The sequence below is a fragment of the Balaenoptera physalus genome (genome assembly GCF_965194825.1).
Source record: "Balaenoptera physalus genome assembly, chromosome: 10".
Lineage (NCBI taxonomy): Eukaryota > Metazoa > Chordata > Mammalia > Artiodactyla > Balaenopteridae > Balaenoptera > Balaenoptera physalus.
Genome location: NC_138889.1, coordinates 113818319 through 113940214, shown reverse-complemented (window position 1 = coordinate 113940214; position 121896 = coordinate 113818319). Strand labels below are relative to the sequence as shown.

At 58.8% G+C, this 121896-nt stretch overlaps 8 protein-coding genes across 42 annotated transcripts; 4 read left to right on the top strand and 4 right to left on the bottom strand.

Annotated features, from left to right (window-relative positions):
- The first annotated feature begins 1203 nt into the window (after nt 1–1203).
- On the top strand, nt 1204–28998 carry PHRF1 (PHD and ring finger domains 1). Of its 10 annotated transcripts, none has more exons than XM_082478286.1 (20): nt 1207–1377; nt 3314–3361; nt 4981–5096; nt 5395–5493; nt 9013–9227; nt 10200–10283; nt 11861–11979; nt 12171–12228; nt 17473–17536; nt 17803–17978; nt 18515–18641; nt 21998–22125; nt 22570–22751; nt 23146–23265; nt 23795–23949; nt 24565–27156; nt 27391–27536; nt 27734–28009; nt 28102–28230; nt 28643–28998. In XM_082478286.1, exons 3-20 carry the CDS (start codon nt 5003–5005, stop codon nt 28784–28786), a joined length of 4908 nt encoding a protein of 1635 aa, XP_082334412.1. In that variant the 5' UTR covers nt 1207–1377; nt 3314–3361; nt 4981–5002; the 3' UTR covers nt 28787–28998. The 10 variants fall into 10 exon arrangements, with proteins under 10 accessions (XP_082334414.1, XP_082334412.1, XP_082334409.1 ...); XM_082478283.1 differs by having other exon boundaries at nt 3281–3361; nt 23149–23265; XM_082478281.1 differs by having other exon boundaries at nt 3281–3361.
- A 513-nt stretch (nt 28999–29511) lies between these two features.
- Nucleotides 29512–33289, bottom strand: IRF7 (interferon regulatory factor 7). Of its 3 annotated transcripts, none has more exons than XM_082478306.1 (9): nt 32599–33289; nt 32093–32411; nt 31847–32009; nt 31545–31752; nt 31168–31268; nt 30867–31071; nt 30010–30537; nt 29812–29930; nt 29512–29727 (listed from the first exon to the last, which is right to left on the bottom strand). In XM_082478306.1, exons 2-9 carry the CDS (start codon nt 32110–32112, stop codon nt 29560–29562), a joined length of 1512 nt encoding a protein of 503 aa, XP_082334432.1. In that variant the 5' UTR covers nt 32113–32411; nt 32599–33289; the 3' UTR covers nt 29512–29559. The 3 variants fall into 3 exon arrangements, with proteins under 3 accessions (XP_082334432.1, XP_082334433.1, XP_082334434.1); XM_082478307.1 differs by having other exon boundaries at nt 31168–31226; nt 32599–33281; XM_082478308.1 differs by lacking the exons at nt 30867–31071; nt 31168–31268 and having other exon boundaries at nt 32599–33280.
- Nucleotides 33290–33786: 497 nt separating this feature from the next.
- On the bottom strand, nt 33787–40102 carry CDHR5 (cadherin related family member 5). Of its 6 annotated transcripts, none has more exons than XM_082478291.1 (15): nt 39955–40102; nt 39701–39876; nt 39289–39339; nt 38069–38161; nt 37826–37927; nt 37630–37740; nt 37357–37527; nt 36910–37000; nt 36674–36771; nt 36366–36566; nt 36148–36261; nt 35987–36071; nt 35382–35900; nt 34641–34849; nt 33787–34322 (listed from the first exon to the last, which is right to left on the bottom strand). In XM_082478291.1, exons 1-15 carry the CDS (start codon nt 40007–40009, stop codon nt 33885–33887), a joined length of 2514 nt encoding a protein of 837 aa, XP_082334417.1. In that variant the 5' UTR covers nt 40010–40102; the 3' UTR covers nt 33787–33884. The 6 variants fall into 6 exon arrangements, with proteins under 6 accessions (XP_082334417.1, XP_082334418.1, XP_082334419.1 ...); XM_082478292.1 differs by having other exon boundaries at nt 34641–34846; XM_082478293.1 differs by having other exon boundaries at nt 35382–35882.
- Nucleotides 40103–40206: 104 nt separating this feature from the next.
- On the bottom strand, nt 40207–42447 carry SCT (secretin). The gene is made up of 4 exons (XM_082478323.1): nt 42166–42447; nt 41969–42070; nt 41796–41888; nt 40207–41578 (listed from the first exon to the last, which is right to left on the bottom strand). Exons 1-4 carry the CDS (start codon nt 42258–42260, stop codon nt 41455–41457), a joined length of 414 nt encoding a protein of 137 aa, XP_082334449.1. The 5' UTR covers nt 42261–42447; the 3' UTR covers nt 40207–41454.
- A 9275-nt stretch (nt 42448–51722) lies between these two features.
- On the top strand, nt 51723–57985 carry DRD4 (dopamine receptor D4). 2 transcript variants are annotated; one of them, XM_082478310.1, is made up of 4 exons: nt 51738–52022; nt 53575–53687; nt 53760–54454; nt 54576–57985. In XM_082478310.1, the coding sequence occupies exons 1-4, from the start codon at nt 51753–51755 to the stop codon at nt 54776–54778; spliced, it is 1281 nt and encodes a 426-aa protein (XP_082334436.1). In that variant the 5' UTR covers nt 51738–51752; the 3' UTR covers nt 54779–57985. The 2 variants fall into 2 exon arrangements, with proteins under 2 accessions (XP_082334435.1, XP_082334436.1); XM_082478309.1 differs by having other exon boundaries at nt 51723–52022; nt 53465–53687; nt 53760–57985.
- Nucleotides 57986–58113: 128 nt separating this feature from the next.
- DEAF1 (DEAF1 transcription factor) lies at nt 58114–84546 on the bottom strand. 10 transcript variants are annotated; one of them, XR_014268237.1, is made up of 14 exons: nt 84126–84543; nt 81820–81917; nt 80281–80410; nt 79853–79999; nt 79174–79313; nt 78085–78150; nt 74404–74530; nt 73510–73638; nt 73020–73148; nt 71102–71349; nt 67793–67967; nt 64468–64557; nt 61321–63433; nt 58446–58545 (listed from the first exon to the last, which is right to left on the bottom strand). XR_014268237.1 is itself a non-coding variant. In XM_082478301.1 (13 exons), exons 1-13 carry the CDS (start codon nt 84412–84414, stop codon nt 58388–58390), a joined length of 1926 nt encoding a protein of 641 aa, XP_082334427.1. In that variant the 5' UTR covers nt 84415–84541; the 3' UTR covers nt 58114–58387. The 10 variants fall into 10 exon arrangements, 5 of the variants coding, with proteins under 5 accessions (XP_082334427.1, XP_082334430.1, XP_082334429.1 ...); XR_014268239.1 differs by lacking the exon at nt 61321–63433 and adding an exon at nt 67054–67169 and having other exon boundaries at nt 58527–58545; nt 84126–84542; XR_014268240.1 differs by lacking the exon at nt 61321–63433 and adding an exon at nt 67054–67166 and having other exon boundaries at nt 58527–58545; nt 84126–84542.
- Nucleotides 84547–85226: 680 nt separating this feature from the next.
- TMEM80 (transmembrane protein 80) lies at nt 85227–91174 on the top strand. Of its 6 annotated transcripts, none has more exons than XM_082478316.1 (6): nt 85227–85268; nt 85428–85683; nt 87712–87731; nt 88553–88646; nt 88735–88827; nt 90134–91174. In XM_082478316.1, the coding sequence occupies exons 4-6, from the start codon at nt 88574–88576 to the stop codon at nt 90337–90339; spliced, it is 372 nt and encodes a 123-aa protein (XP_082334442.1). In that variant the 5' UTR covers nt 85227–85268; nt 85428–85683; nt 87712–87731; nt 88553–88573; the 3' UTR covers nt 90340–91174. The 6 variants fall into 6 exon arrangements, with proteins under 6 accessions (XP_082334442.1, XP_082334441.1, XP_082334440.1 ...); XM_082478315.1 differs by lacking the exons at nt 85428–85683; nt 90134–91174 and adding exons at nt 89004–89108; nt 89392–90127 and having other exon boundaries at nt 85234–85268; XM_082478314.1 differs by lacking the exon at nt 85428–85683 and adding an exon at nt 89004–89108 and having other exon boundaries at nt 85236–85268; nt 90134–90266.
- A 1738-nt stretch (nt 91175–92912) lies between these two features.
- EPS8L2 (EPS8 signaling adaptor L2) lies at nt 92913–110311 on the top strand. 4 transcript variants are annotated; one of them, XM_082478298.1, is made up of 21 exons: nt 92913–93167; nt 95609–95701; nt 95839–95894; nt 96695–96759; nt 103240–103401; nt 103820–103969; nt 104057–104136; nt 104221–104363; nt 104450–104520; nt 104727–104853; nt 105001–105134; nt 105234–105308; nt 105521–105669; nt 105788–105920; nt 106035–106135; nt 107468–107573; nt 108217–108330; nt 108603–108672; nt 108798–108978; nt 109089–109221; nt 109308–110311. In XM_082478298.1, the coding sequence occupies exons 2-21, from the start codon at nt 95688–95690 to the stop codon at nt 109389–109391; spliced, it is 2148 nt and encodes a 715-aa protein (XP_082334424.1). In that variant the 5' UTR covers nt 92913–93167; nt 95609–95687; the 3' UTR covers nt 109392–110311. The 4 variants fall into 4 exon arrangements, with proteins under 4 accessions (XP_082334424.1, XP_082334423.1, XP_082334425.1 ...); XM_082478297.1 differs by having other exon boundaries at nt 92914–93167; nt 95609–95731; XM_082478299.1 differs by having other exon boundaries at nt 92915–93167; nt 95609–95731; nt 105046–105134.
- Nucleotides 110312–121896: the final 11585 nt, after the last annotated feature.

Sequence of the window (121896 nt, the reverse complement as noted above, 5' to 3'; positions counted from 1 at the left end):
TCCTCCGGGTCACCGGTGACTCCCACCTCGCTCCACACAGGTGTCCTCCTGGATGCGCCTTCTTCCCCTGGCTTCCAGGAACCCTTCCTGGTTTCCCCTTTTACCTGGCATCTCACATCCAACTCCTCAACAACCCCCACCCCTCGGTTCTGTCTTCAGAGTCTACCAGGAGCGGATCGCTTCCCGCACCTGCGCTGCCCCACCCCAGCCGGCACCACGGTGGTCCCTGAAGGGGGGTTGGCCAAAGAGGCCTCCCCACTGGTCCCCCGGGCCCGCCCCCGCTGCTCCAGTCTGTTCACCCGCTGCCGCCCGGGGGTTCCTATCAGCCAGCGCCTGTCACCCTGCTCAGGACCCTTCCGTGCCGCTCCCCGCCCGGGCCCACTTCGCGGGCCTCCCTTCTGTTGTCCCGGCAGCTTCTCCGAGCTCTCCCCACGGCTGCTCCCTCCGCCATCACGTCTCGGCCGGGGCCATCCTCACCCGCTAACTACCACTGGCCAGTCCTACTGCCTCCGGAGCCCCGGACTCTGCTCTTTTTATCAGAGCGCGAATCAGCTTCTCACACACCACGCGGCGCAGTGATTCGCAGCGTTCATTGTTTACTGTGTCTGGACAAGATGGGACACGGGACTGGGGAATCGTCTTCGCTGTGCCCAGCGCCTGGCGGAGCCCGCGCAGAGGGTCCATCAGTGTTTGGTGGGAGTGAACGGACGGCACAAAGCTGCTCGTCCCTGGAGCGCCACCAGGCCGTGCCGGCCCGGCTCTCCGCAGCTCGCGCTAGGGGTCTGAGGGATGGGAGGGGGGCGGCGCGAGGGCGGGGCGGGGGCGCCGCGTCGAGCGGGACCAGGGCTGGGGGCGGGGCCATAGCACGGGGCGGGACCCTGGCTGGGGGCGGGACCCTAGGTTGCCAGGCTTCCGCTCCCATTCGCCCTGGGCGACGGGCGGAGGGTCGGGCTGTACCAGCTCCTCGACGGGGGGGGCAGTCCCAGAACAGCCCAAAGGCGGGAACTTAGACACCTCAAGTTCTTCCAAGCAGCTTGTCTCTTTGGACGGTGATAACGCATTAAACAGTGTTTCCAAAGCCTCTAGATCCCCAAGCTCAGGGAGCGGCTCTCTCTTCCACCTCAGGCCTTTCTTCCCCTCCCTGGTCCCAGTGGTTCCCGCCAACGGGCGGGGTGGGAGGACCCCGGAAGCGGGCTTCATGCACTTCCGGGTCGAGGATCGCGCGGCGGCGGTGGTGGCTGTGGCGGAGGCGGCGGCGGCGGAGGCGGCGGCGGCGGCGGCGGCGGCGTTGGGGCCTAGTCGTGGTTCTCGCTCGGGCGGCGGCTGCGGCAGTGGCGGCGAGCGCCCGGTAGCGGCCGGCGGGGCGCGAGGTTCCGGGTACGTGCTGGGCCGCAGCTTCCCTGGTGTCTGTTGCGCCCCGGCCGGAGGGCCGACCCGGGCGCCTCGCGCTTTGTCTGCGGCCTGCCCAGCGGTGCGAGGCCTGCGCCGCACTGGCCGCGGGCTGGCGGGCGGCGGTGACCGCCTGCGGGCGCAGGAGGCGTCGCGCAGAGGCTGGGAGGCCCCGGGCTTGCAGGCGGGTTTCCGGGGGGGCGCCTTCCTAGAGCGAAGTGTGACCTTTTGCTAACTCGTTTCCAGCTCCTGGTCGTCTTTGCTTTCATTGGTTTCGCCTGTGTTTCGACAGGCCCGTTTGGTTGACGGGATGGTTTCCCGTTCTTTAACCCACGTAGTCTTCACAGCAGTCTCTCGGGACTAGGTATTGGTCTTCCTGTTTTACTTACATAGATTGGAGCCCAGAGAGGTTAAGTAACTTGCCAACGTCACACAGCTCCTGAGTGCGGAGCCAGGGCCCTGTGTTAACTAACCCTAGCCCTGATTCCTGGCCCATGCTTTTTTTTTTTTTGTAATAACAAGGATTGTTTTACATTCTTGTCAACTTTCGCGTTTATATACTTATCTTGCTTCTGTAGCAGCAAGATGGTAGTCAGCCTGTGAGCCACATTTTGGCCAGTGGTCACTTGGACAGAACCTGAGGCTGAAGTGAGGTTTGACTTGGGACTTAGCACACCTTCCCACTCCCTGGACCACTCGGTATTTTTTCTTAGGAGAAGAATGTTGAGTCAGAATGACAACAGCTGGTTCCTTTTTTTGCACCAGGCTGGTGGCAAGGCCGTGACAGGGCCATCCTGGCTTTGGTTCTCTTAGCAGCCTCCCAGCATGGACTCTTGGTGTCTGTCTCAACCCTGCCAAGACCTTGCTGGGCCCTAGCTTTTTGACTTCCGTTGCAGTTTACAGTTTCGAGGTCTTGTAGCCTCTGTGGCATGCGATGAATGAAAATTGAGAGTTGGCCCCGTGTGAGACATTGGACCGGGCAGGCTTGCTCAGGGCCTGGTGATGGGCAGTCAGGTTCTGGTCCTGGCACAGCTGCCGGTGACCACACCGGGAGGTCTTTTGGTTCCTTAGTGATGGTTGGGATCACAGGTGCTTTGAGTCCCTGAATTTGAAAAGAGGAAAATACTCTTTGTGGTTTAAGTGTTTCCCCTAGTTCCCTTAAATCTGAAGGCTGAGCAGGAGCTCCACAGAGCGCTGCCGGTGCTGCTGAAGGTGGCCAGCGGCCGGGAGGCTGTGGGCTTGCCTGCAGAAAAGGCTTCCTGGCCTTTGGTCTGGGACATATGAGCAGAGGTGGAGATGGTGGGTCTGGGCAGGCGTGTCTGAGCTAGGGCTGCCGGTGGGGCCAGTAGGTGCTAAGCCAGGGTCCCATTCGCCCAGTGTTCTGAGTGCAGGGTTCCTTACAGAGGAAGGGGGGGGCCGGGGGTTGCTAACGGTGGTCTCTTCCTTTGTGGTCGCACAGCGCTTGCTCTGGAAAGCACCTTCAGAGGCTAGCCGGCTCTTCTCCCTGGGTGCTGCCAGAAGTTACTGCGTGTGATGATAAAGGAAGGGAGGGCTGTCGGGAGGCCTGGAGGTGCTCCTCGCAGTTATGACGGAGAAGCACGGGGCTCTCGGGACTGATCCCCACAGGTGCAGGGACACGGGGAGTCAGTCATCCTGATTCCGGAGTTGGTGTCTCAGGCAAGCCAGACCCCATCGAGGCCGCACTGACCCCTTACAGCTCTCTGAGCCAGGCCCTGCCACTGCCCCTGGCAGGCAGGCCTAGGTCTCAGTCACCAAGGGAGAGGCCAGGGGTTATTTGTTTGTGCTTTTGACCTTTTGTGTGTGAACTGTCCCTGGCTGTGCTCTGTTGTCTTCTTGGGGGGTTACATTTTCTGATTTTTTTGCCTGGTAGGTTCCTGGGTGTGAGTATTTACCTCTCTCATAGACTGTGCTTCTCCAGGGCAGGACCCGTGCTGCACACAGTAGGGGCAGGGTAAGTATGAGAGCAGGTGTCCCAGAATGACAGCTATAGCCAGAGGATAATAGGTCTTCTTACCTGCAATGGGCTGCAGCCATCATGCTCAGGGGAAAGGTGTCATCCCTTTGGACGGACAGCGGCACCATCTCGTCGGATGGTCTGTGCGTCTCCAGCAGAAGACGTGGTCACGACGTGGGTACAGCACAGGGAAGGTCCCTGCTGTGTTGCTGACTCACCAAGAAGTGGGGTGCAGACCCTTAAGTTGAGTAGGACTGTTGCTGATTTTCTTAACCTTACGATGTTAGGTAGAAGAAAGGTGGTGGCTTTCGGGGGTTAAAAATTTCAGTTGACTACTTCCAGGTAGAAGCATCATATGGCAGTTGGCAGTTTCATGACATTAGCATGCCCTCACTGTTTTAGAAAACATCGTCCCAGAATTGGGCTTCGTGTGGGAAGTGAGGCATTCCGGGGTCTGAACCTGGCCTCAGCCCCATCAGGGGATCATTCTTTGGGAGCATCTGTACGATGGTGGTAGTGACGGCCCCTCTCCTTGTTTCTGTGATGCATGTGAAATACACAGTGTGTGGCCCACAGCCCACGGGAGAGAAGCCTGCATGTGGGATCCAGGAATGAGAGCCTTTGCTGGCTTCTGGGCACGCTGCTGTCAGCCTTACCCCCTGCCCCTGGTTCTTGCTTTGCCCCTCTGCCTTCCGGTCTCTCCTGTGACCCCTTTCCTTTGACCATGCAGACGGGACGTGGTCGGAAGCACACTGTGCCACCTGGATGGGGGCGGTGTTTCCTCACTGTGTGTCATTGAGGTGTTTCCTCTCGGGGTCACTTGGGAAGTGAGTAGCACTGATGGGAAAAAACCCTTATTTGGAGACCAAAGTCAGAGGCCCTGGTGTGGGAGGGTAATTGTGTCCCACTATGTCTGTGAGGTCATTGGTCTAGATCTTCTGTGTTATCCTGGCAGTGGCCTTGCAGAGTAGGCAGGACAGGCATCCCCACTTGGAGATCAGGAGCCCAAGAGCAGGTGGACATGGCAGCCAAGAGGCAGAACCTGGCCTCTGCTCCTCGTGGCCCCGTGCTGCTCGGGGCAGTCCGGTGACTTGGCGGTGCCCTGTGGATGCACTAGGGCGAGGTCAGAGGAACCTCAGCTGGTACCTGTGGCCTCCCAGCCATAGTCAGGCGCGCGGAGCCTGGCCTGGCCAGCCAGGGCTGAGAGGGAGTGCAGGGAGAGGGCCCTGCTTGGCACCAGGGCCTTCTGGTGACCATCCCCCACTGAAAGCGCTGCTTTGCCTCAGCTTGTGATAAGCCATTTCCTTCAAGCCTGGCCTCGGGGTACCTGGGGAGTGTTGAGGTGTGGTAGGTGCCTGACTGAACAAGAAGGTGGCCAGTCTGAGGCTCAGTTAGGTTCGTTATGAATCGGGATCTGACTTTGAACGTGGCTCTGTAGATAGGAGCCAGTCTTTTTTGTGTGTATGCACAGTTTTGAGCATATCATATCTCCTGTGCTACGGGTGGACACGTGTCACCAGGATGTGACGTGTAGAGAGTGACTGTCGCTCTCTCGGCAGAGAGCTTTACGTAAAGCTTGGGACAGAGGGGAATTACTTGACCCTGGTTTTTTTCAGAGCTGAACTCCAATGTGCAGCAATGGATGACGACAGCCTGGATGAGCTTGTGGACCGAAGCCCGGGGCCCGATGGCCGCCCGAGACTCCGTCCTGCCGCCCTGACCAGCGACACTGGTGAGCCGCCCTCCCGCCTCTCCACACGGAGCTGGGGAGCAAGCGTTCATGCCTTGCTCTTCAAGTGCACAAGCGGCACGTTGTTTGGTGTTTATTTTTAGTGCAATCAATACAGATGTAAATCGAGCAAAAGATGCTGCTTTTCCCTCCCCACGTCCCCATGCGGCCCCACCCCCCCATCCCTGGGGGCAGCGCTGGGCGCCCTGGGGGCAGGTGTCCTCTGAACACCTCTGTGCATCTTCCAACCTGCCTCGGCCGTGACGCTGCCCCCCGGGGCTGTGTTTACCTGTCCATGTAGAAGAAAGCAGCGATGCCCACAGCGGGGGCTCTGAGGACGACACGTGCGGTGAGCACAGTGACGGCGAGGACGAGGAGGGGGACCTGGAAGACGGATCTGGTGAGGACGCTGACGTTCGAGCGGCCCTTGTGTCCCCTCTCTCGTGACAGGGATTGCTGTTATAAAATGGCCTTGTTGAAGTTGCTGTCTTAACCGTGCTGGCCACCTGGGGCTGTGAACCCTGGGGGTGAAACTCCCTAGCACGGCGGCCTTGTCTGGCAGTCCCCTGCAGCGGGTCTCGTCTTCAGCTGGGAAGCTGGCTCGCTTTGATGTAGTTGGGCTGATGGCACAGTGGATAGATCTCTTCCCTGGTGGCGGCAGGAGGTTAAAATGCCTGAGAACAGGGAGCAGTGTGAAGGGCGTTGCCAGGGAGAGCGCAGCCGGACTGGACCTGCGGGCAGAGCGGTCCCCCAGCCCCTGCTGCAGGGCAGGGGTAGCATGAGCTGAGGTTTGCCAGGACCTAGGACCACCTGACCAGGGAGCCACCTGACCCCAGGGACCACCTGGGCAGGATGGCGGTGCCTCCTGTGGCTCTTTCTCTCGCTCTTGATGGAACCCCTGAGAGAACTGGTAGATGCACGGAATGACTTTATTAAGAAATTCCCAGGCTGTTTACATTGCTTGATGTTTGTGGTTCTGAACTCCTGCGCAGGGAGCTTTGCTTTAAGGGGAGATAGTGCCGCCTGAGGACCTCGCGGCATCTCCTTCCCTGGCCTTCCCGGGCACCCTGGCTGGTATGTGTCCTGCGGGGTCCCCAGGCTGGACTGCCCTGTCCCAGCCCCGCAGAGGGAGGCACGCTCAGCCCCCTCCCCACATGGCACTGGGCTTTGGAAGCTTGGCTTACGGCTGCTTTCCTTCTGACAACAGCCATCCACTCAGGACGTGTGTGGTCCTGAAGCATCTGCCTAGTCTTTTCATTACAGTCCTTGGACTCCTGTGTTTATGAACGTTAGAGTGTTCCAGAAAGGTAACCCCTCGTGTGGGACAGTGCTTGTGAAGGAAGAGCATTGACACAGCACATCAATGTGAGTTTGCTACCGCGCGTGTGTTGGTGACATATTCTTCCAGAGTTATTTGACTTCTGTGCAGGCACGTGAAGTTCTGTGCTGAGTTTGCAGGTCACGCTGTGGCTCTTCGCTTGTTTCTGCAGATGGGCTTGGGGCTTGGGCACAGGCATGTGGCCTTGACCGGGCTGGAGGCAGAGGACATCAGATCTTTGTCACTTCATCCCTCGAGCAGAGGTTTGAGGCTCTACTGGAGGCCAGAGGATGGGGGCTGCAGGCTGGAGGGCGGGCGGGAGCCCAGCCGGGTCTCTCTGCCCGAGCTAACTGCCTAGCAGCAGAGACAACGGTGTAAAGGAACAGTTAGGTCAGGTGATAGATGCCAAGAGTGTGTTTACGGGGACGTCATGGGAATGGGGAGGCCTCGGCCCCTGTGGGCCCAGGCTGGTGAGGAGAAGCTTCCAGAAAGACACATCTAAGCTGTGATCTGAAGGGCAGGAGGGTTAGCCGGGTAATGGGGGACATGGGGTGGCGGGGAGTGCTGTGCAGGGACAGCTGGTGCAGAGCCCAGTGCCCAGCAGGCCCACGGGTGGTGAGGAGGTGCCTGGTGGTGGGCAGGCACCTGGAGGCCACGGCCATAGCTGATGGGCAGTAAAACTCCACCGGACACCCCTAGTTTTCCACGCTGGTCTGTGAAACTCACGGGCAAGGAGCGTATCTCTGTGGCTGGTGAGAACTTAAGAGGTCTCAAAGGTAGTGTCTTCAAAGGGAGTTTATCTGCATCCTTACAGCCCTGGTATCTGCCACGTCCCCCTTCCCTCGGCAGCTCTTTCTACTCATCTTTTTGCTTTTCCTGCGCTAGTGTTGATTTCCTGAAAGTCACTTGCTTGTGTCGCTGTTTGCTCAGTTTTCAACTTTAGATACGTGTTATCTGTTCAAGTCTTAGGATGAAACATGAGGACTTGGGACTCTGACCCGCTGCCTCAGCCCGCTCTCCAGGCGGTGCACACGCGTCCTGGTCTGCTCAGCTCGCAACCCCTCCCTGCTCGGCCTCATCTCTGTTCACTCCCAGCTCTTTCCAGTGTGGCCCTGCCCTCCTCGTGTGAGCTGTGCCCTCACCTGTGCTGGGTTCCCAGGCGTGCTGTGCCGCCAGCTGCCACGCCAGGCTGGCACCCATGTCTGCACCTCCCTTGGCCTGGTCCTTCATCTGGTTGGGGCCTGGTCCGGCAGCCCCTGAGACGGGGTGGGGAGGCGGGTGGCCCAGGGTCTTGGCACCTGCCTGTGTCTTTAGCCGCCTCTCTGTTGGTGGTCGCTGCCCCTCAGACACTTGAAAGGCGTCCTCCGTGGGTGGGACACGGCAGAGGGGTCAGGTGGCCCTCAGACGGCCCGGTCTCTGCCTTCCCTTCAGTTCCTGAGCCTTCTGGAATTCCGGAGGAAGAACCAGACCCTCCGGCCTCCACCTGCTGCTGCCCCCTTGCCCTTAGCCAGGCAGGAAGCTGAGCAAAGTCATGCTCCAAAATTTGGTGGACACCAGTTTTGTTAGTTTTCTCTTGGTTTGTAACAGATTGTCACGAACACAGCAGCTGAGACCACGTGCTCAGTGTCTCAGTGGTTCCATGGGTCTGTGGTCCAGACACCGGTGGCCGGTCCTCTGCTTGGGTCTCACCCGACTGACATCAAGGGGTCACAGGGCTGCCGTCCCCATCTGAGGCTCATGGTGCTCCCCAAGGTCACGGCTTGTCGGCAGATTTCAGATCCCTGCGGGCATGGGGCTCCGGTCCTGTCTCTGGCCGGCTGCCAGGGGAGGCCCTCATCACTCAGCTCCTGGGAGCCACCCCTCAGTGCACAGGCTGCAACGTTCTACAACCAGCCAGAGAAAAGTGCTTTTAAAGAGCTCATTTGGTTTTGTTCTAGTTTCCCTTTGCCCTGCGACAGCAGGGTCTCGGGGGCGTGTAAGAACCCTGCCTGCCACACCCCTAGCCTGCTTCTCCTGTCCTTGTGAAGTAGCGCGTTATTTCAGTGGAGTTCAGCGGGGAGAGAAAACTAATGCACATGTTGATTCTGCCTTGGTGAACTGAAAGTGTCTCCTTCCTTTTCTGCTGGCCTAACCCCAGCCTCAGAAGCTTTCAGAAATTGATCAGGACTGTTGTGGCCAGCTTGCTGGGTTAGGAATTTATGCTCTCTAATCCCCGAAGCGAGAAAAGTGAAAGACCTGTAGGAGAGGCCTTCCCTGAGGGCCGTGGCTCACTGACACTGTTTTGAGAAGGGTGTTGACGGCACATGGCGCCCTCTGGAGGCCGCTGCGCTGAGCCGAGAGGCGGGCTGGCCCCTGGAGGCTGCCTGCCTCATGAGGGTTCTGATTCGGCTCCAAGTTGGGGGGGGGTGGGGCTGGTGTCCCCCGAGCTTGGAAGCAGCTTCGGGTTAAAATGCCCGGTGACATCTGTCCTGGTTGGGGCTGCAGGAGCGGGTCTGTCCCTCGTGTGTGGGATTCAGGACCCTGCTCACCCGAGTGTGGCTGCGGCCTGCATGCCTCCTGTACTCCGGGTTTGTGGACTTGTAACATTGCCTCTTTGTCAAGGTTCCGAGGATTCCGAAGAAGACGGCGACGACGTGGACACGTTAGCGGCAGCAGCGGCTACCCCGGGGGCACTGGAAGCCAGCGGTGCATTTAACTCTGACGATGATTCGGAGAGCTGCCCGATCTGTCTTAATGCTTTCAGGGACCAGGCTGTGGGGACACCCGAGAACTGTGCCCACTACTTCTGCCTCGATTGCATCGTGGAGTGGTCCAAGGTGCGTGGCTTCTCTTCGGGCACTTCCTCCCTTCGGGCTGGCCTCTCTGTGTGTGTGACCCAGCCCATGGCCGGCCTCTCAAGGGTCTGGGTCTCTGCTCTACAGCAGGAGTTGGAGCCCCGGGTGGCGTCCGAGCTTGATCTCTGCTTCGTTCGCGCTCTGGGCCCTCGGGGTGCCCGGTGAAGCTCACCGTGGGGTGATACGCTCGTGGAGCGCTGGCTCGGGAGGGTTGCTTATGGGCCATTGCCTCTCGGGGACCAGAAATCCTGAGTGGCCCAGGGACAGCCTGCGCAGGCCGAGTTGGCCGGTGCTCACGTGCTGAGAGGTCATCTCATAGACCCAGGAAAGCCTGAGTCATGTGACCAGCAGTAAAAGCACATGGGGTTCACCAGATGGTGCAGTGTTGCAGGGTGAGCTTTAGAAGCACTGCCCCCTCCCTACTTTCTGAACTTTGTGAAAACCTCAAAGAAGTAATGAGTCCAAGGATGCGTGGCCCACAGCCCCGTGCCCTTCACCGTCCTCGAGGACCAGCGGCCCTGCCTGCTTCTTTTCTATTCCCACCCTCACCAACTCGGACCCCGGGAAGGCGGCAGGTCTCGCCGCACCGCGCCTGCCCTTACCCAGCGAGGGTGACAGTAACGGCATCGCCTCAAGCACCCAGCCTCTTCTCCTCTGCCCCCTGCTTGCTGGCCAGTAACCCAGCTGTCCCGCCCACCCCTTGCCCTCCTCTTGTCTTAGCACTGACTGGCCCTCCAAGAGAGCCACTCCACATGGAAGGGATTTGATTTCTGTCTCTTTTCTTCACCGCTGTATCCCCAACCGCCTAGCACAGGGCCTAGCCTACACAGACATTCTGTAAATTAGATTTTTAATGTAAGAGGATGTCTTGATTTCTAAATGAAATTATTTTCAGATGGTATTAATAGTGAAAGTGATTCTATAAGGTTGCAGTATGATTTTTCTTTCTTACAGAATGCCAATTCCTGTCCAGTTGATCGAACTATATTTAAATGTATTTGTATTCGAGCTCAATTTGGCGGTAAAATCTTGAAGAAGGTAAGTGTAGGCGCCCCCTTTTGTGCATTACATTGGTCCCCATCTCATGGGAAAACATGCCTTCAAAAGGCAAGTTGCTCTCCTGAAGTATTGGTTACGTGTGTTTTAGAAATCGACTAAAAGGCCGTTTGCGGCCATGAACGTGAAACCCGGTGCTGGAGGTGGTGCTGTGTGCCCGGCCAGCCTGGGCTCTGCATGGGAGCGGTTTCCCAGACTTCCTCCTCTCCACTCCCACACACCTTTTCTGCATCTCCGAGCTTCTCTCCTCTTGAGCCACGGCAGCCACAGCAGGCAGGGAAGGTCAGGGTGTGGACCCCAGACCTGGGAGAGGGGCCAGCTCTCTCGGACCAGACTTCGGAAGGCGCACGGCAGGAGCATGAGGGCTGGGGACAAGGTGTTTTCCTTGCTCTTAAAAGCGTGCTTTTGCTCACCTGCTGTTTGGGGACTGGGAGGCCTCCCTACGTCGTCTTCTGTTGGGGAGCAGCATTAGAAAGACTCGTTGAGGGAGTTCCCTGGTGGCCTAGTGGTTAGGCTTCCTCGCTTCCACTGCCATGGCCTGGGTTCAGTCCCTGGTCGGGGAAGTTCCTGCAAGCCGCACGGCTCGGCCAAAAAGAAGAAAAAGAAAGACTTGTAGAGACTTGCCTGACATCTTCTCAGCGAGTCTTATAGCCGCAGATGTGCCTTTTTATGTGCGGAGCCGGGGATGTGCGAGGACTCCGGCTCTGGGTGAGCGGACTTCTAGAGTCTTTGCCGGGGTCGGCAGCTCCCGTCCCGTCCTGCTGGTGGAGCCTTCTGTGGCCTGCCCCGGGCGCTTTGCTCTTCTGCCCGGAGGTCTCTGGGGAGCGCTGGCAGTTTCCCCGCAGGCAAGCTCTGTTTCCTTGAGTGCCTCCTGTGTGGGAAGGGGAGGTGGGCAGAGGGCCCACTTACACGCCAGCAGGTCCAGTTGGAGGAGATCCGAGAGCGGCTCAGACCCAGCACAGAGTCCAGGAGGCCGCGGGAGGGTCCCGAGTCCCTGGCTGGTGCAGGAACAAAGGCAGAGAGTGTGGCTCAGGCGTGTCACCCGTGGGGAAGTGAGCTGCAGAGGCTATTTCTCGGTGGGACTCGTGGGCAGGAGACCGAGGCAGCCTGTGGAGGTGGCTCGGGCTGGCGGCAGCGATGAGGAATAGCTGTGATCGTCATGGGGCAGCACATGTTTGAGTCTCATTCTTTGGCAGTCACGTTTCTGTGTCTTTGCTTGGTCCTGGGACAGTTCTCGAGGGACGAGAGCCCGGCACTTCCCTGTTCTCCACCCGCGTGGTCCGTGCAGCGTAGCCCTCATGTTTGGCTGTCTTGCCTGTCACTCCGCTCTGGGGCCCTTCCGTGGGTCAGACTTTTTCTGTTGAATCATTTTTTTTCTCAGGGCTAACTACCCTGAGAGGGTTAGAAAACATAAAAGTCACTGGTGTGTGTTAATTCAGAACCTCTGGGCCCATGGAGCCCGTGCGAATCTGCTTTGGGTCCATTGCAAACCGTGATATAAACGGCTCTGGGATTTGGGTCCCGCTTGCCACGTGCTGAGCACGCTGTCCTGTCCCCAGGTCCCAGTGGAGAGCGCCAGGCTTGGGGAGGACGAGGATGAAGACCCGACCTTCTGCGGGGTGTGCGGCAGGAGCGACCGCGAGGACCGTCTGCTGCTCTGCGACGGCTGCGACGCCGGGTGAGCCCCTCCCGTCGGGCGCCCTGAGCTCGGCTCAGAGCTGGTCCTGTTGACCTGCTGGAGGGGCCTGCCCAGCTGTGCTAGTGCTCAGAGCCGCCTGCCCCCCGCGGGTCCTCTGAACCCCTGCGTCCTGGGCTCCGCGTGCTTCGTCGTCCCCCCCATCGCTGTTTATACTCTCCACCTGTTTCCAGACGATGTCCTGAGGCCGCTTGCAGAGATGTACCTAATACCTCAGGACGAGGGGGAGAGGCAAGAAATGGGGGTGTGGGCTGGCTGGGCCGGCGGCGGACACGAGCGGGACCCACACTTTGTGCGAGGCCAGGGGCCGGGGCAGCCTCACACGGCAGGACAGCCTGGCTGCCAGCCACCCCTGTGTCCGTGGAGCCCCTTTCGTTGTCATTCCTCAACACCGTTGGGTCCCCTGCTTCTCGTCAGGCCCTTTCCTTGTCCTGGAGCAGCACAAGCCCTGGAGGACTGGCACCTGTGGGGCCTGCGCTTGTCCCAGTGCAGACACTGCCTGGGCTGCCCACCGGGGCCCACTACCTGCCACCTCCCTGCACTGAGACAGCAGGTCACCCTCCCCGGGCCTGGCAGCATCTCCCACCTTCCTCCGAGCCCTGTCCTCGGGGCTCACGCAGCTGAGAATGCGTTCCTCCCTCCTTTCTCGCCGGCCTCAGCCTGCATCCGTGTTCGGTGACGCAGTTGCTTGACCTTGGTGCTCCTTGCCCCTTTGGAGTCCCGGAAGTTGGCCGTGTCTGAGCGGGTCCCCTCTAGCCTGTTGTCGGTCTGGGGCTGGAGGGCAGAAGCGGAGCCTTGGGTGTCCTGCAGACCCGTGTGTCCAGCTCACGGCTCTTGCTGTCACACTCCGTGACCGAGTGGGGACACGGGGCCGCGGGGGTGGCAGCATTCAGAACACTGCTCGCATACAGACTGCACCCTTTTCCCCAGTGATGGTGGCTGCTCGGGGCGTGAGAAGGAAGGGCCTGGGACAGCTGGATGCTGCCTGAGAGCCCACACGTGGTGGGAAGGACAGGCCTGGTACTGGCCGCCACACCCCTCGGCCTGGCCTGGCCTGGCCCTCGTCGCCAGCCTTGCCTTCTTGGCCTGGGTTCCCTGTGCCAGACGAGCCTGTGTGCCTTCCGGTGGCCTTGAGGACGCTGGGGAGCCCTGGCTGAGGCGGTCGGAGCTCTCACTCACAAAGCCTCGATTTTCCCTTAAGCTTTTATCCCTTTTTTTTTTTTTTTCCTTTTTGCCTTGCTGCGTGGCTTGTGGGATCTTAGTTCCCTGACCAGGGATTGAACCCAGGCCCTCAGCAGTGAAAGCACTGAGTCCTAACCACTGGACCGCCAGGGAGTTCCCCCCTTAAGTTTTTAAATGGCGCCTACAGTTCTTTTTTTTTAAAATAGATTTTATTTTTTAGAGCAATTTTAGGTTCATAACAAAATTGAGTGGAACATAGCATGCATTTTTTTTTTAATTGAGGTATAATTGGTTTATAGAGTTATATTAGTTTCAGGTATACAACACAGTGATTCAAAATTTTTATCGGTTGTGCTCTATTTAAAATTATTATAAAATATTGGCTCTACTTCTCTGTGCTGTGCAGTGTATCCTTGTACCGTATTATATACAGAGTAGCTTGTATCTCTTAATCCCATACCCCTGTCTTGCTCTCCGACTCCCCTCTCCTGACTGTTAACCACTACTTTGTTCTCTATATCTGTGAGTCTGCTTCTGTTTTGTTATATACGGTGGTTTGTTTCATTTCTACGTTACACATATAAGTGAGAACATAGAGTATTTGTTTTTCTCTTTTGATTTATTTCACTAAGCGTAACACTCTCCAGGTTCATTCATGTTTTTGCAAATGGCAGAATTGCAGTCTTTTTTATGGCTGAGGGTGTGTGTGTGTGTACACCACATCTTCTTTATCCATTTGTCTGTTCATGGGCACTTGGGTTACTTCCATATCTTGGCTTTTGTGAATAATGCTGCTGTGAACATTGGAGTGCATGTATCTTTTTGAATTAGTGTTTTCATTTTCTTAAGTACCCAGGAGTGGAAGTGCTGGATCATATGGTAGTTCTATTTTTAGTTTCTTGAGGAACCTCCATACTGCTCTCCATGGCAGCTGCACCAATTTACAGTCCCACCAACAGTGCAAGAGAGCTCCATTTTCTCCACATCCTCGCCAACATTTGTTATTTGTGGTCTTTTTGATGAAAGCCATTCAGACAGGTGTGACATGTTGTCTCATTGTGGTTTTGATTTGCATTTCTCTGATGATTAGCAGTGTTGAACATCTTTTCATGTGCCTTTTGGCCATCTGTATGTCTTCTTTGGAAAAATGTCTGCTGTCTTCTGCCCATGTTTTAATGACTTTTTTTGAATATTTTTAGTTGTATGAGCTGTTTATATATTTTGGATATTAATCCCTTGTTGGTCATGTCATTTGCAAATATTTTCTTCCATTCAGGAAGTCGTCTTTTCATTTTGTCAGTGTTTCCTTTGCTGTGCAAAAGTTAAGATTTAAAGCTTAATTAGGTCCCTTTTGTTTATTTTTTATTTCCTTTGTTTTGAGAGACAGATCCCCAAAAATATTGCTGTGATTTATGTCAAAGAGTGTTCTGTTAGTGTTTTCTTTTAGGAGTTTTATAGTTTCCAGTCTTACGTGTAGGTCTTTAATCCATTTTGAGTTTATTTTTGTATATAGTGTGAGAAAGTGTCCTAATTTCATTCTTTTACATGAAGCTGTCCAGCTTTCCCAGCACCATTTATTGGAGAGACTGTCTTTCTTCAATTGTATATTCTTGCCTCCTTTGTTGTAGATTAATTGAGCATGTAAGTGTAGGTTTATTTCTGGGCTCTCTTTTCTGTTTCATTGTTCTGTGTGTTTGTTTTTGAGCCAGTATTGTACTGTTTCGATTACGGTAGCTTTGTAGCATAGTCTGAAGTCAGGGAGGGAGGGTGATACCTCCAGCTCAGTTCTTTCTCGGGATTGCCTTGTCTGAGCCTACAATCCTTGATTATGTTAATTCTTTATATCACGTTCTGTTTCAGGGAGTTCTCTGGTGGTCCAGTGGTTAAGACTCCGCATTTCCAATGCCAGGGGGTCAGGTTCAATCCCTAGTCAGGGATCTAAGATCCCACATGCCGCGTGGTGTGGCCAAAAAAAAAAATTGTTTCAATTTTAGTAGTTTTAACAGTGACTCTTGGGGATTTTTGCAACTTCATCAAAAATATTTTTTGTTGTAAAGTATATTTATAAACTTACTTTTTTTATGTGCTTGAATTTAACAGATAAGCAAGTACATAAAAATTGTGATAGATCTAAAACATTAAAACTGATAAAAAATATAGTGATTCGTATGCTTCTGAATATCCTCACTGCTAATATTTGCCATTAGCTAAATTTTCTTACAGTTAAGTCTTTCAACTAAAGTCACAAGTCTCCAAGTCTAAGATCACTCTGTTACTCATTTTTCTTTAATAATGGGAGATGCAACTGAAATTTTTTTTTAATATAAATTTATTTGTTTTTATTTTTGGCTGTGTTGGGTCTTCGTTGCTGCGCATGGGTTTTCTCTAGTTGCGGCGAGCGGGGGCTACTCTTCGTTGCAGTGTGCGGGCTTCTCATTGTGGTGGCTTCTCTTGTTGCGGAGCAGGGGCTCTAGGCACGCAGGCTTCAGTAGTTGTGGCATGCGAGCTCAGTAGTTGTGGCACACGGGCTTAGTTGCTCCGCAGCATGTGGGATCTTCCCGGACCAGGGCTCGAACCCATGTCCCCAGCATTGGCAGGCAGATTCTTAACCACTGCACCACCAGGGAAGCCCTGTTACTCATTTTTAAATGAGTAAATCACAAGCCTGTCTATAGATACATGAATATGCCAGATTCTTTCACTGTTATATGAAGCAAGGTACAGATTATTTGTGGGGGGTTTTGGCTTGTTTTTTTTTTTTTTTTTGGCCGTGCTCTGTGGCTTTTGGGATCTTAGTTCCCCGACCAGGGATTGAACCCGGACCTTGGCAGTGAAATCGCCAAGTCCTAACCACTGGACTGCCAGGGAGTTCCCCCATTTGTGTTTCATGTAGCAGTATGTATTCTCGAGGGAGGACCTCTCTGCCGCGTGGCTGTGGCTCTCCCGGTGGGAGGAGGTCATCCTTGTGCGCAAGTGAGCGCTGCAGGCCGGTCCTGCTGGGCAACCATGGGGCTCTCCCAGGTTTGAGCCCTCATCCATCTCCTCCGTGGAGGGACTAGTGGGTGCCGACTGGCCGGGCGGGGTGCCTGTCACCCCCGCCAGCCTCCGCTCCCAGGCCCTGGGGCTTGGTGGCAAGAACAGGGTTGAACCACGCTCGATCCTGGGGACACTCTGTTAGAAGCTACCACTCAGTTCTTGGATGTTTTTCCTGAGACCATATCCTGGAGGATCTTCTCAGGCTGAAACCTAGTTGGGGTTCTGGGCACTCCCCGGTCCTTGGTGCCAGCCTGCCGTGTCCCAGGAGGAGCGGCCTCCCGCCGTCTGTCCCTGGGGTGCTCGGGTGAGGTCCAGCCAGGGGGTCGGGGCAAGCTTCGCCCTGTGGGTCTGTCTTGGACCCTCACGCAGGGCAGGGCTGTGAGCGGCACGTGGCTTCGAAGCCGAGTCCAGCCTGGGGTCGGGTGTTCAGTGTGGGCTTGGCGCTGGTTTCCACCTGGCTCGGCGCCATCTGGGACATTGGGATGGAGTTTGGAGGGTTCCGGCACCGGCGGCCCATGCCAGCGGTGGCTCCTCCCCAACTGCTTCCCTTGAGGACTAGTTAGAAGCAACTGAAAAGCAGATGCTGTTGGGCGGCGCTGCCGTGCACGGTGTTAGTTCCTTGGAGACTGGCCTCCCAGGGGTGGTACGTCCCCCACCCCGCCGCCATCAGGGCCCAGCTGCCGCTCTCTTAGCTCTGTCCTTCCAGGTGGTACGTCCCCCACCCCGCCGCCATCAGGGCCCAGCTGCCGCTCTCTTAGCTCTGTCCTTCCAGGTGGTACGTCCCCTGGGGAGAGTTTGGCAGCCGTCAGGGTCCCCTTGGAGGGTAGAGGTGCCCAGACCTGCGGTGGGGGTCCGTCCACCCAGAATGCCGGTGGGAGAGTGAGAAGACAGGTATCTGCAGCTCCAAGCGCGCAGGCTTCTGAGCAGGCGGCCTCCCCCGCGGCCTCGGGTGGGGGCATCCAAGTCAGTCCTGGCAGAGCCCACGGTGCCCTCGGTGTCAGGGAGGGGGCGCTGTGTCCCTGGTCAGGACCCCACCCTCATGACCTCACTTAACCTTCGTCACCCCCACAGGCCGTCTCCAGGTGCCGTCGCATTGCGGGGTTAGGGCTTCCACATGTGGACTGGGGGCCACGAGATCCACAGCAGGGTGTGTTGTCAGGAGGCCTGTCATAGGGCTCGCTTGGTTGGGACAGTGAGGCTGGGGACACCGTCTCATTTCCTAGGTACCACATGGAGTGTTTGGACCCCCCTCTCCAGGAGGTGCCAGTGGATGAGTGGTTCTGTCCGGAATGTGCTGCCCCCGGGGCCGTCCCTGCTGCTGGTAACGCGCTGCTCCCCCTCAAGCGGCCCAGACCCTTCCTGTGGGGCTGGCCCCTCGTCCCGGGGAGATCGCGTCCGGCTCTCCAGCAGGGGTGGCTTTTGGTTGCACTCCTTGGGGGGACACGGGCTGGAGACGGGGGGTTGGCTGATGGGGGTCTAGGGGCCCAAGCTCCAGGGAGACACCCCCTGTGCCCCGTTTCCCGGAGCCCTCCTACCAGGGCCAGGGCTCAGCGGAGTGCACGTCAGCCCAGGGTGTTTTCTTCCAAGACGCGGGTCCCGTGAGCGAGGAGGAGGTCTCCCTGCTCTTGGCCGATGTAGTGCCCACCACCAGCCGGCTTCGGCCACACGCGGGGAGGACCCGGGCCATTGCCAGGACACGGCAGAGCGAGAGGGTCCGAGCGACCGTGAACCGGAACCGGATCTCCACAGCCAGGAGGATCCAGGTGGGTGCTGGTGGCCTCGCATCCTGGCCGCGTGCAGGGAACAACGCCAAGTGGGCCTGAGGCGGCGGCAGCAGTGGAGAGCTGGCCCTGGGGGTGCCGGGCAGTCGGGTCCGGCCAGTGGTCAGTGGCCTGGCCCATGGGTGCATCGTGGAAGCTGTCGGGGGTCCCCTGCCTTGCAGCTGTCACCTGCCAAGGCCATAGTACTGAACTGAGAGGGGCTGAGAGGACTTCGTGGGGAACGTGGTCCCGGGACCCCACTACAGATGCCCACAGTCCCTCCTGGCACCTCCGCCCTCCACTCTGAGGCCCGCGAGCCCTCCTTGTTCTGCATCCTTGCCCGGCCTCTTCTTCGGGAGGCCTTCCCAGACCCCACTTCCCACTGGGCCCTTGGGGAGCCCCCAGCAGCCTGCCTGATGTCTGCTGCCGCCAAGCTGAGGCGTCCAGCCTCCCGGGGGCTCAGGGGGCTCCTCGGGGCTCCCTTGAGGGGCCTGAGGCGGCTCCGGCCCCCCTGACCAGCGCTGTCCCGTGCTGTGCAGCACGTCCCGAGGTACCTCATGTCTCCTCTGCTGGACGAGACCATCGAAGCCGTGGCCGCTGGGCTGAGCACAGCTGTGTACCAGCGCCCCGGGCCGCGAGCCCCTGCCCGTCGGAGGAGGAAAGCAGGTAGGCCTGGCTCGGGCTCTGGCTTCCTGTGGTCACTGCCATCCTTGTAGCCTGGTTTCCGCAGACCATCGCGCAGAAGACCCTGCAGGCCCAGGGGTCTGGGTCTGGTCCTTCCCTCTGAACCCCCCGGGGTGCTGTTTATGCAGCAGCGCCCTGCATGTGCATCGGGGTGACACAGCCTCCCCGAAGTTGATCGGGAAGAGTCCCCAAGGACCTTGTGGAAGATTCGCGATGTTTTCTCTAAATTGGGCAACACACAGGTGAAGCCCCATGCCTGGCTCTTCTGGGTGGGAACAGCTAAAATGATTAATTCAGTGTCTTCGCTGGTTTTGACGCTGTTCACGTTTTCTAGTCCTTTTCTGTGTTAGTCTCGGTAATTTTGTCCCAGTAAGTTCCATTTTTCTTTGGTAGTCGACATCCCTACCTGGGGAGAAGCTTTCACCCCAGTTTAACATCCTCAGCGATTTCTGGGTCTGTGCTCCATTTATATTCATGGGTTGGAATTCTCCAAAGAAGAGCTTTCCTTTTTCTCCTTGACTATTCATTTAAACCAGTAGATGTGGTTTCCTGTTTCATTCAGCGGGTTGCAATCTGTGGTCTTTTAAAAATCAACATTATTGAGACATACGTTTTCTGTGATGAGCACATCCACTCTGGGCATATGGTTCCCAGTGAGACCGACGAGGCTTCCAGCCGGTGCCCCCACTCCCCAGGCAGCCCCTCCAGGCACCTGCCGTCCTGTCGTTGGCGCTAGCCGTGCCATCCTCAGTTCTCACTCGTGAGGTCTTGAGTGTGTACTCTGGTTTGTCGCTCAGCAGAGTGATTTCGGGGCCTGTGTAGTGGGTGTCTGGGGTTAATTTCTCTTCATTGGTGAGGCACACGCCACGGCATGGGCCATCCCAGCTTGTCCACCTGCCTGTGCCGGGCATTCGGGTTGGTTCTGTAATAAAGCTGCTGTGAGTATCTTTCCTGCAGGCAGGTGTTTCCGCTGCTCTGGGTCGGTAGAGAGCAGTAGACTAGTTGGTGCAAACCAATGAACGTGTGTTGGAGGTGACGCACCCCCTGCGCTCCTGTCAGCAATGTGCGCGTTGTAGCTGCGCCGTGTTCTTGCCCACACTCGTCCTCCCCACCCCCAGCGGGCGTGTGTGTGTGTCAGGTTCCGCTGCCCTGCGTGGCCCCACCGGGTGCCGAGCGCACGTGTGCTCCCGGAGAGCTGAGCACAGAGAAGACACCCGAGGGCTGCCGGTGGGCGGTCCCGGTTCGCATCCCCGTGTAGTGGATGGAGCCAGGAGGTGTACCCCGAGGTCACGCTGAACACTGCCTTGAAGTTCAGGATGAGAGAGGTTTTGCTTCTCGTATTTTCTGTCTGAATCTCCTCTCGTGTCCAGGGTCTCACTTCTCAGTCCCAGCGGTTGCTCCCTTGCATTTCACAGACCCGTCCCAGGATAAGAGCCAGAGGTGCTGCAGCTCCTGGAGAGACAGGCTCACTTCTCCCTTTGTCCCGAGTGGCCCCCACGTTTGGCTGTTACATCTTTGCTGTGAATATTTCACACTTTTTTAAAAAAATTAATTTATTTAATTAATTTGTTGGCTGCGTTGGGTCTTCGTTGCTGTGAACGGGCTTTCTCTAGTTGCGGCGAGCGGAGGCTACTCCTTGTTGCGGTGCGCGGGCTTCTCATTGCGGTGGCTTCTCTTGTTGCGGAGCATGGGCTCTAGGCGCGCGGGCTTCAGTAGTTGTGGCGTGTGGGCTTCAGTGGTTGTGGCTTGCGGGCTCTAGAGCGCAGGCTCAGTAGTTGTGGCGCACAGACTTAGTTGCTCCACGGCATGTGGGATCTTCCCGGACCAGGGCTCAAACCCGGGTCCCCTGCATTGGCAGGCGGATTCTTAACCACTGCACCACCAGAGAAGCCCAGTGTTTCGTACTTTTTACAGACGTAGTCACACTGTGGAAGCGCAGGGAGACAGGAACAGCACCCCGTGACCGTCTTGCCGTGGCCTGGCAACTCCTGGCTGGGGCTGCTTCGTCTCTTTCCACCCCCTCCTCCTCTGTTGTTTTGAAGCAGATCCTCATTTTACCTGTAAGTGTCTCACAGTATGTTTCTGGAAGAGGGAGTCTTTCTTTTGATTTAACCACGAGGCCGTTGTTACACCCAAGGACATGAGCAATAATTCCGCAGCACGGTGAGATAGCTGGCCGGTGTTGAAAGTTCTAATTGTGTCACAAATTGTGATGGAATTAAAAAAAAATAGATTACTTGAATCTCGAGCCAAAGGAGATCTGTGTTGCGCTAGTGGCTGCCTGTGAAGTGTCTCTGTGTCCTCTTGACTGGGGGTGATGCAGGGTCTCCTGTCCCGGCGCATCCCTCGTGGGCAGGTCTCACCTGCTCCGGCCGGGCAGCTGGAGCCCCAAGGCTGGCTCAGGTGCAGGTGGGCGTTTCGTTGGGTTGGTTGGGTGTTTGCAGGGTTGCTTGGGGTGGGGTTGGGGGTCCTCGCAGCGGGCAGCTCTGCCAGGCTCTCTGTTCACAGTCAGGCAGCCCCGGGGCTCAGGTCTCAGATCCATGAAGTCACGGAGGAGGTGAAGGAGAGGCTTCCTCCTGACGGGCTGCTTCCAGGAGTGCAGTTTCCGTGGACAGCACGGGCTCGCTGGCGCCTCCGTCTGTTTCCTTTGTTGAGCAGTTCTCAGAACCCCCGAGCTGCTTGTAGCATCCTTCAGTGGAGATCAGGTAGGGCTTTTAGCTTCATCGCGAGGTCACAGATTCAAGTGTAGCGGAAGTGCTTTAACAGCACACGTCTTCTCGGAACCTGCTGTTTCTGTGCTGGGGTTCCTGAGAGTTCGGGGGCGCCCTGTGGCTGCCATGGCTCGTCCCCAGTCAGCCTGTAGCGCCCCAGGGTGGCTGAGGGGGACGGAACGCTGCTGGGTTTGCAATGTAATCCTCAGGATACATTTTACTGGACACGTACCGTGAGGTCGTCTGTTTCCAAGCCTCTGGGAGAGTGCTTCTCCAGGGTGAGACCACCAAGTGGATACAGAGCTGGGAGCCAGTATTTCCTTTTACTTTTGATTATTAGGGTTTGTGTTTTCTAATTTAATTTTGTTTCATAATTGTGTAAAATAATCTGCTGGTTCTCATAATCAGGTCTACAGATCAAAGTAGGCTCAGACTCGCTCTGTCCTTGCTTTGCGCTGCCTTCCCCCTCCCCTCCTCTGTGGCGAAGTACGTAAAACCCTATAACAAAAAAAATAAAAAGAGGAAGGCCCCAGGCCGGGATGGACAGTTGTCATCCGCTGGGTCTTGGGGGGGACACGTGGGGTGGGGCACACAGTGAAGTGCGCGCTATCAATGTGTTCTTTGTAGGAAGACGGAAGAAAGTGTCGGGAAGAAAGAAAACCCAGTCCAGATCGTCTGTGAAGAGCAGGAGCTCGTGGACGAGGTCCAGGAAACGCCAGGGTCGCGTGAAGAAGAGAAAAGGGAAGAAGATAAAGGTAGCGTCGGATGGGGGGGTAACACTGGGTGAGCTTCAATCCTGTGTGTAGGTAGATAGTGGGAGTCGTAGAAGGACCCTTTTCTTCTAATTACTTAGAGGTTCACCGATAAATATGCACGTTTCTGCAGCACGGATTGAAGATAGGGCTGAGACAAGATGTGTTCTGGGTCCCGCAGAGCGGCTCCTGGGACCGCGGGGGGCGCGGGGGGCTGGGCTACAACCCGCCAAGGCGCTTGCTCCCTGGGGTGCCGGCACCCGGTGTGAGCCGGGTGGGGGTGAGGCCCAGGCGGGGTCCTCACGTGTGCTGAGTACACGTGACCCTCAGGCTGCAGGGGTGTGGCCACTCGGCCCACTGTTTGGTGCTGCAGATTCATAGTTGGAATGGAGGCTGTAGATTTCAGCCCTGTGGATCAGTGTTTCTCCCTGTGTCCCCTGGGTTCAGAATGAAGCCACAGCTCGTTCCCGCATCGCACGGACGCTGGGCCTCCGCAGGCCAGCCCATGGAGCCTGCATCCCCTCGGTGTACAAGCCTGCAGACCCCTCTCTGGGGCTGATGCGTGCAGACATCGGGGCAGCTTCTCTCTCCCTGTTTGGAGACCCCTATGAGCTGGACCCCTTCGACAGGTGACTGCAGAAGGGGGAGTTGGGGGGGCTCACTCTTTTCCTAGGCCCATGGGCATGTCGCCCCTGGTGGAGGCCTGGCTCACCCTCAGAATTCGCATTTGTGAAATTCCTGCTTCCGAGTTGTTCTCAGAATTCTGTACCTACTCGTCCCCTAATTTGGAGAAAGATCTAACTCGCACGCCTGCCCCCAACCCCGTCCCCGCTCAGAGACTCGGGCAGCTGCCGACAGAAAACCGCTGCCTGGGGCCTGGGTTCCTCGTGTTGAGTCACGAGGGCTGCCGTGGGGGCAGTGCTTAGCCCGCCTGTGCCACGCGCAGCTGAGAGGTTGGGGGGTGGCTCCCTGGGCCTCGATGTGCAGGCTCACCCGTGCCCTTTGGCCTGTGTCCTCCTCCAGCAGTGAAGAGGCATCTGCGAGCCCTGCTTCCCCTCTGAGCGCCAAGAGGAGGATTCTGTCCCGGTCAGCCCTGCGGTCGCACCAGCCTGTGGCCAGGCCCGTCTCCGTGGGGCTGTCCAGGTGTGTCCTGGGGGACAGGACAGTGGGGCGGTGGTGCGGGGTGGGGCCCCAGGCGTGCAAGGGCCGCGGGCTCCGTGTTGGGCTGGCGCTCTGCCACACGGCACCCACAGCCTCTCCTGTGGCCTGTCCTCTGGCTCTTGGGTGAGGAAGTGCTGCGGCCAGTCCCAAGCCAAGGGCGCGGGGACGGGGTGACAGCCCCAGAGGCTGCCTCCGTGTGCCTCGTGCTGCTGCGGAGCCCACAACAGGGAGGGGCCGGGCAGGGAGCCAAGCTTTTCCCCTGTGTGACCCTCCAAAAGAAAGACTTAACCAACTCAACCAGTCGGCGTTGCTCACGAGCTCCTGCCTGTCAGTGAGTGGAGCCGGGGCCAAAGCCTCAGACGACTCCACCCCCCCCACCCCATCTTCCTTTAGTCGAAGCTGCCGGGTGGGTCTCACCCCTCCCCTCGGGGCCCCTGCCTGCTGCCTGGGTGTGGAGGCGCCTGGGCGGGAGGGCCGTGACGGCTGGGCCTGCCCCGGGTCTGCCCTGCAGGAGGAGCGCTCCCGCCATGGCGCCCCAGCCGGAAGTGGACGCGGACCCCGGCCCTGACCTGCTGGGGAGCATCCTGTCGGGCCAGAGCTTCTTGATGATGAACGGCGCCGACATCGTCATCCACCGCGACGGCTCCCTCAGCGCCAAGAGGGCAGGTGAGGAGCCTCTGCGCACGGCCCGCCATCCCCACCTCTGCGCGCCTGGAGATTAGGACACGCGTTCCTCCAGGGACACGTGTGGTGTGACCCAGCGGCTCTAGGGTTTGCTTCCGAGTGGCGGGTGAGGGTGCTGAGGGACTGAAGATACCTGTCCCATCGCTTTCTGATAACACATCTGTTGGGGGAGTTTCCAGGCAGCCCACAGGCCCTCCTTCCTGTCAGCAGCCTCCGTCTGTTCTCACAGCCCTGGGAACCAGCGTGGAGCCCTCTCCACGGATCTGGGCCCCGGCGGGATTCGGGCCTGGGGGGGTCTGGCCGTGGAGGGCAGGGTAGGCTGCATGGGCGCGGTCAGTGGTAGACTGGGGTGCTACCCTGTTTTCATGTGTCCATCACGGGCTCAGGCCCCTTCTGATCCACAAATAGCGTGAAGATAGTGTGTGCAGCAGAAGGGGCTGGTGGGCAGCAGCAGAGCGAGCCTCCGGCCCCTCCCTGCGCCCAGCGCAGAGCGAGCGGGAGTGGAAACCATGCACCGTTGGGAGGGCGTTCTGAGAAAGGTGGAGCTTTTTAAGGACAGGGGTGGGGACTGATGGCTGTTTGCTTTTTGTCTTTTAGCGCCAGTTTCTTTTCAGCGAAACTCAGTTGGTCCGTCCAGAGGGGCAGAAGGCGCCGGGTCTGGCCCCTGCCTGCAGCCCAGAGGGACTCAGCCAGGAAGCGGGCCAGAGAGCTTGGGGTCCAGCTGTCCAGGCAGGGCCGCCCCGGGCACACCCCCGGCCCCACCCACCCCCGCCCATGTCCCTGCGCTCACGTTGGGGGCAGCTGTGAGACTGGACTCCTTGGTGACCCCTCAGTCAGGCCAGGCTCAGACCTTGTCCAGCGTGAGCAGACCCAGCTTAAAACAAAGTGACGGCCCCCGATTTAATGGCGACAGCAAGCACCCTCCGCCTCTTAGGTCTGCAGCATTGAAGACCTTGAATGGTAGCTCTGTTTCACCTCCCGAGAGCACGGTGCTGGGACAGGCCCCAAGACCAGCTCCCAGGAGGACGGACATCTCCGAGCTCCCCAGGATACCAAAGATCAGGAGAGACGACAGGCAGGTGGGCGAGGTCCCCGCCGGCGGGCAGAGAGTCGAGATTCCCAGTTCCTGCATCAGCCGGCTGACGGGCAGGGGGGGCCCCGGGCAGCCTGGCTGTGGCACCAGGGCGGAGGGTGAGCCCAGCAGCAGGGGTGCTCAGGAGGCCAGCACGCGCTCGGGGGGCGGCCCCCAGCCCCCTGCCCCGCTGGGCCCCTCCCGGGGGAAGGGTGTCGGCGCCACCTTCGAGAGCTTCCGGATCAACATTCCGGGGAACACAGCCCATTCCGGCCGAGTCCTCAGCCCCGGCTTCTGTAACACGTTCCGGCCTGTGGACAGCAAGGCGCAGAGGAGAGAGAGCCCGGCGCCCCTCCTCTCCGTCAGGAAGACGAAGCAGCTCAAGAGCGAGATCTACGACCCCTTCAACCCCACGGGCTCTGACTCCAGCTCGGCCAGCAGCAGCCCCGAGCACCCAGGCTCCGGCCTCCTGCCCTCTGAGATCACGCGCACCATCTCCATCGACAGCCCCAAGGCCCCCGCGCTGCCGCCCGTGCGCTGCGTCACCTCCTACACAGTGCAGACCGGCGTGGGGAAGGAGCCCGAGCCCCCCCAGGGGCCCTGCGGCCTGCCCGAGCTCCAGGGCGAGGAGGAGCCCGCGGCACAGGCACAGAGGCCGTCCCCGCCGGAGCCCTGGGGGGACGAGGACCCACCACCCCGCAGCGCCTTCTTCGGCTCAGAGGGGCGGACGGTGACTTGTGTGACTGCGGTGGAGCCGGACGCCCCACCCAGTCCGGATGCCCTGCCGGCGACCACCCACAGGGTCGTGGAGCTGCGGTCCCCCACCCGTTCCCGCTCCAGGTCCAGCTCCCGTGGCGGGAAGAAAGCCCAGAGGCCGAGGGCCGCCACCAGGGAGCACCGGAGGGCCCGCTCAGGGTCCCGCTCATCCCGCTCGGGGGACAGGAGCTCGCAGTCCGCGTCGCCACCAGCAGATGAGGGCCAGGCCAAGAGGCACCAGCCCAAGGCCCGGGATCGGAGATCTTCCAGCGACCGCTCCAGCAGCCGCGAGCGCACCAAGCGGAGGAAGGCCAAGGACAAGAGCAGGGAGAGGAGGAGGGGCTCCTGGGGCCGAGGTCGGCGGAGGTCCCGCTCCCGCTCCGGCAGCCCCGGCAGCTCCTCCCACGAGCATCGCGAGGGCAGGAGGAAGAAGAGGCGGAGATCGGGGTCCCGGTCTCGGGGGAGGGAGTGCTCGCCCCCCAGCAGCCTGGAGAGAGCCCGGAGGCCCAGGCACCCCCGGGAGAGGAGGGAGCGGCCCGACAGGGAGAGTGTCGCGCGGCTCCGAGACAGGCGAGGCTCCCGGGAGAGGAGGCGGCGTAGGTCCAGGTCACCCAGCCCTGAGCACAGGCCCCGGGAGCACCGGCGGCCTCGGTCCCGCGAGAAGCGCCCACGGCCCCGCCCCCATTCCCCGGAGAGGAAGTTGGCCCCGAAAGACGCTTCTCCGGCACCCCTTCCCCAGGGGGAGCCCAGGCCGGACAGGGAGCCCCCGACCAGGCCCCTGGCCTTGGCAGGAACAGATGCCTTGCTGGAGGGGCCCGAGGCCAACAAGCCACCCGCAGAGGTGCCCCCAGTCGTGGAGGTGCCAGCCGAGTACCCCCCCGAGGATCTGGATTACGGTGACTCCGTGGAGGCAGGGCACCTCTTTGAGGACTTTTCAAGTGAAGCCATCTTCATGCAGCTTGATGACATGAGCTCCCCGCCTTCCCCGGAGAGCACGGACTCCTCCCCAGAGCGAGGCCTCCTGCCCAGGCCCACTGGGCCCCTGGCTGGCCAGCAGCACGACGCTGGCCTGGCCGTGGCCGTCATCCGCAGGGAGGTGTCTCGGATCCACGGTGAAGATGTGGCACAGCCCCTGCCCAGGATGGAGTGCCCTCAAGAGAAGCACTCGCTCCAGCAGGATGCGGCCGAGGCAGCCACAGCTTCCTGCACTCTGGGAGGCCAAGCCGTGGGTGGGGGGCCAGCGGGGAAGGAGGAGGGCCCTTCTCAGAACCCCCTGCTGCGGGCTAAGGCGCTGGTGAAGAGAGTCACCTGGGACCTCCAGGAGGTGGAGAGCGGTGCCCCGGCTGAGGACAGAGGCCTGCGTGAGTAGGCGCTTGGGCGGGGTGGGGCAATGGGGCAGGGTACAAGGATGGCTCAGAGCGACCACCACGGAGTCTTCTCCCTGGATGGCTCACGGGCCTCCTTGGTCATGCAGGGAGATGGCTACGGCCTGACCTGTGGTCCTTGCTGCTGGGATGCTTTTCTGGAATTTTCCAGCCAGGAAACAGCCTTCTGGCGTGGCCACAGAGCACCCACCCCCCTGTGTTGGCCCTCAGGGACGCCGCTTCACAGGCCGCAGAAGCCCTGGGAAACCGAGGACGTGGGCCCCGTGGCTGCGTTCCAGCAGGCTCCCTTCTCTGAGCCCCCTCCCCCTGGTTATGTGCTTCCAGAGCCTGGCTTTCCTGATGCTGACCCTTCTCAGGTGGGCGCCTGGGCTGGAGGGATGTGGCCTTGGGCTCAGGCCACGCGAGCTGGGCCGGGTCGGGGCTGAGGGCCTCATGCACCAGCCCCTTTCTGCTGGGGCTTTTAGTGGTTCCGGAGTGGGGGTTGGGAGCGCGTTGCCAGGGGCACTAGGGCACCGAGCTCTGCGGAGGCTGAGCGGGCTGTGCTGTCGCCCAGGTACGGAGCCCGAACCTGCCCCCCACCCCGGCTCTGCCTCCGAGCGTCCCACCATACGCACCTGTCAGCCAGCCCGCGGTCCAGTTCCTCTTGCAGGGGAGCCTGCCCCTGATGGGCTGCGGGGTGGCCCAGAGCCCAGCCCCGGTGCCCACCGTCCTGACTGCAGCCTCAGAGCCGGCGGGTCATGCTGCCACCGTGACCACTGCCGCTGCCAACAGCTCCGAGGAGAGGACAGCTGCTCCCAGGCCAGCCTCGGAGAAGGCCAAGAACGAGGAGGTGAGTCCCGCCCCTCCTTCCTCCAGGGACTGGTGCAGGCGGGTGGGTGGGAAGCCAGGGGCCAGTGGTCTCACAAGTGTCCTCCCCCCTAGTACATGAAGAAGCTGCACGTGCAGGAGCGGGCCGTGGAGGAGGTGAAGCTGGCCATCAAGCCCTTCTACCAGAAGAGGGAGGTGACAAAGGACGAGTACAAGGACATTCTGCGCAAGGCCGTGCAGAAGGTGGGCGTGGGGTCCGTGAGCCCAGAGAGAGGGGCTCCGGCCCCGGGGTCGCTCGGCCACATCCTGGCCGCAGCTTCAGGCCAGTTGTAGCCACGCCTCATTGATGCTTGGGGGGTGTAAATGCTGGTGTTTGTGAGGGGCTTACGACTGTGTCCTCGTGATTTTAGTTAAAGAGGCTAAATGACACAAGATGTTTAACCTAGCTCACGGGTAGGAAGTGAGACCCTGAGAGATGGACATGCCAGCTGATCTCAGTGGGACCCTCAGCAGCCCTTGAGGTGGGCAGAGCAGGCAGGCGCACGTCAGGCTGCCTGCCGTCCCTCACAGTGTGGTCCCCAGGGCCCCATCCCCACCATCCCTGACCATGTGGGTGTGAAGGGACGTCCGGGTAACTGTGCCCCCCCTCCCCCAGATCTGCCACAGCAAGAGTGGGGAGATCAACCCCGTGAAGGTGGGCAACCTGGTGAAGGCCTACGTGGACAAGTACAGGCACATGCGCAGACACCGGCGGGCCGAGGCTGGTGAGGAGCCGCCTGCCCAGGGTGCCGAGGGCTGAGGCCTGCCCGGGGCCCTTCTGGCTGGAGCAGCCGGAGCAGAGAACTCTGGGCACACCCGCCCTCCCGTTTTCAGGGTTCCTGTGATCGCACGTGGTCTGTGCACCTGTCTTGCTCACAGTTTAAAACTGGACTTTTTTATATGTATATTATAGAGACACACTGTTCCCATTGTGTTCTAATTTATCAAAAATGGATTATCTTTAGAAATGTCTTGATTGGCTCAGTACTTGAAAGGCGAAGCCTTTGGTGATGAGAAACAGTGGGGCGGGTGGTGCTTCTCCTACAGGCAGCCATCTGGTCCCAGGATTCCCTTGTCTGCTCCTTGTGTTTTGTAAGTAATTGCTCGGGTTTACACTTAGGTCCACCACCTCCCAGGCAGAGCAGTGTTGGCGGGCCTCGAAGGCCAGGGACAGGCCTTGGGCGCAGCACAGATGGAGCCCTGTTCACGGCGGAGGGGCCCCAGGTGCTGCCCCCTCTGGGGCCAGGGGGGAACATGTGTCTTGAGGGGCCCCTCTGCTCTCGGAGCAGAGTTTGTTGGCTCTAAAGCGTGGCCTGAGTTTCTTCACTGTGAAGTCAGGAGAGCGGGTGTGCACAGGAGGCCTACGTGGTGGGGGGCAGGGGGCTCCCTTCCTGGGCCCACAGGTCACGGGCTTCCCGTGAAGTGGGGTGAGGCTCGCATCCACAGTGCCCCTCCCAAGCCTGCCCCTGGTCAGGACACCAGCACTGGTTCTTGGGACCTTTTTATTAGATCGGGAGGGGTTGGGGGACCAGCCTAGCCGGGCTGCTCCACCTCCATCAGGAAGTGCTCCAGGAAGTGCTCCAGGTCATCATAGAGGCTGTTGGAGCTGGACAGGCAGAGGCTGAGGCTGCCGCTGTCCAGAGAGGACGCGCCTTCGCGCTGCACGCCCTCCAGGTATGCCCGGCACAGCCATGGCTCCAGCTGCGGGGAGGGTGCGGTCAGGCCTGGGGAGGGCTGTGTGCAGCCTCCCTCCCCCCCACCCACCCCAGGGACCCTCCACCTCACCTTCACCAGGACCAGGCTCTTCTCCTTGGGCCTCCCCACTGACAGGTCCTGCCCAAAGCTCAGGTAGATGGTGTAGTGAGGGGAGCCCCGGCGCCGGCAGGCCTGAAACTCCCCCAGTTCTGCAAAACAGGGCTTTGGTGAGGGGGGGGTGGGGGGAGGCGGGGAGGCCCTCAGCCCCAGGGCAGGTGCATCACTGACCTTGGAAGAAGGTGCCGAAGTCAAAGATGGGGGTGTCGCAGTCCCGGGGCAACAGGCGGGCGGGGGTGGAGGGGCTGGCCGAGCCCAGGGGCCCTCCCACCTCCCAATAGACCTTGCACTTGCCCAGGCGCCGGGCCCACAGCCCGAGACCCCGGAGTTCCAGCTGCAGGCCGGGGGCCACGTGCTGCAGCAGCTTCTCTGTGTAGTGCAGCTGCTTCTGGTCAGGCAGCTCGGCGGGGCTAGGAAAGGCTACTCGCTGGGGCTCTAAAGCCCCACCACCTACACCGGGGGGGCCGTACAGGAGCACACAGCTCGGGCGCCCCACCACCTCCTGCAGCACTGTTCGGCCCTTGTACGTGATGGTCAAGTCCAGGGCCCCCAAGCTGGGCAGTGTGTGCAGACCGAGATGTGAGCAGGTAGGACCAGCCACGTGCAGATGCCCTGCCATCAGGGTGCAGGCACTGGGGGAGGCTGTGGTGCAGGGCTCCGCCTCTCGGGGCTGCCAGGAGGCTGGGGGTGGGCCTGTGTCTGGAGAGGAAGGCAGGCCTGAGCTGGCACTGGAGCCGCCAGCTCCTCCCTTTTCCTTCCACATGTCCCCTAGCTCCTGTTACCTGGGCCTGGGGCTGTGGCACCACATTCACTGTGGCAGGCACAACTCCCAAGCAGGGAGCTCTGGACCTGAGGAGGCTCAGCTGTACCCAACAGGGATGGTGGCCCACCTCTGGCCAGCACCATCCCTGCTGGGCACCCCCCTCCCCCGGGCCCTCTCTCTCCAGGGACTCTGCTGTCCTGCCTGTCCCTCCCCTTGGCACACAGAACCCTGCAGGGCAGAGCATCCCCCTCCAACAGCCCCTCACCAGGAGCCTCGGGGGCTATCGGCTCCACCCCACACGCAGCTTTCAGCAGATGCTCCTCCAGGCAGCTCTGCTGCAGAGCCTGGAGCAACAGGTCCCCAGCATCTCCAGCTGGGCTTGAGGCACAGGGCTCAGGGCTCAGTCCGGCCAGCCCATGCCCCAGCCTCTCGCCAGCATCTGCTGCCAGGTATGGCCGCAGAAGCCCATCCTGCAGGAAAGGACAGTCCCAGCATAAATCAGCAGCTCCCCGGCCCAGTAAGGGGGCAGCCCCAAGGTGGGGTCCAGGAGGGCAGAGTGACCTTACCTTTGTAGGTGGGGTGTCTTCAAGGACCTCGTCCTCCCCCTGGCTAATGCCTGGGCTTTCTGAGGGAGAATTAGGGTTGGGGGAACACTGGACCTGAGACTCTGGAGTGGGACACCTAGGTGTGAATCCCTGGACAGCTCCTCAAAGCTGAACCGCACTTCCCCTTCACTGGTCCCAACAGGCCCATGAGCTTCCTCCCAGCGATCCCCAGTCCCCCCTAGCCGCGCCACACGCCCTCACCCCGGCCCCGCCATCCCCCAGCAATCTGGCACCAGCCTCTCCCATGCCAGTTTTCTAAAACCGAAAATCCGACCCAGCGGCTGCTCCCGGGACAGAGCAAAGTCTCCCTGCCGGCAGCCCTGCCGCGGCCTCCTCACCTCCGCACGCCGGCTCGGGGGTGACCATGTACACCTTATGAGGGTCGGTAGGGTCCCCCGAGTTGTCTTGCAACATCACGAAGCGCCGCGTACAGCGCAGCGCGCACCGGAAGTTGGTTTTCCAGGAAGCTCGGAACGCACTCTCGGCGGTCGGCCGGGCACCTCCGCTGCTGCGGAGAGGCCACCTGCCGCGGGCCACGGCCCAGGCCTGGGGAGAGAGACCGAGTGGATTACGCGACCCGGACACTCGGGCTTGGGCCTGGACCGTCCCTCCCCCGCCCCGGGCGGGGCTGGGGCCCCACCTTGAAGATGCGCGAGTCGGCCTCTCCCAGGTCCTTCCGCGCGAAGTGCTTCCAGGGCACGCGGAAGCGCGTTCGGGTCGCGTCCAGCCACCGTAGTCCCTCGTAGCGGCCGCTGCTGACCTCGCCCAGAAGCCAGTCTCCGAAGAGCACGCGCGGGGTGCCCCTGCGGGCGGAGCAGCCGGGCGTCAGGGCGCGCGCGGGCCGCCGGGGACGTGGGGTCGGCAGCGGGCAGGGCGGCGGGCTCACCCGTCGGGAGGCACGGCCATTGCTCCCTCCGCAAGGGCTGGGCGTGGAGAGAGCGGCGCTCCCTCCGCGGCGAGGGCTGGGGTCGCGGGGGCAGTCAGGAGATGGCGTAGGTGAGAGGAGGGTTCCGCCTGAATCTCCGCAGGTAGTCCCGGGTGTTGGGGTCCCAAGTGTTGGGGTCACAGATGGAAGCTGAGGGCTTCTGGCCACAGCGTTGCCCAGGTGAGTCCTAGCCAAGGAGGCGATGGGTGTGGCTACAGATGCGGCGGGGCCTCGGGCACACGAGGGGCCACAGGTGTCGAGCCGGCGTCCAGGATGGGCCCTGCGGGGGCGCGACGGGAACGGCCGTAGGAAAACGAAACCGCGCGCTGCGGGAAAACGAAACCTAACCCGCCCCGCCCCGCGCGTCACCGCAACCCCCAACTCCAGGTCCCCCAGTTCCGGACCCGTGCCCCCCGCCGTCACCCGCGCTGCCCGCCCCCTCCTGGTCACTGCTCCGCGGAGCGAACCTGGGGTCCGACGCGGCCGTCGCTGCCTTTCTCGCTCCACGTGGGTCGGGAGTCCCGAGTACGTGCTACTGGCACCGCCGGGGCGGGAAATTTTGCCACCGCTGGGGCTCCGGAGCAAGCGCTTTTATGGTGGCCGGGGCCGGAGGCGGGGCCGGGGCCGGGGAAGTCACGTGCTCCCGGGGGCGGGGACGGCACTGGGGTCCTGGCTGCTGCAGGGCACAGCCCCTGCGGGGTCCAGCCGCTCCCCTCCCTCGCCCAGCGCTGCGGGGGGCTGCGGCGCCAGCAACCAACGTGGTGGGAGAAGCAGTGGGATAAGCTGGGGACCCCAGGGTCAGAAACAAAACCCGGCAGGTCCCTGAGCAGACGAGCGGGTGAGGGGGGTGCGTGGGAGGAGATGCAGCTGTGCTCTTCGGATTCTTACCAGTGACAGTTGTCCAGGCAAGAATACTCAAACACTGTAGAGATTAAAATATTTGGAAAGGAATCGGAAATGCCTTTTCGTGAGGAAAAAACGCCAGTGATGCATAAGGGACAGTGGCGGTGGTCGGGGCTGAAGTCCTGACTGAGGGCCGCCCCTGAGGAAGCCAGTGGAGGGGGCTCGGTCCCCAACTCTGTGGCTCTGGGTCGCGTCCACAGCCTCTGTCCTGTGCACCCACTGGCCCCACCTGCTGCCCGGGGCCCAGGGCCTGCAGGCCACTGTCGCAATGGGCCAAACCTCCCCCCTCCACCCCGCACCGCCCGTCACAGCCCAGCCACCTGGACCACCTGCCTCCGAAGGCGCCCCAGCGTGTTTACTGCCCGCACTGTAGCCCACAGACGCGGGAGTGTGACCCCCTGGAAGGTCCCCGGGCCCATGCTCTCCCCAGTGAGTGTCCTTGAGGGTGGCTTCTCAGCCTCCCCCAGGGGAAGAATCTCTGTGTTGGGTCGGCCGTGGTTAGACAAGGAGAGGAACTTCCTGGCCACCAGCTGGCACCGAGCCTGGGAAGCCCCGCGGGCGCAGCAGGTGGTTTACGGGAAACAGCACCCAGCGCTCTGGGCAGGGAACGACCCCGCCCACCCCTCTCCGCCCCCACGGCGCCCCTGGCGGTCCCTCTGAGGAGGACTCAGTGCAGGGTGGGAGCGAATGGACCACGTCCTGACCACCCCCACTGGCAGCCGCTTGGGGCAGACCCCACGCGTCCCCGCAGATCCGAAAATGTCACTTTATTCTGCGCAATGGAGTGGGGGGAGAGCGACCAAGCCGACTCTGGTGATCCAGACTCGCCGGGAGAGGAGGGGCGGCCGCGCTAGAGGTAGATGGAGTCGGAGCCAGGCGCGTGCTGGGCGCCCCCGCGCAGGCCCACCTCTGTGCCCTCGTCGCCGCTGCCCTCGCTGCCCTCGTTGCCAGCACCGTCCACTTCTGAGGCAGGCGTGTTGAGGACCACCACGTCGGCCTCGGCCCCGATGTCCTCGCCAAACCACACCGCCTTGTAGCCACCCTCAGGCCGCCGCTCCTTGGTCAGGATGGACCTCACAGCTGCCGGGCCGTCCCCATCCAGGGCCACCGCAGGGGACTCGGGGATTCGGCGGAGGGTCTCTGGGCTGGGGGGCTTGGGTTCTGGGGGTGCAGGCTCTGGGGGAGCCGGCGGGGCGGGACTGGATGAGGGGCTAGGAGCTGGCGCCCAGTTGGCCTCGTCGGGGTTGTTGAGGAAGGCCTGGTTGTCAAAGCCTTGGGGCTGGGGCTCCTGGGGGGCGGGCGGGAACCAGCAGTCAACCAGACCAGGCCTGGGCTCAGACCACCCCTGTTCCCCCAGAGACAGGCGGCTAGCTGCTCTGCCTCTCTCTGCCCTCCTCCCCATCTTGGGACTACGGTGTGCACGCCCCGTCTCTCCTCCCCTCTGCCCTCCATCTCCCGGAGGGACTCCTGGCCTCCGCGCGGCCTCTCTCTCCACCCTGCCGCTTCTCCACCAGCCCCGCCGCCCCTCTGCTGCTGCCCGCCCTCTCTCCTGTTCTGCTTCTCCAGCGCTCCCTCTCCCGTCCGTTCCCCCACCCCGAGGCCTCACCAGCGCTTTGCCGCAGCAGCACTTGAGTCGGTGGCCATAGTGCTTGTGGACGAGCACCGTGAGGGCGATCAGCGTCAGAAGCAGCAGCGCGCCCAGCGCCCCGCCCAGCGCCCCCATCTCCACCACCGAGAAGCGCCGGTCCTCAGCGGGGCCTCCACCTGGCCTGCCGTCCACTGTCGCGCTGCTTCCTCCGGTCCCGGGCGTCCCTGCTGGCAACGCCACTGCCCACTCACTGTCCCACCCCAAGCGCGCCCAGGCCAGCCCGGGGCAAGCTCGGGACACCCTAAGAGCAAGCTAGGCCTGGCCACCGGAGGTGAGGTTTGCAGGAGTGGGCACCACTGACCCCCGCCAGGGAGCCCCGATAGGCCGGGCTGCTGGGAGCGGGGAGGGGGTCAGTGCCTGCCAGTTCCAGGTGGGAGGCAGGGGGCCAACATGCCAGGCAGGGAGCTGAGGGTAGCACGGGGCCTGTGGGCTGAATGGCCCTGGGAATTGGGGGGGGGGGGGGAAATCGCTGGATCCTAAGTCTGGCCTCTGCCCCACCCTCCACACACCTTCCCTAGCTTACCTCCTGGGGCCCCCCGGGACCTGTCTCTTCACCAGACCAGAACAGACCCCCCTTGGGGTTTCGTGGTCCCCATGGTCGTGCTGGGCCGACCTGGGGTGGACCCTAACCCCACAGCGACCGCCCAGAGTCCTGAGTCAGAGAGCATGAGGGTAAACTAGAGTAAATGGTGGTGCTACCTGTGGGCCGGAGGGTGCTGCTGGGCCCAGGGGACTTTGGCAGAGAGGTTCCTGGCTTCGAGGTCTGTGCTGAGCCCCCGCTGGGTGAGGCTGATGGGGGGGAGGGGCTGGTTCCCACACTGGGGAGCCCCCCAGGCTTCGAGGAGGCCTGCGGCCTCCGAGTTGTGCCTGAGGAGGGGTGTGGGCCGCTGTCCCCCCCAGAGCTGGTCGTGGAGGACCCCTGAGAGGGCTCAGGGGGCCGGGGGGCTTCCAACGTGGTGCCGCTCGAGGGTCTGGTCACTGAGCCCCCGCTGGGTGAAGCTGATGGGGGGGAGGGGCTGGTTCCCACACTAGGGGGCCCCCCAGGCATGGAGGAGGACGGAGGCCTCCGAGTTGTGCCTGAGGAGGGGTGTGGGCCGCTGTCCCTCCCAGAGCTGGTCGTGGAGGACCCCTGAGAGGGCTCAGGGGGCCGGGGGGCTTCCGACGTGGTGCCGCTCGAGGCTCTGGTTGTTCCTGCTGTCTCTGAGGACGTGGGGGGGCCTGGAGCCAGGGCCAGGGCTCAGGCTCGCCACTCCCCCTAGCAAGAAGTCCTCCCCGAGCCGACCCGGGGTCCCTGGGAGGCTCACCTGTGGGGGTGGGTTCCTGTTCTGAGACTCGAACCTCCACGACCGCGGTCGCTGTGCCTGAGGTCACCGTGTTGTTGGCCTCAACCTGGGCAGGAAGGGGGCTTGTCCCTCCTGGGCTCCAGCTTGACCCCTGGCCCTCGGAGATACCGCCCGCCTCTCACCTCTGCGTAGAAGACCCCAGCGTGCACCAGTGAAGCGCCAGTCAGCACGGCCTCCCCGTCCATTCTGAAGTCAGAGTTGTTGGTGATCCGATACGTGATGGCCGAGTTGAGGTCCTGGACGTGGCCCCAGTGAGTCCTGAGCCCAGGTTGCTCCCCAGACCGCTCCAACCCCCCCACGGCAGGAGGCCGGGAAGACCCAGGGACCAGGCGGTGCCTACTGGGAACTCAGGATCCTGGGCCCGGATCCTCAGAGGCTGGGAGGGGGCAGCTGCATCCCTGATGGCCACGCCCACCCCAGAGCCGAGCGCCACAGTGCCGCGGTACAGGCTCTGGGGGAAGCGGGGCGGGCTCCCACCGGCGGCCCGGGCCTCCACCGTGACCTGGGTCACTGAGTATCTGGCGTGATCCGCCTGCTCGGCCTGGGGGTTGGAGAGGCAGCAGTGACCAGCAGGTCCTTGAAGGGTGAGCCCTGTAGCCAGGGGCCCAGGAAGGGCCCATGGAGACCTGGCCCTGTGCGGGCACCCACCTTGACCAGCAGAAAGAACGTCTTGGGGCTGGGAATGCTCTTGGTCACGGTGAGGTTGCCTGTGTTGGCATCAATGGAGAACGAGCCATCCTCGTTTCCTGGGAAGACGGCGGGAGGGTTTGGCTGCAGCCCCCTCTGGAGGCCTGAGGTCCCAGGGTCCCAGCTGGTTCTGCCCATGCGGGGACGGGGGCAGGGTGTGGCATGGAGGGAGAGGTTGGGGGCTGGTGCCCACTCACCCCGGATGATGCTGTACACGGTGGGTTGGTTGATGCCCCGGTCCCCGTCCACGGCGTAGATGGGCCCCGGATGCAGGGTGAGGGGTCCTGACTGCGGGAACAGAGAGGGGAGGGTACGCCGCGGAACTGGAGCCGTGGCCTCCACTCAGCCCCTCCTGCTCCCCTCAAGGAGATCTGGAGTAGCCCCAGGGGGCAGTCAGGGACCCAGCTCGGTCCCTGGGGTCCCTCACTGGGTCCCAGGGGCCTGGCTGGCTCTGCCCTGAGGACAGCTGGACCCTGTTTCCTCATTTGAATTTCAGAGGCCCTGTGTCCCACTTGCCACCATGGGGTGGGGCAAGATTGGTTTACGAAACATCGTTCACATTTGCTTGAAAATCACAACCGACTCTGGCCCTGTGGCAGCCAGGCCCATGCTCATGCTGCCCTGTTCCTCCGCGCCCCCTGTACCAGTGTGTGGCCTGTGGGCACAGCCCTGTGGTACTGCGCGTGGATGCAGACAAAACCGTCAGAGTACGTGCAGGGCAGGAACCAGGGTGGCCGCAGGTCGGCGGGCTGCACCTCCAGGACCAAGGTGGCCATGGCCGTGTGGCTGGGCTCCACGTTCTCCTCTCGCGTGTCCTGCAACACCGCAGCCCTGCCGTCAGGCCCGGGGGCCTGGGGCTGGAGCGGCTCGGGTGGGGCCGTGGGCGCCCGGGACGAGGGCGGGAGTGGCCTGCTCACCCGGACCAGCAGCTGGAAGGTCATGTTCGGCCACCTGTCGAAGTCCAGTGACCGGTCCAGCCGCAGCTCTGGGCGGTTCGCACCCACCAAAGAGAAGAAGCCGCTGGCACCCTGGGGAGGTGGGGGACTCAGCCTGGGACCCCGGGAGGACGCGCAGAGGTGGGGATGCCCAAAGGGAAGGGCTGGGGGCACTGACCGGGGTCACTTCCTGGAGGGTGTAGAACAGGATGTCATTTCTGTCGAGGTCCTGGGCCTTCAGCTCTGTCTCGGGGATGACGACGGCCTTCACTTTAGTGTCCTGGGGGACGGAGGGGGGTCGGTCTGGCCACGCCCGTGACCCCCAGGGTGAGACCCCCGGCCACTAGCCCTCTGCCCTCTGGCCCCCATCCCGGGCGCCAGATGCCCCGGATGGCATGCACCGCTGCTCCCTTCCACTCACCTCTGGCACCCTTTGGACCTTGACTACAAAGGGGAACGTGGGCGGGTTGTCGTTGGCATCCAGCACTGAGACGAACACCCTCAGCTGGGTCACCTGGGGGAGGGAGGAGGGTCCCCGGCCCAGCGGCGTGAGCTCATTCTAGGCACTGGGGTGCAGTTCCCAAGACAGCTCTCTGCCTGGGGCTCAGGCGTTACAGACAAGGAACAGAAAGTAATTTTTTAAAAGCACAGAAGGTGCGAATGCCCTGGAGAAAAATAACGCAGGCACTGGGGGCGTGACCAGCAAAACCCCAAATGAGGAAAATGGCAAAACAATCGAATTTCTACAAGCGTAAGTCTCACGGAAGATCAGGACGCCCATGTGTTGAAAGAGACGTGAGAAAAACATCAACCAGCTGCGTCGGGTGGACCTTGCTGGCCGGAAACTGTGGAGGACTGCTCTGGAGCTGGGGGTGGGGACGTTGGATGTTGCACTGCTGAGGAGCCCCTGCCTTTTCCGGACGTGACAACACTACCGCGTTAAGAAGAAGCGGCCTTGTCTGCTAGAGGCTCATCCTGAGATATTTGTGGGTGGTGTGCTGTGACGGTCGGGCGGGGGGCACCCACGGGGCTCAGGGAGACCACAGAGCTAGCTGGTGCGAGGGGCTAGGGAGGCGGGCGGAGGTGACAGGGAGCAGCCGGGGTGGGGGGCTGGGGGGCGCGGCGTGCCGCTGGGCCTTTATTCGCTTTATTTGGGAGGGCAGGGACCGCTGCTTGCTTTACCGGATAGGATCGTTCTCCTGCCATTCGGAGAGTGGACTGGGGTGGGCGGGGCCAAGAGGGGAACAGATGGGCCAGCCGGAAGATGCTGGTGTCTGAGGCCCAGTCAGCTGGCAGATTTGCTGGAGGACCGGTGTGGGGAGGGGGAGGTGAGGACTGAGCTGGCAGGGCGAGGTGCCTCGCCTCTGGGGGGGCCTTGGATCTCGGGGTGGGGGTGTCTGTGGGGTGTGATGTCCGTCCGGGGCCGGCTTTGTGAGTCTGCGGCTCAAGGCACAGTCTGGGCTGGAGGAAGTGTGGGCGTTGCTGGCACAGAGGTGACACTTGAAACACACCACTGGGTGAGGTCGCCAGGGAGTGGGCCAGGCAGAGCAGGGCACAGAGGTCCAAGCCGGAGCCCTCTGACATCACGGGGAGGGTGGGGACGTGGGGATGCCGGGAGGGGGTCTGGGGGGGCCGACTCACCACAGTGTCATCCCTCTTGCACTCCAGGACTGCTTGCAGCCTTGAGTTCTCCTGCGGGGGGCGGGCAGGTGTGGGAGTCACCTGGCCAGCTGGCCCAGCCCCCGCCCCATTCCACAGGTGAGGAGACGGAGGGCGAGAGCAGCAGGTGCTGGCCCAGGGTCCCTGTCATCCGTGCTGAGTCCAGAGCGCGTCGGGGCCCAGGCAGGTTCGTCCCCCGAGGGCCCCACCCCCTCAGGGCCAGCCCTCACCCAAGCCTGGGGGCCCGAGAGGCCCCCTGGGCAAACTGAGACCCAAAGATCCCCAGAGAGCCCTTCTCTGGGGAGGAGTGTGGGTGGCCGCCTGGGTCCCTTGGAGGGTCGGCCACCCCCGCTGACCCCATGGGCACAGCCAGCCCTGGGCCCGCCATCCACACCTCGTAGTCTGGGGTCACATTGAGAAATAGCTGAGTCCCCTGGATCCGAAATGCGAAACGGGTGGACGAGGGTCCGAGGGTCACCTGCTGGCCCTCAGGGACGTAGATGTCGAGGAGGTGCAGCCCGGGACTCGTGTTCTCCTCGACTTCGAAGAAGGTCTTGTTCACAGAGCAGACTGGAAGTTGGAGAGGAAGAGTCGGTGCCGGCCAGCCCGCCACCTGCCGCCCGGCCCCCCTCCCACTGCCCCCAGTACCCTGGGCCTGGGCCGCGGCCACAAGCAGAGGGAGCAGCAGGGCCCAAGTCCCCATCTCAGCAGGCAGCCGGCCCCGGGGGAGGGTCTGAGCCCGGCTGGCGTCTGGGACCCTCTGAGCGGCTGTGTTACTGGCGCAGTCTCTGCCTGGGCGACCTTCGCCCCTGCCAGGCGCCGCCCCGCTTTATGATCCTTTACAACCACTGCCGCTGACCAACCACAGGACTGGCCTCCACCAAGGGGGCTCCCGCCGGCCGCCGGCCAGGCCTCGCCGACTGCCAGGAGGGGCAGACCAGGTGGTTACCCGGCCGGAACCGGGCCACATGCAGGGGCTGACGGGCTCAACCCACAGACCCTAAGACAGAGGAACCCAGAGCTGGTGGGCGGGCACCAGGGGCCTGGGCGGGCTGGGGCTGGGGCTTGGGGTGGGCTTCTGTGTTTGCTGTACTTGCCCCCCAACCCGGGATGCCCCTCTGCTGGGCCCCTCTGCCAGAACCCTTGTGGACGCAGCTCCTTAAGGCGGTCCGGGAGGTTCAGGCCACAGGTGTTCCCCTCTGGGCCCACCTCCTCTCCCCGAGTTAACCCTCTAGGTCTGGAAGGGAAAGGCTATATGTGTCCTAGGGACTCCCCTGCCTGTCCCAGAAACAAGCCGGCTTCTTCTAGGGGGCTGGGCGGGGTCACAGTGACAAGGATGGCAGTGCTTCGGGGCAGCTGGCAGCTGGTGGGAGGGGACCCTGGGTCCCGACAGAGGGGCATCCTGGTGAGGGGCCCATGGCGCAGGCCCCCAACTGGGAGAGGACACTGGGTGGGGGAGGGGCTGCTGTGACGAGTTGGGCGGAGCCCTTCGCACCTCCAGGCCCCAGGCTGTGGGCGCCTGAAACACCTTCGCGGAGCAACCCTGAGCCCGTGGTCCTACAAGGCCTCCTGCAGCCTGGCACTTAGGGTGTCATCACCGGCCCTGCTTCACAGGCCCCGGGAGGTCAAGCCACCCATCCAGACTGCATGCCTGGACCGGGAGCCAAGACTCATGCTCAGGTCCTTTCACTGGGGAGTGGCCTCCTGGGTCCTGCCTGTCGCCTCTTCCTGCTTGGCCGAGCCTCCTTGCCCCCTCACCGCTGCCCCCCGGGGCAGGAGCTGGGAGACATCTGAGCCCCCCCAGAGCCCCTGAATGTTTGCTGTGTGGATGCCAGAGGTGCTGGGCGGCTTCCAGGGAGCTCAGTGGATGGGGCAGGAGATAAGGAAGCGGAACGATGAGGCTCCCCGCTGGCTTCCCAGGTTGAAAGGGCAGCTGGGCGTGGCCACGGTCCTAGAATCCCGAGGACGGGTCTCTCCTTCCCTCTGGCAGCCCTGCCCTGCAGCGGCTTCCTCGATGGTACCCAGACGGCGCACAGAGCAGGCTCACAGGGCCAGGGTCTGAATTCCTCCTTTATTGGTGCCACCTGCAACCCCCCCTCCTCCCACCCCCTCCCCTGTCCAGGCTCCCCGTGGGAGGTTGCTTCTTCCTCAGGGCCTCATCTGCATCCCCTCAGCAGCAGGGATGGCCGGCTCCGACAGCATGACCCCAGCCCTCAGTCCAAGAGGCACCTGGGGAGACCAGGCCTGATCCCCGGGGGGCCTCAGGGGCATCCTGCAGAGACAGCCAGGTTAGGGGTTGGGGGCTTGGTGCTGGAGACCGCTGCCCACCTGGCGAAACTGGGCCTTCTCTGTTCACCAGCGCTGACGGTTTCACCCTCCCAGACGCCTGGGCCATTGCTGTGTCCAGTTGTGCCCGGGACCTAGGGTGCCCCAGGGAGGGAGGCTATGGGGCAGGGGATGTGGGCCGGGGGGCTGGGGCTGGTGCTCACCAGGCCTGCAGGGTGGGCGCGTCCGACCACAGCAGGCAGAGGTGGCCCTCCGCAGAGTTGGTCCAGGCTGTGCTGTTCTCTGTGTCCTGCTCGCTGCTCCCCACCCCAAGTCTGAGTTAGTCTGGAGTTGGGGAGCCCCCCCGGCAGGTCCCCCCCGTCCCGCCGCCCCTCACCTGCGCTTCCCCACCAGGCCCTGCAGCAGCCGCTGCAGCCGCGCGCTCTCCCGCAGGCGGCTGAGCTCGCTGGTGAAAGTCCCGTCCGAGTGTCGCGGGGCCCTGCGGAGGGGACGCGGAGGGGGCCGCGGGGGGTCAGGGCCGGGGCGGGGCGGGGCGGGGGCGGGCTGGCGCGGGCCCCGGGGCCGCGGGCTCACCTGGGGGGCGCGGGGCGCGCGGCGCAGCCCCGGAGCGGCGGCGGCGGCGGCAGCAGCATTAGCAGCAGCAGCAGCAGCAGAGCCCGCGTGGCCATGGTGGGCGCCGGGCGGGGGCTGAGCGGCCGTCGGGCCGCGGCCCCTTTATAGCGGCGCCCGGGAGCGGGAGCGGGAGCGCGAGCGGGGCGGGCGGGGGTCAGCGCCGCCCCGGCTCCGCGCCGCCCGAGCCGCGCCCCATCGATCGCGCGGGAAGGTCAGGGCCGCCCCCCCAGCTGTCGCCCCGGCCGCCCGCCCGCCCCCACCGCCACGGTGGCGCCCCTCGGCGGGCCGGCTGGGGTTGGGCGACCGGGGACAAGGGGACCCCCGCTGGGGCGGCGGGCGGGACCTGCGGGGGGTCGGCCCGTGCAGTGACCTTTCCCAGTCGCTGGGCGCGGGGGTCGGCGGAGCGGCGGGCAGGTGGGGCGGGGGGTGGGGGTGGGGGTGGGGAGGGGGCTGATGCCGCGCAAGACCCGGGCCTGGGGCGCCTTGGCCTTTGGGTGCATTTTTGGAGGCGGGAGACCTGAGCCTGCTTCCGGCCTTTTACAGCCAGCACCCATGAAATCCTTACACATAAACTACAAATCGAGTAAGAGGACTTCTTATAAACCAGCAGGTCTTGTGTTAAACTTTATACGCATTTTAAAGATAAAGAGTAGACTTTCTTTAGAGCAGTTTTAGGGTTACGGAAGAATGGAGCTGAAAGTACAGGAGCTCACACACGCACGTGCCCAGCCTCCCCAGCACCAGGCATTAGTTTGGGACATTCGTTACAATTGATGAACCAGTATTGTACATTATTATTAACTAAACCCATGATTTACAGTATGGTTCACCTTGGTGTTGTACATTCTGTGGGTTTTGACAAATGTACGATGACACGAGTCTGCTATTGTAGATAGTACCACCCAGGGCCCTGCCCTAAAAATCCCCTGCTCACCAGCTGTTCACCCCTCCATCATCAGCCCCTGATCTTTTCACTGTCTCCATAGTTTTACCTTTTCCAGAATGTCATAGGGTTGGAAGCATACAGTCTGTGGCCTTTTCCTATTGGCTCCTTTCACTTAGTTATATGCATTTAAGGTTCCTCCATGCCTTGTCATGGCCTGATAGCTCATTCCTTTTTAGTGCTGAATAATATTTCATTGTCCGATGGACCACAGTTTATTTATCCACTCACCTATTAAAGGACATCTTTGCTGCTTCCAAGTTTTGACAATTATGAATAAAGCTGTTGTAAGCATCTGTGTGCAGGTTTCTGTGTGGACATAAGTTTTCAGCTCCTTTGGGTAAACACCAAGGACCATGATTGCTGGATCCCATGGTAAGATTATGGTTTGCTTTATAGGAAAGCAGCAGACTGTCTTCCAAAGTGGCTGCACCGTTTTGCATTCACACCAGGGCGTGTGTAGTGGTATATCATTGTTGTTTTCTGTACATGTATTTGCAACAGCTGCTGTGGCCTCTTCTTGCACAAATTTGGCAAATTAAAACCCCTAAACTTTTTTTTTTTTTATTTTTTTTTTATTTTTGGATGTGTTGGGTCTTCATTCCTGTGCGAGGGCTTTCTCTAGTTGCGGCAAGCGGGGGCCACTCTTCATCGCGGCGCACGGGCCTCTCACTATCGCGCCCTCTCTTGTTGCGGAGCACAGGCTCCAGACACGCAGGCTCAGTAGTTGTGGCTCACGGGCCCAGTTGCTCTGCGGCATGTGGTATCTTCCCAGACCAGGGCTCGAACCCGTGTCGCCTGCATTGGCAGGCGGATTCTCAACCACTGCGCCACCAGGGAAGCCCCAAAACCCCTAAACTTTAACAACATTGACCGATTAATGACATTCATGAGAACACTCAAAATTCTGAGTAGTCGTTTAACCAGTCAGATGTCTTAGCACCTCAAACACTTAAGTGACCAAGCAGATCTTCATAGGAAAGATCTTCCTAGTAAAAAAATTTTTTGCATGCAGTAAAACTGACTTCTAAAAAATTAACATACTGTAAAAATTGAATTTCAACACATGTACGGATCCGTGTAACCACCACCATAATCAGGATACAGAGCAAGTCCATCACCCCAAAGAACTCCCTCCTGCTGCCCTTTGTGGTCACATCCACTGCCCTGAGTGACTTCAGTCACACCTGCTCGAGGTCCCCAGCAGTCACTGGCATAGAAGGACAGACCCGGGTGGAGCCGAGGCAAGGAGAGGCGGGCTGTGTCCTGCATGTGCACGGCACAGAGGATTTTGTAACTAGCTGCCTCCATCACGTCTGAATGGCTGTCGCCAGTTGTCTCTGCTGCTCAGAATCTCTCCAGAGACAGTCCTGGCCTGTGTCCTCCACACCCACGTGTGGCTGCCTCAGCGTTTCCTGCTGAAATGCGACAGGTAACGAGGACCGGACCCTGATGGGAACTGGAGCAGGAATGGACGGGTCCGCTCACACCTTGCCTCGTTTGGACCCTACTTTGAAACACACAACACAAGCTACATGACAAAACGCCACGTTCAACCCACAGATTTCAGGGAGAGCCCCAGGGATTTCCAGGACGTCAACCCTGGCTGGGTCCTCGTTACAAACGCACAGAAAACAGTCAACGTATGTGAATAGCTATTTGAAGCCTCTAATCGGACATCACTCTGTGTGTGGGATCCTAATAATGGCCAATTTCAGGATTCAGGGTTCTGAGGAAGAATATGCAGCTTTATTTTTTCACGGTAGGACATAGGAGGGAGCATTTTCGAAGCAGAAGAATTTCTCTCACTGTGACACAGTTTTATTCTCTGAATACTAAAGCACAGAAAATATTCTCTACTCTTTTTTTGTTTGTTTGTTTTAACCAAGATTTAAATGTCAAGTTTAAGTTAATTGTATCTACTCTTAGTTCTACATTAGGAGTGTCATAGGAGGGTATTGAAAATAATTAATTTCTCTCAAATCTACGACCACTCTGCTCTTCCCCGCCTTCCACAGAACTGCACACTCCAGTATGACTTAAGTTATGTGGCTTAAGTTATGTTTGGCTGGGTGCTTTCACAATGTCAGCCTGGGACCCACGGTAATAGAGTGCAGCCTTTCTGTGGCCTTAATGAACATCCCCTCTTAAGGACCGGAAAAAGAAAAATAACTTTTCTTATTATAGAGAATTAAAAACATACGAAAGTAGACAAACGCCCATGTACCATTACTCAGCTTCAACAATTTATGATAAATCTTATCTATCCCTGTTGATTTTCTCCATTTTTTTCAAATTAATTTTGGAGCAGATTTCAGAACTTGTATCATTTTACCTGTAAGGATTTCAGCATATATCTCAAAAAGTTAAGGACTGTCAATTGAGATCGCCAAGGGAGCCCGTTGATCAAACGAACCTGAGTTAACAAACCCAACCCAGAAAGAGCATGGTCTGAGAATGGCTCAAGGGGTGTCGTTATCAGGCTTTGGGATAAGGGCACAATTGCTCTAAGAAGGGTCCTTCAAAGCAGGAAACTGGCCAGGATTGAGAAAAGGTTGCAAATAGTTTAGGGCTGGTGAACACAGGGAGACAACATTCTTAATATTAATATGGTGAAACTTACAGTGTTTTCCTGTTTCTTGTCTCCTGCTTAATTAAGATAACAACAAAATATATGGGAGATAACCCCATACATTACCTCCCAAAGCATCGTTATTTTATGTTCCAGATATAGATCTGGAATTTATGTTGCACATGGTGTTAGGTAGTGACTGAGTTTCGTTTTTTCTATGCGGCTGTCCAGCTGTCCAGCATTAGTTACTGAAAGACCATATGTCTCCACTGCTCTTCAATGTCACTGTAATTGTGAACCAACCATCTATGTGCACTTAGGTCTAAGTCCACGCTCCCTGTTATATGCCATCAGCCTGACTGTCATCCTTCGTACTGTCTTAGCTACAATGCCTCAATTACTTCACTATCTTAGTTACAGTACTTTTATAAGTCTTCATAGCTGACAGATCAAATCTGTTCACCTTGTTTTTCTTCAAGAGTGTTTTAGCTATTTTTGACCCTCTGCATTTCCATGTAAATTCTAGGAGCTACTTGTCAAGGTTTACAAAAAGATACTGTTAGGAGACTAATGAAAACTTCATCAAATTGTTAGATCAATTTTAGAATTCTATGAAATTGTGCTTCTGAATCGTGATTCCCCAATGACGAGTGACATAGGGCATCTTTCACGTGCTTCTTGGTCATTTGTGTACCTTCTTTGGAAACCATTGCAAATCCAAAGTCATGAAGATTTGCCCCTATATTTTCTTCTAAGAGTTTTATAGGTTTATTTTAATTTTTATTATTTTTCTTGTAAGACTCTTTTTTTTCCACCATACCATGCAGCTTGTGGGATCTTATGTTCCCAACCAGGATCGAGCCCAGGCCCCCGGCAGTGAGAGCACAGAGTCCTAACCACTGGACCGCCAGGGAATTCCCAATTTTATAGTTTTAGATCAAATATTTTAGACTTTGATTCATTTTGAGTTAATTTTTGTATATGATGTGAGGTAAGGATTGAACTTCATTGTTTTGCATGTGGATGTCCAGTTGTTCCAATGCCATGTATTGAAGAAACTCTTCTTTCCCCATTAAATAGTCTTGACACCCCTGTTAAAAATCAGTTGATCACACCAACACGCCACAACTAGAGAGAAGCCTGTGCGCCATAACAAAAGATCCTGCGTGCCGCAACTAAGACCTGACGCAGCCAAAAATAAATAAATAAATATTTTTAAAAAAGAAAATCAATTGATCACAGATGTATGGGTTTATATCTGAACCCTCAATTCTATTCCATTGATCTTTATGTCTGTCCTTAACACCAGTACCATATTGTTTTGATTCCTGTAGTTTTGTAGCAAGTTTTGGAATCAGCAACTGTGCCAACTTTCTTTTTTCCTTTTCAAGACTGTTTTGGTTATTTGGGTTTCCTTGCAATTCCATATGAATTTTAGGGTTGGATTTTCCATTTCTTAAAAAAAAAGTCACTGGAGTTTCAATTGGGAGCGTATTGAATCTGGGGATCATTTGGTGAGAAAAGACATCTTAACAGTATTAAATCTTCCAATCCATGAACATTAGATTGACTTATTTATGCCTTCTTTAATCTCTTCCAGCAATGTTTTCTGGTTTTCAGTGTACAAGTCTTTCACCTTCTTGGTTAAATTTTTTACTAAGTATTTTATTCTTTTTGATGCTATTTCAAATGAATTACTTTCTTAATTTCATTTTTGGATTGTTCATTGCTAATATATAGAAATATAACTGATATTTATATGTCAGTCTTATATCCTGAAACTTTGTTGAATTTGTTTGTTAGCTCTAACAGGTTTTTTTTTCTTCTTCAGTATTTTCTATACATAAGATCATGCTATCTGCAAATAGAAATAGTTTTACTTTTTTCTCTCCAATTTTGGGTGCCTTTTATTTCTTTTTCTTGCCCAGTTGCTCTGGCTAGAACTTCCAGGACATGTTGAATAGAAGCAACAAAGGTGGGTATCCTTGTCTTTTTCCTGATCTCAAGGGAAAGGTTTCAGTCTCTCATCACTGAGTATGATGTTTTGTGTTTTTCATATATGGCCTTGATCGTGTTGAGGAAATTTCTTTCTATTCCTAGTTTATTGAATCTTTTTATCATGAAAGTGTGTTGGATTTCATCAAATGCATTTTTCTGCATCAATTGAGATGATTAAATTTATTCCTCCATTCTATTAATGTGATGTATTACATTGATTGAGTTTTGTCTGTTGAATCACCCTTGCATTCCTGGGATAAATCCCCATTTGGTCATAGTGTATAATCCTTTAAAAAGTGCTGCTGGATTTGGCTTAATCATATTTTGTCGAAGAGTTTTATATGTATATTTATAAGGGATACTTATCTGCAGTTTTCTTTCCCGTAGTATCATTACTGTTGAGTTTTGAGAGTTCTTTATGTATTTTGTATACAAGTCATTTGCTAGAAATGCAATTTGGTGATATTTTCTTCCATCCCATGACTGAAAGTTTTTAATTTTAGTGAAGTCCAGTTTATCTATTTTTTTCATTTGTAGATCCGTGCTTTTGGTGTCATGTCTAAAACTCCTTGCCTAATCCCTGGTCACAAAGATTTTCTCCCATCTTTCCTTCCAAATTTTTTATAGTTTTAGGTTTTACATTTAAATCTATGATTATATATATACCACTTTGCTGTAAACCTGAAAATAACACAGTATTGTAAATCAACTACAGTGAAAGAAAGAAAGAAGAAGAAAGAAAGAAAGAAAAAGAAAGAAAAGTCATCCAGATAAGAAAAGAAGAAATACAATTGTCTCTATTCATGAACAAGATCATTATCTATGTAGAAATCCTGAAGAAAACCAAAGGAAAAAAAAAAATCCTTGAACTAATAGTGAGTTTAGCAACATCAAAAGATACAAGGTCAATATACAAAACTCTGTTTCTGCTCATTGGCAATGAACAACTGGAAACCAAACATTTTTTAAGTACCATTTACAATCGTACCAGAAAACATAAAATACTTAGGTACAAATCTTATAAAATATGTGCAGGATCTGTATGCTGAAAAGTACAAAATACTGATGAAAGGAATCAAAGAATATCTAAATAAATGGAGAGATATACTATATTCATGAATTGGAAGACTCAATATTGTTAAGATGTCAATTTCCCCCAGTCAAATTCCCAGCAGGACTTTTTTGTAGATATAGACAAGCTGATTCTAAAATTCATACATACAAAGGAACTAGAATAGTCAAAACAATTTTGTGAAAGAACAAATTTAGAGGACGCACACTACCCGATATTATGACCTACTATAAAGCCACAATAATCAAGACTGTACTATTGTTGAAAGGAAAGACATTTGGATAATGGAACTGAATAGAGAGTCAAGAAATAGCCCCACACAAATATGATCAAGTGCTTTTGGACAAAAGTTCAAAGGCAATTCTGTGGAGAGAAAACCGTATTTTCAACAAGTGGTACTGGGATAACTGGACATCCATAGGCAAGAAAAATCAATCAATCAATCAATCACCTCAGCTCATACCTTACACATAAAAAAAAATTAACTCAAATACACTGTTAGGAGAATGAAGAGACAAGCTACAGTCTGGGAGGAAATATTTTCAAATTACATATCTGACATTTTCCCCCCATTTTAGTGTGCAATGACGTGTCTTTTTGATTTTTTTTGGGGGGGGGTGCCTGTGCCACACGGCATGTGGGATCTTAGTTCCCTGACCAGAGATCAAACCCGTGCCGCCTGCAGTGGAAATGTGGAGTCTCACCCACATTTGGGTGTGATTTTTATTGTCATGTCCCCGATGGCTAAGGACGTTAAGCACTTTCTCATGTGCTTATTTGCTTATTGACCATTAGGATACCCTCTTTTGTAATGTGGGTACAAGACTTTTACCTTTGTTAAAATGGGATTGTCTTTCTTTTCTTGTTGATTTGACAGAGCTCTTTATATATTCTGGATCTGCATCCTTTATCAGAGATCTATATTGCAACTATATTATATCCTTTCCCAGTCTGGACTACCTTTTCACTCTTAATGGTGGCAGATGTCTGAGGACCAGGAGAGACCCAAAGCAGATAGGAGGCTAGGCTGGACTCACCACTTGGCACCCAACCCAAGATCACAGAGCCAACCCTGCCTTAGATTTTTGTCTTGTGAGAAAAGAAACTTCCTGCCCTAGTCACTAGTATTGTGAGTTCTCTTGCTCAAGGCTTCAGAAGGGAAGGAAGCCTGCCTGTCCCGTTACTGATCCACATGAAAGGGATGGAGGTGTTGAATGCAACTCAGACCTGGATGCCCATCTACACCACGTCCTGCACACACCTTTCCTTTATCAGACCTCAAGTGATTTTGCCCCTTATGAGTATATCATGACATCTGTCTCTTCAGAGTCCTTGTTTTCTCTTTAATACACACACTGCCAGTCCATCAAGCTGGCCCCTGTGTCTCCTGATGTCTTTGAAATCAGGATCCTTGATTCCTGGCAGCACCTCTGCGCTTCGGGTGCATCCTGAGTTTTCTGGCCCTCCCAGGGTGGAGGGAGTCACAGATGCAAACGAGGGGCCAGGATGTGCATTAGATGGTCCCACCGAGTGATGCAGCTACATAGCCCACTTCTTGGCTCCGTTAGTGACCAGGCTGCGGGTCACAGTAAGTCCATAATGAAAATTCTCACTGTACATTTTCCTTGCACGTTCTTTCTGTTCACTTTTATAATCTGAGAGAGACGGTCTGGGCTGACCTCTCTGTCATGCACAGCCATCTCTGCCAACTCTGTGTCCCATGGATACAATGCAGTCTTTCCTGCATGGGTCTGGGACCCGGTACCCAGAGCCCCTCAAGCTCCTACAGTCCTATGTTGGCAGGTGGAGGGTGATGGGCACATGGGGCCCCAGGCTCATCCTTGGCAGGGAGGGAGGGAGAACCACCCCCAGTGCTCCAGGGAGGCCCGGGGTCTAGTGAGTTTGTAGGAGTGGAGGGTGCAGGTTGAGAGGCTTCTCATTTGGGGCTTTTCTCTGTGAAGAAGGAAGTGACTCAGGTAAAACATGTCTGAAGAGCACGCAGAACTCTGGCAACTGCTAAGCCCCCTGTGGGCTTATCATGGCCTTTCCTCCTGTTACGGCCTTTCAGGCTCTGTGGGGTGAGCTCATTTTCCAGGCTCAGAGGGGTGCACAGCTTGCTCAGGGTCACAGGCTCGGAGGTGATGGAGCCGGAATTGAGGCTGACCACTCAGCCGCTGGGGGGAAGGTGAAGCGTCAGGCAGTGGATGTGGGTGGAGGAGAGTGACTGAGTGTGGTCCAGACTGGTGGAGAGGCTGCTTTGGGTGGGGGGAGTGCACGGCCCCTGGTTGGGGTCTGCAATCATTGCGGGGGGACGCAAAGGGGCCCAAGAGGCTGGGTCGGGTGGGGTGTAGAGGGTGCAAGGGTGAGCATGGAGCTGTCACCGCCGATCATCAGGGGGCCGCAAGGGGGGAAGCTGGGCTTGGTGGCCTGAAAAGGTTGTCCTCCCCAGACGCTTGAACCGGATGGAGTGAGAAGTGGCTCCACCTCCGCCTCGAGGGCCTCCAGCAGGATCCCTGGGGAGGCGACGCCCAGCTTGGGTCCATGTAGGGACGCGGGGGCTCTCTGGGGCCGGGCGGGATGGCGCTGGCATGGGCGACAGCGAGTCTCGAGGGATGGTCGGGCCGACCTTGCATTCCCGTCGGTTTCTCGGGGCTCAGACCAGCGTGTCGCCCCCCAACCCTTCCAGGCGCAGAGCGATGCTGGGCCCGCCCGTGCCAATCACATCGCTTCATTCGGGTCGCTTTGGGCCGTTGCATTTGTCCACCTGCCCGTCTCTCGGAGCGCAGAAGTCCAAGATGGGCAAAGACTAGATGCAACTTAAAGCGCCCCGGGGTCCATCGAGCCGGGCGGACAGGGCGGGACTAAGACCAGGCTGGGCGGGCCGGAGGGGCGGGGCTCCGGCTCCCGACCTGGGCACTGTCCGCGGTGCTGAGCGCCCGCCGGGGCGCGCGGGGCCGTGCGCCATGGGGAACCGCAGCGCCGCGGACGCGGACGGGCTGCTGGCTGGGCGCGGGCCCGGCACGGGCGGCGGCGCGGGGGGCCCCGGGGCGGCGGCGGCGCTGGCGGGGGGCGTGCTGCTCATCGGCGCGGTGCTCGCAGGGAACTCGCTCGTGTGCCTGAGCGTGGCGGCCGAGCGCGCCCTGCAGACGCCCACCAACTACTTCATCGTGAGCCTGGCGGCCGCCGACCTCCTACTCGCCCTGCTCGTGCTGCCTCTCTTCGTCTACTCCGAGGTGAGCCCGCGTCGCGACCGCACGCGCACCCTCACCTGCTCCCTGTTCCCTGTGCCGAGCCACACCGAGGACCCAGCGTGACCCTGCCGCTTGGCCTCTCAGGAGCCTCGAGCTGGGCGCCGCGCCTGGTCCCAGGACGACCGGAGCCGCCAGCACCTCCGAGCCTCATTCCCCTCCCCCATCTCGCTGTCCAGCTGCCCGCTTTGCTGTCTGTCCGCCCTCCCTCTTCTGCCCCTCTCTCCTCTTCTCCCTTTCTGTCTTGGTGTCTGTTACCCAAGAGATGCCTCTGTCCTTCAAGCAGAGACCCCAGAAACAGGCGACTTTGGCAGTCCAGCCCCCCACTCAGCCCCCTCAGCCGGGTTCCACTCCCCCAGGGGAGCCTGCTGGACGGACAGGCAGATTCAGGCTTACCCCCATGCCGGCTCCCCCTGGGGCACAGGGACACACACGCCACTGCACGAGGCTACACCATAGCCAGGCAGGGCCACAGGTGTGCACACACCAGCACGCTCCAGGGCAGGAGACCCTCACTCACGCACCGACTGGGCTCCCAGCAGGAGGGACGCTCAGCTGCCAGGAGCTGCAGGGCAGCGGGCACAGCTGGAGCGAGGGGACACCCGGGCCTGACAGTGGAACCAAGGGAAGGTGCAGGTGTGGGGTCCAGAGCCCCTGCCAGAACCTGGGTCCAGGAGCCTCCGGCCCCAGAGCAGGTCTGGCCCTTGGGTCGGTCCCCCTTGGTGCCAGCCATGTCCACTCTGCAGTTTGGGCAGAGAAAAGCTGCTTAGGGCTGAGTTGGGGACACAGCGTCCTGGGCTATGGGGGAGGGGAGGCTTGGTTTTTCTAAGGTGGACACAGTGAGTCTGGGCAGGGCTGGGGCAGAGGCTAGCAGGACAAGGACAGACATGACCTGCCGCTCCCCCCGAGACGTCACAATGACAGCTCTTAAGCTCCTAATCGCCCCAAATCAGCAGGAGGGGATTTAGAGGGGGACGGCTGTCTGCTCCTTTGCCCTTGGTGGGACCGCCGGGCACGGTGCCGGGGACTTTACTTTGTAACAATGCTGTGGGTGCCATCCTCACCCTCTCTTACGGGTAAGGGGACAGGAGTGAAATGACCCGTCTAGAGGCCCAGAGAGTGAGTTTCCGAAGACACCAACTCTTAGCTGTCTGCGGGGGCGGGGGCGTGGATAGGGGTGCTGGGCTCACACTCCAGGGCCGCAGGGGCCCCCCCTGCGCAGGGAGGGGCTCCACGGTACCCTGAGCCCCACAGCATCAGAGACCACAGTCCTCAGGTGACTATGCCCCCCAGGATCCCCCCCCCAAGGCCTTTCTCAGCTCTAAGAGAAAGGAAGGGGGGGCGCCTCTTGGCGCCCAGCTTGACGGGCGGGCAGGACTGCCCAGCTGCCTCCGGCTCACTCCCCTCCCCTCCCCTCTCGTGTTCAGCCCCCTCCGCTCCGGGACCACTGGCGGTCAGAAAGACAGCTTGGGCAGGCGGCTGGGGGAGGGTAGCGTCCTGTGTCTGTTGTTGCTACGGGGCCCCTCCCTGCGCCCAGGTCCAGGGCGGCAAGTGGCTGCTGAGCCCGGGCCTCTGCGACACGCTCATGGCCATGGACGTCATGCTGTGCACGGCCTCCATCTTCAACTTGTGCGCCATCAGCGTGGACAGGTAGGCCGCCCCCGCCGCCCCGTCCCCTGTAGGGCCGCCCCGGCCCCGCCGCCCTCACCACGCTCCCCGCAGGTTCGTGGCGGTGGCCGTGCCGCTGCGCTACAACCGCCAGAGCCGCGGCGGCAGGCAGCTGCTGCTCATCGGCGCCACGTGGCTGCTGTCGGCAGCGGTGGCGGCGCCCGTGTTGTGCGGCCTGAACGACGCGCGCAGCCGCGATCCCTCCGTGTGCCGCCTGGAGGACCGCGACTATGTGGTCTACTCGTCCGTGTGCTCCTTCTTCCTGCCCTGCCCGCTCATGCTGCTGCTCTACTGGGCCACGTTCCGGGGCCTTCGGCGCTGGGAGGCAGCCCGCCGCGCCAAGCTGCACGGCCGTGCGCCCCGCCGCCCCAGCGGCCCCGGCCCGCCGCCCCCCGACGGCAGCCCGGCCCCCGATGCCGCCGTGCGCCCGGACGCCATCCCGGCCCCAGACTGCATCCCGGCCCCCGACGCCACCCCGCCCCCCGACGGCATCCCGGCCCCCGATGCCGCCGTGCGCCCGGACGCCATCCCGGCCCCAGACTGCATCCCGGCCCCCGACGCCACCCCGCCCCCCGACGGCATCCCGGCCCCCGATGCCGCCGTGCCCCCCGACGCCACCCCAGCCTCGGATGCCGTCGTGCCCTCGGACGCCATGCCGGCCGAACCCCCGCTGCGGGCCCGCAGGAGGAGACGCGCCAAGATCACGGGCCGGGAGCGCAAAGCCATGAGAGTCCTGCCTGTGGTGGTCGGTGGGTACCGGCCGGGGGACGTGGGCGGAGGGGAAGACTGCAGCGCCCGGGGTGTGAGGCGGCGCCCGGGGCGGGGGGCGTGGCAGGGAGCCGCTCACGGCAGCCCCAACCCTGCCCCCAGGGGCCTTTCTGCTGTGCTGGACGCCCTTCTTTGTCGTGCACATCTCCCGAGCGCTGTGTCCCACGTGCGCCGTGCCCCCGCGGCTGGTGAGCGCGGTCACCTGGCTGGGCTACGTCAACAGCGCCCTCAACCCCGTCATCTACACCATCTTCAACGCCGAGTTCCGGACCGTCTTCCGCAAGGCTCTGCGCCTCTGCTGCTGAGCAGACCGCTGGCACCGCAGCCCCTCATCAGCACCCCGCCTCGCCTGGGGGTTTGTAGGAGTAATTAAACAGATCCCCAACACCTGCTGGGAAGGCTCTTGGAGGCGGGGGAGGGGGCAAGGAGGAGCCCAGGCCTCCACTGACCCTCATCCGGCCAGTTAACCCCTTCCTTCCTTCGGAGGAAGCCCAGAGAAGAGACCCCACCAAGCCAGGTCCTGGCTCTGCCCCTGGGGTGGGCGGGGAGGCTGCAGGGAGGTGTTTTCAGCTCCGCCCCGCCCCAGAAGCCTTGGGAACAGGGGCAGCCGTTGCCTGCGAAGACTGCCCCGACTCACACCCTCCCCTAACAGGTTCCCTCCCCCACACACCCGGCCAGCTGCAACCCACCGCGACCCGACAGCTGTTCCCAGGCCAGCAGCCTCCTCCCCTCGTCCTGGTGGCCCCACCCACTGTCCCTGCAAAATGCAGCTGAGCTGCCCTGCCACTGCTTTGGCAGCTGCCTCAAGGTCAGAGCACAGCTCCCTGCCAGCTCCCGACCTGCCGATAGATGCCCAAAGCCTGGAGGAACGGGACCTGGGTGCTGGGTGGGCTCACGGGGGCAGCCTCCCTGCAGGGAAGGCCAGCGCAGGCCCACAAGGCGCTCAGCCATCCTCTGCCCACTTGGCTGGGAGCAAGTGGGCAGAGCAGGGAGGGGCTGCCCCTCTCCCGCCCACAGCGTGCCCCCCCCCAACCCGAGACGGCCCCACTTGGACTTCACCTGGACCCTCCCAGTCCCCCGCCATGGGTATCCGCTGTTCCCAGTACTGAGGCTGAGCGCTCCTGTCAGGAACTGTGACCAAGCCGGCCACTGCCGGGTGCCAAGTTCGCCTCTGGACATGAGAAACTACGGGCTGTGACGGCCACGGCATCAGGCCCAACCTCAGCGTGCTAAAATATTCCGTGGAGAGAGGGGCCGCCCTGTTCCCCTCTCTGGGTGAGCACCATTTCCTGCTCAGTCTCAGCTGCCGCCTCCTCTGAGAAGCCTCCCCTGACCACCCCCCAGGACTAGCCTGCCCCTATCATCCTGGGAGAGACTTGCCCTCGAGGAACCGAGTATTGATGGACTGAGGGCCATTATGGGGTGCTGTGTCCCTGCACCACACAGGGACCAACACAAAATGGGAGTGGGGGAGGGGGCCCAGGGCCGGACCCCAGGTCTGTTGGCTGCTTCAGCTTCCAGCACTTTCTTGCCTGTGAAGCATGAGGATGGCTGCAGCGGATACCCTGTGTCTCCTCCCGTGAGGAGCCCCAGATGGCACAGCCTCACCCGGGCAAGACACTTGCTTCAGAGCTGGGCTGGTGGTCCCTCCTGGGAACCTCAGACTTGAAGGGACCATCAGGCTGACGGCAGGGGCAGGGGCAGGGTCGGAGCAAAGGGCCCCTGAGTGTGGCCGCTGGCCCTGCCACCTGGCTCGTCCCTCAGGTCCACACCCGCCTGTGCCCTGCCACCCATCTCTGATGTGCCCCGACATGCGCCTGCTGGGCCTTCCGTGGTCACTCCAGGTGGTCAGAGCTGGTGTCTGCCACTGCCAAGAGGGTCTCAACTAGCAGCACCCCTGCCTGCCAGCCGTGGGCACCAGCCGCCATGCCCACCCAACCCAGCGGTCTGTGTGGAGCAAGGCCATGTCCCCATCCATGTACCCTTCTCATCTCCTATACTAGGGATGGGGTGACCGTGCCCCTGACAGGCCAGGCCAGTAAGTGCACCTCTCTCGGAGGTGGGGCTGCAGATGGGCTGGGATCTGCTGGTGTCCTGCGCCGTCCCCGCTGGCCCTGTGGGCAGACTCCTGTGTCCCCCAAGAGGGGGACAAGGCGGGCACGGGGGGACAGGTGGACACAGGGGAGTGACAAGGTGGGCACAGGGACAAGGTGGGTGGGTGAGGGACAAGGTGGGCACAGGGACAAGGTGGGCACTGGGGGAACAGGGGCAGATAGACAGAGCCTGGCTGACCCGGGGGCTCAGCAGGTGCCTCGAGGGTCCCAGGCCCACTGATGCCAAGCGTCACCGCAGCCTCAGCTCAGAGGACCAGCGGCACCCGGACGGCTGCCGCACTGCACACTGTCAGAAGCCTTGGCCTGGCCCCTGTGGCTGCGTCTGGCAGAAGATGCCATCGCAAGTGCTGACACAGAACTGAGGGTGTCAACGCACCCTTGGCGCCTGGATGGCAATTTCCAGAAGCCTCCTGATGTCCAGGGTGATGCAGAGATAGCTTCAAAGGCTTAGAAACAATACACTTTGGAAAACCGCCCCCAACACGTGCGGTCCCCAGGCTTCTACTTTAAGGAGAAGGGGAGAAGCCACCCCCCGATCCCAGGAAACCTTCACCCAGGATGGCTTCCCTGCAGGGCCTGGTCCCGAGGCCGCCGAATCTGCTCACAGGGAGGCCGCTGCCTGGAGCTGGACGCCAGGGAGGGACCTGGAAGCCTTTCCCCGTGGGCGCTGCCCACCTAAGTCGCCATTTTAGCCTTTTCAGGTTTGGGGGGTTCCTTCTGGGGGTGCAGCCCCTTCTGCTGAGGCCGACGTGGCCCCCACCCCCGGTCCTCACTTCCCACCACCTTCATGCTGTGCAAACCCCAGGGGCCGGGCCTGGACTTCCCCAAGGTGGTGGAGAGGCGGGACGACAAAACAAATAAAACCCAAATAAACCCGCTTAGTCCGCAGAGGCCGATGGAACGGAGGCAGAGGGGCTTCTGGGGGCAGGTCCTCCCCCACCTGGAGCCAGGCTGGGCGCGGGGGGATGGGCATGGGTGCCACCCCCTCGGCTCACCGGGGAGCCCGTGGCCCAAAAGGCAAGTCTCCGTGTGCTATGAAGAACCTTCTGGAAGCAGGAGCCGGGAGGTGCGGGGCTGGAGGTGTGAACGAGATGGAACAGTGAGGCGAGCGTCGGGGTCAAAGTCCACCTCTCAGTGCACAGAAGATGGGGCAGCGCAGGCTTTCCCGGAACCCAGGCTTGGAGACAGGCTGGGCAGGGCGCCGGGAAGGGCAGGGACGAGGCCCCCAGCCCGTGGGAGCTGGGCTAGCATAGCCGGGCGCAGGCAGGAGCCACCCTGGGCGGGTCCCCAGGGGTCCCGGGCGCGCTCTGTGCAAAGGGAAGGTGGCACGTCCGGACGCCAAGCCGTCCCCGAGACTGGACAGCGGCTCGGCCTTCCCGGCTGGCAGCTCTGGCGCCCCAGCTCCTGGGCAGCAGGTGCCGGCCTCCCGTCCCGCCGGGCTGGGCCCCGTCCGGTCTCAGCTTCCAAACTGCACGACCGGGCCCCCAGGCCTCGGGGCGGTCGGAGCTTGGAGTCACCAGTCCGCGTGGGGCAGGGGCGCCAACTTTACTGACAGACACATGTATGTACACGCGTGTTACAGAACACGACACACCCGTAGGGAAGACCGGACGCTCATGATCCAAGGGATAAAAAAAGCACCGTGAGCAGGCATCGAGGGCCCAGGCCGCGTCCACCGGCCGCCCCGGAGAGGCCCGCGCCCCCCGCCCCGCTTCGGGGCTTGGCGGCAGGAGCGCACCGCCAAGGGCGCCGCTCACGTGACGTCCACTCATAACTTGGCCAGCAAGTTCCTCCTCGTCCTCAGCGCCCCCGTCCTCGAGGGTCCTTCCTGGCCACAGAGGCCCCACGGGCGCTCACACGGTGACCTTCTCGATCACAGCCTCGGCGACGTGGACGTCGTCCCCCTGCGTGGTGACGGCCGCCGACCGGCCACACACGTGCTGGTGGTCCTTCCAGTCCTGAAAGGAAGGACAGACGCCGTGTTACGGTTCCGAGTGAGAGGCCGTGCCCGCGAGTGGGTCCGCACGCGCTGAGCAGCCAGCCCTCCGGGGCAGGGGGCTCCCAGCCTCGCCCACCCTGCTGTTTAGGGAGCCACTCCAAAGGCAAATACCCGGGATGACCCTTGAGCCACGTCCACGCTCTGATCCTGCTGCTGCCTCCCTGGGACCTAAACAAAGACACTCACACCTGCAGAGGAATACTTGTCTCTGATGTTGCTGCCCACCATGTTACTTATCATCGCAGAAGTGAAAACACCGAGCGGGAGCCAGCCACATGTCCACAGAGGGGCTGGGAGGCCGTGGCCCCCAGGGAGGTCGGGCAGGACGTCCACCCGCCCCCCCAGCGCCCCCCGTCAGGACGGGAGCTGCCGTCGCCCGTTCACAGGCGGGAAATGGAGCCGAACTTGGCCTGGAGCAGGGCTCGCTCTGGGGGCCCGACGGGGCGTGGTTAGTGGAGACACGGACCCCAAGACGCACGGAGAGGTTAGGGTTTGGTGAGCCACGACAAGACTTGAATGAACATCACACACACTCGGAAGAACAGAGACCAGCGGTGACCCCCGGAGGGCAGGGTTCCAGCTGCCTATCTTCATGCTGTCCTATGTCTTCCGAATTTTCTACAAGTGTTGCCTTATTTTTATAATAAAAAAGTAAAATTTCAAATCATTACAGGCATACCTCGGAGACATTGCGGGTTCAGTTCCAGAATAAAGCGAATGTAGCAATAAAGCGAGTCACACAAGATTTCAGGTTTCCCGGGGCTTATACAGATCACGTTTACACTACACTGTAGTCTATTAAGTGTGTGACTGTACGAACCTAATTCAAAGACACTCTATTCCTAAAAATGCTAACCACCACCTGACAAGGCAGGATTGCCGCACACCTTTAATCTGTAAAAACGCAACATCTGAGAAGTGCAATAAAACGAGGTCTGCCTGTATATCAAAAGAATAAATTTTTTAAATTTATTTTTTATTGAAGTTTAGTTGATTTACAGTGTTGTGTTAATTTCTGCTGTACAGCAAAGTGATTCGGTTATATACATATATTTTTTCTTTTTCACATCATTTTCCATCATGGTTTCACAGGATACTGAATATAGTTCCCCATGCTATACATTAGGGGCTTGTTGTTTATCCATCCTGTGTATAATAGTTTGCATCTGCTAATCCCAATCCATCCCTCCCCTACCCCGCTCCCTCTTGGCAACCACAAGTCTGTTCTCTATGTCTGTGAGTCTGTTTCTGTTTTGTAAATAATTTCATTTGTGTCATATTTTTAGATTCTACATATAAGTGATATATGGTATTTGTCTTTCTCTTTCTGACTTACTTCACTCAGAATGCTAATCTCTAGGTCCATCCATGTTGCTGCAAATGGCATTCTTTCATTCTTTGTTATGGCCGAGTAGTATTCCATTGTATGTATGTACCACATCTTCTTTATCCATTCCTCTGTTGATGGACATTTAGGTTGCTTCCATGTCTTGCCAATTGTAAACAGTGCTGCTATGAACACTGGGGTGCATGTGTCTTTTCGAATTAGTTTTCTCTGGATAAATGCCCAGGAGTGGGATTGTTGGATCAAATGGCAACTCTATTTTTTAGTTTAGTAAGGAACCTCCATACTGCTCTCCATAGTGGCTGCACCAATTTACATTCCCACCAACAGTGTAAGAGGGTTCCCTTTTCTCCACACCCTCTCCAGCACCTGCTAGTTTTAGACTCAAAAAAATAAATTTTTAATTTGTAAATTACCTGACTAGATTACCTGACTCTGTAAGTCTACACAGTATGCAAAACTTCATGTGTGCTGGGCTCAATTCCACAGTGTTTCACACCATACATAAAAATTAACTCAAGTTGGGTCATAAATCTAAAAATAAGAGCTTAAAGGGAGCTCCCTGGTGGTCCAGCGGTTAGGACCCGGCACTTTCATTGCCATGGCCGAGGTTCAATCCCTGGTTGGTGAACTGAGATCCTGCAAGCTACGCTATGCGGCCGAAGAAAAAAAAAAAAAGAGCTAAAATTATAAATGTTTTAGAAGAAAATAGGAGATTTTCCTAACCTTGAGTCAGGCAAAAGTTCTGAGATATGACACCAAGAGCGTGATCTCCATTAAAAATGTTTTTTTAATAAACTGGACTTCTTGGGACTTCCCTAGTGGTTAGGACTCCATGCTTCCACTGCAGGGGGCCCAGGTTTGATCCCCGGTTGGGAACTAAGATCCCATAAGCCTTATGGCACGGCCAAAAATAAAAAATAATAGATAATAAACATTTTTAAAAAGTAAACTGGACTTCATCAAAACTAAAAAAACTTTTGCCCTTCAAATGACACTATTAAGAAATAAAGAGGCAAGTCACAGACTGGGGGAAAATACTTGGAAATCACATATCTGATAAAGGACTTGTAACCAGAATATACACAGACATCTCCACACTCGATAAGAAGAGAAACGATCCCATTTAAAAACGGGCAAAAGATTTGAATAGACATTTCCCCCCAAAAGATATACAACGCCCAATAAGCACACACAACGATGCTCGACATCTTTAGACATCAGGGAGATGCAGACTAAACGCACTGATGTCGCTTCACACTCGGCAGCAGGGCTACGACCGGAAAGCAAGAGCAAGCGCTGTGGACGTGGGTGGACCCGCCGCTGGAGGGGGTGCAGTCACCTCGGAAAAGTTGGGAAGTTTCTTACTAAAGTTAAACACAAGTTTACCATATGACTCAACAAATCCATGTACGCATGTAGCCAAGACAAACAAAAAGCTGTCTCCACCCTGGAGCTGGCTCGTGAGTGTTCACGACAGTCACGTGGCGGGAACCACTCCGATGTCCGCGGGCTGAGGACTGGAGGACAAGACGAGGTCCAGCCACACCGTGGATGCAACTCAGCCTCCACGTGGACGAACCTCGGAAACACGCTGGTCAGAGGAAGCCAGATGCGGGCGACCGCGTGTTATACGACTCCTGCTACGTGAAATGTCCAGAAGAGGCAAAAATCTACAGAGAAAGAGATTCGTGGTTGCCAGTGGCTGGGGTGCGGGCCCGAGGGGGCTTTTGGGGCGATGGAAAGTTCTAAAACCGAACTGTCATGTTTGCACAAATGCAAACTTACTAAAAACCACTGAATCGTACCCTTAAAATTAGTGGATTTTATGGTACGTAAATTCTACCTCGATGAAGATGTAACACATACACACACACACCTCACATGGGATTTGGAAAGAACATAAAGTCTGCACGTAAAAGCCAAAACAATTCATGGCCCTTGTCCAACTTGTAAGAAGGTGAGTAACATTAACTACCTTTCCAGGTCTTTGGGGGGCACACAGAATTCTGGGGAGCACAGTGGGCGGGCCCAGAAGCTGCGGTGTCGGCGCCACCATTTACTACAGGGAGCCTATGGCTCAGGGTTTTCAGGTCCTACCGAGTGTTCATGATGGATCCCACGTGAAAACTACGGTTTTTGAACTTCACTGTACATTGATTTTTGTAAATATTGGGTTGGCCAAAGCGTTTGTTTTTTTCCATAAGATGGCTCTAGTAGGGCTTAACTGTCTTTAACTTCATTCAAAACAATTTTGTTAGACTGTATTGTGACAGCTGTCATATCAGCATGCATTTAAAAAAAGGTTATCAAAATTGGTGAATTTTTGTGTAGCCATTTTAATACTGAAGGAAAAAAAGCAACATTTTCCGCATATTATGCTTTCCTATTTCGAGAAAGGTAAAAATGCAGCTGAAACCCCCCCAAAAAAGACTTGTGCAGTGTATGGAGAAGGTGCTGTAACTGATCAAACGTGTCAAAAGTGGTCTGTGAAGTTTCGTGCTGGAGATTTCTCGCTGGACGATGTTCCACGGTCAGGTAGACCAGCTGAAGTTGATAACAATCAAATCGAGACATTAATTGAGAACAATCAACGTTATACCACGCGGGAGGTAGCCGCCATACTCAAAATATCCAAATCAAGCCTTGAAAATCATTTGCATCAGCTTGGTTCTGTTCATCGCTTTGATGTCTGGGTTCCACATAAGTTAAGCGAAAAAAACCTTCTTGACCGTATTTCTGCATGCGATTCTCTACTTAAACGTAATGGTAACGTTCCATTTTTAAAACAAATTGTGACGGGCAATGAAAAGTGGATACTGTACGATAATGTGGAACGGAAGAGATCGTGGGGCAAGCGAAATGAGCCACCACCAACCACACTAAAGGCAGGTCTTCCATCCAAAGAAGGTGATGTTGTGTATCGGGTGGGAGTGGAAGGGAGTTCTCTATTATGAGCTCCTTCCAGAAAACCAAACGATTAATTCCAACAAGCACTGCTCCCAATTAGACCAACTGAAAGCAGCACTCGACAAAAAGCGTCCGGAATGAGTCAACAGGAAACGCATAATCTTCCATCAGCATAACGCAAGACGGCGTGTTTCTTTGATGACCAGGCAAACACTGTTACAGCGTGGCTGGGAAGTTCTGATTCATCCGCCGTATTCACCACACATTGCCCCTTCGGATTTCCATTGATTTTGGTCTTTACAAAATTCTCTTAATGGAAAAAATTTCAATTCCCTGGAAGACTGTAAAAGGCACCTGGAACAGTTCTTTGCTCAAAAAGATAAACATTTTAGGAAGATGGAATTATGAAGTTGGCTGAAAAATGGCAGAAGGTAGTAGAACAAAACGGTGAATACGTTGTTCAATAAAGTTGTTGGGAAAAATGAAAAATGTGTCTTTTCTTTTTACTTCAAAACCGAAGGAACTTTGTGGCCAACCCAATAAAACCAAAGCCTATGCCTTTATCAGGGCAGCGTGTCACAGGAGCACAAACCTAACACAATCAGCAGAAGAAATGGAGTCTCTGTCAACAAGGTTATACCTGAAATATAACTGCCCAATCCACCAAGAGAGGTTCCAAGACTGCAGCTTGCATTTAGACAAAATGTTATCTGGCTAAAACGACTCCATCAAGAAATAAACCCACGAATCTTCCTCTGATGGTTCAAAGTCAGGGAAGAGTCACCGATCAGCCGCCCTCTCGGATCACGAGCTGGCAGGAGCCCGTCCACCCCGCCGGCTCCTCCTGGCTGCCTGGGCTCCTCCCAGCGTCCCCGAGCGCAGCAGGCATGCGGGCCCTCTCCTCAGCACACGAGCCATAGGTGACACCAGGGAAAGCAGACCTGCGGGTCTCCTTCCCAAGTCTCCCGCCCCGGGAACGGGCCAGGGCTCAGGAGCATAGCTGGGAGCCCTTGGACACGCTTTCCGCGCTGTGCTGAGCCCTGCAGCCCCCCGGGAAGCCCTGAGACGCAGGGGAGGAAGGTGTCATGTCCCACACACCCTGGTCTTGGGCGTCATTCCTGCCCACCTCCCACCCGAGGACATCTGAGGATGGGGCGCTTTGGGAAGCCGCCAGGCACAGGGTCCCCTGCGCGGCAGAGGCTGTGTCCGCAGATGCAGCTCCAAGTCACAGGCACCAGGGATGGGGTTTTTTACTATTTGTCCACCCAGCAAGTTACCTTTTTTAATCATGGAAAGTTTCTAAGAGGAGAGGATAACCCCACAGGCCCCAGTCAACGGCTCGGCCCCTCACTCTGAGTAAGGGTGAGAAGAGTGATAAAAACCTGAACTAGCAACTGCCACTCCAGAACGCTCTCTAATCTCCTCAGAATCAGATGCCTACATGGACAGTCGCGCTGACTCTCCGGATCTATGACGAGGCGTCCAGGGCTGGGGAGCACTGACCGCGACAAGGTCAAGGCCATGGGGGAGCAGCGGCCTCCATGGCCGTGGCCACGGCCTGCGTGGCTGCCTCAGGGCTCTGCCGGAGCCCAGGGACAGCGCAGAGGCGATGCAGGGGGCGCCTACCTTGCGCTGGCAGAAGGTAGAGCAGTAGTTGACCTTGTGGCAGCCGGTGCACTCGCTCAGGGCCTCCCGGCCGCAGTTGACACAGAACTGCTGCAAGAGGACACAGGCGTCAGTCGCGGGGACAGACTGACCCGCGTCCCCGCCCCCCGCTGCCCAGACGCGGGGTGAGCGCCTGCTGAGCGGGAAGCAGGGCTCCAGATCACACCGATGAGCCAACCTTGCTCCAAATACCAGGGGATTTCATTGCCACCAAGTACGTGCAGGAAAGCAGACTGAGGAAGGCCTGGATTCTCAGCTGTCAGGATCGTCTCCTGAGCGGTCAGGCCCTGCAGCCCCCCAGCCAGACCCTCACCCACAGCCCAGGCGCCCCCAGCCCGGCCACGCGGCTCCGTAAGACGGGTCTTCTGTGCGCCTTCCCCACAGGACGTGAAGGAGCTGCTCCTTCTAAGCAGCCCGGGAGGGGGACTCCAGTGGCACCACCAGCGCTGGTGTGTGCAGCCGTGGCCCGCGCTGCCCGGCGCACCTGGCTGCACTGACTGCAGGCCGGGCCCCGGTCCCGGCCAGCGGGTGCGTGTGTGACCTGCGCGCCCATGAGCCACGCCAGAGCCCGTTTAGAACACCGCTGGCCGCCCCCCACCGCCACTCCCGAGAGTACATGCAAAGCAGCGAACCGCTTCTTGGTTCCGGTTCTGGCCTGCAGCTCCCTTCTCGGCCCAGCGCCGACTGACACGCTCCACCCTGAAGCCCCGACACCCGCCTCACTCGCTTCCGGAAACACGCGCGTTACGGGGACCCTGAGGGACTACTAAGTTAGCCTGTCCCCTGTCGCTACTTTAAAGAGCAAGATACTTACAGAAAAAAAACGAAGTCTGTAACCACACACAGCAATTCCTCCAGGGAGAGCAAAGGTCTCACAGTTAGTGGGAGCAGAGGTGCGGCTGCCCGTGAGGCTCGGGGGCCCCACGGACCCTCCTGCCTCTCAGCTTGGAAGCCCTCAGGGAAGCGCAAGCCCCGCTCACCTGGACCTGCCACGCCAGTGCTCCGGCGCCAGCACAGGTCTCGGAAGACAGCAACCACTCAGTAAATACCTCTTAACTGCACCAAAAGCCTGGGTCGTGACTAGACCTCGTGGGGCGGGAGCCGCTCTTGCGTGGCAAGTACTTCCGACCCCAGGCTCCCAACACATCCCCTCGGGAATAACTTCTTAACCCAAGATAACTGGGAGCAGGAGATCCGGGTCAGACACGCCAGCTACTGTACAGATGGAGACGGACGGGCACAGCCCTCGGGCTGTGTCTGCACACACCGGTCAGGACCCACTGCTTCCCTGCTGCCAGCCGAGAGCGCCCAGATCTTGGTTCTTAAGAGCATTCGTTCTCCAATAAAGGAACCAGGCTCCCTGGAGAAACGGCCGATTCCAGGGCTGGGGCGGGGAACCCCCAAGATGGGCCTGGAGTGTCTTCTAGCACCAGAAAGGAGGGAGGTGCTCTGAGGGGCAGGTAAGGGACGCGGGAGCCGACTGAGAGCTCCAGCCGCCAAAGCCAAACCGGATGAGCAAAACAAGTAACACAAGTGCCATGAGCCCATCTTGATACAAACAAAGGTACAAACAAACGTACAAGAGACAGATCCCCCGCGGAGAAGAATTCTGGAAATATTCCTAGATCACCCCTGTCCAGGAGGGGGACCCCCACCCAGGGTGACTAAGGGAGGAAAAGGGGAAATCACTTCACAGATGGAAACCTCCGATCTGCCCCAAATGCGCATGCTGGGCCTTGGGCCCTGGGGCCCTGGAGTGAGATGAGTCTGTGAGGGGGGCGGGGGGCTTATGAGAAGAGAGAAACCAGAGACCTCCCCCCGCCCCCCGCCCCGGCAAGGCCAGGAGGCACGTCTGCAGCCTGGAAGAGGTGTCACTGGACCGACCCGTGGGCACCGGCTCTCTTCCGGCGCTGAGAATAGTGTCTGCGGTGCAGCCAGAGGTGCCGCCCAGACCGCCCACCGCTGCTACTCTTCGGGCCACAATTCCCTCTTGAAAAGGAAGTTGGGAAGATCATCGAAGGCCTGAGAAGGAGCCGGGGGACATGAACTCAGGCCAGAGCACAGGGATGGGGCCCAGAGTGCGCGCGGTCCCCCAGCCAGGGGCCGTGGCAGGCGGCCCAGCGCCCTGCAGCCACGTGGCTGGCTTGTGCTGGACACGGCGCCCTTGACGGGAAGGGCATCTGGTCTTCCGCCCTGTTTAATCTCTGCTGAGCTAACTATATACACACAACACAAATGCCCCATGGTTAAAACTGGCAAAATCTCTTTAATAGTTCAGCAGGGCTAAAACTTGATTTTTCAAGAAATTCCACATAAAACGTCCAAGCAGGCAGCCCTGCTTCCCTCCCTGGGCCGCGAGCACCTGCGCCCTCACAGGGAGCCGGGGAGGGAGGGTCCAGCCTCCTCCTCGGGGTCCCGAGGCCTCTCTCGTCCGGTCTTCCCCACCAAGCCCCAGCGCTCTAAGGAGGACGCTGTGGACAGGATCCTCCGGAAGAGTTCTCCGGGGCGGCCCTCCCCCGACCATCCAGCTGGGGGGCTCCGTCTCACCCTGGCGACGTCAGGGTGCCCAGCAGCCTCTCCACAACAGCCACCGGTGCCCCCACCTGGCCTCCTGGCTCATCGTCCCCCAGGCCCCGCCGGCCGCTTCTCGCTGCCATCACCTGCTTCAGGGACACGTTTTGCGTCCCCTCACTCACACGTGACTCAAGTCAGGGCCTCTCAGCCCCCCCGAGCCCCCTGAAGCCCCCAGAGGATCCTGGGGAACAGGCTCTCTGAGGAGTCCGGTTCCCAAGAACCCAGCGTCCAGGCGCTGTGGTCATCACGGGCCACAGGGATCAGACACACTGCCCGTTACGAAGGGTGAACACAGCGGGTGCGCAAGGTGGCCACCCCACGTCTGCACGCAACTTAACCAGGTCACCCGAGGAGCCTCGCGACACCAGCACACACGCAAGGACACTGGCGTCCACCCACCGGTGGTACCCGGAAAGGACGGATGCCCAGCTTCCCCCCGCCATGTGATCGATCAGCTTACAGGAAAACTACTGGAGGACACGTCACACCTATAGCTCCGGAGAGAGGACAAGCACACCTGTAAGAGCTCCAGCCATTTTCAAAGCTCAGGATGCGGGAACGTGTCGGATGCCTTGGCGGGGGAAGTGGGCTCAAGCCCCTCACTAAAGGCTGAGCATCCTTCCGCCAAACAGGATTTTAAGGATAAAAGGATTTCACGTTGTATTTGTTCCTTAAAAATTCATAAAATTACAAATGAAATGCAAAGCCCAACCTTTCACGGTGGGGACCTCAGCGATCCAGCTGCGGCAGACGCTCCTGGCTGACCCGACGGACACGCACGTCAGCACGTGTCCCACGGTGGGTCGAGGGGGAAGTTCTGCACAACAGGAATTCAGCTTCTGGACCCTTAAATGTGGGGTGAGCCTGGCCGTGACTGTGGGCTTTTCCTACGTGAAAAACAAAACCCACGCAGCTGACTCAACACGGTGCCCTGAAAGTAACCTCGGGACCGACCAGGTGGAAACGCCTCGCTCCGTCTTTTTCATGCCACCCGTCTTTGGAGAATTTTCATAGAGGGGAAGAGATGTGTCTAATTTACTTGTAATTTTATTCGGTGAAAGAAAGGTCCACAAAAATTAATGAAAAATGTAAAACTGAAAGTTAAACCGCTTCCCTGTTGCACTTCCCTGCTGGGATGAGTTTCAGCTTTCTGTGCTGTCGGCGCCACGCCAGGCCCAAGCCGCCCGCCGTCCAGCCGGCCTGACCGGGGGGACACAGTGGTCTCCCCACTCCCACAGTCTCGGCAAGGGGGCATCCTCGCCAACCCCCCGGGGAAGTGAGGGTCACCCCCAGCCGTGCTCAGCAGGGACAGGTGGTGGTGAGGCCGTGGGCACGGCACACGGCACACACGGTGGTGGATGCAGGACGGGCAGCCGCCCTGGCAAACAGTCTGGCGGCTCCTCAGAAAGTGAACCCTGAGCCACCGTGGGACCCAGCGGCTCTGCTCCCAGGTACACACCCAAGAGAAGTGACAACACACGTCCACACAAACAGCTGTGCAAAAATGTTCAGGGCATTGTTCACAACAGCCAAAAAGTAGAAACAATCCAAATGTCCACCAATGGTCGAGTGAAGAAACACGTGGTATGACGACTAATGTTAAGCCATAAAAAGGAAGGACGCTCTGGCCCAGGCGACAGCGCCGATGGGCCTTGACGACACTCTGCTCGGCGAGAGAAGCCGACACAAAAGGCCACATGTTGTGTGATTCCGTTTCCAAGAAACATCCAGAACCGGCAAAGCCACAGAGACAGAAAACAGGTTGGTGCAGCTGGGGCCTGGGGGTGGCAGGGAGTGATGGCTAACGGGTCCAGGCCTTCTTTGGGAGGGGAAATGATCTGGGATCAGATGGTGGTGATGGCTGTATAAGTTTGTGAATAAACTACTGGATTGTGCACCTTAAAGGTGTGAATTCCACAGTATGTGAACCATATTTCAACGAAGAAAAAAATGCCCTTTCGTTATGCATATTGGGGATTTTTCTGAAGTATATGATCAGAAACATGTGAACATATGAGTGCATTTTGTGATTAAGACGTTGGTTATAACTGCAAAAACCAGATACGATTAAGTATTTTAAAAACAGGACTAGTAAAATGTTTACAAACATGAAATATGCAGAAATTAAATTTTTAAAAAATTGGTTGCCAAGCAGCAAGAGACCACTTTTGCTCCGCATGTGCAGCCTCCAAAACCAAAAAGAATGAAGGAACAGTTGCCATTCTGGTGACCAGAGCAGCCTGTAGGGCTGACCCTCCCAGACAGTCACCACGGGGCACAAGACACAATGACCTGAAGGCTTGAAAGCAACTAAAGCAAGCAGGAATGGGGGTGGGTGGGTACTGAACCCCAGGGAGGGGCGGGGAGAAAGGCCCAGGCAAATGGGGCAGGAATGGGGGGGGGGTGGATCCAACCCTGGGGTTGGGGAGGTCCTCGCAGGTGGGGCAGGAATGGGGTGGGGTGGGGTGGACCCAATCCCGAGGGGGAGGGGGGAGGGGGAAGGCCCCCGGCAGGCGGGGCAGCTTTTCCCTCAGGGCCTCCCCTGCCCACCAGGTGTGTGCTGCCACAGATGGCCACAGGCACTTGCCGCCCCCAGGCAGCCAGCACGGGGCTGAGCCAACAGAAATAGCAGCCCAGAAGGCGGCGCTGAGCAGGGACCTTGGTGTCCCCCCTCCCCCAAGAAGGGCCTGCATTCCCGCACGTGAGGGGGCAGCAATGCCCACCCCCACCCAGACCAGGACTAGAGATGTGACGGGCGGAGGTAACCGAGACAGACCCCCCCTCACACAACAAAGTTCAGGAGACCAGCCAGGAGCTCAGCTGCTTCTGAGAACCAAGTCCAGCACTTTTCAGGGGAAGAGAGAGAATCCAACAGAATTCAGAGCTTCTGCCATGAATAACCCAAAAGGTCCAAAAAACAATCAAAATGACTGGAATTCGAAGGAAGGAACAGAGCTTCCACAGTCAAGAGGAAAGGAGCGAACAGAAGCAGATCCTGAGCTGACCCGAAGGTCAGGATCGGCCAAGGTATTAAAGAAGCGATGATGAAGATGGTCAGTGAACTGCAGGAAGACGCGACCATGCTGAGCGGCTGGCTGGGGCACAGCAGAGTAAAGGAAGCTCCATAAAAGACGCACGTAGACTCTCAATCCACTGCCTCTTGGCGATGAAAGCCCCCCTACTTAAGATCCAGCAAGCCGGGTGGCGCGGCCAAAAAAGAAAAAAGAAAAAAAAGGAAAATTGCACCTGAAAAGCTCTTCTTTCCCCTTACCTATAAAAAGTAGTACTAACTGAAATTCTTTTTCTTATATAGATTTGGTGGAAATAAACCAATTTGACTCCCCTACAGACCAGAGTGACACTGAAGGCGCGTCACTGTATGGTCTCCAGCCTCCAGCCGCCCCCAAGAGGGCTGTGGGCACTGAGCAGCCCCGCCCGCCCTCCTCCGGCCCCGCATGAGCCCTGGGCAGTGAGGACACACCTCCTCTCGGCTTGGGCACCTGCCCCGCGTCACCTGGAAGACTGCATCCCAAGAGGCGCCACAGGGCTGAGGGACCCTGTGCTGCAGGAAGCGCTCTGGGCGCAAGGCTTCCTGAACCACGGGGACCTCGTCGGCAGTGAAATACCCGTGACGGCGCCTCTGGGGCTGAGAAGCCAGTCCCCGCGGGGCCAAGATGCGGGCACAGAGCTGGGTGCCTGGAGGGGCTGGTGACTGCAAGACACACACCTGCTCCGACCTCTGCCCCAAAGACACAGCAGAGGACGCTCCTCCAGATTTGATAACACACGAGACCCGTTTCCCCGGGAGGAGGACGGCCTGACAGGGTGAGTGACATCTACAACAGGCGGGCACTCAACAACAACGGCTGGTGTGTGTGAGGGACAAAAATGCCCGACAGGTAATGGTGGCCACCTGTCTATCAGAGAAGCTTCACTTGTATGTGGGCCTCCGGGTCCCCCTGCCCAGGAAGGTGGGCGGGCTCTGCAGGTGGCAGCCACAGACCCGCTGCGCAAATGGTACCTCTTTCCGCTCTGCATCCGCCTGGACTCTGGCCTGGGCCGCGGCGGCTTCTCGGTAGGAGCTGGCCTGCTTGGCCTGTTCAAACAACGTCTTCAGCTGCTGCGCGGTGTTGAGCAAGGAATTGACCATCTCCTCCAGGTACAGCCAGCTCCGCGGTTCCGACATCTCCAGCCCACTGACCACAGCGGGAGGCATGGTTTTGGTGGGGGTGGAGGGCGGCACCGCCAGGGCAGGTAAGGATGTCAACACTAGCGTGTGGAAAGCAAAACACAACAAGAACTTAACCCACCTCCTGGCTTCGAGGTGCCTTCGCATGCCCATTGAATGTGGGAAAGTAGGGTGGCGAACAGATCACACCCACGGCCCCCCCTTCAAGCCGCCCGTCCATGGACGACACAACAGCTGCAGGTGAGGTGACCACGGAGCTTGTGCAGAGCCAGTGTGGGGGCGGGGGCTGTTACATCCCACAGAAAGTAAAGCAGACGGAAGAACTAAAACCTCCTGGTTTCGTTTCTGCTCACACAGAAAGCCTTTGGGGATGTCTGTGGTCCCCGGGGGGGCTGATGAGGGATGCAGGAGACAGGGTCCCCTCAGCTGGAGAAGAAAGTCATGGAGGCGGGAGGGAACCTCAAAGGGACGCTGTTCTGGACGGGAAATGGAGACTCGCACACGCGGATGCGCGAGGGCTCCCCACCCCTGTCCCGGGGGGCCTGGGGGCAGAGACACCCAGGCTGTGCTGCTGAACGTCTAACATCCTCCCAGAGAAGAACCCCTGACTGTAGCGTCGGCCAAGTCCTTGGTGTAAAAGCCCCACCAAGGCCCGTTTCCAGCCCCCAGCGAGAGGCCACTGGACACGGGCTGCAGGAGACACACGGTCAGCGCTCAGGAGCCGGACAAGCGACGCCTGCCCCCCTCGGCCATGGCCAGACCTTGCTGTGAACCCTGCCCCCCGCCCCCGCAAGGGCAGGGCCCTGGAGCCGGACATAAGGAAACGGGCAGCGTGACAGGGTGGACAGAGGACGCAGCAGCCGCTCTCGGGGCCCCCGCCAGCCAAATCAGGGACCATCCCAATACAAATCATCCCAGTAACAGGTTGCAACGCCCTGAATGAAACAGGAAGCCACGCGTCCACGCTGAAACAAGCAAACAAACAAGTAAGCAGACGGGGGACGGGTAGGCCAGGCCTCGCAGCCCTGCTCAGGGCACAGCCGACCACAGGGGGCGGACACTCCCCATCCAGGCCCCGCCCAGACCCCGCAGTCAGGAGGGCCGCAGCCCGGCCAGGAGGCTCACCGGGCCTGGGCCAGGGTCTGAGGCAAGGTGTGGGGAAGAGGCAGAACGGAGGCGAACTTTAAGAGTGGGAGGGCTGTCACAGCAAGAGGAGACAGCGTGAGACAAGCAAAGGAGAAGGAGAAGGGGCGTTTTCTAGAACTCGGGGACAAGTTTCTATCTTACTGTCTTGTCTCTGGCGGAAACTGTAAAAAACACAAAGGTCCACCAGCTGGGATACCGATTCTCCCCGTAAAGAAGCGTCCTGACATAGAAATGTGTCCAAAACGTGCCGTCAGTGACAAATCGCTCAAAACGCACACGCGGGGCGATGTCCCCGTTAAGCTTCAGGCGGGGCGAGTCACAGACATGCACACCCCCTCTCACCTGGGGCCGCCCGGACGAGCGTCCCCACGGGACGTACCCCAAGCACGGCGTCCTGGTCAGAGCCTGGCCGCAGCTCAGGCTCTGCCGGTCACAGGTCGCTATGTGAGCAGCCTCACCCCACACAGAAACGGGCGGCAGCTTCCAGTGGAACCTGCTTTACACACACAGGCCCGAAGCCCCACACCCCACTTCACCCAGGAAGCCTTTCGGAAGGGTGAATCTGCGCAGGACGGCCACTCGCGGAGAAGTCTTCCACACTGACCTATTTTGGGATGAGACGTTGGCAACGCGGCCTCCGGGAACGGTGCGATCTGACAGCTGTCCTGATACCCTGGGTAGTGGGGCTCCGGGTGGCCGACCCTGCATGGGGGCTGCACGCCTGCCTCTTGTACTGTCAGGGGAGAGAGACACGGTGGCGTGAGACCCAGCTGTGCTGCACGTCCCGCAGGGCAGCTCCTGAACCGCGGAAGTGGAGGACGTGAGCTGTCAGAGGGAAAGTATCTGGGACGTTCTGGGTGAAACAAAACGCAGCACAAAAGCCAGTTTCCACCGTTCCCTTTCACCTTCCTGAGGCGGCTACCAGAGCATTACGCGTGCACGTGGGGCGTTCCTGCCCCCCGGCGCCCGTCTAGGCTCCGCGAGCAGCCTCAGCCTTTCAGGTCCTGGTCCCGCCGCCCCTGCCCGCGGGGGTCCCCACAGCTCCTGCCCGTGACCCCGCTGGGGCCGCGTTGCCAGGCGCTGCGACAACTCGCCTGTGGCTCCCGCGAAGACGTCGCCCTGGGCCGGACTCTCCGAGATGACCGCGGTGGCCTCCACGGTGGACGCCCGGTCGAAGGTCAGCGCGCCAGAGGTAGTGATCTGTCCTGAGGGGGTCACGGTGACTGGAAAAGCAGGAGAGCTGTCACTGCGTGCTGCGCCCACCGGGCACAACGCAGGAAAACCCCGGGGCCGGGGCAGGGTGCGCGGGGGCCAAAGGAGCATCCGCCGGCCCACCAGCCACCTCTGCAGGCGCGGTGCCTGGGGGGGACCAGAGACGCCCACCCCCACCAGACGCAACTCCTGCTGTGTGTCCTGAGCACCTGGATGTACTGTCTCGTCAGAAAGCAAGAAATAAAATTTAAAATAACGTAAGAAGGACTTCGTAGTTTGAATTAAGAAAACGATTTTCGTCAAAGCTGAAGAGAAAACGCAGCGGTGTCCCCAGCATTCTGGGGGCTCCGTCTCCTCCTGCCGACCAGCACCAAGGACACGGGGCGCCTCACCTGCAGAAGTCGTCGGGCTGCCGAGTGCCCCTGGCGACTGGGCGCCCCCCAGGCCTCTCCCGCCACCACAGCCCTCCGCCACCAGCCGCCCCACGCGCCTTGCGGTCTCAGAAGCGGGCGCCCCCCCGTCCCCCCCTACACGTGCCCCCGCCGCGCCTGCCCCGGGGCGGGAGGCCGGGAGGGCCCAGGGGCTGCGCGGACTGAGACCCAGGCCTCCAGTCGCGAGGTGAAGCCCGTGCCGAGGACAGGCCGGGGCCGCAGAGGCCAGGGAGCCCCCGTGAGCGGGAGCCGCGCCTGCTTCTGACCCAGACCCCTCGGCCGCACGCGTGAGCGGGACACGCTAAGGGCGTGGCGCGCGACGACAGCTGCTTCACCGTGACTCACAGGTGGTGGCGGCTGCGGCGGGAAGCAGGGTGATGTTCTTGGGGGCGTCCTTCTTGACGGGCGTGGCGGGCAGCTCGCTCTCCTTCTTGCGCCTCTTGTAGGGGACGAAGAGCCTGACGGGCCCGCTCTGTGGCGGGGGGGGCGCGGGAGGCAAAGTGAGATGCGTGGAAACGCCACCCAGCCACCCGGGACTGTTCTCCGAGGCGACCTGCCTGGAGACGTGCCCAGACTGCGGCCATTAGACGGAACCGCGCGAAGCTCCCTTAGCTCCCTTTAGGTCCCAAACAGCTTAAAGTAACAGACAAGGGACTTTCGGAGAGAACGTGTGGGTAAGAGCGCCTCAAACAGGAGAGGGGTATCAACACCAAATTTTTAGGAATTCCCGGAAGACAGAAAACAAGTGGGGACCAAGGAAGGAGAAGGGAGAGGGCCCGTGGGGAGCAGGGGGCGCCCCGCAGACCCCGAGGCCCCGACACACGGGAGGAGAGAACCTGGAAGGAGCAGAAACAGCAGGAAAACGTGAAGGTCCGGGGAGCCTCCCAGCTCACGCCCAAGACCCCCGCGGGCTCGCGGGCCCTTCCTGCTGCCCGTTCAAAGCTGCTGTGGACCCGCGAGCGAGCTTCCGTCCTACGCGCCAACCCCAGAATCTCCCCCAGGCTCTCCCGGTGGCCCCCCCTTTACTGATTCCCTCCACGCGATGAGACGCTGCCGTCACCTTCTAGACTGAACTCTGTCCTCAGGACCTCCTGTGAGGCCCTGCCCCTCAGGGTGGCCGTATCTGGAGTAAAGAGGCAGCGGGGGTCTTGAGGGCAGGGCCCTGACCCGCGGGGATTAGTGCCCTCGTAGGAGCAACGGTGTAAGCGAGAGCCTACAAGCCAGGAGGAGCCCCGCCAGGCACCAACCAGCACCTTGACCTGGGCCGCCTGCCTCCACAACTGTGAGAAAGTCAACGCCTGCTCCTGAAGTGCCCTGGCCTCCTGCCCAGCCCCCGCAGACTGAGACCTGTGCTGACAACCCTTGGACGTGTTTCCTTCAGCCCCGAAGACACAGAGGCTGCTTGGAAGCCTCGTCTGCTGCCCCCATGATGGGCAGTGCCTGCCGCCTGCTGCTTTTCTTCTGCGTGGCTCACACATCCCTGGCCCTTTACACGTCTCACGATTTCTGTTGAAACTGGACATTTTAGGTGCTGTACTGAGTGGCTGTGCGGATGACTCCCCCTCCCTCCAGGGCTTCCTGGCCGCAGTCCTGGACAAAGTCTCTCTCACCCCAGTGTGGCCCTGCTGGCCTCCAGGCGGCAGTGACCAAGCCACCGCACCGGCTGTTGGACTCGGCCGACTGCTGTACCCTTTGCAAACTGCTCCACTGTCAGATCCAGTCACATGAGGCTCCTGGACTGGGTGGCTTTTAGGACAAACCTTTGAGGAGGCTCCTGTGGTCACTGGCCCGGTGCGAGGTTTAGCTGGCTGCCCTCCTGCACTGCCGGCCTGCTCCCCACGGGCTGCCCTGGAGCAGGGCAGAAACGGCACTCAGGCCATCAGCCCTGCTCGCCGAGCTGCTTGGTCTTCTCGGCTGGCCTCGGCGGCTGCGTGGACCTCCACCCTAGGGGCAAGCGGGGCCAGGACGATGGAGCTTCCCTAGGCTGAGCTGGAGGGAAGCAGGGAGGGAGCAGGGCCTGACTCGAATGCCAGACTCACAAGATTTTCCTGGATAAATGTTTCTTTTTTTGTTGTATGCCCCCAGGACGATCTCCAGAGACCTTAAGTGGTTGCTTTTTATCATTTTCACCAGTTAGGGTTATGTATCGACTTAACGTGGGATGGGGGGGAGTGGGTCCCTGGAGCCCTGCACAGCACCACTCCTGAAGCAGAAGCCACAATGTTTCAATTTGATGAAGTCTGACCTATGAGTTTTCATTTCATGGATTGTGCCTTTGGTTCCATGTCTAAGAAATCCCTGGTCTAACCCTAGATCACAAAGATTTTCTTCTACAAATTGTAGTTTAGTTGTGGACACATTTGGTTGTATGATCCATCTTGAATTCGTGTGTATATGAAGTGGGGTGTTTAGGTCAAGGGTCACTCCTACGCCTGGGAGTGTCTGTCCCCACACCTGCAGGTCCGTGTGTGGACGGTGGGTCTGCTCCTAGATCGATGGGTCCCCCCCGCCAAACACGGTCTTGACCGCGGAAACAATGCAGCAAGTCTGAAAGTCAAGTGCTTGATTCCTCCCGTTGCAGTCTTCGTCCTCAAAACCGTGTTGCTACCCCTTTTCCTCTGCCTTTCAATACAAATCTTAGAATCAACTTGTTGATGTCTACAAGATCCTGCCGGGGCTCTGAAGAGACCCGTGTTCAACCCACAGACCAGTGTGGGGAGAAGGACATCTGCACTGCATCAAGGCCTCCAGCCCGCGGGTCCACATCTTCTCGGAGTTCTCTTGCTGGCAGTTTCTAGCTTCAGTGCACACGTTCCATACATGTGCCGTCAGGTGACACCTGAGGATTTCAGCGTTTGGAGTGACCCTAAACAACCCTACCAGGTACTCCATGCTTCCCGATGGGGCTGACCCCCAACTCTGCTCCTCTTACCCCTGAAAGATCTCCAAGGATGTCACCTACCAGTCTTCCCAAGCAAACTTTAAAAGTATTTTATTCTCACACAAATATCGTACTGGTCATTCTACTAGACTCATGTGTGATCTACACACGAACTAGACAATTTTAGAATATTTGGTTTTCCCACTCAACAACATCTCTCCAATTAAGTTTTCTTCCATAGCTGCTGCTAATTAACCAGGTGAGTAATCAAAATTAAAAAAAGAAATCTCATCATGCAGCTTCTTAGTTAATTTTAAGACATTTAAAAATAATATTCAACAACAGGAACATTGAAACAAAACTGGTACTTCACACATAACAAATTAGTATCATACTTTGAAAGCTATACAGCAACATACATTAAAACTAATGCAAATATCCCTTTTTTTTTAACAGTTAAGAATTCAGGATAAGAAAATACTTCAAAAGACATTAAAAGTTCTCTATATAAATCAGCTCACTGTAGTACTTTTTACGACGTGACGTTAAAAATGAAAAACATAAAACAGCACATATATACTTGTCACCACACAAAAAAAAAGTGCAGTTAAGACAATGACATTATAGGGACTTCCCCGGTGGCACAGTGGTTAAAGAATCCGCCTGCCAATGCAGGGGACATGGGTTCGAGCCCTGGTCCGGGAAGATCCCACATGCCGCAGAGCAACTAAGCCCCTACACCACAACTACTGAGCCTGCGCTCTAGAGCCTGCGAGCCACAACTACTGAAGCCTGCGTACCTAGAGCCCATGCTCCGCAACACGAGAAGCCACCGCCATGAGAAGCTTGCACACCGCAATGAAGAGTAGCCCCCGCTCATCGCAACTAGAGAAAGCCTGCGCGCAGCAACAAAGACCCAACGCAGCCAAAAATAAATAAATGAATAGATTTATAAAAAAAAAAAGACGGTGACATTATAGGAGCTTTCCATTATTTAAGAAAGTTTCCCTTAACGTTCTTTGAGCAGCCCCGGGGCCCACTTGAGGCCTCACTCATCAGAGTAATGTTCAAAAACCAGAATTTGAGGGAGAAGCTGAGCTGGAAGCAGCCCTGAGAGGAGCTGAGGGGAGCAGGGGCCCACTCACCAGGGTCATGTCATCACAGCAGGCGGCACAGGTGCAGGAGGCGGCATGAGGGTTTAGGATCCCGTCCTGAAGTTTAAAAAGTACCGCGACATGTGAGAAAGTCGGCTCTGAAGTGAGTCAACAGCCCCAGATCTCAACCAGTTTCACCCCGATCCCCCTGTGAAGCTAAAATCCCACCATTTCCAGAACCTTCTCTCTTGTACACATCTCTGGTGGGGGCAGCATCTACCTCTCCCCTGCCAGGGAGTGTAGGCGTGACTTCTCTATCAACGTCCTAGAGCTAAACCGGAAACAGCAATGAGGAGCCCTCGCCTCTCACGGATGAACTCAAGGAGAGAGAAGTCAGGTGTCTTTTAAAAAGTCACAGGCAGGGCTTCCCTGGTGGCGCAGTGGTTGAGAATCTGCCTGCCAATGCAGGGGACACGGGTTCGAGCCCTCGTCTGGGAAGATCCCACATGCCGCGGAGCAACTAGGCCCGTGAGCCACAACTACTGAGCCTGCGCGTCTGGAGCCTGTGCTCCACAAGAGAGGCCGTGATAGTGAGAGGCCCGCGCACCGCGATGAAGAGTGGCCCCCACTCGCCGCAACTAGAGAAAGCCCTCGCACAGAAACGGAGACCCAACACAGCCAAAAATAAATAGATGAATAAATTTAAAAAAAAAAAAAAGTCACGGGCAGAGTTACTCAGTTTTCCTCGGTCTCTCCCGTGTATACGTGTTATTAAACTTCCGTTTATCTCCTGTTAATAAATAAACAAAAGTCACACGCACTCAAACGGAAGCTGTTACGTTGCCTCATCCACTGCTCACAACAAGGTATGGAGCAAACACCCTCAACATCCCATTTGGAACATCAGGAAGCAGATGGAAAGGTGAAGTAACTTGCCCCAGGTCACACCGCAAGTGAGCGGGGGACTCGAATCCCATCTGTCTGACTCCAGCCTGTGAGCCCTGGAAAGCCCTGCGGCCGACGCCCCAGGAGCCAGGCCTGCAGCTTGCGGCTCTGGGCAGGGAGGCCGACGCCCCAGGAGCCGGGCCTGCAGCTTGCGGCTCTGGGCAGGGAGGGTGGGGAAGCGCGGCACCTGGGTACCTGGATGAGGCACTGCAGCGGCCGCCCCGCGTAGCGGATGCTTCTCTTCCAGTCTTTGCTGCTGGCCCTTCCTGCCATGGCTTCAAACTCGGTAGGGCTGTACCAGTTCTCCCCCTGCTTAATGCAGCGCCCCCGGCCTCCTGAAAGGACGAAGCCCCCCCCTGCAGTTCCCGCTGACACTGGGCCAGGCCCATCTCCCCTCCCACCCACTCCCCCTAGGCGTCCCGGGCCTGCCGGCTCTCAGCCGCTCCCTCGGTGCCCCACGGCGAGCCCACATCTGCGGGCAGCGCTTCCCACCGCATGCCTGAGCCCCGACCTGCTGCCCACGGTCACCGCACACTCCACCACATCCCACATGGAGCTCGTGACCTCTTCCCACTTGCACAGCCTTCTGCCTACGGGCCACCCAGCTGACCCAGGACCTTAGGGAACATGGTCCAGCCCCGCCCCCACACGGGCCACCCCATTCCTCAACCTGCCCGTTTGCTCAACTAGTTTATGCGTCATTACAGCCATCCTTGGCCCCAACTTACAGTGGGGGATGCAAAAGGAAGGCGATCCTTGAAACAAAATAAGCAGCAGCCTGGGCCCACCCCACGCGTGCCCACCTGGGCCCACCCTGTGCCCACCTGGGCCCACCCCACGCGAGCCCACCTGGGCCCACCCCGCGTGCGCCCACCTGAGCCGAGCCTGCTCTTATACAAGGTGCCACTGATGTTCCGACAGCGCACAGGCAGCTCACTGTCGTACACCGATGGGTCCCAGTTGTACTTAGTTCCACCTTTCTCTTGGCCGGGAGCCAGAGGAGTTGGAGGAGACTGAGGGCCTTGAGCAAAGAAAGCATCATGAACATGAGACCCCGAACGCACCCCGAATAACAGAAAGGCACGACAGCTTGATTCTAACAGGTTCTTCCCCCAGCTCAGCTGCATCGCCCCCTGCAACTCTGGGCAACTCTTCTGTTGCCTGAAAAAATCCACTTTTTATACTTAAACTAAATAGTATTTGAAATTTGAAATTCACCACAAGATAAAGTTCACCCCCAGGATAAACTCCACCAGCTCTCGGAGCGTTTTGCCCCCGAGGCCTGGAGCAGGAGGGCAGTACCGGGGGTGAGAGGGGCAGCGGGTGCCTTCAGCCCGGCAGTCTCCACGATGCTCCCGTCCGTGTGCACGACGATCAGCGTGGCCTTCTCGGTGTTCAGACTGTCCCCGATCTGAAGGGCTGTCCTGCCCGACTGGAGGAAAGAACACCAGTAGTCTCAAGTGACAGCGGCTGCCACACACCTGCACGCTGGGATGTGGTCCTACAGAGAGGTTCCAGCTGACACCGCCACCGGGGGGCCCACCATGCCTCAAGCTTCTCAGATGCAGAGCCAAGGCCAAGAAGAGGTGACACTAGGTCTGCATGGCTCTGAGCGAATGCTCACATGGCTTGTCCAAGTTAAGGGATGAATGTGTTCCTGGAACAGGAAATGCCCTCCCGTCTGCCTGGGCAGCCTCTGAGGTTGCAGGCCTCAGGGGAGGGTTTCCGACAGGCCAAGTTCATAACCACAGCCAAGGCCCAGTGCAGGACCCCTTCTCATGCCCGAGCCCACCCAGACACGGGGCATCCCAAGCCACGCTGCTTACGTGCCTCTCCACTGGGGCTGGATGCTGCCGTGACTGCGCCTGCCTCCTCTGGGCCAGCCAGATGCCCCTTTCCTATCCCTGCGGGCGCTGAGCCCACCCCAACTGCCCCCAGGCGCATGCTCATGGCCTCACTCAGACAGCCCTGGAGTGGACTAGAGACCCCGGCGCACCCCGTCCACACCAAGGCCTGGGACACTCTCATGCTTTCACGCTGAGAGGATAAAACTAAGACAAAGACCTTTTCTTACATCTGAAAATGTGGCCTTCAAACCAGGGGAGGTGAGTAGAAGTTTATCGTGGGGTTGCGGGCCCCCCACCCGGCGTGCACATGCACACACCTGGCCTGCTCTCACAGACCTGCAGGGTCAATGCCTCAGTAAGGGCGTCTACACTGCTTGCGTCTGAATCACTGAATTCGTACAGCTCTCGACCGGAAAAACAATGCTTTGTGTTCATTCGAGAACCACAAAGTATTTTTCTCATGAAGGCGTGTGGGACATGTAGATACTTGAGACCCCCTCTCCTTGTCAGTTTCCAGAAGGATCACACTAGTTTCTGGGTCTTCTTGTCCTCAGAGCCCGCTGACTCGGGGCCGCCCCTAACTCCCCGACCCTCTGGCTCCAGCCCCTCCTAGAAAACGAGAACGTGACAGAGTCTGCTGTCAGGCAGGACACCCGCTAGAGGCACCAAGTCACTGCCTGGCTATCAGCTTGTGGGCACCCTGATGCCGTAAGAGATAAACCAAGACTCTTAAATCTGCACCCCTGAGTCCTTCACCAACCTACTGCCCTTACACTCAGCAGCAAGAGTTTTCTGTCCGTCACTATCTCAATAACAACCACTTTGCTTTCAAGTGTACAGCGTCCCAGGTGTGTGATCCAGGCTACAAGGAAACCGTGCGATCTCCCCTTCCCTCCCCTCCCTGGGCAGTGGGCAGTGGGCACAGGGCAGGCTCAGGGTCTCTGGGGGATGGGCCACCCCCCTTGGGGCTGGAAGCGCTCCCATGGTGGCTTACCAGCACGTGGCCCGAGAGTGAGGCGGCGTTCGCCACTGACGTGGTGAAGACGTTGTCCGCCGAGGCGCCCACGTTGGCCACTGTCACGGTGGTCACCTCTGCAACACAGGAGCCTGACTCAGGGCCCAGCCAGAGGCCACCGGGGATAGGGCGGGGGTGGGGGGCGGCCCACGGTGGATCCAGGTCAGGTACCTGCACTACTGTGGGAGACCTCACGCTGTACACGAAACGCCCGCCCAACGTTTCTAGACCAGTCTGAATGACCTGGTCCTTCCAAGGACAAGAGGCCACCTCTCCCTCCCCACAGAGCCTGCCACACACACACAGTGAAGACCACGGGGCACGCCCGCCCTCACTCACCCACTGAGCCGGCCACAGCTCTGCCCTGGCATCTCACTCCCTTCTAGTTAAAACCATACCCCAAAGAGGCCACTAAAATCCTAGAGTTCCCTCCCTTCCGGGTGGGGACCCTCCTGGCCCCTCTCCTGCAGGTCAGCGCAGGAAGGCTCACGTCTATCCCTCCCTCCCCTTCCTTCACCTCCACCTGCCACGGACCTCTTCCTCCTGAAAAGCGGCAGACCTGCCTGTGCCCACCCCACGCGCCCCCCAACTCTAAGCCCGGCCCCTCCCAGCAGCGTCTGTACACGGGGGCGCCGCCGCGCCCTGCCGCCCCCGTGCTCCCCCCACTGCCCATGGCCCACTCCTGCCGGGCTGCCCTGGACAGCCCTCCCTTGATGCTCCCCCAGCCACCAGGGGTGGCGTTGCCTTCTGGAATGTCCCAAGCCTAGAGCGCCTGTGACCTGGGGGAGGTGCTCAAACTGACCCAGAGTCCTGCACATTCCATCAGCCCGAGCTCACTAAACTGCTCTAAAAACACCTGCTCCCCATCTGTCTCCTCCACCGTGTCCCAGGGAGCCCGGGGCCAGGGGGTCTGAACACACGCTCAGGTCTAAAGAGCTCGCCAGCAGCCCGGGAGGCAGCCTCGAGCCGGCAACGTGTCCTGCTGAGTTACAGAAACCCGGGAATCACCTGACCTCGGTAATTCACAACCAACAAGTTCTAACACACTGGAAAAACACAAGGATAAAACTCTGCAAGAAAGAAACACCTGATGTCAATACGCGTCTCCAATGTTGCCAGGAATAGCATCACATTCCCTTTCTGCACTCAGAAAAACACGTGCAAAAACAACACGAACCTGAAGAAAAGCCTCACCATCCAAAATCTCAACTTTAAACCAGAGTTTAGCAACGAAAGTAGAACCCTTTAAGGTCCACAAAGCCTTCTTTCCCTGCTTTTTGCGAGGATCCCGGACAGACCACAGGCACTGGGGCAGCGAGGGAACGGGCTGCAGGCCCCACCCAGCTCCTCCAGGGCCGGAAAAACCGGAGCACTGTGTGGGGAGGCCGCTGTCCAGTTCTGAAACCCATGAAACTCCCTAGGGGAGAAGAGCCTTAGGATGCTCCCCAGGGGTTCCAGTGCCCAGATCTGCCGGCCACACGGGAGCCCAAGTGGGAGGGAACAACGCTTAGGAAAGTCTCTCCCTCCTTCGGACGGTGCCCTGGGGAGACACAACCTCTAAAGGGCGCTTTGGGGCGTGGCTCATGAACCTTGAAAATGAGAATGTTCTGTGCGACAAGAACAAAAGCGTGGGCCAGCAGCCCCGGTGGTGCCCGCAGAAGGGAAGATCTGTAAAGGAAATGGGGGCCACGCGTACAGGCCAGAGGGGAGACTGAGGAGCACGGTGCTGGCTTCCAGGGCCACTGTCCCCAAGGGCTGCGGGCCCTCCCAGGCTAAGTGAGATGCCTTGCTCCTCAGGGCTAAGGTCACAGCTGAGCAGGCCCTCAGGATTCTGGGTGACCAGATGCACCCAACCCCGGGCTCCTCCAGGACAGGACCCGTGTCTGACCCCTGTGTCACCAGCACCCAGGACAGAGGAGGAGAGGACAGGCAAGGCAAGAGGCAGGTGCTGAGAAGGTTCTGGAAGTAGTGCAGAGCACTGAAAGGAAGGAAAGGAGTTCAGGGAGCAAGTATGCGGCAGGGCAGGGCCAGGATGCTCCCATGGGGCAGGTGTGCAGGGACCACACGGCACACGAGGTAGGTGCGAGGCATGTGCTGGGGGAGGATGCGTGTGCCAGTCAGCCAGGCGTGCGCAGGGCAGCTGCGCGTGGAGGACAAGTGTGAGGAGCAGGTGCGCGCGGAGCAGGTGCCGGCAGGTCGTGCAGGAGTGTGCGGGGCAGGCGCGCAGGGCAGGTGTGGGGCAGGTGCGGACAGGTGCGCGGGAACCGCGGGCGGGCGGCACTTGCCTGCGAAGGCGGCGGCCGCGGCGGCCTCGTCGGGGCCGGGCAGGGCCTCGGCGCCCATGTCCATGTGCCCGGGCTCGGCGGCCATCACCGCCACGGCCGTCACCCGCCGCGTCTCACGCTCCGCCTCCGAGTCTCCGTCCTCCTCCGAGTCCTCGTCCCTGCTGAGCACCGGCTCCTCCGCCTCGCCTCCCGCCGCGGCCGCGGCCGCCGCCGCCACAGCGGCCGCGGCCGCCACCGCCGCCGCCTCGGCCAGGCCCAGCTGCTTGGCGGCCGAGTCCGAGTCCTCCATCCGGACTCCGCCGAGCCCGCCCGAAGGCGCCGGCCGGGGCCGCCCGAAGGCCGGGACGGAGCCCGAAGCGCGCTGCCCGAGGAGGCCGCCCGAGCCGGGCCGAGCCGGGCCGAGCTCGACCGAGGAGGGCTGCCCGAACCGAGCCGAGCTGAGCCGAGCCCGCCCGAAGCCGGCCGCCAAGCCGAGCCGGGGCTCCCCGAACAGGGGCCGAACCAGCACGAAGAGGCCCTTGTCGAGTCGAGCCGAGCCGAGGCCTAGAGTCCGGAAACGAGGTGGGGCCAAAGTGGTCCGAAGTGCGGAGCCGAGTCGGTCCGAATTGGTCCGAGGCCGCACGAGGGTTTCCGAGAGGCTCTGCGCTAGCCCTCCTCAGGGCCTAGAAGGCCGCGCCGGCCGTGGTCCCCAGACAACAGGGTCCCCCACTGTGAGACCGACTCTGCCGGCCTCCGACGCAGCGCGACCCGGCCTAGAGAACCTTGCGCTGCAGGCTCTGCCTGCACCCGCCGCCCGCAGGAGCCGAGCCCGCCCGAGGAGGAGCCGAGCGGAGCCGAACGCTCCCGAGCAGGGATCCTCACAAGCGAGCCTCGGCTCTCCGCCTCCTCCTGTCCGAAAGTGCCCGAGCGCTGTCGGACGGGCTAATCGGGCCTCGGCCACGGTTCGGAATCAAGTCCCGAAACGCGGCACCGTCGAGCCCCTTCGGGAGCAGAAGCGAAAATGGCCGAAGGGACGCCGTTTGCGTCCGGCGCCGAGAGGCTGCCGGGATCGCGGCGGGCGGGATCGCGGCGGGGCGCGGGGCGGGGCGCGGGGCGCGGGGCGGGGCGCGGGGCGGGGCGCAAAGATGGCGGCTTCGCGGCGAGGTGAGGAGCTGGGTGTGGGGTAGCGGAGGCCTAGGGGCGTCTCGGAGGTCGCCCCGGGAGAGGGGTTCGGTTGGTTCGGTTCCTCCTGGTGCGGGGAAGGCCGAGCTGCGGGCGCAGCTCGCCGGGGTCGTTAACCGGTAGACTTCATGTGTCCACAAGGACCCTGGCCCGGAGAGCCCGTCCCGGGTCCGCGCCGCCGCTTCCCGTGGACGCGCGGGGCGGTGGAGCCACGGCGGTGCGGTCACGGCTCCCCCGAGGGGACGCTCGGCGCCCCCCGACCCAGATGAGAACCCCTGCGGGGCCAGCGGGCCGGCAGCAAGCGGGACGGGCTCGTCCGGAGCCGGCAGGAAGGGGACACCCCGGTTTGGAGTGGGCCCTGCCTGCGGGCCCAGTGGGACCGGCTTCTGGAGCGAAGGTTTGCATTCTCGCCGGGATTGCCGGCTCACGGGTTCGTCCTGTCTCCGTGGCGCCCTGCGCGGGGCGGCGGGGGGTCGGCCGGTCGGCGGCCCATTCGAAGTCCTGGTCGCTGGGTCTGTAAGAGCCCGCGCCGCACAGCTCGTGGAACCAAAGCGAGGTATGCGGGCGGCCCAGGGAGCTCCCTCGGCCGGACGGAAAAGGCCAATTTCCACATCTCAGCTGTCAGGTTCCGAAATTACTCGTGCGAGGAGAGGCTGGGACTAGACGGGAGCGGTGAGCTGGGCAGCTAGCTGACAAAGAAGCAGACTGTGGTCTGAGCTTCAGACAGAGCTTTCCCGGCACCGGGGTTCCCAAGCGCCAGACCTTTGTGCAAGGCCACGGGTACTGAGGTTCGCGCGTTTTCATTTGGTGGAAAAGTACGTTTACACCAGAGCGATCCGCTTCACACCCCTCGTATATCACGCAAGGAAAAACATTCTTTCTCTTTGCTTTCACATTTAACTTCTGACCGCCACATTGTTATTACAGTGAATCACTGACAAAAAATATGAAGTTCTAAAAGCCACGGTTGGACTTCCCTGGTGGCGCAGTGGTTAAGAATCCGCCCGCCAATGCGGGGGACACGGGTTCGAGCCCTGGTCCGGGAAGATCCCACGTGCCGTGGAGCAACTAAGCCCATGAGCCACAACTACTGAGCCTACATTCTAGAGCCTGTGAGCCACAACTACGGAGCCTGCATGCCACAACTACTGAAGCCTGCGCTCCTAGAGCCCGTGCTCCGCAACAAGAGAAGCCACCGCAGTGAGAAGCCCGGGCACCTCAATGAAGAGTAGCACCCGCTCACCGCAACTAGAGAAAGCCCGCGCACAGCAAGAAAGACACAACACAGCCTAAATAAATAAATTTATTAAAAAAAAAAAAAAAGCCACGGTTATCTTTAGTCAGAATGAGCCTCTTTCTGTAGGTCTGAAATCGTTAGAACAGCATATCTGATTGTAGCTACCCTTCATGTCAATTATTTAAATCCTGTGGCGCTGAAGGTTTTTCAACAGCATTTTTTCCCTGAGCCCCGTCATCTCAAGCATAACAATGGGCAACTGGCAAATATATCTGAAGTTCTGAAGCGAACTGTCAAGAGAAGGGTCAGAAGGGAGCAAAGTCCTGATTACCGTGAAATCCACCCAAATAACGACAGGTATCGAGGCAGCCTAGTTTAGCTCGGGCCTGGAAAAGAAGGGGTCGGGTTTAGAGAGTACCCTTCCCATATCGCGATGGAGGTTTATTGAGGATCCGTGCTCGGCACCCTCCGAGGCGCCCCGTGCTCAGCACGTGCTGCCTCTCCATCACCCGTGTCCTGTGCTGACCCACGTAAGACCCCCACCCAAGTGAGACTCCCAGAGGACCTCGAATCTGCCGAGGAAGCAAAGGCTCACCCAGGCTGGGAGTTTCTCTCTTGCCCCCTGGGGACTAAGGAGGAAATGGAGTAGGAGAGGGCACCGTCCTACTCGCTGCTGGCAAATTCTGAGTCGTTATTGGCGCGTCGCCGTACACTGTCATCCGAAGATGTGGGCAGAATGTGTCACTGCTGTGTGGCGGGAGAGGGTTGGAAAGAGACTAGATTGCTGGCTTAGGAGATTCTTATTTGGGGAGGGATATTTGGGGCCATGAATAAAATTCAAGAGGAAAGCAAACATCTGTTATCAATGATAGAGACTTGTAACCTGAATCAAAAAACGTTTTCATCTGTGTACATGTGGCACATATGAGATGAGAAAAGCTGTGTGTCTGGTTTCTCTCCTGGCATCTGGCCTCAGGTGTGGATCTGGGCTTCGCCTGTGGGTACGCCCTGACTCCCAGCCTCAGGTTCAGAAAAGCAGATGGTCAGATCCTCCCTGGAGGGACAGTGGGTGCAGAGGTGCTGGAAAGGAACCTAGCTGCGGGCCATAAATCCGCGGCAACAGGAGAACAGGCCTCTGGAGCGTCCTGGTAGGACTCGGGGCCTCTCTGACTGTACCTTCTCTTCCAGGCAGAGCTTCCTCCACGGTGGTATCCCGCTGCTGCATCCCTGTGGCCCTCCGCCAGCCCAAGACCCAGGCCTCCCAGGCACCTGAAGTCGACTCTTGGCTCCCGCTTTTTACTGTTTTAAGCCCCCAGCCCCCAGCCCCAGCTTCCCTATGAGTTTTGAGTAGCCATTCCACCTGAGTGGGAAGGGCGTCCACTAACAGGTGGAGAGAGTTGATATAACCTCCTGCACTGGTGCCTCCTGCTCAGCCCCGCGCCGAGGGGTGGCTGCCTGACTCCCTCCGGGCCCGGGGGGGCAGGAACACGAAAACCCCTCACTTGGAAATCTTACAGACTTGTTTTAGCATAAACAAATACGAAGTGTTCAGAGCTCAGGAAAGTGGCAAGTGGGTACTTAACTGCCCCCCAAAAGAGAGAAAGACATTTTCTTTGAAGAAAGTGAAAAAGGTCACTTTTTGCTCTCAGTGTTATAACTGGGACCTAGGTCAGGGTGATGCCACCTGAGGAAGCCCGGGGTGCCGAGGCCGTCCTGCCTGCAGTCACCAAGGATGTGCCCGGTCCTCTTGCTCCAGGCTAGGACGTCCCCTGGGGGGAAGCCCCAGCCCCACCCCAGAGCCCACAGGAGCCCTGCCAGGTGTGGTGACACCAGGAGGGGTGTCAAAGGAAGCCAGGCAGGGGGCCGTCGGCCGGGTCTCCGTGGCCACCCGCAGGTGCCTGGGCTGGACCCACATGTTTGCAGGGCCTCTGGTCAGGTGGCGGAGCAGCCCCTCCTGCCCTCCCTCCCCAGGTGGGTGCCCTCTGGCAGGGCCATGTGCTGGGGCTGAGAGTCCTTAACCGCTGGCCAGCTCTCGTCGCTCCCTCTTCAGATGCTGCTCTATCTCAGTGGGACGTACTATGCCCTTTATTTCCTAGCTACGCTCCTGCTGGCCGTGTATAAAAGTAAGTCTCGTGCGAAAAGGCAGCTCAAAGGTGTGGGTACCCTGTGTCCTGTAACAGGAGCTCAGCTTTGTCGCCCGTTTTTCTCCAGGTCAGGTTTTCACTTATCCTCACAGTTACCTGGTCCTCGACCTGACTCTGCTCTTTCTGATGGGGATTCTGGAAGCAATTCGGTTATACTTCGGTGAGTTGACTGAAAACCACATAGTACTTGGGATTGTTGCTAGCTTTACGTGTGAACCTTTACATGTTGGTCATCTTGTAACATGGTTCTTAGAGACACTTTTGATTGAAACTGCTTACCCATGGTTTTGCAGGCCTTTCCTTACAGTGTCATTAAGTATTAATTTGTTTATCCAGAAGCTTCGTCCACAAGACGAAGAATATTGGCCACGTCCTTGGTGGGAATGCTCCCTGTTTGGAAGCATATCGTGCACAAGCTGCTGGGTAACAAACAGCACTGAGGTTAGAACCCAGCTCAGTCATCAACCCTGGGGCCCTAAAACACTCACCCGCACCTCCCTCCTCCCCTTCCGTTGGCCTCAGTGGACAGGAGGAGAAAGATCTGGAAAGTTCTGTCAGGTCCCCACCAGGGCAGCAGGGCCTGGAGGGTGGAAGGCTCCCCAGCCAGAATCTTGTTCGGCCGACTCCCCTCACGTCCTGAACCTCAGACAGTATAGGAGCCCCGAGAGAGCTCCCCCGCTCCCTCCACAGCTCACCATCAGGGCCCATGCCTCCCCGTTCCCAGTCACAGGCACTCGGACACGAGCACATCTCTTCTAAACGGGATCACACTGTGGGTTCCGCTGACACGTCTGAGAAACGCTCCTGCCTCTGGAATGGCTGATAGGACAGCCGGCACGTCCCGGGCCCCTGCACATGCACACCCACGACACAGACGAGCCCGTGCCCGTGGGAGGGTGGCAAACGGCACTAGAGTCGCTGGGCATCCGCAAGCCCCTCATGCTCCTGGGGCACCCTGGGCACCCGTGGCCGGGACAGCTGGTGATCAACGTCTTCCGTGCTGACCCATTTGTTTGTAAAACGTGCAGTTGCTGTGTTTTTTGTAAATATGCGTGAAATTTTCCACAATGATCTTAGCCCAAAGTGAACTATTTTTGGAAATTTTAAACAAAATCTTCTCAGTCAATGTGGAATTAGGAAAAGGTGTCAGAATGCAGTTGGAATTGTCTTTAGAAAACCAAATTCTGTCTCCCACCCACGCAACTGACCCAAAGACCAAGAGTAGAACATCACAGCCTCGGTTGGCTTTCTTCCTCACTAAGGAAGACATGCCCCTTTTTGCGTTTGCTTTCCGACACTTTGAAGAGTCCCCTGCAGTGGTCACAGTGGGATCTTTCACTCAAGTCCTCAAGCATCACATGGTGGTCAGCTCTGGCACTGGTCTCACGGCCGAGATGCCGGGGCCCTCCCGGGCCCGTGCGTCCCAAAGCCCGGTGCTCACCCAGCACGTCTGTTCTGCTTTCCAGGCACCAAGGGCAACCTGATGGAAGCCGAGGTACCGCTGGCCGCCAGCCTGGTCCTCACGGTGGGCGGTGCCCTGCTGTCCATCTACTTCCTGCTCTGGCAGACCCTGGTGCTGTGGGCCGACTCGGCCCTCAGCGCCGTGCTCCTGGCGCTCCATGGCCTGGAGGCCGTCCTGCAAGCGGTGGCCATCGCCGCCTTCGACAGCTAGGTGGGTGGTGCCCGGCCCGCGGGACAGCCCTGGGCAGGAGACCCTCCTCAGAGCCAGACTGTGCCCCAGCCGTCACCTCCCCCGCTGACGGTTGCTGAGCGGGAAGGACATCTTCGTGCTGACCTGCCTCGGTGTTTGTTAGAGGGTCAGATGGTGTGGAGGGTCTATGAGGCGGAGGCGGGGTCGGGAGCCAGGGCAGAACAAGGCGCTGGGCAGGGGCTGGGTGCGGCGGAAGCAGGGCTGGGGCTGTCCCGGCCGGTCTGCGGGGAATCGCGGGGGCGTCTCTGGCTGGCGGGGATCTGGCTTCAGCAGCCACCGACATCCGGGGTGCAGAGGGGGACGAGGCCTTCGGAAAGCAGGCAGCCGGGCCAGTGCCCTCGCGGTGTCCGTGGCATCTCCCTCTCAGGCCGGGATCGGCCGTCTCTGCTCTCCCTGCAGCTTCGGGGTGGCACAGGGACCAGGGGTCCTGCTCTGCGGGCCGAGCCCCGGGCAGGCGGTGCACTCTGCCGCGCACAGGAGGTGCCTGCCGAGGGCCAGGCAGCTCGGGGCGGGGGGGTTTCCCCTCAGCCGTGACACCTTTCCCTGGGGGATTCTGGAGAAAGGCGAAGGTGACCTGGAAGCCCCAGCGCAGAGCCGGGGAGGAGAGCTGGAGAGTCCCCAGTAGGGGACCCCAGCCCCTCTGCAAGTGCTCCTGGAAGGAGTCTGCGCCGATGTTTTCTAGTGACTTCCCTTGGTCTCAATTTCACATTTTCTACGTCTGGAGTAATGTTGTGTTTGAGCATCTGGATATTCTCTCTTCACGGTATTTTTAAATAAAGAAGCTTCTCTACCTCTCTGAACTGCTCCTGACTGCAGCCACCTGTCTCCTCCAGGGTTCTCCCTTCATCCCTCAGGGCGCAGGCTGCGTGCCCGCCGCGGGCCCCACACAGCAGCCCCAGAGCTGCGCTCCCCCAGCCTGGGCCTCCACGGGGCTGGCCTCAGGGAGGGGCACTGGTGGTGTCAGCCTCGTGGGTCTTACCCTTAGGGGGCCAGTGGGAGCAGAGAGCTGTCTGCTCAGCCAACTTCTCTAGCTCAGGACCAGTGTGCGCCCGTAGCCCCGAAGGCCAGTGGGGGCGTCCTGCTGTTTACCCTCTCTGCGCTCCGCAGGGCTCCACCCTCTCCCGCCCACATGGGCTCAGGGAGGCCGTGATGGGTGCACCTGCTGTCTTCGGGAACCTCAGCCCCTCCCCTGCAGACCCAGGCAGCAAGATACCTGTGTCCTCCGCGTTCACAGCCTGCCCGAGAGTCTGGGCCAGGCCCTTGACATCCGCATCGCTTTGGCCACGGGGCATACCACACTCAAGGTGACCACCAAGCAGCCTGGCACTCCAGGCCCCCAACTGCATTCCTGAGGGGGTCAGTGCTCCCGATCTGATGCCAATCACGTTGATTTCAGAAGCAGAGAGTGCCCACCTCGGCTGCTCCCCTCCCTGCGTGCCTCCCACGTTTTGCCCTTTCAGGCTCAGCCTCCTGGAAGGGCTGGCTTGCCGTCCCCTCTGCTGACAACGTCAGCAGAGGGGAGACAGAACCAGGAAGCCAGGCCTCGCCAGGGCTCTGAGGCAGGGCGGGGCCGGAGGACGAAGGCCACTCCCTGCACCCCTGTGCGAGCTCACCTGTAACACCCCAGACAGGCAGGAAGGTCCTAGCGATGTGGGGAGGGACAATGCCGCTGGCCTTCCAGGACACTGTCTCCTTAGCTGGGGCTCCTGGCAAACACCAGCTGCGTGCCCTTCTAGGACCACGGACCTGGGACCCTGCGTCCTGGCACACCTCTCCTGCTCCCCCCACCCCAGGACAACAGCAGGAGCCTTGGGGTGCCTGGGGGTGCCCACCACCACCCGGCCTGACCTCTTCACCCAGCTTGGTGGGCACGGCCATCCTGGGGGTCAGTTCAGGAGAAAGAAAGACAGAACCGCGGGCAGAGCTTGGGGCCCGGCCTAAGGCGGGGGTCACTGCCCTGAGCGCCCTCACACCAACGCTGCCCTGGCACTCAAGGACAGCGTAGGCCACAGGCGTCCCGACCCCCCCCTCCCCGGCCATGGGATAACCCCACTCCTCAGGGGGTGCCCACACTGGGCTGGGCGACACAAAGAAAGAGACTTAAGGAGCTCCTAGATCGTGGAGGAGGTACCCCCGCCCCGGACCTGGCAAGCTCAGGGAGCAGGACTGCAGAGCCTCTGGCCCATGGTCCTACCTTTGAGACTCACTCAGACTAAAGCCTGGCCCTAGCGCTCCCTCCAGACCAGAGCGGCCCCAGTGGAAGAGGATGGGACTCGGCCCCGGGTCCTGGGGCACCTGAGGCTGGGGGCACCTGGCAGGGGCAGGTCTGACCTCCCCAGAGCTCCACGCCACCCCTCTGGGGTGCAGGCAGCTGGGCTTGCCCCGGGAATATCTCAGAGCAGCGTCGGGGCGCGCTGCCGCCCTGAGCACCTCAGCGAGGGATGGGCTCCCGGCCCCGCCCACCCGTCCACCAGCGCCCCCGCTTTAGGGGTGGGGTTTGCGCAGAGGGACCCGGGTGGCTGTGGGGACCGTCCGCGGGGAGCCGCGGTGGGGGCGGGGTCCTGAGCGGGGGCGGGGTGGGCGGGGCATCCGCGTCCCACCCCCGCCCCTGCCCAGTGCCCGCCCGCAAACGGTGACTCTAACCTGCCTCTCAGGTTCTTCCCAGCGCCCCGCCCCGGCTCCTCCGCGCGTCCCTCTCTCCTCAGGAGCCAGGCTCCGACAGACGGGCGGACGGACGCGCGTACTAAGGGGCCAGTGGGCGGCCAGGCGCGGGGCCGCGAGAGGAGCAGGTGAGTGCCCCGCCTGGAGCCCGCACCCGCTTTGGCCCTGGAGCCACAGGGGAGCCGAGCGCACGGAGGGCGGGCTGCCCGGGCCTCAGTTTCCCCAGGTGGCAGCGCGACGCGGGGCTCTGGCCTGGGTCTGCAGGCCGGGCCGGGGCGCATGGGGCATCGGGCGCGAGGGGCCGCGCCGGGCCCGCGGGCTTTCCCTGGGCTGGTGGCCGCAGCCGGGTTCCTGCGGCCTGGCCTGCCCCGTCCGGTCCTGGGGCGGCGCCGTGCGCTGGCGATGTTTGTAAGCCAGTGGCTTCTGAGTCAGCCGGCCGCCTCCCAGCCCTGGGGCTCGGTGGGGGGAGCCCCCTCCTCCAGTGAAGCGGTGTTGAGGAGCCTCAGCCCCTGCCCCTCCAAGGATCTGCACCAGTGTTGCCGGGGCGGACTGGGGGCTCCTTTGGCGTGCTAGCCGGCTTCCTGTGTGTCCGAGGCAGGCGGGAACGCAGGGCCAGGGACGCATCAGGCCGGGGTCAGGCTCTCGGTTAAGGTTGGGGTGTGGGAGTTTCAGGGAGGAGGCTGGGGGCCGAGCTGCCGGGGCCTGTGTGCCTCCAACCTGGGCTGGGCTGGGCTGGGCTGGCCTGGGGCAGCCCCCGTGCCTCAGGTGTCCCGGTGGCAGGGGAGGCGGGTAAGCAGGGCTCCCGGTGCTTCTGAAGTGCGCCACCGACCATCTGTGCCCCACCCAGATGTGGTCAGCCCCAGCTGCGCTGGGAGGCCAAGCCCAGCTGGCACCGCCTCTCCTCCCGCTTCTGCACCTCCCCCACGGCCTGTGGCGGGGCCTCTCGTGGCCCTGCCCAGTGCAGTCAGGGGTCCAGCGCCGCCCAGCTCTCTGCCTGCCTCTGTCTCCCAAGTGCAAGCTCGGCGCCCTGCTCCCCACCTACAGCTTCCCAGGCTTTTCCCTCCCCCAACCCGCAGGGCCCAGACCTGGGCACAGCCAGAGCCCCAGGGTCTCCCCCATCCCAGGGCCCCACCTGGCTCCCTGGGCCTTAAGCTGACTCCTCCCCAAGGTCGTTCAGCTGCGAGCTGGAATTTGAACTTGGAGCTGGTCCCTCTGCCCTCCCTGCCCTGCTGGGCCTCCTCCCCCTCCCCCTGCCTGACCAGGCACCATACCCGGCCTTCCTTTGCACCCGGAAAATGGCCACAGTGAAACCAAAGTGCAGCCTGGGCCCTGGGGCCCTCAGGGCTAGTGCCATCCCCACCCCAGTCAGCTGAAGAAGCCCCCTTACTCCCCGCTGGAGCTGGCCTGTAAGCGGCCCCTCCCCCAGCTGCTCCCCAACCCAGATGCCTGGACCCACCTCCCTGGCTGGCCCTGAGGCCCCCCCACCCCGCCCCCTAGGGGAGGCCGAATGTCTCGACCTAGGTGTCTGTGTGCTCACAGGCCTGGGTTTCGCCCAGGTGTGTGTGTGTATCTGGATGCACGTGCCCAGCACCCTCGGCTCAGCCCGCCAGGAATCCCATTAAGCAAACACTCGGGCTCACCCACTGAGGTCATGAGCATTCCGGACGTTCTCCACGGACAGATGGACAGAGGAATCTGGCCAAGCCCGGACCCTCGGTGGCATGTGGGAGGGGGTAGCCTGAAGCCCCCGGGTCCCTCACACCTCCTGGGAGCCTTCCCTGTAGGTAGTACCTGCTCAAGCTACCAGGTACTTGTACAAGCTACCAGGTACCAGGTACTACCTGCCCTGGATACCAGCACCCCTGGCTTGCGACCCAACCCTGCAGCCCCCTAAACACTGAAGCCACAGATGGATGGCATCACTGGTGACATCTGATGCGGCACAGTGTGGACCCAGAGGTCCCCACGGAGCACAGAATCCCACAGGACATGTCAGCCTGGCCCAGGGGTACCAGGCTCTGCTCACCCCTCAGATGGTGGGCTCCGTCTGGACTTCACCCTGGGCTCTGGGTCCCCAGGCCCCCTACCCTTCACCCTGGGCTCCAGCCTCATCTTTTGCTGCCTTTCTCCCTTGTCTGGCTCCCACCTGCCTCAGGGCCTTTAAACATGCTGTTCCCTCTGCTTGGAAGGTGCCTCTTCCCCCGACCCCCCTTCAGAGCCCCCAGGACATCTTCCTCGCAGCCCCACTCCAGACAGCCTCTGGGGGTGGGACCCCTCTGCTGGCACGTCCTGGGGGTCCCTGTAGAGGACCGAGGGTCCAGGGGGAGATGGGGCTGCAGTGAACACCAAGTGGGATGTGGAGCAGGGGTGGTCCTGGTGTGTCCAGAAGGCAGGGCTCTGCTCCCTGAGGACTGCCTGCCCAGGCACCCTGGGGAATCTGGCCAGGCCATCGGGGCCCCAGGCCCTGCATCCAGGGAGGGATGGGGAGGAGACCCAGGCCCTGTGCTGGGGTAGCAAGGCCCCGGCCAGGTCACGATAAGGTGTCAGTTTGGCTCCCCTGTGCACTTAGGTGTGGGCCAGGCACTAAGCCCTGGACCCAGGCCACTCTGAGGTCTGCCCTCTCACCGCCAGCCACCGTCGAGGACGCCATGAGCCAATCAGGGTCTGTGAGCTGTTGCCCGGGTGCTGCCAAGTGAGCCCCCACCCCCACCCACTAGGCCCCCACCACCCGCTACCCACCCGTAGTCCCCAGGGAGGGGTGTGGCATGGGCCCCACCCTCACCAGCCCCTCCCCTGCAGTGGCAGCCTGGGCCAGTCTGACGGTGTGGCCAAGATGAGTGCCAAGGACCTGTTTGGTGAGTGAGGTTTGAGGACAAGAGGCCTCGGGGACCAGCTCGGCTGGGAGGGTTTCGCCTACTCCCTTCCCCAGGGCTGTGCCAGGCCCCCACCCAGGGAGACGCGGGTCAGCCCTGGGCACCCAGAGAAGGCCCCCGGACCCTAATCAACCAGCAGGTGCTCAGGTCCCTCCCCCAAACTCTGGCCACTGAATAGCCCTCCCCACAGTGAGCCAGTAAGGGGAGAGGCCTTACTAATAATTCAGGGAGCATCAATATTGATTCTCTGTGCTCTTCTCCGCCACCCGATCCTCCAGGGGCGGGGGCTCCTGCTGGACTGAGTGCCAGGTGTCTGCTCTGGGAGGGCGGGCCCTGGCCGGCCCCCACCTCCCCCAGCTCTGACCCTCCCCCAGCCATGCAGTGCCGCCTCTGGAATGCAAGGAACCCCAGGGAGGGGCAAGAAGAGGCAGGGAGATGGTAGCTGGCAGCTCTTAGAGTTGGGGGAAGCCCTGGACCAGACCCCTCCCCAGGAAGGTGGGCAGGGGGCCTCCATGAAAGGAGGCCGAGCCTCCTGCGTCCGCTCCAGGACAGACCCCGGACACAGTTGTGCCATCACCACTCTGAGCTGGGGGTCCCTCCTGGGGACCGAGGGAGCTCCGTGTTCTGCCAGGAGGGGCCGTCCCTCCATTCCATGCCCTTGTGTCCTTCCTGGCGGCCACAAGGGGTCCACAGAGCAGCCCTCCTCGCCTGCCCTCTGCCCTCCCTGCGGCCCCGCCTGGGGTCCCGCCCTCAGGGGTGAGTGACTGTGTCTCCTTATTCAGCTCAGAGGAAGAAGTACTCCAACTCCAATGTCATCATGCACGAGACCTCCCAGTACCACGTCCAGGTGAGCCCCTCACCCCACAGGGCACTCCTGTCCTCTGTGCTCCAGGGTCCCCGGGCCTGTGGGGAAACTGAGGCCCGGGGAGAAGTGGTCCCACAGCAGGCGGCCTGTTCTGGGCTCACCCCCGGTGGGGAGCCTCCCTCCGGTCCTGGGGAGCTCCCGGTCTGAGGGGCACAGGAACCCTGGAGCTACATCGGGGAGAGGGATGCCAGGGGCAACACAGGAAGGCAAGGACAGCTCCGGGTGCCCCCGGAAGCCCCAGTGGGAGGGAAGCTGTCATCCTGGCCTCACAACAGGGAGCTAGATTAGGAGGGAGGAGGTGGAGCAGACGCCCTTTTCTGAGCTCCTGCAGGGACGTCCTCGATGGCTAATCCCACTAAGCCTGGACAGTCGAGATGGGTAACTGCACTCTAGACAAGCCGCCAGCTCCGGAGGCCTTTGCTTTTAGGTCACTTTTAATTCACACTTAGAACTCAGGAAATATGTTTTTAAAATGACCTTCCTGCTCCTGGCAGCCGGCCAAGTTCCTGGTTCCTGGTCATCGTCCAAACCTGCAGGACAGCAGGGCTGGGAATGGCTGAAGTGGGAGGAGGGAGGGGGACCCAGGATCAGGAAGGTGGGGGGCCTGGACCAGGAAGGTGGGGAGCCCTGGACCAGGAAGGTGAGGGGCCTGGACCAGGAAAGTGAGGAGCCCTGGACCAGGAAGTGGGGAGCCCTAGACGAGGAAGGTGGGGGGCCTGGACCAGGAAGGTAAGAACGTCCCTCCCCTTAGAGCCCTCCATGCCCACAGAAGCCAGGTGAGTCACTGCTTTCTGAGCCTCAGTTTTCTCATCTATACAGTGGGTGCAATGAGACATGGGAGTCTCTAGGGCTCTTGCATTGGGCTGTGTTGGTGATCAGCCCTCCCTGCCAACCTGGGCAGGCAGGGGCCGTCTTGTGTGGTCAGCTCATGACTGCTGCAGGCTCAGCGTCCAAGGGCAGCTCTGCCACCTCTCTGTGGGAGGGACTTTGCCCTCCTTGGTGAGGAGCCACCTGTGCCAGCGGGGCCTCCCAGCCCTTCTCCTAGACTTTGGTCCAAGCTAGCCTGTGGAAGGACCCAGGCTGGGGCCACGTCTCCTGCCTGCCCAGCAGCCAGCAAGGCTGGGGATGTCGGCAGGTTTGCTGACCCCTCCCAGATGAGGAAGCTGAGGCCAAGAGGGAGGGTGAGAGGTGGTGGCAATGGGAGGGGGGTCACCAAAGCCTTGTGGGTTTATTTATTTATTTGGCTGTGTTGGGTCTTCATTGAGGTACGCGGGCTTCTCATTGCGGTGGCTTCTCTTGTTGCGGAGCACGGGCTCTAGGCGTGTGGGCTTCAATAGTTGTGGCGCACTAGCTCAGTAGTTGTGGCGCATGGGCTTAGTTGCTCCGTGGCATGTGCGATCTTCCCAGACCAGGGCTCGAACTCGTGTCCCCTGCATTGGCAAGTGGATTCTTAACCACTGCGCCGCCAGGGATGTCCCAGCATTTGTTTTATACAGTTGAATTTATGTATAGTGATTGAGTATTCTGAGACCTTGCTGAATTCATTTACTTGTTTCAGGAATTGCTTATAGATTCATTGGATTTTTTTATGTACGCAATCATTTTGTCTGAAAATACAGTACTTAATTTCTTAATTTTAGCCACTTTGTTTTTCTTGCTTTATTGCCCTGGCTAGAACTACCAGGACAGTGCTCAATAAAAGCAAGGATAGTGAACATCCTTGCCTGTGTCCAATCTTAGAAGAAAGTATTCAGAATTCCCCATTTTATAAGCTGTATGTTTTTGTAGATACCCTTTACTAGAATGGGGAAGTTCCTTTCCATTCTTTATTTGCTGAGAGCTTTTATCATGAAAGTTGTCGAATTTTATCAAATGCTTTCTCAACTGAAATGTATTTACTATTGTTAATGTAATGAATCATGCTGATTTTTTAAAATGTTGAACCAACCTTGCATTTCTAGGATAAACTTCATTTACTAATGGTTTATTATCCTTTGTATGTATTGACAAGACTAATTTACTACTATTTTGTTAAGGATTTTTTTGCATTAATATTTATTAGAACATTGGTCTATAATTTTCTTTTCCTGCAATGCCCTTGGCAGGTTTGGGTATCAGAGTTATGTTGGCCTTATAAAATGAGTGGAGAAATGTTCCTACTCCTCTAGTCTTCAGAAAGAGTTTATGGAAGATTGTTGTGATTTCCCTCTTAAGTATTTGTTAGGATTCACCTGTGAGGCCCTGAATATAGGGTTTCCTTTGTGGGAAGTTTTCTTTTATTATGAATTCACTTTTATGCCTGTATGATCTGTAGTGATGTCCCCTCGTTCCTTCTGGTTATTGATCATTTGTGTTTTCTCTATTTTTTTCTTGATCAGTCTTGCTAAGGGTTTATCAATTTCATTGGTCTTTTCAGAACCAACCTTGGGCTTTGTTGATTTTTCTCTGTTGTTTGTGTATTTTACTAGTTCATTGGTTTCTGCTCTTATTTTCCTTCTTTCCACTTACTCTGGGTTTCATTTGATTGTCATTTTCTAGTTTCTTAAGAGGAATGCCCAGACCATTGATATTAAGTCTTTCTTCTTTTCTGACATTCATTTAAAGCTATAAAGCTCCTCAAAGGACTGCTTTAGCTATCTTCCACAAGTTTTTTTTTGTTTTTTGTTTTTTAATTATTTATTTATTTATTTATTTATTTATTTTATGGCTGTGTTGGGTCTTTGTTTCTGCGCGAGGGCTTTCTCTAGTTGTGGCAAGTGGAGGCCACTCTTCGTCGCAGTGCGTGGGCTTCTCACTATCGCGGCCTCTCTTGTTGCGGAGCACGGGATCCAGATGCGCAGGCTCAGTAGTTGTGGCTCAGGGGCCTAGTTGCTCCGCAGCATGTGGAATCTTCCCAGACCAGGGCTCGAACCCGTGTCTCCTGCATTGGCAGGCAGATTCTCAACCACTGCGCCACCAGGGAAGCCCCTTCCACAAGTTTTGATGTGCTTGCTTTTATTATTGTTCAGCTCAGAATATTTTCTTTTTTAAAATTTTATTTTATTGGAGTATAGTTGATTTATAATGTTGTGTTAGTTTCAGATGTACAGCAAAGTGATTCAATTATACATATACATGTATTCCTTCTTTTTCAGAGTCTTTTCCATTATAGGTTATTACAAGATATTGAACGTAATTCCCTATGCTACACAGTGGGTCCTTGTTGGTTATCTATTTTATATATAGTAGTGTGTGTACGTTAATCCCAAGATCCTAATTTATCCCTTCCCCACTTTCCCCTTTGGTAACCGTTAAGTTTTTTTTCGAAATCTGTGAGTCTGTTTCTGTTTTGTAAGTAAGTTCATTTGTATCATTTTTTAAAATTAGATTCCACATATGAGTGATATCATATGATATTTGTCTTTCTCTGTCTGACTTACTTCACTTAGTATGATCATCTCTAGGTCCACCCATGTTGCTGCAACTCAGAATATTTTCTAAATTTCCTTGTGACTTCTTTGACCCATGGGTTGTTTAGATTTTTCTTCTTTTTAAGCATTTAACCATGTAAGCATTTATAGGTACAAATTTCCCCTTAGTGCTGCTTTTGCTGCATCCCATAAGTTTTGATATGTTGTGTTTCTATTTTCATTTGTCTCTAGGTATTTTCTTATTTCCCTTGTGATTTCCTCTTTCACTCATTTGTTGTTTAAAAGTGTGCTGTTTAATTTCTACAAATATGGACCCATGATTTATTTAGAAGTGTGTTGCTTAATTTCCAATTAATAGGGTTTTGTAGTTATCATTCTGTTATTGATTTCTAATTTAATCCCATTCTGGTCAGAGAATACACTCTGTATGTTTTCAGTCATTTGGAATGCATGGACGGCATGGCTGGGATGGTTTGGCTGTGCAGTATTTTGCTGACAATGCGCCTCATGCAGACAGACCAGCTGCCTGATAGTCACTGCATGTTTCTGCCCACTCTTTCTTTTCTTTTTAAAAATATTTATTTATTTATATTTATTTATTTATTTATTTATTTATTTATGGCTGCGTTGGATCTTAGTTGCTGCATACGGGCTTCTCTCTTGATGTGGCGTGCAGACTCTAGAGCACGTGGGCTTAGTTGCCTGCGGCATGTGGGATCTTAGTTCCCTGACCAGGGATCGAACCTGTGTCCCCTGAATAGGAAGGCGGATTCTTAACCACTGGACCACCGGGGAATTCCCCTGCCCAGTGTCTTTCTAACCTGCCCTTGGACATGTAGGTTGGCCTCCAAGAGTTGTGCAGGGAGCAGCCTTGTACCCGTGCCACATTCTACACGTGTGCAGGTTGCCTTGGGATTGTAAGAGGGAAGCATGTGGGCTGGTCCAGTGTCATCAACTCCTCCCCAGAGCAGCCAGGCGAGTGCGGAGCAAGGGCTCCTCCTTCTCCACGTCTTTAACCAGCCAGTGTAACCCACAAGGGCTTGTTAGTACCGGACAACAGAATAGGTGAAAACCCATTCCTAAAGTCATAGTCTCCAGGTTCAATTTGCAATTCTTGTATTGAATGAGTCTGCAGATATATGTGTGTGTGTGTGTATATATATATATACATATATACACTTTTTGGCCACACCGTGCAGCCTGTGGGATCTTAGTTGTGGGATTTTAGTTCCCCAACCAGGGATTGAACCCAGGCCCTCGGCAATGAAAGCGCAGAGTCCTAACCTCTGGACCACCAGGGAATTCCCCTGCATATAATTTTCTATATTAAAAGGTTACTTATATTTATTTTCCTATAGACTCTCTGTTCATACCTTTTGTCAATTTTTCTATTGAGCTGTTAATCTTTTACTTGTTTATATATTCTTTCATTCTTTATTCATTTATCGTTGGTATCCTTAATTATTAAACAAAATAGAGCTTTTAACAAAGTAAGAACTATCATTGTAATGCATGTTGGCCTTTTCCTGTATCAAGAAAATTAGCCTACATCACCTCCATTATATCTATTATTATATCTGTGTGGTTTTTTAAATATTTTGTATGTGGTATTTTTTTCTCAGGCAGAAACTTTTTTTTATTAAGTCAGATTTATTGGTCTTGTCTTTTTATTCCCTTTTTTTTTTTTTCGTGGCCCCACCATGTGGCGTGCGGAATCCTAGTTCCCTAACCAGGGATCGAACCCACGCCCCCTGCAGTTTAAGCTCGGTGTTTTAACCACTGGACCACCAGGGAAGTCCCGGTCTTGTCTTCTGAGCATCTGGATTTTCCTCCTTGCTTAGCAAAGTCCCCCAGTGAAGCAGGCCTTCCTGAGATTATCAGAAATTACCTAGTATTTCCTTCTAGCACTTTCACGCTTCCATGTTCTGTGGTTAAGCCTTAACTGCTTGGAGTTTCTGTGAGTGTTCACCCAGCTGTCCCAGCATTGTTTACTGAATTCAGCAAAGGTCAGCGAGGACACGTGGGGGATCCTGGAAGGAGGAGGGGCCTGAGCCAGGCTTGGAGAGAGAGCAGCGGGGCGGGCCAAGAGTCCCCACGGGCTGCTCATTCATTCCCGTCACAGTCACTGGGCGCCTGCTGGGGGCCCAGCACTGTCACAGGCACCGGGGAGACAGCAGCCAGAAAGCAAACAAAGACGCATGTCATGTCCAGCATAAAGTCGGACGATGATAAACACAGGGCGGGTCAGGGACGTGCTCACAGTGAGGCTGTGGCCAGGCAGGCGGGGAGGTAGTGCCCGAGCACAGTCCGGAAGGAAGAGCGAGCTGGGGGAGACCGGACTCGGGCAGAGGTGGCACATGCCAAGGCCCTGTCGTGAGCCTGCACCAGGGCTGCTGGGGGGGCAGGGAGCCTGGTCCCGGAGCCCAGTGGCAGATGTGGGTGGGCTGGGGGCTGTGTGTGTAGGGCTGCCAAGGGGTTTGCCAGGGCATGTCCATTGCCCCCACAGACATCCCCCGAGGAGAGCAGAGGACCCCCCCCCAAGGTGGGGCTTTGTCTCTTCAGACCCCCAGGGCAGGGGTGTTCCCCTCAGACCCCCAGGATTAGTTGTGACCCCCTCAGCCCCCCAGGGTTGGCCGTGGCCCCCTCAGACCCCCAAGGTTGGCTGTGGCCCCTCAGACCCCCAGGGTTGGCTGTGGCCCCCTCGGACCCCCCAGGGTTGGCTGTGGCCCCCTCAGACCCCCAGGGTTGACTGTGACCCCCTCGGACCCCCCCCCAGGGTTGGCTGTGGCCCCCTCAGACCTCCAGGGTTGTCTGTGGCCCCCTTGTACTCCCGAGGGTTGGCCGTGGCCCCCTCAGGCCCCCAGGGTCGGCCGTGGCCCCCTCGGACCCCCAAGGTTGGCCATGGCCCCTCAGACCCCCGGGGCTGGCTGTGACCCCCTCAGACCCCCAAGGTTGGCCCTAGCCCCTCAGAGCCCCAGGGCGCAGCCCCTTGGCCCTGGTTCTTAGCACCAGGAGGGCTCCACCCAGAATGACCCCCTGCCTGCCCACCCAGCACTTGGCCACGTTCATCATGGACAAGAGTGAGGCCATTGTGTCCGTGGAAGATGCCATCCGGAAGCTGGTGCAGCTGAGCTCCAAGGAGAAGATCTGGACACAGGAGATGCTGCTGCAGGTCAACGACCAGTCGCTGCGGCTGCTGGACGTGGAATCCCAGGTATGGTGGCAGCAGGAGGGAGGGCGTTCGCCCATCCTGCAAGGCAGGCACAGGCAGTGACCCAGACACGCTGGGCCTCTGTGGGGGAGGGAGCAGGACGAGGGCCGAGAGTACAGGGGAGCCACGCCACGCAGGGGCATGTCCCCCTCGCCAGAGCTGCTCCACCGGCTGTACCGAGGCGGGGCCCGTCGTGTGCACGCTGCCCCGTGGGGTCCATGTCCATGCCCGTGTCCAGGCCACGTTCCTTTTCCGTGCCATATCCGTGGCGTGAACGCCACAGGCCACGCTCACGGTCAGCCCGTGTCCCCGGCATCCGCTCCTCGGGTCTTCCCCGTGCCCATGGCCGTGAGCCCTCATCCGTGTCTGGGACTCTCGCCATGCGCCGTGGCAAGCCCGGTCCCAGCCGCCTGTCCCCCAGGAGGAGCTGGAGAACTTCCCGCTGCCGACCGTGCGGCACAGCCAGACCGTGCTGAACCAGCTACGCTACCCGTCGGTGCTGCTGCTCGTGTGCCAGGACTCAGACCAGAGCAGGCCCGACGTCCACTTCTTCCACTGCGACGAGGTGGAGGTGAGGGGCGGGCAGTGGGGGGCGGGGTAGGGGCGGGGCAGGGAGCGCAGATCCCCGAAGAGCCAGCCTGACGCCCCGTCCCCCCAGGCGGAGCTGGTGCATGAGGACATCGAGAGCGCGCTGGCCGACTGCCGCCTGGGGAAGAAGATGCGGCCACAGACCCTCAAGTAGGGGGGTAGGAGGGGCGGGGGGAGGGGCCGGGCCTGGGCTGGGGCTGCGGCCAGGCTCAGCCGCCCTTCGTCCCACTTCAGGGGCCACCAGGAGAAGATCCGGCAGCGGCAGTCCGTCCTGCCCCCGTCCCAGGGCCCGGCCCCCATCCCCTTCCAGCGCTACGGCAGGGACTCGCCTTCCACCAAGAACCGAGTGGGCCTGCCCACGCCGCTCGGAGACCCAGGTGGGCCGAGGAGGATGGGCTGGGGGCGGCAGCAGGGTTGCGGGGCAGGGAGGGGCTCAGTCAGCAGCAGCTCTGCGCCCGTCCAGGCTTTCGCCGTTGGGAGTCGCAGGACGAGGAGCCGAGGGCCGTGCTGGCTCAGAAGATCGAGAAGGAGACGGTGGGTCTCGAAGGAGACAGTGGGTCTCGAAGGAGACGGTGGGTCTCGGGCCGGCAGGACCTCCCACCCACTCCGGGCGCCGGGGGCCAACCCCCGGCCAGCACCCACCCCCTCCCCCAGGCCAGGGGCCAAGAGGCAGCAGGTGGGGGTGTCCCTGCAGCGGGTGGGGCACCGGAGGCTGACCCCTGCCCCTGCTCTGACCCCAGCAAATCCTCAACTGCGCCCTGGACGACATCGAGTGGTTCGTGGCTCGGCTGCAGAAGGCCGCTGAGGCTTTCAAGCAGCTGAACCAGCGCAAGAAGGGAAAGAAGAAGGGGAAGAAGGGGCCGGCAGGTGCGGGGACGGGGGTGGGGGGCACCGGGCAGGGGAGGGGCATCGGGGCGGACACAGGAGTGGAGGTGGGGAGCGCAGTGGCCACTGAGCGGAGCCAGGTCCGGTCTCAGCGGGTGGGCGACATCAGACTGAGGCCAGACCCACCAGGGCAGCAACGGGCCGGCCAGGCTTACCCGCCAACCCCCTGTCCAGAGGGCGTCCTCACACTGCGAGCACGGCCCCCCTCCGAGGCCGAGTTTGTTGACTGTTTCCGGAAGACCAAGCTGGCCATCAACCTGCTCGTGAGTACAGCGGCCCACCCCATCCCTCCGAGCTGATATTGGGGGGGGGTGCCTTGTCCCTGGTGCCACCCCACAGGTCGGCCTGCTCCCTGCCCACAGGCCAAGCTGCAGAAGCACATCCAGAACCCTAGCGCAGCCGAGCTGGTGCACTTCCTCTTCGGGCCTCTGGATCTGGTGCCTGGGGCTGGGGGGAGGCAGGGGCTGGGGTGGGGGAGCGGGGGCCTGGGGGGCTTGCCCCTGACTTGGTGGGAAGCAAGTGCCCACCTTGGGCAGTGGGCTGGGGCCGGCGTCTGCACTCTGAGTGGTGGGCGCAGTGGGCAGGCCAGTGGTGTTGCGGGCAGGCGCAGGGTGGGAGGGGGGGCCTCTGACGCCCCGCTGTGCCCCAGATCGTCAGCACCTGTGGTGGCCCAGACATTGCTCGCTCCGTCTCCAGCCCCCTGCTCTCCCGAGACACTGTGGGCTTCCTGCGCGGCCACCTGGTCCCCAAGGAGATGGCGCTGTGGGAGTCCCTGGGGGAGACCTGGACACGACCCCGGTAGGGCGGTGGCACGGGGCGCACACCAGGATGGGTCCCTTGGCGGGCGGGCTGGGGGTCCTGGGTGGGGCCAGCTCTGGTCGGTGGACACAGCTCACCCCAGGACCTCCCACCCCAGCTCCGAGTGGCCTCGGGAGCCGCAGGTGCCCCCCTACGTGCCCAAGTTCCAGAGCGGCTGGGAGCCACCCCTGGACGTGCTGCAGGAGGCCCCCTGGGAGGTGGAGGGGCTGGCATCAGCCCCCGGTGATGAGGTCAGAGCTCCCGCAGCCCCGCCTGCACTCCACCTCCGCCCACTGCCCTCACCGCCCTGCCCTCCTGGCCCAGCCCCTGCTTCACACCAAGCCCCGGTGTCCGCTTCCCCACAGCCAACTCCAGTGAGCCGCACGTCCTTCAGAAACTCCCCAAAGCATGGCCTTACATCTGAGCCCACACCCCAGGGAGACGTCAGCTCCCCACATGCTCACAGGTAAGCTCTGCTCAAAGTGACGGAGTGTGACGCCCACCCCTCAAATCCCGGAGGCTCCGCTGTGGGTACACTGCCACCAGGTGGCAGCAAATGCCTTTTTCAACGACGGTCAAAATAACGCTTTCCACACTAGAGCCGGGTTTCCTTTCAACTTTGTGGTGTACAATTGAGGGGAAAATGTCGAAAGCACCCATAAAGTGCTTAGATGACGTACCTAATACGTCATCTCTTTTTGTTTCTCCACGTTTATGCTTTAGAATCATGGTCAGAAATTTACTAAACCACTGAACTTAAATGGTCTCAACGATCCCAGTTGCCCTGTTGGGGCTGATTTAGGCCCAGCCTCAGAGCCGGAGGAGGAGACTGATGGTCTGGGTGGGAACGGCCTCTCTCCCTCTGGCCGCACACATTTCCACAGACCATGTCTTACAGCCCCAGGGCCTGGGGGAGTCCCCGTCCTTCCTCCCCTCCCCTCCTACTTTCTGTTCTCAGTCCTGGCCCAGGACCTGCCTGGGGAGCTCATTACCCACCAGACCCCAGGACTCAGTCTCAGGAGGGGAGGGGCTGGAACCCATGTTTTGAGTAAGTGCGCCCCTCCCTTTGCCCCACCAGCCTGATGCCCTGGTCCCTGGCCTAGGGCCACCTTCAAGAAACATTTTCATCCTTTTACCTCCGGCCCCTGACCGGTCCACCCTGGCCAATACTGACACAGCCCCCCACCGGGGCCCCAGGGGCTGCCCCAGCCCCAGAGCCCCCACTTCCCCAGGGCCCCGAGCCTTGCACCTGTATGAGGGGTGCCCTCGTGATCAGGGGCCAGACTGACCAGAAGGGATGGCCCAGCACGGGTGGCAGGCACAGGCCTGCTCCGTGCAAGGGCTGGGACACCCTGGGACCCTGCAGCTCACGGGCGGCCCTGCGTCGTCATGTCTGCAGTGCTGGAGGGACTACGGCTCTGAAAGCATCCGGCCCTCCCCCATGGTCAGCCACTTTCCAGGGATGGCCTGTCGTTTCTCGGGTACACGCCTGGCTCTAGATCCCCTGGGGGGCTGGGCCTGGAGACCCCTAGGCCTCCAGGGCTAGGGGCTAGGGCAGGGCAGGCCTTGCTGTGCCCACAGACCCTTGCATCCCATCCGCCTCCGCTGCCCCCCCACGCAGGGGGCCCCAGACGCAACGGGGCTGTCACAGTTTCCATCCCAGCTGACAGCCGCAGCCGCTGTGCCGCAGAACAGGACGCAGCCGTTCACCTGGGAAGCTGCTGCCCCCAGCGCTCCCCCAGGCCCAGGAAGAGACCCCAGCCCAGCCCTGAGCCTCAGCCCCTCCCATTCCACACAGGGGCTACGAACCCACACCGGCCATGGCCAAGTACGTCAAGGTCCTCTACGACTTCACAGCCCGCAACGCGAACGAGCTGTCAGTGCTCAAGGACGAGGTCCTGGAGGTGAGTGGGGGCCGGGGAGTGGCTGGCGGTCCAGAGGAGGGGTCCGCCTGACCCCAGGGCTCCACTCTGGGTCCGCAGCCTGGCACCCGCCCCAGCACAGCCTGGCTGAGGGGCCTCCCTGTCTTGGGGATCTCGGAGGGAGCCCAAGGGCCCCTGGGCTGGGCTGGGCTCAGGCTGAAGGGTGGGGTGGGCCCTCCCTGTGCCGAGTGGGGGACCCCCCAGTCCAGCAGGGGCTTGTCATTCATGCCCACCCCGGGAGCCCCCTCAAGGCACTTTCTGAGTTTTGTGCCCGTCCTGAATCCAGGCCACCCACTGGGGGACAGAAAGTGGAGCAGCTGGAGGGGGGGTGGTGATCTATATCCGCAACCAGGCTAGAGGCTTAGGGTGCTGCTGGGAGGGACGGGGGGGGGCGGTGGCCCCTATGGATGGGTGGGAGGCCAGGTGGGCCAGGGGCACCTGGAGGAGGTGTGTAGAATGGGGAGGGGGGAGCAGGCTCAAGGGGGACTCCGGAACTCTCTCTGGCCCATCAGTAAAGAGGGGCTCACGCCGGTGGTCCCAGCACCCAGCACTGGTGCCTATGGCGGGGGGGGGGGGGGGCGGGCGCTGTGGGTCAGGGGTGATGGTGGAGATGCGGCGCCCACAGGTGCTGGAAGACGACCACCAGTGGTGGAAGCTTCGAAATCGCAGCGGCCAGGCAGGCTACGTGCCCGGCAACATCCTGGCCGAGACCCGGCCGGAGGACGCCCTCCTGGAGCAGGTGAGGCGGAGGTCTGCTCCGTCCTGCTGTAGGGTCAGGCCGGGTGGCTGGGGGTTGGTGGGGGGGGGCGGCAGAGAAAGACCGGGCCCGGAGCCTGGACCCCTCGGCTATAGGGTCTGGTGCGGGGGCTCCCTGGCTCCGGGCCGAGTCTGGGAAGGTGGGGGGCTGGGCAGGTCCTGGGAGGTGGGGGAGGAGGGGCGGGGAGGGGTGCCGGGAGGGGTGATAAGCTGACCTAATGGCGCCCCCACCCCCCTCTCTTGTTCACCCTGCAGGGGGTGAAATACTGGGGTCCTGCCAGCCCAACCCACAAGCTGCCCCCAGGCTTTGCCGGGAACAAAGGCGGTGAGGGATGGGGCCGCCAGACCCTACGGGCGGGGGGCCCAGAGCCAGCGGGGGAGGCGGTGGGGAGGGGAGCCCCGGGTACGCGGGTACGCGCGGGCAGGCCTGAGCCGCCTGGCGCCCCGCAGAGCTGATGCAGCACATGGACGAGGTCAACGACGAGCTCATCAAGAAGATCAGCCACATCAAGGCACAGCCGACGCGAAACTTCCGCGTGGAGCGCAGCCAGCCCGTGCACCTGCCGCTCACCTACGAGTCCGGCCCCAGCGAGGTCCGCGCCTGGCTGGAAGCCAAGGCCTTCAGCGCCCGGTGAGCGAAGGGCGCACAGGGCGGGCAGGGGGCGGGCGCGGCGGCCGCCCCGCCCACGGCCGGGGCCCCGCCCTCACGCCCCCGCCCCGCCCCCTGCCCCCCGCCCCCAGGATCGTGGAGAACCTGGGCATCCTGACCGGGCCCCAGCTCTTCTCGCTCAACAAGGACGAGCTGCGGAAGGTGTGCGGGGAGGAGGGCGCCCGCGTGTACAGCCAGCTCACCGTGCAGAAGGCCGTCCTGGAGGTGAGCCGCCCCGCCCTCCGCTCCCCGCGCGCCCCGGGAAGGGGGGCTGGCGGGACACTGACCTGCGGGTCCCCCGACTCCTCCAGAAGCAGCAAGGTGGGTCGGAGCTGGAGGAGCTCATGAGCAAGTTCCATTCCAAGAACCAGAGGCGGGCGGAGGAAGACAGCTAGGCCCGCGGCAGGGCCCACGGCCCGCGGCAGGGCCCGCCCCCGCGGCTGGAGTATTATTTTTGTACGTGTACGTATTTCGGACCGTGGACTCGGACGGAGAGTCGTGCCGGCTGGGGACCGGCTCGCCCGCCTCGTGGCACGTGGGGCCTGTCCTCCGGCTCAGCGGTGCCCCGGCCCACACTCCCCACCTTCCCCGACGCCCACCGTAGCCAAACTTGCCACCAGGTGGTGCCAGCCCCTCGTCCGCCCGCCCGCTGAGGCCAGAGCTGTGCCGGTCCAAGACCCAGCCCTGCCCTTCCCCACAGCTCTCCCTGAGGCCTCAGAACCCACGCACACACCCTGGGAGGGGGCAGGGACCTTTCCTCTGGCCGCCTCCGTCCACACAGGGGTTCCTCCCGGCGCAGGTGACTCAGGCCCTGCCCCTGTCCCCACGGCCCCGTGCAGCCACTGCATCCCCATACCTCCAGGTGGCCGGCTGCTGACCACCAGGGCAGCAGACCTCAGCCACCCAGCTGCCCTTGGCTCTGAGCTGGTTGGGCTGGTGCCCTTTGCCCCCAGAGATTGCCCTCAGCGCCCACCCAGCACACGGCACCCCCATGGTGGGCTGGGGGACTCCGGGCCCCACTGGGGTGGGGCGCATGCCGTTCTCCCTTCACCACCTGGAGGATCAAGGATGGACTGAACACCACTCACCTGAGTTCTGGCCTTGGGCACCCCTCACCCCCACCCCAGCCCTGCCCGCTCCCCCACCGCAGAGCCAGAAGGGAACCTTCTCTGAGCAAGTCTCAGGCCAGCCTTGCCTGGCGTGCTGTGTGCTGGGGGGTGAGTCTTGGAGCCCTGGACTCTGCGGGTCGCACCCCAGCGAGGAAAGGTGACCGAGCTCAGAATCCATATCATTAAACCACTTAAGTCTCCCAGCAGCCCCGTGTCTGTCTCCTGGAGGTGGGGTGGGGTCACTGTGGGTCCTGGAGCCCCCCGGGATTGCACCTTTGGAAGAGCTCCTGAGCACAGACAGGCTGCGGCCAGGCCGGGCTGGGGGGGTTCCCGGTGAGGCTGCTCAGCCCTGACCCAAGTGGGGGGCCCAGGACACCCTCCCCTCCACACCCTTGTGAGAGGGCCCAGAGGACGCTCCTGGGAGCTGCAGCCTGAGAGGGGGGCCCTGCCCACTCTGTGCCTGGGGCTCTCCCAGGCCTGATGTCCGTCCGGAAGGCCCGAGTGGGAGCGGTGGGGAGCAGGGCTGCCAAACCTCCAGGGAGGGAGGAGGCATGAGTCACGGGAGAGAGACGGAAACTAGATTTAGAGAGCTGAGCCCAAGCTGAGGGAGATGCCCCAGAAGAGGGCGTGGGCCTGCAGGGCTGGGCAGATGGCCAGCTGGGACGGGGTCCGTGCAGGAGCGGAGGGGTCCCTGAGCGCACAGTGGGCAGCTCTCCGCACCACGCAGGCTCCCAGCCACCTGGCCACGAGCGAACTTGGGCCCCACCCTTGGAGGCCTCTGGTGCTCTCTGCTGGCGGCGCTGCCTGTTGTGGTGTGTGACGGCCGGGGTGCCCTAGCACCTGGCCAGGTCAGGGGCGTCTGCCCTGCATATCCCCAAAGCAGCCGGTGGACCCACCCTGGATCACGGTGTCCAGAGGGCTCGGTTCCGAGGGTCTCTACCTGATGGGCAACCACAGGAAGCTTGGACCCAGAGGCAGGTTGTGCCTTTCACGGTGGGAGATGGTGGGCCGACTGTCCCTCTCTGGGCCAGGCCTCGGAAGCCCCGACTCCCAGCTGGGACAGGCCACGCTGGGCCGAGTCTGTCCAGCAGAGCCCAGTCAAGGGCAACTGGGGGTGTCTGGTGACTTCTGGGCCACACCGAGACTTGACCACCACGGGCCCCTCTCCCTGGGAAAGGAAGGTTCTCCCCCCAACCCCAGGCCACGAGAGGAGGCTCTGTCCTCCCAGGCCTGGGCAGGACCCCACAGACAAGGAGCCCAAGATGAAAAGGGAGAGCTGAGGGCATCAGCCTTCCTCCAGAAACTCACAGACCCTGCTGGTCCAGAACAGCCAGCAGTGGGGAACGCGGACCGGACAGCCTCCCCACACCCTGCCCCGCACTCTGCTTGGCTGAGCCCCTCCCTCAGAACCCTCTCCCCCGGGGCCCCAGGCCAGACTTCACTACCCAGGAGCTGCTCTGAGATGCCCCGGCCCCGCCTCTCTGCTCAGGCCTCTGGGCTCCCAGGAGGGGCTTCCCCACCCTCCCAAGAACAGGCAGATGTGAGGGGCCCAAGTCACACAGCTGTCTGGGTAGGCATGAGGAGTCACTCTGCTTTCCACCCTGAGGGCATCACTCTCCAGGGCCCCCAGGTCAGGGGGTGACTGAGCACCACCTTCCCTGGTGACCCAGTGATCTCAGTACCTGGGAAGTAGGCGCAGACAAGAACAAGGCACAGGGCTTCCCTGGTATCACAGTGGTTAAGAATCCGCCTGCCAATGCAGGGGACGTGGGTTCGAGCCCTGGTCTGGGAAGATCCCACATGCCACGGAGCAGCTAAGCCCGTGCACCACAACCACTGAGCCTGTGCTCTAGAGCCCGCAAGCTGCAACTACTGAAGCCCACGTGCCTTGAACCCATGCTCCGCAACAAGTGAAGGCACCGAGGACCCAATGCAGCCAAAAATTTTAAAAAAATAAATAAATTTACAAAAAAGAAGAAATTTCAGGGACTTCCCTGGTGGCGCAGTGATTAAGAATCCACCTGCCAATGCAGGGGACACGGGTTCGATCCCTGGTCCGGGAAGATCCCACATGCCACGGAGCAACCAAACCCGTGCGCCACAACTACTGAGCCTGCGCTCTAGAGCCCACATGCCACAACTACTGAAGCCCGCGTGCCTAGAGCCTGTGCTCCGCAGCAAGAGAAGCCACCACGATGAGAAGCCCGCTCATCGCGCAGAAGAGTAGCCCCCACTCGCCACAACTAGAGAAAGCCCGTGTGCAGCAGCCAAGACCCAATGCAGCCAAAAATAAAATTAAAAAAAAAAAAAAGAAGAAATTTCAAAAAAAAAAAAAAAGAACAAGGCACAGAGGGGCCAGGTCCCCCGCCTGGAGCCCCAGAGTGGGTCAGGGCCTGGGTTCACATGCAGTTTGGCCTGATACGTGTCCCTAACCACTCACGTCCCCACCTCCCACTCTGCCCTGGTCAAGCAGGGAAGAGGGAGGGTTGGATGGCACCAGCCCCAGCGGAGGCTGCGGGGGGTCTGACCATGGGTGGAGCGGGGAACGTCACACCGGGGAGCTGCCCGCCCAGCACCCGCTCCGCACCCAGCTGTGCCGCCAGCACATGTCCCCCCCAACAAGGCCGTCTCTGTCTTGGGGACAAGCTCGTCTTTGTGGCCCTCCTCCCACCAGCGTGGCATGGCTCTGAGTTCCCTCCTCTCCTCCCGTTCGCAGGCCCGGCCAGGAGGCAAGAGCGGCTTCCCGTGACATTTTGGGTGGAGCTGCTTCTTTTTCCTTTCTTTTTAACGTTTTCAAAATATTTGATTCACCAAAAGGTTACTGCACAAAATAGCATAGGGTGTGAGACGTCTTCACACCTACATCACGCTGCTGGGAACAGAATAGAGGTGAGGGGTACACCTGTCACCTGTGGAAGGTGGCGCTCGGCAGGGTCGGCTTCCAGGTGAGGACGGTACCGAAAGCACGAAAAGGGTCCCTACTAACCACCCGGCCCCACAGTGACTGACATCCTGAAGTATCAGGCTAACGCGAGAGGCAGAATTAGAGCTGAGGAGCTCTCGACCTGTTCAATAGTTAAACCGCACGGTGCGGCATTCCAGGTGGGGTCCACAGGTCCCTGGGGGGCCCTGAACGCTAAACAAGCTGCATAACAAGACAGCAGTACATTACTGGTTGAATTGTATCCCCCCAAATTCATGTAGGATAGGGTGATTAGGGTGGGTCCTGACCCAACATGACTAGTATCCTTATAAATAAGGGACATTTGGACATAGACACACACACACAGATGTCTAACCCTAAAATGAAGATGGAAGCAGAGATCAGGCTTCTGCTTCTACAAGATGCGGAGCATCTAAGATTGCAGCAAGCCACCAAGGCTGGGGGAGGGGCCTGGACCAGATGCTCCCTCACAGCCTTAGATGAGCTAACCCTGCCGACACCTGACTTTGGACTTCCAGCCTCCAGGACTGGGAGACAGTGAATTCCTGGTGTTTAAGCCGTGCAGGTTATGATACTTTGTTACCGCAGACTCGGAAACTAACGCAAGGTGAGCTGCCTTTTTCACTGGGCTCCCGTGGCACAGACGGTGCAAAAGCCCCAGTGTGTAAAGCTGTTGGCTCCTCAGCAAGGATCCCGGTGTCGCCACCGGGCAGGGCGCCCCGTCTTCGCCACACACTCTCCCAGGGAAAGAAGCGCTTTCAGCAAACGTTCCTAATTTAACTGACTTCAGTCTGGGCCCTGGCGCATGAGGAGTCGGGTGGCGCGACCGTCCCGCTGCGCTGGGCTCAGGCGACGGGCGAGGGGTGAGAACCACTGACCGACGGGCCGTGGTTGTTCACACCGGGGTTCTTGGTAGATGTTTTCTCCAAAATGAGAAAAACAGCGGACAGTCTTTGTTGCCACGGTAAACTCGAGCTCTCTAGTGGGAATGAGAATTTTGGAACCTGCCAGCATCAGCAAGACAGCTTCCCGACCTGAAGGCCTTTCTCCAAGCTTGTGATGTAGGTGTGAGTTCCACGTGGACACGGAATGGGAGACTCTGAACCAGTGTTTTCCAAACGACCGATGCGCGATGTTACAGCATCACGGCGGCCAGAGACCCGTCCACGGGGCGAGATGGACCAAGGGTCCCCGGGGCCCCAGTGAGCCGTGCACGGAGTGGGCTCCCGGTCCAGACTGCAGCCGCCCCGAGAGACGCCACGTGCCGGGGTTTGGTGTCGGAGCAGAGGAGAAAGTCCGCGAGGATCCCAAAAGGCTGTTCACGTGCTCCTGCCTTTCCAGCTGCAAGTCTGGGCGAGGCCGGATTTTCTCCGGATGCTTCAACCAAGACGACATTTCCTAACTGACCAAAGGCAGACGTCGTGACGACGTCCAGCTGCTGCTGAGAAGCCTGATGTCAGGGAGATTCGCAGAAACGTGTATTCATGCCACTCTTCTTACTGAATTTTTAAAAAACTATTTCTCATAGAAATCTATGCTTTATGTGTTGAATGCTGGCTCCCCAAAATGCTACCAAGGGACAGATCGATAAAGCTACGTGGCTTAGCTACCTTGAGAGTCTTAGCAGGATCTGGGGGGCAAGGGTAAGGTGTGTGTGAGGTTTGGGGTCTGGTTTAGAATTAGGCAAATTCAAGACCTAATTCGTTCAGGATTGGTGAGCACTTAAAGGGTTGGAAGTGAGTTTAGAGGATCAGCTGAGGTAAAGCATGGTATAGATGGTTTCTACAAGTCTGTCATCAGTATTTTAAAAGGAAGAATAAATGCAGGTCTTTAAATTTTCATAGTTTTATTTTCTAATACAGTAAATATGGATGGATAACACACATAAGTAAAAGTTCCTTTGGGGGCCTTAGTAATTTTTAAGTGTTTAAAAGTGTCCTGAGGGGACTTCCTTGGTGGTCCAGTGGATAAGACTCCACACTCCCAATGCAGGGGGCCCTGGTTCGATCCCTGGTTGGGGAACTAGATTCCACATGCATGTCGCAAAGAAGATCCCGTGTGCCACAGCTAAGACCCAGTGCAACTAAAATAAATAAATAAATGAATAAATATTTTATAAATAAATAAATTTTAAAATAAATAATAAAAGTGTCCTGAGGCCCAAAAACATAAGAATCATTGATATGGAATCTACTGGGAGACTGACAACCAAGGACAGAGCCAGGAGCTGGGCAAAGCTGGGGAGGGTGTCCTCTGCGACCACCCCTGAGCAGAGACTTGAACTCGGCCGTCAGAAAAGGCACAGAAACCACTTTCACCTCTCAGATGGGCAGAGTGGATGCAGGCTGAGGCCCAGGGTACCACCAGGCCGTGCTGGGATGTCCCCAGAGGACACCCCCAGGGGCGTGGGGAGTGGGAGAGACAGAAGCCGCAGAACCCACAGGAGAGGTGCTCAGAGACGAGAAAGAGAGGCCCCACTTCAGCCGCCAATCCAAGGTCACCTGTGCTTCTCACGAACTGACTACAGATCGGAGGTTCCCACGACCCCCTCCTCTGGTTGGATTCACTTGCTAGAGCGGCTCACAGAATTCAGGAAACCAGTTTACTTACTAGCTCGCGGGTTTATTATAAGGGATATTAAAGGATATGAATGAACAGCCAGGTGAAGAGATATGTATATAGGGCAAGGTTTGGAAAGGCTCCCAACAGAGGAGCTTCTGTCCCTGTGGAATTTGGGGCCTGGCACGTGGAAGGCCCCAACCTGGAAGCTCTCTGAACCCCCATCTTTTGGGTTTTCATGGAGGCTCCAACCCTCTAATCGTGGTTGGTTTCCCTGGCAACCATAGCCCCATCCTTAGGGGATTTCCAATAGTCACCTCATTACCATAAACCCAGTAGTGGTGGAAAGAGACTTGTTATGAATAATAAGACACCCAAAAAAAAAATAAAAATAAAAAAAATAATAAGACACCCATTTCACTTCATGGCTCTGAAGGGATTTCAGGGATTGAGGCCAAAAGACCAAATATTGTAACAAAAGATGCTCCCATTGCTCTTAGAAAATTCAGAGGGTCTGGGAGCTGTCTGCCAGGAAATAGGGGCACAAAGTATGTATTGATTGTAAATCACAATATCATATACGGTTGTACCATGTGTCTTTTATCCATTCATCCGTCATCAGACACTTGGGTTGATTCCAATTTTTAGCTGTTGTGAATGACGGGTGAACATGGGTGAAGACATAGCTCGAGGCTCTGCTTTCAAGTCTTTTGGGGATTGTGGAAGGAAAATAAAAATGGGGTGGGGTTTGCTAAAAGCACACTTGAAAATTGAGCCGGGGAGCCATTGAGGTAGTGAGGCTTATGCACATCTCAGCCTGGATGGAATCTGACCGTTTGACCGCTCACTGGCCTAATGCAGGCATCCAGAGCATCTGCCAGAAACTCACATATTGGACCCTCACCCTAAGATAACTCGTGATTCCTTAAGGACAAATATTTCCTGACTCACGTCAGAGTCAATCACAATTCTCAGCAGACAACTTTACAACCTGGTGGGTTTTGTTTTTATAAGGCCCTGACTCTCCCTCTTCCCCAGAACACCCTTTCAGTTTTACCCGAGTCTGTATCTCCTGAACTGCAACCCTTAAGACCCACATAAACTCTCTTTTCTAATTTGCAGCTTCCTGCGCTGATTTTTGGTCAACAGGATACTCCCAGAAGTGGGATTGCCAGATCGCGTGGTAGCTCTATCTTTTGTTTTTTAAGGAACCTCCATACTGTTCTCCATAGTGGTTGAACCAGTTTACCTTCCCACCAACAGTGCAGGAGGGTTCCAATTTCTCCACATCCTCGCAAGCACTTGTTGTTTTCTGTTATTCTGAGAATAGCCGTCCTCATGGGTGTAGGTAATATCTCTCTGTGGTTGTAGTTTGCGTTTCCCTGGTGATTGGTGACATCAGACATCTTTTCATGTGTTTATTGGCCACCTGTGTGTCTCTGGAGAAATGTCTAGTCAAGTCCTTTGCCCATGTTTGAATCGGGTTATTTGGTTTTTGTTGTTGAGTTTTAGGAGTTCTCAATACATTCTGGATATCAAGCCCTCATCAGATACAGTGATTTGACATTTTTTTTCTCCTATACTCATGGGTTGCCTTTTCTTTTTTTTTTTTTAACATCTTTATTGGAGTATAATTGCTTTACAATGATGTGTTAGTTTCTGCTGTATAACAAAGTGAATCAGCTATACATATACATACATCCCCATATCTCCTCCCTCTTGCGTCTCCCTCCCACCCTCCTTATCCCACCCCTCTAGGTGGTCACAAAGCACCAAGCTGATCTCCCTGTGCTATGTGGCTGCTTCCCACTGGCTATCTATTTTACATATGGTAGTGTATATATGTCCATGCCACTCTCTCACTTCGCATGGGTTGCCTTTTCACCTGGTTGATTGTGTCCTTTGATGCGAAGTGTTAAATTTTTTTAAATTAATTAATTAATTTATTTATTTTTGGCTGTGTTGGGTCTTCGTTGCTGTGCACGGGCTTTCTCTAGTTGCAGCGAGCGTGGGCTACTCTTCATTGTATGGGCTTCGTTGTACGTACTCTTCGTTGTACGTTGCTGTGCACGGGCTTCTCATTGCGGTGGCTTCTCTTGTTGCGGAGCACGGGCTCTAGGCGCAAAGGCTTCAGTAGTTGTGGCGCACAGGCTTAGTTGCTCTGCGGCATGTGGGATCTTCCTGGACCAGGGCTCGAACCCGTGTCCCCTGCATTGGCAGGCAGATTCTTAACCACTGCGCCACCAGGGAAGCCCTGAAGTGTTAAATTTTGATGTAGTTCTGAGGCAGGAGATAGATGGGCCCCCGGCTGCGCAGCTGGAGTCTGTCCCCTGTGGACAGATACCCCAAGATAAAGAGAAGGGCTGGAGCAGAGAGGAGCTGAGACGGGACACACAGGGCAGAGATAAGAGATAAAGGCCACATATTCCTCATTCTCGAGGTCACGGAGACCTTCCTGACTCCACACGTGCAGAAAGGCTCCTCAGGGACCAAAAAGGGAGGGGGCGCCGCCCCATAACAGGTGGTGTCAACCTACCCACAGGCCTCTGCGCTAGAATCCATCTTGGCTAAGAGATGCGCACACGGGAGGAGCCCGAGATAAACCAAATACAGACTCAGAACCAGGCAAAGCGCGACGACTGACCAGAGGAAACCCGGAAGAAATGCCCCACGTAAGTGATTCAAACCACCACGCGGGGGCACGACTCTCACTCTCAGCCCGCCCGTGTGTCTATCCACACGCACTCTTTTTCCTCCTAATACACACTTTTCTGTACTTTCTGTCTCTTTGTGGAAATTCATTTCTACCAAGCAGACAAGCCAGGGCCTTTTCACTGGCCATTGGCCCTCGTGGTCTAGTGGTTCGGACTCCACACTCTCACCGAGATCCCGCTTCAAGCCTCTGCAGGCCGAGGCCACCTGAGATCAGTTCCACTTACCTTTTTTTTTTTTTTTTTTTTTAATTGCCTGTGCTTTTGGTGTCATATTTAAGAAATCACGGTGCTCCTGTATTCTTGGCCCGTAGAAACCGAGAAAAAAGAAATGTTTGCTGTTTTAAGCCACTCTGCTCCAGGACAATTTCTTAGGCAGCGTAGACAACTGAGCTCTGGTTCCTTTCCTTCGTTGTTACGACTGCCGTCGCCTGACTGACTCACCTTCCACACCCGCCCTTGCTCACCTGACTCATCCCCCCTCCCGACCCCTCAACCCCCCACCCGACCCCTCCCCCAGGACCTGCCCTTCTCGCCTCACCCGCTGTGTCCACACGGCCCTCCTCTCCCTGAGCAGCTCCCTTTCCCCCACTGAACCCCAGAGGTTAAATCCACCTTCCGGCCCGCCCACACCTGCCCGGCAGAGCCGGAGGAGGAACGGGAGGCCGCACCCACCAGGCACATCCAGGTCTGCCCCATCTCGCCGGCCCACACCCCGTCCCCCCTCCCCCAGCGCCCCGACCATCTTGGCTGGTGGACTTGCTTCCTGCAACATCCCTGAGGATGCAGAGTGGTCTGCAGAGCCACCCCCCACCCCCTGTGCCACAGCCGTCTGCCCACTGCCCGTCTCTGCCCAGGTTGTTGCCCTTCCCACCACCCCTGACGTCCTGTCTGGTGACAGAGGCCATGCTTGCATGCGTGCCCTGGATTCCAGCCCTCACTAGCCCTGCTCCCTTCACAGCAGACCCCCAAAAGCCTCGAGGGTCCACCCCATCCCTCCTTCTCCCTCCCACCCTCCACTGCAGCTGCCCTGGGCAAGGTCAGCACTAAGGTCCCAACTGGAGGCCACACCCCAGGCTCTGGAGTGCCCCTCCCCCACCCCAGGGCAACCAGTTCTCCAGAAGCTCCTCCCAGGTCCAGGCCCAACCTTGCCCTGGACCCTGTCCTTCTCCATCTACCCCCTCCCACCCCTGGGTGGTCCCTCCAGCCTCCTGGCTTCGGATGCCCCACCCAGTGCCCCTCAAACATGTTTCTGCAGCCCAACCCCCGCCCTGAGCTCCAGACCACTAACCCCCCTGCTGCTTCGCATTCAGCGCCAAGACCTCCCCAAACCAGAGACCCCTGCCCCCACCTGATGCCCTCCCTCCCCGACAGCCTGCGGGACTTCAGCAGCTGGCTGTCCTGGTGTTGCAGGGAGGGGGACCCCTTCCAGGGCCCGAGAGTGGGCTCTTGTCTAACACTAGGGAGTGGATTGTCCGGGGAGACACACGTGCCAACAAAGCAAGAGACTTTATTGGGAAGGGGCGCCCGGGTGGAGAGCAGCGGGGGGAGCGGGCTGAGGGAGCCCAGGAGGAGTGCTCTGCCACGTGGCTCGCAGTCTCGGGTTTTATGGTGATGGGGTTAGTTTCCGGGTTGTCTCTGGCCAATCACTCTGACTCAGGGTCTTTCCTGGTGGCGTGCCCAATGCTCAGCCAAGACGGATTCCAGAGTGGAGGATTCTGAGAGGGTGGTAGGACATGGGGACTGGAGTCTCCTCTCTCCTTTTGACCTTTCCCGAGGTCTTCCGGTTGGTGGTAGCTTCTTAGTTCCGCGTTCCTTACCAGGACTTCCTGTTGCAAGATAAGTTGTGCAAGTCGTTACTGTCATGCCTGGCCAGGGCGCACGGGCAGTCAGTGGTTGCCTAGAACACATCCTCTCCCCACCGTGCACCCACCCCATCATGACCAGCCTCTGGTCCCTGTCCCTGCCCCCAGGGAGAGCAGTGGCCCCTCACGGCTTCCAGCTTCCACCCTTGCCCCTAAGTCTGTTCCCAGCACAGCACCAGAGGGATCCTTTAAAACCTGAGTCCTATCCCTCCTCTGCTCCCAGCCCTCCAGGCTCCTGACACGAGTCTTCAGGGAGGGCTGGGATCCCCCCACTCCTCCAGACCTCAACCTCGTACAGTTCTTACGACAGGTGGCGACTCTGGCCTAGGGCCATTGCACTGGCTGTGTCCCATCCTCAGCGCCCTGCCTGGCTCTCCTCCAGACCCTGGCATCTGCTCAAAGGCCAGCTTCTCAGGGGGGCCTTCCCTGATGCCCCCACCACTCACAGGCCCACGGCCTCTGCCCCATGTGCTCCTGGTTGGCGTCCACGCAGCCACTTCTCTTGTCCCTGCCACCCTCTCTTTGCCTCCAGGCATCCGACCGGGTTCCCAGTGGATGGTGCCATGGCCCTGGCTGGGCCACAGGACAGTCCTGGCGCTGCTGGAACAGGAGTCCTGGAGCCCTCCCTGTACACGCCGGCCCATACGGCCACAGTGAGGCTGGACCTCCCCAGGGCAGCCTCCTGCCCACTGACCCAGCCTGACCCTTGGCCTGTTCCCAGGGATCAGTGGGGTGGGCACCTGGGTGGGGACCCCTGGGGGGCACCAAGGCTCCTGGGAGGTTTCCTGCAGCCCATGCAAGAGCACCTTGGGGTTATCCCTACCTTCCACCACCTGGGAAGGGGCTGAGCCAGGCACCGGGCCCCCTCTGGAGCAGTCAGAGCCGGCCAGCTGGCCCCCCGAGGCCCTTATCCCCAGCCCCCGCTCTCGCTCCACACCTCACTCCTTCTGTGACCCTCAGGCTTTAGCTGTACCTCGTCTCCCCAAACTTACACCTGACACTGGCCCCACGCGGCCACCATCTGGGTTTGCGTTAGAGCGTCCATGTAGTGGTACAGCACCCGTGGGTTCTCCAGGGCTCCAGAGGCCCTTCCTGAGCCACACCAGCACCCTAAGGTCATGGAGTCGGCAGAGGGGACGTCAGCCATCACTCCTCACCATCTGCACGGCCACCCCCTTGCTCCTGGCCTCCTGCTGGGCACACTCTCGGCCCAGGCCTGGCACTGCCGGCCTTCCAGCCACAGTTCGGACCCACAGAGCAGCCCGAGGCCAACATACGTGGGAAGCGAGGTTCCCAGTGCCCCTGGGACGCGTCCCGGTGACTGGCAGTGTTGGTGGTGATTTGGGGGTTTTAATGGCAAAGCCGGTAATCATGGGAGGATGAGGGGAGCTGTGGAAGGCGTTTCAGGTTTGCAGACGGATGCATCCCACCTTCTCTGATTCAGTGCATGGTAAACACCGGCCAGGGTGCGGTCCCCTGGGCATCACAGCCCTCCACGTAAGTGTCAATGAAAAAATTAATCAATAGTCAATCTAAGAATGACATAGAAAAAGAAATTTTTTGAGCCAATCTGAGGATTATAACCCAGGACACAGTCTTTCAGAAAGCTCTGAGGACTATTCCGCCCATTAGAGGTCAAAGCACAGTTAGACCTCTGGAAACTTGAAACTTGAAACTTTGGCTCAAGTTTTTGAAACAAAGGGTTACATGAT

What these genes read in the sequence shown, in the direction of transcription:
- CDHR5 (XM_082478291.1), bottom strand. Translation starts at nt 40,009, where the DNA reads ATGGGGACTTGGGCCCTGCTGCTCCCTCTGCTTGTGGCCGCGGCCCAG. An exon ending in GGCCGCGGCCCAGGCCCAGG is followed by an intron (nt 39,877 to 39,954) that starts GTACTGGGGGCA and finishes TCCAACTTCCAG; the next exon opens with TCTGCTCTGTGAACAAGACC. An exon ending in CCTTCCAGCTGCTGGTCCGG is followed by an intron (nt 37,528 to 37,629) that starts GTGAGCAGGCCA and finishes GCGGTGTTGCAG; the next exon opens with GACACGCGAGAGGAGAACGT.
- TMEM80 (XM_082478316.1), top strand. Translation starts at nt 88,574, where the DNA reads ATGCTGCTCTATCTCAGTGGGACGTACTATGCCCTTTATTTCCTAGCT. An exon ending in CCTGCTGGCCGTGTATAAAA is followed by an intron (nt 88,647 to 88,734) that starts GTAAGTCTCGTG and finishes GTTTTTCTCCAG; the next exon opens with GTCAGGTTTTCACTTATCCT. An exon ending in AGCAATTCGGTTATACTTCG is followed by an intron (nt 88,828 to 90,133) that starts GTGAGTTGACTG and finishes TCTGCTTTCCAG; the next exon opens with GCACCAAGGGCAACCTGATG.
- SCT (XM_082478323.1), bottom strand. Translation starts at nt 42,260, where the DNA reads ATGGCCACGCGGGCTCTGCTGCTGCTGCTGCTGCTAATGCTGCTGCCG. An exon ending in GCGCGCCCCGCGCCCCCCAG is followed by an intron (nt 42,071 to 42,165) that starts GTGAGCCCGCGG and finishes TCCCCTCCGCAG; the next exon opens with GGCCCCGCGACACTCGGACG. An exon ending in GCGCCCACCCTGCAGGCCTG is followed by an intron (nt 41,579 to 41,795) that starts GTGAGCACCAGC and finishes CTGTCTCTGCAG; the next exon opens with GATGCCCCTGAGGCCCCCCG.
- PHRF1 (XM_082478287.1), top strand. Translation starts at nt 5,003, where the DNA reads ATGGATGACGACAGCCTGGATGAGCTTGTGGACCGAAGCCCGGGGCCC. An exon ending in GCATCGTGGAGTGGTCCAAG is followed by an intron (nt 9,228 to 10,199) that starts GTGCGTGGCTTC and finishes TCTTTCTTACAG; the next exon opens with AATGCCAATTCCTGTCCAGT. An exon ending in GTCTCCGTGGGGCTGTCCAG is followed by an intron (nt 23,266 to 23,794) that starts GTGTGTCCTGGG and finishes TCTGCCCTGCAG; the next exon opens with GAGGAGCGCTCCCGCCATGG.
- IRF7 (XM_082478306.1), bottom strand. Translation starts at nt 32,112, where the DNA reads ATGGCCGTGCCTCCCGACGG. An exon ending in CCGACTCGCGCATCTTCAAG is followed by an intron (nt 31,753 to 31,846) that starts GTGGGGCCCCAG and finishes CTCTCTCCCCAG; the next exon opens with GCCTGGGCCGTGGCCCGCGG. An exon ending in GATAGCCCCCGAGGCTCCTG is followed by an intron (nt 30,538 to 30,866) that starts GTGAGGGGCTGT and finishes CTTCCTCTCCAG; the next exon opens with ACACAGGCCCACCCCCAGCC.
- DEAF1 (XM_082478301.1), bottom strand. Translation starts at nt 84,414, where the DNA reads ATGGAGGACTCGGACTCGGCCGCCAAGCAGCTGGGCCTGGCCGAGGCG. An exon ending in CGTCTTCGCGGGAGCCACAG is followed by an intron (nt 73,149 to 73,509) that starts GCGAGTTGTCGC and finishes CTCCCCTGACAG; the next exon opens with TACAAGAGGCAGGCGTGCAG. An exon ending in AACGTCTCATCCCAAAATAG is followed by an intron (nt 71,350 to 73,019) that starts GTCAGTGTGGAA and finishes TCCACACGCTAG; the next exon opens with TGTTGACATCCTTACCTGCC.
- EPS8L2 (XM_082478297.1), top strand. Translation starts at nt 95,688, where the DNA reads ATGAGCCAATCAGGGTCTGTGAGCTGTTGCCCGGGTGCTGCCAA. An exon ending in AGAAGATCGAGAAGGAGACG is followed by an intron (nt 104,521 to 104,726) that starts GTGGGTCTCGAA and finishes CTCTGACCCCAG; the next exon opens with CAAATCCTCAACTGCGCCCT. An exon ending in CTTTGCCGGGAACAAAGGCG is followed by an intron (nt 108,673 to 108,797) that starts GTGAGGGATGGG and finishes GGCGCCCCGCAG; the next exon opens with AGCTGATGCAGCACATGGAC.
- DRD4 (XM_082478310.1), top strand. Translation starts at nt 51,753, where the DNA reads ATGGGGAACCGCAGCGCCGCGGACGCGGACGGGCTGCTGGCTGGGCGC. An exon ending in TGCGCCATCAGCGTGGACAG is followed by an intron (nt 53,688 to 53,759) that starts GTAGGCCGCCCC and finishes CGCTCCCCGCAG; the next exon opens with GTTCGTGGCGGTGGCCGTGC. An exon ending in AGTCCTGCCTGTGGTGGTCG is followed by an intron (nt 54,455 to 54,575) that starts GTGGGTACCGGC and finishes CCCTGCCCCCAG; the next exon opens with GGGCCTTTCTGCTGTGCTGG.